We start from the raw sequence: 121896 nt of genomic DNA, 5'->3' as shown, positions 1-121896 counted from the left end.
ATGTAGTAACAGATAGCTTGTTGAAACTCCTCTAGGCCAAAAGATACTCCTTTAGACTAGTACACATCCAATCAACAAAAATGTACTAGTTGCAATGCTTGGCTTTAATAGCCCTCTTCATATAGCCTCCGTTCACAGGTCTAACCATCAAGGACTTTGAGAAATTCTGACTATTTGCATCTACATATGGAGTGAAAAAGAAGTGCACCAGCAATTACAAATGACTTAAGTTTCAAACCTTACAAGACCTTGGTTATGTATACTCAGCGGCACAGTCAGAAAGAATTTGTAACCCTTCCACATTGTATTTGCCACCTGGAATCAACATTCCACTTATACCATTGAAGTGGAATACCACAACCCACTATTTGCATCAAACACAAGCTCTAGATCAGTCCATCTCGTGCAAGGTCGCCCAAACATTTGCACAGGGAAAACGAAACATTAAAAACAGAAATGTTTTGATTTGGCAAGATCAAAACCATTAAACATGAGATCCCATGAATTATTGCGTGCATGACAGTTCTATTTTGAGATTACGAGGACCTTACCCATCAATTGGAGGCGGGACTAATGTCATTCACCAAAGCATGGAGTTTGATTTAATTATATTGGCCCTCAGATGCACCCAACACAAACAGCTCATGACAATTTCAAGCACACAATACCAGCAGCCCACGCTGTTTACAAAGGTAAAAGGGATTCTCAAGCTCAATATCAAAGAATATCACATACACCAAGGTCCAAGAGACCGACCGGAAGTGCCCTGTAACCTCAGAAATAAAACTGCGATTGAAGAATCGAATATCCCCTAAGCCGTACAGGATTGATCAAAGAGCCCTGAATTTTGACATCAAAGGCAACTAAAGAATTTGACTTTTCATTGAAGCACGGGATGATGCAAATATGAAGCATGTAGCCCGGCTACCCACCCTCATCCCCCTCACAAAGGAAAAAATTATGCTAACACTCCCAATCTTCTAACTAAATTTACCAAAAAATGATGTTGGTAACTTACAGGATTGAAGACCCTACATGAGCTATTTGGTGCGAAAATCATGTCGAAAGATGGTTAAATTTTGTGTGAACTTATCCCTATTTTTTGGTTCCAATGTTCGTGTTACATCATTCATCAATTTGTCGAAGCACCCTGCCAGACGCTGCTGCTGATCCGGAGTCTGCAACACAAGTCCCAACGACTGTGTGATCAGAGAGTAGAAGGCCATTTAAGGTTAGGTAACCACCTTGATTGAAACACCTAGTCATAATAATAATTTCCCAAACTCTATTTGAATTCAGTCTACCCACTTATAAATCTGCTAAAATTTTTGCATCATGAAAACCAACCTGAGAAGCCAAGATTTGAGCCTTCAGATCATTGAAGATCTGCACAAGAATGGCAAACACAACAGGAGACAAAGCATCGAATTTTTAACTTTTAATTACTGAAGCAGTGTTACACAGCCATTGGTAAAATCACTATACTGCATCAGCTGATGTTGTTAGCCATTGATGTTTACTCTTATTACAAGACTTATCACTGCAACAGCAGATACATTGTAGATTCTCTAATTAAGTAGAGACACTTAATTGAATAGTTTAGCCATGAAAATAAGAAGGCATACCTGCTCATTAATAAGGATGAGACTAAGCATTGGTCTACTCAAGCTCCACTGGTTAGCACAATCTTCAAAAAGTACAATCTCGAAAAGAGATTTCAAAATCTGCATCAACATACAAGTAAAAAACTGCTTAGGACCAAGGTAGAAGCAGACCACACTAAAAGATACCTATATTTATTAATACCATACTACCTCAGGGAAAAGAGTTGGGCACTCAGAAATGTGCCTTGCCATCTGTATTGCAGATGGTGAAGATGGGTTCTCCCCAGAAGTAATGTTGTTGAAATAAAAGGCTGCCAGATTGTCAACAGCAGAGGCACACTGCACAAATAGAAGGCTAGCAATGCATTATTTATGTGAGACTTGCATGGAAAATTCATTGCATTTAATCATCTGCTTTTAGGTAGCATGTGTTTGAATTTTCTGACAGGACATCACCTGCGTGGAAATGCTGACATCAAGACATTTTAGTCCAGCTTCCAGGGAGCCCAAGATACGTGCAAACGTAGGTGTTTCCAGAATCACTATCACACTCGTGTGATTGTGGCACAATACCTCTAAAAGAGCAAAATAGGACCTTGCAAGCTGAAAGTTTCAAACCCATCCCACCACAATAGACACACACGAACAAAAACATTTAATCTGAAATCTATAAAATACCCTGGCATGAGTTAAGCATTCACATGACATATGTAGTATGATTTCACTAGACAATCCCAACTACTGTAAAAACAGGTGTGCTCTAAAGTAAGAATGCACCACTCTAAAATGTGATGGACAGCAGTAACAGAGCAAAAATCCAAACAGATATCTCAAAATGTGTACTCCAGCCTAAGAATCCAAGAAACTGGGAGATGGTCAGATGGTTGGCCATTAGCATCCTTCCTGGCAAATTCCATGCGTAGACAATTCGATCTCCAAAAAAAGGTTCAACAAAAAGTGTTTCAGTTCTGGGCGATAGCAAGTCCTTAGGAACATGCAAATTAACTCTCAAAATCATGGTCATACCAGCCTTCATTATCTGGTCCTCTTACGGAAGAAGATATTCAGTCTTGTGGACACCCCACAAGAACTTTCAAAGTACCAGTAAATACTGATGCAAAGAAAGCTTGTTTTTGTAAGGTAACATTCTTCAGAAAGTTCATGCCTTTGATGGCCTAGAGAGAAAGGATGCCTCACCATGTAACTAATCATCTAGTAAGAGACAACTGTACACATTGCTATTTGAAGTTCCTATTCACTCAATTTCCTGGAAACGACACTGGTACAAAATATAGGCACTAAAATTTTATTCCCAATGCAAAATGTTCATGGTCAGATCAGCCTTCATTATCTGGCCCTCTTGCAGAAGAAGAATATTCAGCCTCATGGACACCCCACAAGACCTTTCGAATGGGCTATTAATGCAAAGAAATCTTGTTTTTGGAAGGTTACCTTCTTCAGAACATCCATGCCTTTCATGCCCTTAAGAGAAAGAAGGCCTCACCACCCAACTAATCATCTAGTAAGAGTAAGAGACAAAATGTACACATCGCCATTTGAAGTTCCTATTCACTCCCTTTCCTGGAAACAACACTTGTACAAAATAAAGGCAGTCATATTTTATTCCCAATGCAGAATGTTGTCCCCAGGCTCCTTTTATATCTCTAGGACTCTCAACTTGATCTCTAGTATATGGATTAAAAGGCATTTTTTGTTAACCGAAATCCCTTGGCAGGCACAATAGACCACTTAAATGGGGAAACTCTCGTCGTTCTGGATATAGCAAGGGTGCCTGAGCATGACGTCTTACTCTTTCAAGGTGGAATTCTAGTCCATAAGCACAGCAGATAAAAACAGCTTTTCTAGATTCAATGACAGCATCTGTCATGTGTGATTCACTGTATAATGTCCATATAAACGTCACCGAGCTGAGACAACTCATCCAAGATATTGCATGCAGTGGAGAGCACTTAAGAAAACTTTTTAAGGCTAACATATATGATCTAACAAAGTCCTAAAGAATTCTCTCAGAATCCACACACCTTGGCTACACAATCAAACATAACTATTAGGCTCTTCTAATACATATGCCCACGGGAAACCCTTCTGCACAAACCCGTGTAAGTGACCCACATAAACCAGATTATGCCCTCATTGATCCTTTAGATTGGTTAGATTCTTAATAGAAAATACCACGGCAAGAAAAACAGCTATCAAGATGCTCCAGGACCTACATGTACCTGTCCACCAGTAGGAAAAAATCAAGACCAAAAATGTTCTCTAAAATGCACAAGGCATTCCATGATAAAGGTGCTATGAGAGAAAATGTTTGCCTTAGTGTTCTGTGAAACACACCCTATAAACAATTATATTACCTTCCAAACTGAGAAAAATTTTGAGTTGTATTTTTATGAAAAGAACACAGAGAATTGCAACATTTCCTAGAATGGAATACAGAAAGCTCAAAGGAAACTAAAGTTCTTTTCTTTGCAACAGCCATTATCTTTATTTTCTAGAATCATTCTGCAGTCACCAATTTTAGAAAATGACCTGTCCAGCTTATCATTAACAATTTTAATTCATACTCAGCTCTAAAACCAAAAACACAGTTAATACAGGCTGCAAAAATGAGTATGTATCTTGACTGCCTTGCACATCTGGAGGAGCTTAAAAGGTACATTCAAACCTTCCGGAAAGCCATTATGTCTTCAAGCGGAATCCACAAAGAGATTTTTAGCCCAATGTCCAAAGCATCAGCAAGTGCTCGATCACCATACAGCTCGAACACGCTAAAATTTACATAGTTTCCTGCTAAAGCTGTAAAGAGAGAACCAGAACTGCTAAGTGGTTATTTGCAACACACGGGCCGAAGCATAATCACACATACAAGTCTTTTTTTATGATATCTGCAGTTCTGTGAACATAAAACGGATCCCATAAAAAGCCGTTGAAAGGGGGATGAAATTTGAATATAAATAAGATTGTTTGTTCAGTCAAGGGAAGCCAACCAAACTTTTGCTGCACTTTCATACCCATACATATGCATATGGAAAATGTATGGAAAAGACTATGACACCACATTTAGAGCAGATATTGAATAAGTTCTTTCACATACTAATATGCAAAGTACATCTAAGTTTGATTTGTACTTTTGTAATTCAATTCTAACTAGTTCTAGCAATTTCTGACCCCTACAGTCATTATTAAACACCATTTTTCAACTCCAACAAAGTAGCTATGTAATTGGAGCCAGTCGGCCATCACAATGTGAGCTTAGAAACACAAACAAGCTTAAAAAGATAGCATCCAAACTTCAAGAAGGAATGACAATTGAAAGACTTTTCGCTTGACCTCATCCATATGACACCACATTTGATAAAATTAATTTGTTCCACCAACGTATTGACAGAAGAGGCAGAGGCACTATTAAACAAAGCTATTAAGGAATATACAGAATTTTTTCTACTTCAAGAAAAGTAATTTGAGATTGGTCCTCGATTTAGTAATATAGGGGACCCCACATAACTTATTTAGGATAAAACAGATATTGAATGAGTTCTTTCATATACTATTGTAGTTCCAACTTTGTCAGTGGCAAACCAAATGTAATATGCAAAAGAACATCCAAGTTTGATTTGTAATTTTGTAATTCAATTCTTACGAGTTCTAACAATTTCTGCCCCCTACGGTCATTATCAAACACCACTTTTTAACCCAATAAAGTGAAAGTGGAGCAAGTTGGCCATCAGAATGCAAGCTTAGACACACAAACAAGCTTAAAAGGTAGCATCCACACTTCAAGCAGGAATGACAATTGAAAGACTCTTCACTTGACCTCATCCTTGCTCACCTCTGGTGAGGATTGTCAATGTAATCCAAATCCCTTTATATTTGTAAGTATAAGGATCTGTTGGAGTTTGGAGTGCCATTACACCAGTACCATAAGCCACAATCATTTTGCTAACTTCGCGAAATAGAAGTATTCCATTTGGTGAAGAAGAATCAAAAGTCAAGCGTTGACTCTTATTGTACACAAACTCTGCCATGAACTTCAACAGTGGAGTTGTAACCTATTCAAGTGAAAAATATAATATCAAAAAATGCACCAATACACGTTAGAAATAAGGGGGAGAAACCAGATGCGGTAATCTTTTGCTATCTATGCAGATGAGCAGTAAAAGGTATAAGCTACATATACACGTTTGAACAAGCTTGAAAGAAACCATTTTATGTAGGTGGAAAATAGGAAGAAAAGGACAAAGAAGCTTTTAGTGTTCTCTTACTTCAGGTGTGTCAGTCCAATGTCCAACAGCTCTTAAAAGCAAAGTCATGTGAGCTGGATATAGCCAGTCAAATAGCAAACCATGTGTTCGACGGCTGGAAGAAATATAAGAACAAAAGAACCATTATACATGGACAGTAGATGTAAAAACAGCTAATTTTGGAAAGGTGCCACAATAGACACCTGTTTGTGGCCATTGCGATTCCTCTCAGATCACGTGTCAGGCCAATCAAGGCAAATTTCACTGCATCTGTCCTGAAGGAGGCATCTGGCGTTGCTTCCAAGGTCAACAATACCTGAGAAAACAGGAATTTGACATTTGAATGCACAAGCTTTTTTCTCAGACTTAAAGAGTGCTCTTAGCCTGTTTAATGGTAAAATGCATAACAATATTATTTCATTTAGCCTTGCATAGGAAGATGGTGGAAACATAGATTGCATGTCATACAAAATTCTGGGAACATGCCCAATTAACAGAATGCCCACCTATCTTTCAATCAATAACATAGTCAAAAAGCGTCCATTGGTTCAGCAGCTGTTTTTACTAGTTCAAACTTGAATCTCTTGTTCTATTAAAAGAATGCAGTTGGAAGAAAGACTAAGCCACAAGCTTAACAAGAGTTACCTGTTGTATTGGCTCCATAGATGCTTTAAACTTCACAGGGCTATCTTCTGTAAAAAGCAGCCTTCCTAGAGTAGAATAAAATGTTGTTCGATTGCGAGAACAACTAAAATCGTCCAAAAAAGGAAAGTACTCCCTCTGTCAAAATTTAAAAAATAAAACATGAGCAAATATAGAGGACATACCAGTTGTGATTCTTCCTTGAACACAGAAAAGTTAGCAAATAGTAATGTGACAGTAACTAATTCATTAACATGACTTAATACAGATATCATACATACTGAAAAGGTTGCACTTGATCTAGAAACTCAAACACCATCAATTGCCAAGGACTACCTTATCTCCTCTATATACATTCTTATTAACCAGAAGTGAAGCTTGTCTCAAGATGTCAAGCTTTCCCTCCTTGTATTCTTTCATCTTCTTGTAGAAGCTATGACAAGCTAAAGACAATACTATAATCTCAGTCGTGACAGGTGTCATGTCCTGAAGACAAAACTTCAATTTTTCAGTCTTGACATGCGCGGTGTTTCTCTTCACACCAGCATTTTGCTTGCTCTCATTTTTCGTGCATGGGCATGTGTGCACACATTTGCAGCCTCAGCCTCTCTCTTTTTTTTTCGTAAAAGGTAATTGTATTAATTACGAAAAAAAAAATACAAGATTACTGGATTACAAGATACATGACGACAATACAAGTCATCATGTGAAGAGGTGCTAAGTACTACAAGTTACAATTTCATGGCAAGGATGCGGAGGAAATTGCCATATGCCAAGGACGGAAATCCTCTGTAGAGAGCAAATCAGAACGATGGAGAAGATCTAACTGCCAATACAAGAGGCCCTTAAGCCTCACAATATGCCGCTGAACATTATGGGCGGAGTCAAACAGAAAAGCATTCCGAATCGTCCAATTATGCCAACAGCCCCAGTATCGAAGAAAGTGATACATGAGCTTCATATGTGGCTGTGCGGGAGTAGGGTATTTGGGCTGGCCCAAAACCCAATCAAAGGGGCGCAGTGTGATGCCAACCACCCCTCGCCAAATGGCCGACAAAAGTAACCAGACTTTCTTAGCGACGGGGCAGGAAATAAATCGGTGGCGGGCGGATTCCATAGCAGTGGTGCAAAAGAAACAGGTGCCATTGGAGATTCGGCGCTTGGAAAGAGCCGAAGCAAGCGGAAGACCCCCAATTATCACTCGCCAAAGAAAGACTTTCTATTTAAAGGGTGTCTTGTTGACCCAGCCCTCCATCACAGTGACCCTCCACCACGAGCTGGATTTACGCAATCCCCATAAAGCATTCGCTTTAGTAACTAGCCATTGATTATCTTTAATCAGGAGATGATATACTTGATTAGCAGAAGCTTTGCTCAAAGGCAGCCGGCCTTGTAGGTCCCAATCCTGCCAGGGATGATCCAAAGCAAGAGCAGGAAAGGGTTGTCTGCTCTGGAGCACCGTCACGAGCTGTTCCCATAAAGGCCTATATCCACGAGGGATCCGGAAAATCCTCCTAGCAGTACGAAACGAGATAAGCACATTGCACCTGGCAAGGGTGGCATCCGCAATTGAAGACAAGCCCAAGCATGCAATCCGGTTGAATTGCGGTCTAAGCTCGTGTTTACCTTCCCACGAAAGCAGACGTGAGACCGCCAGTAATTCCAATTGAAAAGAGTTAGTAGCCAGACGATCCTCCGTTGGGTGCCACTGAGCCTTTCGAAGGACCTGTTTCCAGGAACACACCAAATGAGTAAGCAGCGATGAAGAAGAACTGGAAAACCGTGAATCCGCGTTAAGGACGTGCCACCAAGAACACCGGAGTCGGGTATTGCCATGCCGAAGCCCATGACCCTCAAGGAAAGAACGGGCAATAGCGACCCACGGATGATGATCATCCGAGCACATGGCGCGGAAGAGGGACCAACGGAGTGCCTGCATGTGAGTTTGAGCATCTAAAATAGCTCCGCCACCCATGCTTTTGGGGCTGCACGCATGTGACCACGAGATCCAGGAAATGCCTGCATGCAATGAGTCCTTCTTCCAGAGCATGAAGCGAATAGACTGAGTGAGAGCATTCAGAGTCGTAGGAGTCCAGGGCAACAATGGCAAGAAATATGTGATCATTGGCAACATAATTATCTGGGCTACTTTGAGGCGAACATGAAAAGGCCAGGCCTGAGACTTCCAATACATAAACTTGGCCACCATCTTCTGAGAAATCCACTGCAGAAGCTGCTTTGGGGGAATATCAACACCCAATGGGTATCCAAGATGCCTGACAATGGAACCTCGAGGAACAACCAGACCCTGCCAGTCCAAGGACGGCAAATCCGACTCCGTGCAGCTTAGAATGGCTGATTTGAGCGGATTGATACGAAGGCCTGACGCCTGGCCAAAGAGACCCCAAACATCCAATGCTTTTCGAAGGTTATCCTTGTCCGCACGCAAAATCATAAAAGTATCATCCGCCAGGGATTGGCTAATGAAATGGTGTCCTGTAGGAAGCGACAGTCCGGCCAACTGGGAAGAGGCGGCCATATGTGATAACATGGAAAGAACTGGATGTGTCGCAAGGGCAAAGAATAAAGGGCTCAACGGACACCCCTGTCTGACAGAACGGGCAAGGACAAATTGCTCAGTAACACCTCCGTTCAGCATGACTCGCGAAGACGCCGCAGCACTAATGGTGTAGATCAAACGAGACATCCGAGCACCAAAGCCCATAGCGGACATAAGGTCAGCAACAAACGACCAGTCCAAATAGTCAAAAGCCTTTTCCAGGTCCAGTTGAATCAACACCACCTCCTGATTAGAATGCCGGGCATAATCAATGGCCAATTGGGCATTCAAAACATTGTGTAGGATATTTCGGCCCTTAATGAAACCGTACTGGAGAGGGTGTACAAGGGCAAGGAGATGCTTATGGAGCCGATTCGCCATTACTTTGGAAAAGATTTTGTACATGGAACCCATCAAAGAAATGGGGCGCCAGTGTGTCAACTTAGATGGCGAAGGAACTTTTGGAAGCAGTTTAATAAGTCCTTGTTTCCATGAGGGAGGCATGATCCCTGTTTCCCACACCTGCTGAAATAGAGCCTGCAAAGGTTTTGCCAGTTGGGTAGCAAAAGCTTCAAAGAACTCATTGGTGAGACCATCCCAACCCGGACTTTTATCTTTGGGCAAGTGTAACAAGACATCCATAACCTCTGCTTCACCAATATCTGACTCCAGAGTAGCTTGCATGTCCTGCGGTAGCTGATTGCGGACCAGGTCATAGAAGACCGAACGGGCCTGAGTAATTTGGGCTGAAGGAGGAGAAGCGGAACCGAGAAGGTCACGAAAATAATTGCTGCACATATGCACAATAGTCTGTGGATCCAGGATAAGGTGGCCTTGTGCATCCTCGAGTCTGGTCAAATTCTCTCGAGTAGGAGAGGCATGGAGAGCTCAAAAGAACTTATGGGTCTGACATGCACTATCTTGCAAAGTCTCTGTTAGATGTTGCAATTTGGCCTGCTAATATGATTTTAATTGGAATTCTTTAACAAGATCGGCCACCCGCAGGGCCAGTGTAAGCAGAAATGCATCATCCTGAGTGTCCATCAGCAAGGAGCGAACCAAAAGCAGCAGGTCCTCTACTGCCTGTCTACGGCGCCGACAAAGAGAGGCATGATAGATCCCATATTGCCGCGCAACCTGCTGCACATTAGAGAGCAATCGGTCAAATGACGCAGTGCCCTGAGAGGAAAAGTCCAAGGAGAATCTGTCAAGCAATTGCTGCATATAGCCCTGAAAAATTGTATGCTTTTAAGTAAGAGGAGTTGAAACACAAAGGGAGTCTCTCCAGAAATTGCTTGAAGGGGGCAATGGGTTGTGCAAGCAACTCGAACTGCAGAGGGAAATGGTCCGACAAGACATATTGCGGCAACACTTTTATTTCGAGCATCTCAGGCAGAAAATCATCATTATGCATGATATATATGCGGTCCAACCGCGACCATGTTGTGGCATACTGGGCCGAATGGAAAGTAAAGCCTGGAGAAGACGGGTGTAGCCAGGACCAAAGATCTTGCTTAAGAACAGCAAGAGCCAAGTCTTGCCACATACGACTTTCTGGTGCATCCATGACCGAGTGCTCCGATGTAGACTGGGAAGAATCAACACACATATTGAAATCCCCCATGAAGAAGCCGCGTCTGCCAAGTGACAAGGAGGTCTGCAAAGTCTGCCAAAGCTCCCGGCAAGATAACGAATCATTCGGAGCATAGAAGCCAAGTAACCATAGGATTTCCCCTTCGAATAAAATTTCAATCACCAAAAAGCGGCCATGAACATCATTTTTAATAAGAACAGGCTGATATTTGGCATGTACAATCATGAGCACACCCGAATAATGCCTGGCCTGTGTTCCTGCATAGAACAAACAAAAGCCATGCCAATCCACCACTTTACCGGCGTCACTGTGACTCTTGTGCTCAACAGCACACAGGACATCCCACTGATTCTCATACAATGCAGTCCACATGGCATGTTGCTTGTGACGAGAACAAATTCCTCGCACGTTCCACGTGGCTATTTTCATGTGTATACAAAACACACTTAGGTACAAGGCACAGCTTGCCTCGATTTGACTTTGTCGGCGAGAATGTCGAGGACTCCCTCGTCCAAGAAATCTGCCAACACCGCAAAAGAGTTCTGAGGGCCAGATTTGGAAGTTGACGGCATATCTGCTTGCCTGGGGTTGGAACGTGGGTAACGACGGTCCCACAGAGTAATGACGTTGCCTCTGGTATCAAAAGCCAGCTGTGCAGGTGGACCCTTGAGACGATCCGAATACATTTTTCTGGCGGGCTAATGACGGGGAACTGAAGAAACCATAGCAAGAGCAGAACGCTCGGACGACATCATTTCCTTCCTGCGCATATATGTTCGCATGGAATCGTGTGAAGTAGTAGGCCCAGTACTGTCCATGCCTGCACCAATCCTGTTGCCTTTTTTGGCACGGACTTCAACCCAATCAGTAGCACGGGAATCCTGTCCCGAAACCTGTTGTTTACCTTTGGCCAGAACTTGGGGCGGGTGGGTAGGATCCAGCGACTAGGCATCGCACACCATATCTTCCATGGGCGGAGCAACATGAGCTGCATCCGAAACGTGTTGTTGCTCGGGGCATTCAGCCATAAAGTGCCCCAACTGTCCACAGGAAAAACAATGGCCAGCAAAATTGCCCCATTTCAAACGAAAGTGTAACGGATGCATTCCAGAGCAATTGAGGCGTAACCATGCAGGCCGTTTCCGTGCGGTATCCCATAACATGCACAAGCGGTTGCGATTCACCGCCCTGAGACTGGGAGGGACCAGAACCATGCCCACAACGGCCATAGCATCCTTTAATAGCGGCCAATAAACAGCCGGACAATTTTCCACTTCTACCCACACAGGGCATTCACGTTGCAGGAGGCGCTGGAAGTCTGCCATCGGGCGCCATGGAACCACATGTACCAACCGACGATCAAAAAACAAAGGCAGTTTAGACAGAAGAGCACGGTGCATCTCTCTTTTCAAAAGGACCTCAAAAAAACCCCGGGATCCAACAAAAATCTCTTCAACACATTCCCCTTGTAGCAGACTCTGCAGCCATTGGCGAATACGGGAAAGCAGCGGGATGCGACCAGTGAAGAAGAGTATCACCGCGCGATCATAAAATACCGAAAAGGAGCGTAGGACAGTTTTTGGCTCGACGGTAGCTTCCAAAACATCGTCTGGAGCAGAGGCAGAGAAGGCTTCCTGGTTATGTTGAACATATTCACCAAGCAGAATGTTGGCAAATTCCAACAAATGCTCCCAGTCCACCTCCTGAGAGTCCACCGGATCCGAAGCGACCTGCGCATAGGAACGATCCGGAGAAACGCCTATCTCTTCCGGGGTGTGCTTGGTACGTTTGCCCGCAGGCTGGATGTCAGGACCCGGAGGCAATTCTTCAGTACACGGAACCATATCCTCGGGTTCCTCAGCATCCGAGTCCGGGCCAAGTGCTGCCACCGTTTGATCTAGGAAATCCAAATCCAAACCAGCCATCGTGTATGACGAACTGATCTCACAGAAGGCCTGACCGACACTCTTTCTCTCGCTGTCTCTTTCTGAGTACAGAGCAGAGGGCACGCGATCCCGGACGCTGCCTAACTGACGAAGGTCAGGTTTAGGGTTTTCGCAGGAGCTGGGCGCCTGGCGTCAGGGGTAGGCTACTGTGGATAGGGCGGCAGACCTGAGGGTGGAACACAGGTCTGGCAGTCGTCGGCAGGGCGGGATGATCGAGGGCGCAGGGCAGAGGCCTCGCCAGCAGAAGCCCTAAACGCAGAGGGCAGACGAGCAAGGCGCTGGTGCAGAGCCCGCCACTCAGGCGGGCGACAGCAGGGCGGGGACCGCTGACGAGGGCTAACCAGCAGCGGGGCGGGGGACTTAGTCACGTCCGACGGGGCGTGAGAGATACGCGACTGGGCGCCAGGGAGCTGCAGCCGACGGATCGTCAGGGGCGGGCGCCAGGCGACAGGCCTGCGGGCGGCGGGCAACGGACGACGACCCTGCGGACGAAGGCGGCGCGGCGGCTGCATGCGACGACGTGGAACAGACAGGCTATGGCGGCGCGACCTTCATTTTCATCTCTCTCTCTCTCTCTCTCTCTCTCTCTCTCTCTCTCTCTCTCTCTCTCTCTCTCTCCACAACCCTCTCTCTCTCTCTCTCTCTCTCTCTCTCTCTGGCCTTTGATATTGTTCTGTGCTAATGTAAGTTTTGAAAAGAACATCAGTGAACACACAAGTTAACTAATCCCTTTACCTCCCAACCCATCCTTGTGAAAAGTCGTCTACCTCAGCCTCTCTCTCTCTCTCTCTCTCTCTCTCTCTCTCTCTCTCTCTCTCTCTCTCTCTCTCTCTCTCTCTCTCTCTCTCTCTCTCTCTCTCTCTCTCTCTCTCTCTCTCTCTCTCTCTCTCTCTCTCTCTCTCTCTCTCTCTCGTTACAGATCAACAATCATCCAATTATACCAACATCTCCAAAAGCGCAGAAAATGGAAGACTGCTAGTGGCCACATGGACTTGTAAATTTGGGGTTTCCAAAAACAGTCCTCTCAATACATATGATGCCAAACTCTAAATAAAAGCAACCAGACAAGCCAGAACCACTGTATTACAAAAAGGTAGGAGTCATCTGAAATTGTGCATCTCGAGAGGGCCTCTGAAAGTGAGAGACCACACCCCAACATTCTACAAATGAATGCTTTGCAGTTAAAAGGGGTTGTATTGATCCAACCCACAATCACTATAGATCTCCACCACACTCTGCCCTTGCAAGATCTCATAAAGAAATACCCTTATCCATTTAGCATGCATGATTCTTGATAAACAAATGAAATATCTGATTTCAGATGCTTGCCGTAGGATCAGCTGATTAATGATTTATCAACATGGGAAGGAGGCAAGCCATAACTCCTTGCATAAAAACATGTCCTTTTTTTGTTACACACTCTTAATCTGTGCCTTGGAAAATGTTGATGTTAATTGTATCTGAACCATGGGTGGATAGTTGTGCATTCCTTCATGAAGACTATTGAGTATGAAGGAGCCAATTATGTCCCCTAAAGAGAGTGTTTGTGTTCTCTATCCCTAATGTCATGTCTACTCCTCTGAAATTCCTTCACGATGTTAAAGGTGTCACATTCTTAGTTGAATAGCTTGTAAGATAGACTTGCCCTTATACATTGAGTCTGCTAGTTTATGGTCAATAATAGATCTCGATGTTCTTACCCTATTGTTGAGCCATGAGGGACTTGCCTACTCTTGTATTGGTTTTATGCTTATACGATCACACCTATTTCATCCCATATATCTTGTTGGGGTGTTTCTACTGTATTGCATAGTTACTCAGGTTCATTTTGTATCGAGCATCACAATGTCAAAAGATACGACCCTAAATCATGATGCTTGAGAAGCGTGGCCTGTCAAACTACCCCGTGGACACTTGTTTGGCGGCTGGACTGAATGCCACATCAATTGCATCTTCTCCCAGCGACTTGTGTCGTCTCCACTATCCAACACCCAGGCATTGCCCTGTCTGCTCATTAAACTGAAAGATCTATCACGTCCTTGCTCTGTCCCCTACCTCTCATGAATGCATGGAAGAAACGAGCACATCAATAGGTGTCGTTTTCAGACCTGTCCGGTCCACACGTGCCTATCATGAAACTGCCACCGCCAAAGCCCTCTGTGTGTGTGTGTGTGTGTGTGTGTGTGTGAGAGAGAGAGAGAGAGAGAGAGAGAGAAACTCAAAATGGCTGGATTTTTTTGAGATAAATTGAGAGATGGCTATAGAATGAGAGAGAATGCTATAGAGAAATTTCGGAGTTTCATCTTTCAAAAAGCCTAAAAAACTACTGCTACCTGCTCAAATAGCCATGGGAGTTGTCACCTACAGCTAAGAACCGCCAAAAAGGCGGCTGCCCCCTCCTATATGCCATCACTTGCACCAAAAGGACCTTGGATTGCTGTCACCTATACCTGGAGGGTCACTTGCTGTAGAACCAATCCTTGGTGGCTGCAAATCACATCAGCAACATCTCCTTGCTCTCCAACAGTCTCCTTCTCTCTCACCATGGCCGGAGTAGACTTCCACCAAACCCCAAAAACGTTCTTTCCACTTACATGGGCAAGTTTTACCAAGTAGTAGCCTTCTAATCCCATTTTCCAGTATCATCCAACTTATTAAATTAATTTTCAAAATATTAAGTTTGAAAACTAATTTAATAATTCTTCTAGTGCCCCAAAAAAAAATTCCACTAGTCAATAATTAAATTAGCTAGGCCAATTTGCTTTCCAAGTATCCTTGAGCAGTTATTAGCCCTTGGACCAACATTAATTAATTAAGTAATTCCTGATCTCTAATGTCACTGCTAACATTAGTGGCCAATAAATTGGCTAGGCCAAAATCTGGCACCAAGTGCCATCCACTACCTATCAAGCATAACTTATTACAACTTTTGCCTTTCGCATCAACTCATATTTCAAGATCCCAAGTCCCACATTGTGAAATAACTAACTTGCATCTCACAGGTGCAAGTCACATTAGCATATTTGAAATGATTCGTTCCTAATGTATTGTTGTGTACGACATGACCTAAGGGCTATGCTATGAATGTTGTCACAATGACACAAGATGAAGTCTTAGAATTGTGAATGATGCAGTGACTCTGACTCTCTAGGTGAGCTGAGAGCATTGGAACAATTGTGACCTACAACAATTGTGTCTGAAACTCTGAAAGTGCAACAGTGACAAATTAATCATGTCTGAAGCTCTACAATGCAATAGTGACCAATTAATCACTATCTGAAATTCTGAATGCAATAGTAAGGAACTAAACACTACCATGACATCTATGGTTTGATGCTGTCAACCAAATTCTGACCTGCAAAGGGTGACCTTGGTATTAACGTAGTTCTGAATACTCTGAAAATTGCAGAAATCACAGACTTTGCTCTGATTTGACCTATACAAAGTACGAACTGAGTGGCTTTGCACATAGTGTGTGACTACAATTAATTTTGAGGGTGAATAATGTACACAAATGTAAGCATCAAACTATGAAAAATGAATATTTCGGAGATGAATCTGATCAAGAACTGACACAACCTTCCATGGAAGCAATGTTCCACACCCCTTCTAAAAACACATAGTACAAGACGTATGGTTGTAGGATCCGTGATTAGACTGTCTCCCTAGGATGTGAGATGCATGGACAGACATCACGAACCATGAATGAAAGAGGAAGTATAGAAATTCATCTCCTGATTCGCTCTGAACTACAAATTATGAGACAGGAATTGGAAAAAGAACTACGAGAGCGGGTCAAGGCCGAACTAACAACAAACCAAAACCCAATAATGCAAGATATGAAGATAAAGATTAAAAATGAATTGCAAGCACAAATATTTTCTGAAATGCACATACTGAAAACCAAAATGCAAAAAGTGGTAGATGCTTGCAAATTTGAAATCTTGGAATTGAGGAAAGAATCAAATACATTTAACAAAAAAGAAATAAATGTGCAAGAAGAACTACAACAAGAGAAAGAGGTGTTGAAGGCATGTGAAAAGGAGGTTCACTTATGGGTAGAAGTGGCAAAGACATCACAAAAGTAGATAGAAGAGACCAGCCCATGGATTGAGGTGGTACAAAAGAACAAGGTAACATCAATGAACAAAATTGAGGTAATGAATGCTACTTTGGAAGAAGAGGCTAGGAGAGGAGCTAGGGTATTGCATGTACAGGTGGTAGGATGGCAAGAGAAGAGCAGCCCATAGGAAGATGCTAAGAAACTTGCTAAGGACCTATAGTTATAGTGTTTGGAGAGTTGGGAAAGAGAACTTGTCCAACAACTTAATAATTTGCCCTTGGGACATATAGAAAAAGAAAGTCTTTCTCTCTAAGAGAAGAGCCCTCAAAGGTGAGAATATTTATTTGGATGAGGATCTTGCTCTAGCACAAATAGCACTTCATAGAGAACACGTGCAAAGTATTGGAGGCTTGCATGGAGGGAAAATGGGTTGTTTACATTGACGGATGTGTCATCATCACTAACACAAGAACTACATGACGATACGAGGCCTATGAGACACTTAGAATGTCATTATAGAATTGTAATGGAGCCCTACACTTGGACACTAGTACAATAGGGAATGCCCATTCTGACACTTAGGAACAAATTAACGCATTCCCAAAATTTTCTCTCCACAACCTACGTTTGTTGTTTTTCTCTCTCTACAGTCTACATTTACTGCACACTCTCTCTCTAGACTGCCGCATGCTTCAAGTCCAACCATACACAGGCTGCGTTTACTATTGTTCGACATCCAAAGGCTGCCTTGCTACGATTCGGGATCCGTTCGAAGTACGACACACACTCCAACTCATTACCCCTGCCCTAATACTTGAGATTCAGGAGTTTGAGGTTCAATATTCATTCATTACATAGTGTGTCTGCTGCATGAGCATTGTATATTCAGCAATCATATCACTTCATTTATTTTTTGTGTTAATTGTCTCTAAGTTACCCTAACCCTAACCGTGTTCTTTTATCAATCTATGCTTTGTCGTATGGTTTCTTTTTGTGTTTCTGTGTTAGGGTATTTCTTTGCATTGAGTACCTATGGGACGCATCTATTGGCTTTGGGAAGTGCACATAGACTAGCCAACTTCAACGGTCTACCACAATGGCCAAGATCTAACATTTTTGACATGTTGGAATCACAAAGGAGAGGCTAGTACTATGGACTACTTGATAGGCTCACCAACATTGATACTAGACATCCAAAACTTTAAGATAACTAAGAGACCAATTAAACAAATCATGCTCTCTTCTTGACATATGAAACATGGAACACCATACCTCTCTAAACATCACAAATACTATGTTTTAGAAGGCACTTCACACATCTACAATAGCTCTCTATAGACTAGTTTACATACATTGGACTTGAGCTGATCATTGGAGGAATGTGCAAGGGACTTGGGAGAAGCCATACATAGATTGGCCATATATGCATTCCCACATACCCTGCCCTGATGTAGACCCACACACTCCACTACCCAAAAATAGTTGGTGTGATGATGAGTGCAAAGTTACTCGAGCTCACTTACACAGAGAAGTGAAGCTAAGCACTCAAACACATTGTCAAGTAAGGACATTCTTCAAATGCCTTTTGCGCAAAAAGAAGTGAGACTACTTGGTGAAAGCAGACGCAGAGATCTATCAGCTATTTTTGGGATAGGATAGCAAGACTCCATGGAAGATGTTTCATGAAAGACAGCCCCCCATACAAATTACATTACCAAATGCTTGCTTGACTATGGGCGACAATTATATGATCTGCTAGGACAGCCATCTATGCAACCCCTACAAGCCTGTAGGCCAACACAATAAGTATTTCATCACCTGGAAAATGATTAGGCAAGTGATTTATAGATTATAAAATGGCAGGGCATTGGATGAGGACGAGCTAGTGGTTGAATATTTCTAACATGTTTGCGACATACTAGCACGCACATTCAACAGAACAATATGTGAGGGCTTTTCTATGAGCTAGTCAGACAATACTATAATTCCACTCTTTAAGAGTGGTGATCATTTGATCCCTAGCAACTACAGAACTATCATGATCAACCATACTTTGGCTAAGATATATGGATCTATACTGGAGCATGAACTATATGAGTAGGCTGAGATGCAAGGCAAGAGAGTACAAGGACAAGTACGTTTCACATGCAAATATACCAAACAAGACCATAGAAGGTATATAATGGTATATCTATGCATTATATGAGACAGTGGTAGGTCATGTACAAGCACCTAGGAGGCTATCAAAGAGGATTGACAATATCATATGAGTGAAACAAGGATGCCCACTCTCAGCCACATTGTTTGGTTTATACAAATGAAGTGTATGATTATATTGACCGAGGAGAAGTAGCATGAGCTAGCCTAGCAGGGGTGCTCGTACATCACTAGCCTAGTAGAGACACAGCCACCCCACCAAACACCTTCCATTCCACACTATAGAGTCACATTGAATAGAGCCATTTCAATTCGTCGAGCACCACAACCCCGTGCCTACCAAGACCATGTTTGAGGAGACTACACCATATTCGAATTAGAGCCATTATCATGAGACACCAAGCACTCACTACTAGGCATATCAATGGAGTAGTTAGGGACCGCATCATAGTTGAGATCATGCGTAGATCTTGAGATCAGCTACAGCCTATAGTCTCCACCACAATTTCTATAAATAATTATGTCGGATAAGGTTTTCTTCTTCTTTCTACTGATGGGACAACACTAGACATTGTTCCACTCTAGGATAGTCCCATTGTACACTCATTCTCAGCATTGTTTCATAGTCCACTTACTTAATTTTAATGTCATCTTCACCTTATTGATGAGATGACATTAGACATGGATGTACTCTGGATTTTGTCTCATAGGCCACATTGCCCTTATGTAGATGTTAATATTTCTTTCATTCTTCCTTTCTTTCTATGGATTCAAGTAACTATCTCTAATATCCTAGTTGCATCCCTTGCACCAAGTCTTATGGTATCATGTGGCTGCCAGCTCCATCACTTGCTGCTGCCCACTTTTCTCCAGCTGCTACTATGGACATCCTTCAGCTGCTCTTCCATCTCCACTGGACTATGTTTGTCACTCTCAGCTCCTACAGTGGCCATCCTCAGCTGTCGCCTGCTACTCTAGAGGTGCATATACTGGCTGTGTTTTGCCCCAGCTTTTGTCCTCATCAGTTTCCAGCATCATCACGACTGCTGTCAGTCTGCATTTCTGCTGTCCCAACTCACACCTAACTCCTGGTCGCTTGCTGCACCCATTGAACTGCCTCCTCAACATCTTCAACACCTGTTCTACCTTCTTCAGCCGCTGCCCTGCTGATCTGCACTCAAAGAATAGCTACGCTTTGCTCAAGTTGCTAATCTGCAATTGGAGGACAGCTCTGCCCTTGAGCATCCTGTACACATTCATTCATGATTCAGTGCTCCTCATTCATTCAATTATCTTAATTCTTCCGTTTTGCATTATTGTTTGAGTTCATTGTGTTTCAATCATCATTGTTCAATGTACAGTCAGTGTTTTCTTTTGCAAGCCCTGGCATATCTCCTGATATCATGAATCACAAAGCATTAAGAAGAGAGAGCCCATGGCACCCTATCCAGATGGAAAACATGTAAATTTTGGGAATAATGGCCATCATGAAACATCATTATAAATGCCAAGGTCTTGCACCAAGAAATGTCTCCCATATGTTGTGATATTTGCTATATCATGTAAGGTCCTTGTAAGGGCCAAGGCCCACCTCCTCTACATTCAGAATCCTCGAATGCTCATGTATGGGCTTGGATGTGTCAAGCATCAATGTGGTTGAAATGTAGACAGCCATGATGCCATCAATAACATAAGACTTCTTGAAGACAGCTCCAGAATCTAGCGACTCTCCATGTGTAGTACAAGATCCTAATTAAGAAAGGTCTCTCTAAAAAATCTTGCTTCTATCCTCATTGATGAACCAATGTAGTTCTATATTGCAAACTCTAGAGTGGTCTAATAAATACACACCCCTCTTTTCACCAAGGGTTTGGTTTTCTGTTGCAGGGGACTTACCCATCTCGGTAACCTACCCATTTGTGCTACTCTCGCACTTGTCTCATCTACTCTTATAAAAGATCTTCTATGTATGACCTCATCTTATGTGATGTCATTATATAGATAGATCTTCTTCATGTAGTAAGAAGGCCATTTGTCAAAGAAGTACTACAGGGGATAGGAGAAAACGAGCCATTATTTATCAACGCTCTAGCAAAGCAGCCCAACATTATCCAACATTTGTGAACCTTTCAAGTCCATACCGACACATATGCCTGCATGAGCAAAACTCAAAAGCTTACCTTCAAGCTTCCAATCAAACTATCTATAAGCTTACAAGGACAAGCTAGAGGGCTTGGTAATTTGCGAATCTTTGTTCTAGGTCCTTATTGGCATGCTGTGTTGATGATTAATTATTAGCAAGCGTGTCCTTTCATAGACCAATTCTATCACTATAGCCAGCTTATTAAAAAAGCAAGGGAATTATGAACATTCGCAACATTGACAAGATGACACATCCAAAGACACACAACTTATTCCCTTGATATGTAAGCAACAACAGGCAACTATGCTACAAGTATATCATACATAAAAGGAAAACCATGCTAATAATTCCAAACTCCACCTTACCGTATGATGCCCAAGTATAAAGTTTACGGCATCAAGCTTTAGAAGCAGTTTCCCACTCATGTACCTACATTAAACACATACAGGAATAATTATACACTCAATTGGTACAATAGTCAAAGTGACTAAAACACGCGAAAAATCACCCTGCTGCCAGCTCTTGGAACAGGTTCAAAGTCTGCTCAATAACATCACTGGCCTGCATAAAGAAGATCAGTTACATCAACACATTGCACCTCTGGTCTGCCTAAAGCAGTACTGTTTTTGAAGATTGATATACAACACCTGACTGTAGCATTTCAGGTTTGTAGCTATTTTCCCCACAATAAAATTTAGCACTAGTAGATGGTCCTGTAGCCCTAACAGCTCTGATAGACGAGTGTAAAGTTGCTGCAAATTCACAGCACACACTGAGTACCTCAAGTTAGAGAAGAATCCATAAGGTGAGGAGGCTTAAAGCTAAATACCTGAAATAGAATTCCCATGTTACCTTTGAAGAGTGCATGGCTTGATCTCCAACATACACCTTGCGGAAATTTTGGAAGAAACATAGAATTGCCAAGTCCAGTTGCTGCTTGCTTCTTTGGGCATAACGCTGTAAACATTATGTACTGTCATTACATTTCCAACTCTGAACTGCTTAACACAAAATCTAAAATGAGGAACATGCCAGTAAGACAGCAGAATCTGGGTGTTACCTGAGAATGTGAGCCTGTGTCTGTAACTTGAATAAGTTGAAACACGCGAGCTGCTAGCTCTCCATCAATGACTTCTTGAGACTCTGTCCTGCACAAAAAAGTTTCAATGGTTAAATCATAAGAACAAAAAAACACAACCTTAGAATTGACCACCTGAGATTGAGCATTATTCATACCCGCTGCTGGAACTTTGTCTCCCCTTTATGATGGCCCCTATTATATGGACCAGCCAAGTCAGCTGCCCTTCCATCACACTAAGCTCCTCACTTCCCCCTGCTGGCGTTAATTTTGAAGCTTCCTACATATAAATGAGAATTCAGTGTAAGCTGTAAATAAGGAAAAAAGGCCCCGTTATAATTTGTTCATTGATTTACCGTGTATGATTGCAAGATTGGCTCCATAAGTTTGATTATATACATACTTGTCTTATCATACTGCAAGACATGTCAAAATAAACATACTTCCATTTAGTCCATACTTCACTTTACACGTGCTCTTTTTCTGCTCATGGACGAAATTGGAAGTTGGATGTTTAAACCTGGAAACGGCATAAGTATGGAAGACTGTCCAGTTGGTCTTGTAGGAGCTCCTCATTTTCCAAGGGATCCTCTGCAAGGTCGTTTTGCAGCACAGCCTGAACAAGTTTAAATAGTAAGCATACAGAAATCAAGCATCTTCTCCAACTAGTAAAGGAAGGATGACTTGATTCATGTTAACGTACCTGTACAGAATCAAACCTTGATGTGATGTAGGCTTCTGTGATCTTTGGAACATAACCATCCAGTAGTGTTGGAAAATTACTTTTCAAAAAGGGTACAGATGAGACTAGCCTTGACCAGAGGCCCAAAAGGTAATAAACACTGCTGCTGGCCCACTGCATTCATACACATACCACAATTAAACCAGAAGAACCAACCAAAATGATTCCACTCCACACAGACATTGTGTGTGCAGGCTTCAGAATCGGAGCCTGGGTTCTCTTACCTCATCTCAGATTGAGGTGCTCTCTTCTGACACATACTATATTTTAAGGTTTTGCCATTGATAAAACTATACGATGAACCATTGATTATTTTCCATTCTTGTTTTTATGGCCAATTTCTGCCTAGAAAGCTTTTGAGGATCAAGCACATAGTCCTCACTCTTCACAGGCTCCTATTCAATATGAATATCTTTCCAAAACTGGGCACATCATGATAGACAATTACAAGCCAATTAAGCAATTTGAACTTCTATGTGCAGTCTACTGGTCAAAGTACCATCAGCTCTCCCAGCTTTTCCTAATCCTTTGAATTCAAATTTCAGAACCTTGGGGTGCCCTAACAACTCTCAAAGTTGGAGGTGATCTTTGCTATGTCACAAAACTGGCAAAAGTTAAAGCTATAGCTCTCTCTGAGCTACTTTCTTTACTTGGATAAGTTAAGCACTCTCTCTTCCTGGACACTCTCTTGATAAATATCTGAAACACATTTAAAGTTAATAATGCTCTTAATGCAGTGGTTTCCAAATTACATTGGAATGCACCTTGTCCAATAACCTAATCTGCACCAGATTTGGCTGCTGTGTTAAGATAAAATTCAGAAGGGACAGACAGTTACGTAAGCTCATGCACTGATGTGCATAGATGTGTGCACAAAAACACACGTGCACATGTGCGCATATGTGGATGAAGATATTCTTTTCTGTTGTGTGTTACAGGAAGAGGGAGAGACAAACAGACAGATGGAAGGACAGACAGATGGAGAGAAACTCAGGATGCTAACCTGCCAAGACAGCAAAGATTTGATCGTGAACTCTGCAACTAGACGAATCCATTCAGCATAACTTTCAACACTGACAAGCTCATTCAGCTGCAAATTTAGAGCATTCACATCAGGCAGGCTATTAATGAGCATTGATTATAGCATTTCAAAAAGAATAGACACAATACCTGAAAATTTATTTTAAGCCGATCCAAGAGGCGACAATACTCATGATAGTTCTCATGATCACCAAGACCTAAAAATATCATAGATGAGACACACAATTCTGAGACATAATTATAGTTCTTCAGTAGAGACTTCCTTACCTTGTGCATTCTGGAGAATATCTTTGGTACCATTCATCAAATGAGTGAGAAACCGGGTGCGCTCAGTCTCGCCAGCAAACAAAGACCTTCGGACTGATGCAAGCCTTACCAGACACTCTAATGCCTGTCCATGTAAGGTGTGGAAACAAAACTGCTATAAACTTAACATTTATCCAAATTTTCTTAATGAGAAAATCTAATCTGCAACAAAACAAAGACACCACCCAAATTCCAAAAACAAGCTTGCACTTTGGTTGAGCTAAAATATCATCAGTACATTTCAGAAGTGTGGACCTCCTTCCTGACAAAATGAACATGTGCATGTATATAAGACCACCTGCTTGGCACAATAAGTGGTCCCTTGCTAACACATTGTATAAGCCAAGCAACCATCATCAGCACTGATAATGTGGCAAGTGGTAAACCTGATGCAGCAGGCAGACAAGAGGTCCAACAGCCGCAGGCAGGTAGCCCCATAGGCACACAAGCCAGACAGACAACTGCCAGCTCAAACTGCCACAGGACCGGCTTGGTGAGCAGCAAGAAAATGAGCTGAAAACCTTAAGGCTTACAGTATAAACAGGCTACCTGACTTCACTCCTTGAAATTGTATTGAGGCTTTGTACTGCCACACCCACATTGTACCAAGCACTTGCACTCTCAGATTTCAAGATTCAGACTACAGATTCCGTTATTTACAGCAGATTCTCCCCTTCTGTATCGTATTTCATCCATCCTTGAATGCAGAGATGTCCTTATGTTTTTGCAGATACTCACTTTGTACTTCAGCATATTAAGCATTCACTTAATGATTCTCTTTTTAGCCAACTTGCCAGTTCTGCTGTTTTCTCTAGGTTTTGGCTCTGTGCTAGACTTGATAACAGAGTAAAGTATCAAAAAATGCAAACAGAAACCAGATATTCCATGGGAGGAGAGAGATATATATTCCATGTTATGGGGAGATTATTGTACCTCATGCCAACATGATATCCAAGAGGAGCTTCAGTTGATGCTAGTAAATCAAAGACACCACCACCTGTTGACGATTCACTTGTACAGTATTCTAAGAGTGACAGTTGCAATGGGGGTAAGGCTGATGGCATTGAGTCTGCAGATGATGAGATGGATGTGGATGAAGATCTCAATACTGATGAGGCTTGACTCGAGTCTTGTATCGATAGTATGATTAGAGTTTTCAGTTTGGGATTCATTGTCATTTGAAGCTTGATATCATTTAGTACTATGTGATACCTTTCATAATTCATGTGACAAGCCACATGTGTCGGGATAAAGGCCCTTTATTCACCTCCGTGTATAGTACACATGTATTATATAGTTGTACATGTGAATGCACCCTTACGAGCCCTAAGTATAAATACATCTTATTCTTTGTGTAACAACACATTGTTGGTACACCCAAAATCAAATCATACTCTCTCTCTCTCTGAGTCACTCTCACTCACCTGCTCACTCCTCGAGCTGCTGCTTACCCCTCCAGCTGCTAACATCTCCGACGACTGGTATCAGAACATTGGTTGTGCGCACTTCCCGAGACCATAGGCATTAGCTGCCAGTTGCAAGACTAACAAGCGACATGCAGCACGCGAACAAGTTGAGCAGAAGACGGGCTCATGACTAGGCAGCGTGGTCCAGCAGGGAGCAGGCAGGTGCACGTGCCGCATGCAGGTCAATGAGTGGGCAAGACTAACAAGCGACATGCAGCACGCGAACAGGTTGAGCAGAAGACGGGCTCGTGACTAGGCAGCGTGGTCCAGCAGGGAGCAGGCAGGTGCACGTGCCGCATGCAGGTCAATGAGTGGACCAGCTGCTGTCGACGCTGGTCAGCACAAGGACTGACCTGCATCACAACTAGGCGATGGCAGCTGACGGGGTCTAGCACGTGGCGAGATGGGCAACGGAACGAGACAGGCAACGAACGAGACAGAGTCCAGCATGTGGTGAGGAGATGCAAGCGGCACGGTCACAACACGACGGGACGGTTGGTCAGCAGAACCCCCCCCCCCCCCTTTCGGGTCATTTTTTTTCAAATAGAAATTTCCTTAATTTCTCTCATTTCCCTCCTTTGATGAGAGTTCGCACATGGAAGCACAGGTCTCACACTTGTGCAAATTTGAGCCCAAAAATTTGGGGCTTTTCCCAGATTTGATCACGTTTGTGCCTGACAGTGACATTCGTGTCAGAAATTGCAGACATTGTGTGTGTTGACCTCAATCAAATTGGGGATTTTGCCAAATTTGTCGGAATTTCGTTCATTCGAGTAAAATTTTCTAACATTGGACCTGGAAAAACTGGGGTTTTTCATGTATTGATGAAATTTTGCTCAGCTCAGTCAGATTGGCTAACATTTATGTAGTGTTGGACCTGGAATTTTGGCATTTTGTGCAGAATTTGGTAAATTTCTGCAGTATTTGCCATGTGCTGGCTGGTTTATGTAAAAACAGCATAGATTTATTACTGTTCGGGCAAGAACAGCAATGTATTTGCTGGTTCAGCTTGTGCTTCTGTAGTTCAGTGCATTTACTCTTGTGTTCGTAATAAAAATGGCTGCAACTTCTTCCAGTTCTAATATTAAGAGTTTGATGGAAATCAAAAGGTTTGATGGCCAGGGGCTTTGACCTTTGAAAAGACCATATGTAGGGCATATTGTTCTTAAAGGACTGTGAGGATGCTTTATAGGAAGATAAACCCACACAAATGTCTGATGCAGATTGGGCCAGAGTTAACAAAAACATTGTGGCCTACATAAAGATGGGTGTCACTGATGACATTTGACAAACATTACGAGTTTAGATACTGGTTATGCAATATGGGAGAAGCTTAAAACTACCTATCACATCACCAAACATGTTAATCACATGCATTTAATGCGCAAGTTCGTGAATATGCAACTAGATGAGTCCAAGCCTACAGCTTAGCACTTGAGCATTTACTGGCATTTTAAATCAGCTCAAGGATACAAATTTGGATTTTGATGATAAGTTGAGGGCAATCTTTCTGATCATGGCATTGCCTAATTCTTGGGAGACCTTGGTATTTTCTCTCAGCAATAGATATGATGGTGTGAGGGGTTCAATCTTGAATGAAGAAATTAGACATAAGATTTGGATTTTGATGATAAGTTGAGGGCAATCTTTCTAATCATGACATTGCCTAATTCTTGGGAGACCTTGGTATTTTCTCTCAGCAATAACCCCAATCTATCATATGATGGTGTGAGGGGTTCAATCTTGAATGAAGAAATTAGATGTAAGTCTAGTGGAGAAGGCAGCAACTCAACTTATAATGTTAGAGGCAAGGCTGAAAAGAAAAATGAAAATGTTGGACAGAGAAACAGAACCAAAAGCAAAGGAAAGAAAGAGAGTGACATAACTTGCTATCAATGTGGTCGAAAGGGCCACATTGTAGGTACTACAAGAAGGGACAAGAGAGAAAGAAGAATGCATGAGACAAAAAGAAGAAAGAGGATAAAACACATGCATCTAAAGCAGCCAAAGACAAGGAAAAGACCAATATGGCCTCCAGCGTAGTCACAGAAGAGCTCTCGGATACAGAGGCTGATATAATATGTGCAGTTGATTGTGATGCCCTTGTATGTCACTTGCCAAATATACAGATTACCAAGGCTGATGTGATTGATGCACTTTTGTCACTTGATGATGGTGTCACTCAAACTTGGATTGTAGACTCTAGTGCCTCTTTCCATGTAACTCCTTGCTTGGAGTGTTTCGCTATGCACAATGCAGGTATTATGGAAAAGTATACCTTGGAAATAACCATACTTGCAGCATTGATGGGATTGGCACTGTACACTTGTCTTTAGATAATGAGCAAGAGCTAGTGTTGAAAGATGTCAGATATGTGTCTGCCATCAACAAGAGTTCACTATCTTCTGGTCAGCTTGACTTGCATGGTTAAACTACACTGTTTGGTGGTGATTTGTGGAAATTGAAAAAGGGCTCCATGCTAATTGCAAAATGAACCAAGAAGGGCACTTTGTATTGTTTCCGCTGTAAATCTTTGACTGGCAAGTTTCTTGCAATTGCTGAAATTGGCTGTCATTTGGAGTTGTGGAATAAGAGATTGCGCCATATGAGCCAGAAAGGAATTGATGTCCTTATCTCTTTGAAGAGAGTTGATGAAAAAGACTCTAAACTTGACTTTTGTAATGAGTGTCAATTTAGAAAGCAAATGAAATTTTCCTTTTACTCTCGTGTCTCTCGTAAGTCCAATGTCTCGGACTTAGTGCATTCTGATGTATGTAGTATGCCCCTCAAGTCATTGGGTGGTGCTACATATTTTGTTTCTTTTATTGATAATTGTTCCAGGAAGATTTGGGTTTATCTATTGAAAAAGAAAAGTGAAGTGTTTGCTGTTTTTAAAACTTTTCATGCTTTGTGACCACTCAAACAAGTAGAAAGCTAAAATGCTTGAGAACCGATAACCCTTCTTCAAATGGGGTGGTTGAAATATACAATAGGATTTTACGTGAAAGAGTGCAGTGCATGCTGTCCACTACTAATCTCCCTTATGAATTTTGGGAAGAGGCACTTAAAACCACAGTTCACATTTGCAACCGCTCTCCAAGCAGGTCCTTAAATAATAGAATCCCTGAGGAGGTTTGGTTTGGCAAATCGGCCTCATATGACCACTTACGAATATTCAATTGTGATGTTTTTGTGCATGTTGAAGATGAGCTAAGAAACAAACTTCACCCAAAATCCACCAAAGGTATTTTCATGGGCTATGGTGATGAGGGTGAATTTGGCTACAAAGTGTGGTTACCTTAGTCCAAGAAAATTATTTGCACCCGTAATGTTGTGTTTAATGAGGCAAAATTGCTCAAAGGTACTTTAGCCTCTAATGAAGATATGAAAAATGTAAAATTTCAAAATTTGCAGCCACCTATTACTTTAAATGATGAGCCTCATAATGTTATACCACAAGCTGAAACTAATGATCAACCAGTTATTTTTTAGCCAAATGATGATGGACAGTAAATAGAAGCACAAGGAGGTCATGGACCGCAAGGTAGGCTTACTGATTATAAAAATGCAGGTGTTGGTAATGAAAATGAAGGTGTTGTACAGCATGAACAGCATGTTGAAAATGTCAAAAGATGACGTACCAACGAGACAGTAGGGTTGGTGAGGAGGAATACGGAGTGAACTCGACAAACATGGAGAAGAGAAGAGAAGAAAGAAGAAACTCTAATGAATGAAATGAGAAGTTCCGAATCATGAAGTGAATGTGATATAAGGGAACAAGGGTGCCGTAGCACAAGGAAGATGATGAAGACAGCCACAAACCACGAACCACAATGTCCTCCTGAAGGGGTGTGAGGGTAGTGGAGAAGCTGGAGAGAAGAGGTGACGGACTGAATGAATCAGCCGTAGTGAATGAATGAGAGAGTGGCCTATAAATAGACACAAACAGTCTAAGATGGCGCCCCTTTTTGGGGCTGCAAACCCTAAATACAAAACGCAAAAATGCAAACTGCGGGTGAAGGGTTTCTCAACACCCCCTCTCAGGCCCAAAAAGAGGAACAAGAGAAGAGTGAGGTGGAGATGGAATGCTACATGCTGAAGAATGCTCATGCAGCAAGTGCCACTTGGACAATGTTCCTCGTGGGGAAATTGTTGACTTGCCCAAGAGCCCGAGTACAAAGATGATGAAAACATGCAATGCATAGCAGGAATGTCGGACTTTGTGTGGTGTTGAGAACCATAAGGATATGTCCGTACTCGATCTCGAGAGGTGGCTCCATGCTAACCAAGTGACCAAGGTAAGAAGAGAAGAGAAGAAAAAAGATGTAGAGGATCCCTAAGATCCAAGATGTCCACCGGAAAGGGAACCTGCGGTAAAGACTAGTAGACAGAGTGAACTAGAGAACCCGAAACACAACCTTGGGAGAGAAGCCACCAGCTCTGTGCATCCATGCTGGAAGGAATACGAAGGCGGTTGAACCTCCGAGGTCCCGATCTAGGTGGTACCTGAAGATCCTGGGTATCAGTAGAAGAGATGACTGGTCGAAAACAGCCACCCCAAGAAAGTAGAGGATGGGTGAAGAACTTCATGTGGAGTAGGTTCCCCCTCTGAGATGGGAGGTGGAGGGGCCCCCGCTGAAGTCGAAGAAGAAGTAAATGCCCCTTCTGAGAGCAAAGAAATAAAATCCCCCTTTGAATCCCCCTCTGAAGTAGATAGCGAATCCAAAAACTCATGGATCACGGACTCCAAAATGTCTAATGACAAAGAAAGTGTCGTCGGTCGTGCTGAAGAAGGTATCTGGGGTGCCGAAGACCTCCCAGAGGTAGCCTCTCGAACCTGAGTAGTCGAGGGTGGGGAAGGGTGGGGCTCAAAATGAGCAAGAGGTGGGCAACAGTCGTTGTCTCTCAGTGGAGCAAACTGGGTAGCCAAAGAAAAGAAAGGAGTCGAGCAACCACTGTCTCTTGAAGGAGCGGACTGACGAGGAGACGGTATCAAACAATCACTCTCTCTCAATAGAGTGGACTGCAAATCCATAGGTCGTGGAAGCCACTGTACCTGAAAATAAGTGGGAGAAGACTGCTGCTAGCATTGCGACAATATCCAGGAGGTCGTAGCGCCAATCCATCCTCCACATGCTCGAAAGGACTTAGTGCGCATCGGATTCGTCCTATTGCCTTGAGCATAGTACTCTGATAGCTGATGTAGAATGATCTCTGTGGCCCAGAAAGGAGAGATGACACAAGGAGTGCCTGGTGGAAGACCCATATACTCCGGGGGGGTGGGGAGCAAGGGTCGAAGTCGACAAGTATTGGTGGTGTGTCCGGTGATGCCACAATAGAAGCACCTAATAGTCTGGTCATCTATTGGTAAAGAAGCCATGGATACCAATGTGCCTTGTTGAAGAAGGAAGAGGTCAGCTACCATGAACTACGAACCGCAATGTCCGCCTCAAGGGATGTAAGGGCAGTATGAAACACAAACCGTAATGTCTACCTCAAGGGGTGGAAGGGCAGTGGAAGGGCTGGAAGTCCGCTGCCTGTGGGAGGAGGATGCGACCAGCACAAAGAGATTGCAACCAGTAGAAAAACGCAGGTGAGGAGAGAGAAAGACTAAAAACGCAAGCAGGACGACCTGCAGGAAAGAGAAAGACTAAAAACGTAGGCAACAGGTGAGAGAAAGACTAAAAACGCAGGAAAAAAACAGCACAACAATCAGTATGCTGAAAACAGCCCTCTATCACGCACAACCATGAGCACCTTGGGGTATCATTTTCCATAGCTATGTTGTGAAGCTCATGATCATGTGTGGAATACTCCAAATCTGTCCATCTGCACCAGATCTGTCCAGTTCAGCCATCAGCTCCAAATCTGTCCATCTCAGTCATCTGCTGTTTCCAGCCTGAGCGCAACCCTGAACGCAATCCAGCGCGCAATCCCACACGCAATCCTGCACGCAGCCCAAGGAGCTGCTGTTTTGGAAGAGCTGCTGCTGTTTTCAGCTCTGCCTGCCATTTTCTCAGTTCTGCCCGCCAATTTCTGCAAACCCGAAAAAGTGCAGAAACCCTAAATTTCAAATTTGGGGTTTTCTTGAAATTTCTGGAATTTCCAATCTATGTTAGCCATCTCTTCTCGAATCTCGGCTCGTGTTGCCCAAAAATTTGGGGCTTTTGCTAATTTTTGCTCCCAGAGTTCGAACTGACAACTAAGTTGAAGAAATTTCTCAATTTCTTGGACACTCCCACCAAAAAGTTGGGGCTTTTGCTGCCCAATTGGAGGCCCTTTGTGCAAATTGTTACCAAACTCGTAGACATTGCGTAATTTCTTCCACATTAGCTCAAGAAAATTTGGGGCTTTTCAGTTTTTTGGATCCGGCATGCATCACGAGGCAAATTTCAGCTGCTGTTCACTACTCACATGCATCCCGATGCAACATTTCTGCAGAAATTCCAACTGCAAGATACAAATTTCTTCAATTTCTTTGAAATTTTAGAAAGAAATTTAGAGCTTTTGCCCAACATGCGCTCCAAGGCAAGCAACAAGCAATACAACAGCATTAAATTGCTGTTATAGTCAGATTGGGCAAAGAATTTTGAGAAAATTCAATAAATTTTGGTAAGAATCAACAGTTAGTTGTTGTATTTGGTACTTTTGTGGGCACACATTTCGAGGCAGATGTGGTACAGCAGTATAGTGTTGTAATTTACTAGCTGAGTGCTGATTTGGGTGGCATTTGTGTGGTAGTTTGGTACTTGTTTCTTAATCCCGTGGGCGATTTTGATACTTTGAGGAGTATACTCTATACTTCAGCATTGAAGTATTTGGCTGCAAATTTTTGTCTATCATTAACGGCATGGCACATCAAGGGAATAATGATCAGAGCAACATCCTTGGTGTCCTCACTCAGGAGGTCAAACTTAATGGCTCAAACTACCCACTGTGGAGTTTTATGGTACGTAATCTTCTTGTGGCGAAGGACTTGTGGGACGTTACAAGTGATTTGCAGCGACCAGAAGGTCTTGCACCTCTGACACCTCAGCGTATCGCTCAAGGACCGGTTGTTGGTGCTGCTACTGGTGGTATTGGTGCTCCTATTGCTGCTGCCCCTCCTCTCCCTCCTACCGAGGATCAAAGGAAATGGGACTCAAAAGATGCACAGGCACTTTCTTTGATTGCCTTGTCAGTAAAAAGGGCAATTATTCCACGCATTCGGTCTTGTAAGACCTCAAAATCAGCATGGGATGTACTTGAGCATATGTTTGTAGCACGCAATAAGGCCAAGATATCCTATCTCCACAGAGAGTTGGCCAATATGACCATGGATGAAGGTGATAGCATGACAGAGCACCTTTCTCATATACAGGATTTGCATGAGCAGCTACTCAATGTTGATGAGATCATTCAGGATACTGAATTGGTAAACATCACACTGAACTCTCTTCCAAAGTCATATCTTGGTTTCTACACCTCTTTGATGTTGTCTTTGAGGAGGGGACAGCAGCCCCTTATATATGTGGAGTTGGAACGCCTCTTGCTACAAGAGGAACAGACTCAAAAGGATGTGGCATTGCGTTCAGGTGATGTAGCTATGCTTTCCAAATTCAAAGGCAAAGGAAAAGCCAAGCAAAATGTAAAAAATCAGCAAAAGGGTGATGTTGGACAACCATCAAATAAGGTTGTCCAAGACACAGAAAAGACTAAAAAGAACGAGAAATGCCATTATTGCAAGAAGCCCAGTCACTATATCGATGAATGCAGAAAGAGATTGGCCAAAGAGAAGAAAAAGAATGGTAGGACAGCAGACTTAATACAGCAAGCTGTTGCTACACCATATGCTCCTGAACAGCAGGGTGTCTATGATGGTTTGCCACATGCAATGGAAGAAGCAGTACAGCATGAAAGGGCTGCTGTAAATGCAGCCAAAACAGTCCCAAGAAGGTTGTTACAGACTCTCCAAGAGAGTAAAATGGATGCTCCTATACCTCAACGCACTAGAAGGGCTGCCAGAAATGCAACAAATGATGCAGGGGGGGCACATTTGATTGATTTTACAAAAGTAGATGATTGTGATGAGCATGTGTTTATGAGCTCACTATTGGATGATGATGAGCCTACTTCCTTGGACGAAGCTCAGCAAGATGTACATTGGATGCAGACCATGCAGGATGAGTTAGACTCTATTACCACTAACTTTACATGGGATATTGTGGATTTACCACCTGGTAAGAAGACCATTGGCACAAAATGGGTTTTTAAACTCAGTCACAAGGCTGATGGTACAATTGACAAGTACAAAGCACGGTTGGTAGCAAAAGGCTATGCACAGAAGAAGGGCATAGATTATGAAGAAACTTTTGCTCCTACATCCCGTATGAGTATGGTCAGATGTGTGATTGCTATGCTTGCAAATTATGTCTAGAAAGTACATCAATTGGACATTAAGACAGCATTCTTGAATGGGGATTTGCATGAGGATGTTTGTGTCACAACCTCCAGGGTTTGTGGTTAAGGGGAAAGAGCACATGATATGCAAGTTGTATAAAGCTCTTTATGGTCTCAAACAGGCTCCTCATGCATGGTACTCCAAAATTGATGCTTATTTGGCTAGCAAAGGGTTCAAAAATAGTCCAGCTGCTTCCACTCTATACATTAATAATGGGGGGGGAAGACTTACTGATTATCATTCTTTATGTAGATGACATGCTGCTCACTAGACCTACAGAAGAAAAAATTGCAAATTTCAACGCTAAATTAAAACATGCATTTGCTATGTCAAATATGGGCTGCCTACACTATTATTTGGGGATTCAATTCACCCAAAATCAGCATGGTATCATCATGTCACAATCACAATATGTGAATAAGCTATAACATAGGTTTAGTACGCAAGATTACAAACCTATGTGCACTCCTATGGAGCCACGCTTAAAGCTATCTATGCATGATGGTGAAGAGATGTCTGATGTTGCAATTTACACCCAAGCTGTTGGCTGTCTTATTATTCTTTGCAACACACGCCCTGACATTCAGTATGCAGTATCTCACGTGAGTAGGTATATACATAGCCCACGGGCCATACATTGGCAAGCTATTAAGCGGATCTTCAAATATTTGCAAGGTACTCAGTCACATGCAATATTATTTCCTAAGGGGGAGACTTGCACAAACAGGCTTATAGTGATTCAAATTGGGCTGGTGATGCAGACGCTAGGTAGTCTACTGGTGGACACTGTTTCTTTCTAGACCGTTCATGCATTTCATGGCTAAGCAAGAAACAGCCTACAATGGCTACCTCGTCTTGTGAGGCTAAATACAAGGCAGCCTTCAATGGCAACAGTGGAATGTGTATGGTTGCACAGATTGTTGGTTGATCTACATTTACCATTGGAGGGTCCTACACCCATTCTTTCTGATAGTCAAAGTGCTAACGAAATCCTGTGTTGCATACTCGCATGAAACACATAGAGGTACATTACCATTGTGTCAGAGAGAGATGCTATGCAGGAGAGATCAGCTTGATGTATGTACCCACACAGAAAAATGTTGCTGACATTTTCACCAAGGCACTACCACGCGAGAAGTTTGAGGCTTTTCGAAAGTCCTTAAACTTGTTACCCTTTGGTGATTGATCATCCTTTTACTCCATCACATTGGCACTGCAGGGGGGGTGTTAGAATTTGCTGATTCTATGGGCAGCGCCCAATGTAATTTGTGTGGTGTGGACACTTATTAAAGTGTCAATGTAAGGTGTATACACCTAGTGACTTAGAAACTTAAAGTAGTGACACTAGGCTCTAGAGTAAAATAAACCTAACTCTAGTTAGTTGGTGGAAGGCTGGTTAGGTCAACCCTTAACCTAAAGATAAGTTGTACTTTCACTCTATCTTTCATTCAAGCAAGTACACTCTTCTCTTTTTGCTTGAGCTCACTCTCTTGCTGACATTGTCTCTCCTCTCTCTCTCCATAGCTCGCTGCCATTTTCCAATAGTACAGGCAAGACCAGTTGCCAAAGGGTATGCACAGAAGGAAGGGATTGACTTCCAAGAGGTCTTCTCACCTGTTGTGAAGATAACCAGCCTACGTGTGCTTTTTACTCTCACTATTGTACTGGACTTAGAGCTGTACCAAATGGATGTGAAAACAACTTTTCTGCATGGTGACTTTGATGAGGGAATCTACATGAAACAGCCCGAGGGCATTGTAGTTCCTGGAAAAGAGCAAATGGTGTGTACACTAAAACACAGTTTGTATGGGCTGAAGCAAGCACCACGGCAGTGGTACAAAAAGTTTGACACTTTTATGCTCTCTCATGGGTTTACACACAGCCATACAGATCATTGTTTGTACATGAAAAAGGATACAGATGGCAGCCCCATCATACTTGTTTTGTATGTGGATGATATGTTACTAGTTGGGAAAAGAAAGACTAGCTTGGATGCTCTCAAAGATCAGTTGAAATCAGCTTTCTCCACGAAAGATTTGGGGAATGCATAGCATATTTTGGGCATGAGGATTTGCAAGGATAAAACACAGAAATTGTTGTTTTTATCTCAAGAAAAGTACATTGAAAAGGTACTAGACAGATTTAACATAGCTGAAGCTAAGCCTTTTGGGGTGCCCTTACCTCCATATCTTAAGATTAGTAAAGCCAACAGCCCAAAACATGACGTAGAAGCAAATGCTATGAAGGGAGTCCCTTATGCATCTACTTGTGGCTCTCTTATGTATGCTATGGTTGCTACTCATCCAAACATTGCTCATGCAATGGGAGTTGTCGGTAGGTTTATGTCAAATCCTAGCAAACCACATTGGAAAGCTGTCGAGTGTATTCTTCGATACCTAAAGGGTACACAAAGAAAGTGTATTTGCTATGGACAAGGTACACTTAGTCTACAAGGTTATTGTGATGCAAACATGGCAAGTGACTTGGACACTTGTAGGTCCACTAGCAGATATGTCTTTACAATCGCTAGTGGGGCTGTTTCTTGGTGCTCCAGGTTGTAGAACATCGTAGCACTGAGTACTACTGAAGCTGAATACATATCAGCTACTGAAGCTTCTAAGGAAGCTATATGGTTTAGCAGACTTGCAAAGGATCTCAGCATGTCTATGGGTATCGCAGTGTTGGGATGTGATAGCCAGAGTGTTGTGTATATCGCTAAGAATGCCATGCATCATTCGCACACAAAGCATATAGATGTGCGATATTACTTTATCAGGCAGATTCTGGAAGATGGTCTAATTATATTGACCAAGATCAAAACACAAGACAACCCTACAAATGTTCTCACCAAAAGTCTAAGCAAGGCTCAACATGAGCATTGCATACAACTAGTAGGAATTGGTTAGCGGTTCACTTCGGACCTTTAAGTGGGAGGTTGTTGGGATAAAGGCCCTTTATCCACCTCCGTGTATAGTACATGTGTATTATATAGTTGTACATGTGAATGCACCCTTACGTGCCCTAAGTATAAATACATTTTATTCTTTGTGTACCAATACGTTGTTGGTACACCCAGAATCGAATCGTACTCTCTCTCTCTCAATCGCTCTCTCTCACCTGCTCACTCCTCGAGCTGCTGCTCACTCCTCAAGCTACTAACATCTCCAACAACATGATCCATGTGACGTGGTAGCTTTCATAATTCATGCAAAATCATTTAGTACTATGTGGTGACTTTCATAATTCATGTGACATGTCACATGATCCACGGACTCATTTAGATGTCCAATAGAGACATGGATTATTGTTGCTATATTGACATCGATTGCACTTCGTATGTTTCAGCAATCTTTCTTTCAAAGAAAATAGCATTCTATTAATAACACCTCGAAGAAAATCCCCCTCAAGTTAAATTCAAAGTAAAAAGAACCATACAAAGAGTAGCAGGTATCTAAGTACATCATAAATGCAATCATTGTGCAAACAACGAATTTGGGGGGCTATAATACCAAACCATCAAAGGGGCTATATGAAAAAAGGTGTTGGGAATCCTATGTCCCCAAGAAGGCATCTCTCCTCCTCCTCCTCTTAGAGCCACCTTGGAGCCTCCCCCATCACTTGTGAAATCTTAGAAAGAGCCTCTGCAGTGGAACATCCTAGAGATCTATAGCATGGTTGCACCTCACAATCCAAATGTACCAAGAAATCCTACTAGCAATCAGCTCCTATCTATGACAATAACCCTATGTCCACTATACTTGTGAGTAATCTAGATTGGGGACCCTACTCAAACATTGATGAATGATTTAAAAATGGAATGGCTACCTTGAAAATCTTTATATTCATATGTTGGGCTTCTGTCTGTGACCCAAGCTATAGCCCTACAAAAGTGACAACCATGGTCTCTCTTGTGCCATGAAAGACCATTTTGAAGGCTCTCCTCCGCACCTCCTCATCCCTAGGACAGTCCCATAGGCAATGTCTCCACATCTCCTCTAGCTTGCCACATCTCACATATGCCATTGGAACCCTACCATATCCAAGCCATGTACCAACAACTAAAGCTCCTATGAGCTAATAGCCATAAGACAAGGGATATCTTCATGGGGCTAAAGTTATAATCTGACCTATTCAAAAATTCTAGCACCAAATGGTAAAGGATGACATGCATGTGTCACTCACTGCCGATTGTGCTTTGGTCTTGCTCATCTAAATCCTCCTCTGTGTTCAATAGTGTAGCCAAAGAGGGCCATATTGCATTGCCTCAAGTAATGGATTCCTCCAAATCCAATCCCATAGGCTTCATCGTAATCTTTGAAGGGACCTCCTTTGATAAGCCGAGTATCTCCTCTATCTAGAGCATCATGTGAAATCTGTCTAATCCAAATCTACTTGTTGAAGGCCATTATCCTCTACCTGAAAGTGAATGTCTTGTCTTTGTTGGTCGCAATGATCCCAAGGATGATGTCCCATCTAAAGAAGGGATCAATCCACATCTAAGAAGTGGTTATATCTATCCTCCACTCAAGTACTCAAGTACTCCCTTTGTTACAGCCTCTATCATAGCTCTAGCACCCTTGAGATTACATAGTCTCTACATTTGGGTCTCATGCAGCAACTCCTGAAATGCAAACCAATCTCCAACTAAGGTGAAACTGCAAGAGTGCGCAACAAAAAGGAAAGTGAGCCCACAGTGAATAGAGGAGGAGGAGACTAAAGAAATGCAATGCAATGAACAAATTGACAAAAAACCCAAATGATGCAAGACTGCAACAATCCACCCCAGCATGCAACTCATAGCAACATTCTGGGTATTAGATGGAAACACAAGATGAGACAAAAAGATAAAGGGGGATGGAATCTGTAAAACTCCCTCTCCTACCAACCTATCACAAGAATGGTTCTTGAAGTTTCATAGGTTTCTGAAATGCCTAACTATGAAACAAGTTTTCTAACCTTATGAAACACGTTTCTTGGCAACTATCTTATGGACAGCCAAGCAATAAAGGCAAGGTACCAACACCACAAATAGACACTAATGTATGTCACTAAGAGAGATAGTACCCTTCTATGAATGGAGATTGTAGAGCCAATCGCCTTATGGAGTCATATGACTTGATGCAGTGCTATCAATGAGATAAGGCCTCTCACAAGACAAGAGCCGAAGAAGACTCCTCCCATTGATGGATGTGAAGGAAATTGACTCGATACTAATCATGGATGTAGAGGTAGAGATAGAGGAAGCCTCACATAGCTTCATCCCTCACTCCAAAATAAAGGTAAGGATAATACTTCCAACACTTCTCCTTACAGTGTGAGGTCTTCCTACAACATAAACACTTGGGATATCCTTTGTCCTTCCCCTTACTATCTATATCAAAGTCAGAAGATGCTCCAATTGCTTGGATCCCTTAATCTACAACCCCTATATATGTGAAAACATTGTGATAGCATGTGAACACATCTCAATGTATGTGTGAGCCTAGGGTTAGGGTCTAGGGGAACCCCAAAGCTATATAATAATAGCCTATGCTAGTACTTTTATATCATCAAACTATCACAACAGTCCATCTACATTCTCTCTCTCTCTCTCTCTCTCTCTCTCTCTCTCTCTCTCTCTCTCTCTCTCTCTCTCTCTCTCTCTACCATGGAATGGGTCCTCACCCACCTTAGGTCCTCTCACATCAACCTATAGTGGTTTCATAGTTGTTCACTGTTACTAACGCCATCAAACGAAAGAGCTGCCCAACTGAGTTTATTTGCATGTTGCCACGTCTTACCTACCACACACATTGCCCACCATTAGAGGTCTTTTGCCCACCAACTACTCTATCACTAGTCACCCTTTCCATTAGGTGCCTTCAACTCGTCAACTACCCACACGGCTCACTCTCTTTGTAGTGGCAAATGCCTTATCTTACCTCACACACGTCATTGACTACACGGACGCCCTACTTGTTGGTTTCACTACTGGTTAATCTTGCTACTGCCCAAAAATTGGTGCTCCACGAGGCAAGCCCATTCTACAAATTGTGTCAAGATCCAACATATTGTTCATAATCTCCTTGCCTATCCATCACCTCTGCCACCAACCCTGAGGTCATCCATCTTTAGGTGATGCCTCACAATACCACCACCTACCACTTCTCACTGTAACCTTGGATTATGAGCTTAATATCCCTACTGTCAAGATACTAGATGTGTAGAAACCACATGGCACTGTAAAAGGCTCCAATGAGTGATCCAATGGAGCCCCACGGTCTAGTAAAGTCAAATCAGATGTTAAGAGATTTGGTTTTAAGGGTTACGCAGCTCACCATTATGCTTACATGATAAAAGTTATTTAGATTGTAGAGTCCACATGTTTTCAAGAGACTATTGATCGTGCACATTGGGATGCAGCAATGGTTAAGTAGATGGCTCGCATGGGAGGCCACCAAAACACAAGAGTTAGTGTTATTGCCTAAGGGCAAGAAAGTCATAGGTTGTAAGTGGACCTATAAGATTAAGCACAGTGCAAATGGTTCTATTAGAAAGTATAAGGCAAGCCTAGTTGTTGTAAGCTATGCTTAAACATGTGGCATAGATTATGAGATGTTTAATCTAGTTGCTAGAATAGCAATTGTTAGATGTGTCAGTACTTTGGCCAACCAAATGTTAGAATTTACATTAGATGGAAAAATATTACCTTTTTGCATGGTGATTTACAAGAAGAGGTGTACATGGGGAGATGGACAACTTATGAGAATATAAAGTATCCCACATATGTGAGCACGTTGAAGAAGGGGCTCTATGCGCTAAAACAAGCACCTAGAGCATGGTTAGACAAGATCACGAACTATCTTGTTAACTTTGCTTTCTATGCTTCGGATGCAAATCACTCACTCTTATGTAAGGAAAGATACCATAAGTTTGATCATCATAGATATCTATGCGGATGATCTAATAATTACAAGTGACAATAAGAGTGGAATTTGCTATGTTAAGAGCCTTTTGAAGTTTGAATTCCAGATGAAAGGCTTGGGTATATTTGCTTATTCCAAAGATTATAGCTTGGATACGTTATCCAAATATAGTATGTTAACATCTAAGCCCATTTCAATATAGTGTTGATACTTAAGGTGAGATAGAAGCTCCTATAATGTTCAAGAGAATAGGAAGGAGTCTAATCTACATAACTATCACAAGGCCGCACTTGAATAACGTTGTTGGGTTTGTGAGTCAATTTATGTAGATACCTTAAAAGCCTCATTTGGATGCAATCAAATGCATATTGAGGTATGTAAAGTCCACTTTACACTATGGACTTCTCTACATGGCAATTAAGAATATACAAGTACTTGGGTACACATGCAAGTTCAACTAGTAGCGCATCAGATAGAAGGTCTACCAATGGCTTAATGTTTTCCCTCCAAAGTGCAACAGTTACTTAGAGCAACAAAAAACAACCTACAATTAGTTTATCTAGTATAGAGCTTCGTACAAAGGTGCTACTATGGCAGCATGCGAGGTGGTATGGTTGCAAAGATATTGGCTGATTTGGATATTCAAATAGATAGTCTAGTTGTCATTCATTGTGACAACATGAGAAGTATACCATTGCCTAGGAAATCTATATTCCATTCCAAGACAACATTTCATGAGAGAAAAGATACTTGCAAATGAGGTTGACTTGGTATATATTAACATACACGACCAAACAACTAACATTTTCGCATCGGATAGAGAAGCTTCAAAGATTTTGAAGCTTACTTGGAGTTGCAAAGATACAATTTAGCTTGAGGGGAAGTGTTGAGATGACAAGCTAAACATGTGCAAACATTGATAATGGACCACCTAACTAAATTGGTTTGCGTCTACACTTAGCATGTCAATATTCATCAAGACTTTCACATGGCCACTAACTCGTTATTCATTATAGACTTAGCGTATATTTACAATATGGGAGAAAGAACAACAACAACAAAGCATTTTTGCCTCCATCTCTCTTCTCGCATGATTTGTGAGCCTTCCTAGATCTACAAGAATAGACCATTATAGATACTAAGAATGGAAGTTTCTTCAATCCCATAAGTAGGTTGCAAAGATACAATTGAGCTTCAAGGGGAGTGTTGAGATGACAAGCTCAACACGTGCGGATATTAATAATGGAGACCACCTAGCTAAATTAATCCGCATGTCTACACTTAGCACGCCAATGTTCATCACGACTTTCACATGGCTACTAACTAGTTATTCATTGTACACTTAGCATATATTTACAGTATGGGAGAAAGAACAACAACAACAACAAAGCATGTTTCCCTCCATCTCTCTTCTCACATGATTTGTGAGTCTTCCTCGATCTACAAGAATAGACCATTATAGATACTAAGAATGGAAGTTTGTTCGATCCCATAAGTAGGTTGAAAAGTTTCACAACATTTGACTCAACCTCATATGGTATCCAAACGTGCTCATTATTCTCAGTGGTTTCGCAACCATTTCAACTTCCATTATAAATCTTATAGCCTAACATTATTTAATTTCTTGCAACTAGAATATTTATTATTATATCAGCCTCTTTTTGTAGAACATTAATATAGAAAGAGCCCTATGCTCTAATACTAGACATAATATTAGCAAAACAAAGAAAGATGAAAAGTATAAGTGATATGCTTAATTCCCCCTCTTCAAATTTCTTGGAAGAGATTATAAGCCCATAGTGAAATGGTGCATGAATAAACACCTTATGTTTATATACATATTCCTTTTACACACCTATTTGTGTGGCCTACCATCTCCCTACACTACAAGCTCAATCCTCCTCAGCCTTGGGACACTAGGCACTTGCCATTAGCCATACACAATATCTGGCTATCAACTTCAATCGATTGTCTATCACACTCAACCTTCTATCCATTCAACTCCCACTATAAAACTAACCTTGATTAATATTTTGATTTGAAAGGTTGCCATTTTCTGCCCAATAAGAATTGAGATTCTTCATACTACTTATACACCTCAACATCTTGCATAAGTTTCACAGATCCATAGCACAGTGCTTATAACAGCAATCAGATATGCTGTTGCAATTAGATATGCTATTGCCTTAACTCATCAGAACAGGGGCATCAGTTTTGTAAGGCATTAAGAGTAAGGAAAATTACGATTACAATATATTATGGAAAATTATGATTGCAATACCTCTTTTGAAAGAGGAGGTTTTGTTGAAGAGTAGTAATCAAAAAACAATTGCAACGTTGCAGTGTCCTCTAAAACAGGTCTCCACGAAGAGGGAATCTGCAGAGTGTGAAAGCATAAGACTGCTGGGAAACCGAATCATTCACCAATTCAGAGCTGTTAAAGTCTTTATCTACCTGTATTGTCCCAAGATCTTCAGAGCTTTCATCTAAAGATGTTCCAACAAAGTCATAAGATAAGCATTTCAGTGCTAGATTGATTGCTTGCTCCTTCAACTTTTCATCAGCTGCTGCAAAGAAAGAAGTTCGAGATCATGAGATAACACATCCTTAAGCAATCTATAATGTCCATTTTAGTATATCTGAACAAACAAATTTGATAAATGTGGAGAAGCAAAGCACGACCTAAAAATAAGGAACAGATCCCTAACTTGACAACCCTTGAGAGTGGAGCTAAACTCACCACCATCTCCTTTAAGTTGTCGTAAGGACGTGAGTGATATTTGAAAGACCTGAAACAGGGCCAAGTCTCGAAACGAACAAGCGATTTTTCGATGGTGCATTAATGGAAGACCAACATTTACCTAGGGAGAAAAATAGAGGTTTTAGATTTTGAATTCTTAGCACACCGGAACTGCAATCACCATGTCATATTTTCAGGACTAATGACAGTGTGCCCATGGAGTGAGAGGAACTAATATCCAAATTAGGTGCATGAGTGCATGTGTACTTATTTATTTTCTTTATTCAGGATAAGGAGATACCCCTGCCTTAAAGCTTTCATTCTAGCCATACCTGGTTCATTTCTGCAACAAGTTGGTTAAGAATCTTTAAACCTATATAGAAGTGTTCAGTTGTACCCTGAAAAACAGTGAAATTTACATAAGTGAAAATATTAGAGCCATCAAATTGAAATGATGGACCTTTATATTAATTCCGAGCATCATATACAGTTGAAACGTGATCATATATTGCTCATATAAAGGAGACCATCCCAGGGTGCAAAAAACAAAAGCAAAAAAATGAAAAGAGAGGTACACAGCATCCTTCTCACAAGCTTAGAGTTCATTCATATTGTAGACACTCACCCCCATAGATATTCCGGATACATGGAGCTAATAATCAAATATCATAATACATCGGCCTTTAAGAACAACAGTAAAAACAGTGAATAGCTCTAACATCACTGCCAACTCAATCAAAACATATATTCATAGATTCCATCAAACCCTTCCAGAGAGCACATCACACACGTCCCTTTTTCAGCTACCCTGGACATTAAACCCATGAAAACTCACATCCTCTACTTGAAGCTATGGAAAACGATCAGCAAAAAACTTTGGGGGAACACAGCTCAGTGCACAACAAACAGAGTACACACTATTTATGGCCTCTAATAGGATGCTATTTGAACAGGAATTAACAGGCACTTCGAAGGTTTGTCCACCAAAACTAAGTTTGGGAGTGATGCATCTACACAAAAATATCCATTCAACCACAACTTTCAATTAACTATTATTCAAAATCAACAATATTTTGCAAACCCCAAATTCTTAAACCTGAAGCACATCTAGAATGAGCAATATAAGCCTTTCAATGTTGCTCCTAAATTAACAAACCCAACTTGGACAAGTTGTTTCTCGATATAAGAGACCTGTGTCAAGAACGTCATTGCTTCTTTCACAATATCTCGGAACCTGTCATCGTCATACCAAGACAATTTTGTAATGCGGCACAAAAGTTGAATCAAAGATGTCGTCACAAATGACTGCAATTCTCTGCCTCTATTTGCAAGGTATCCAATAACATAATTTCCTGTGTGTGGACCAAAACAGGAATCACAACATGGAACAGCTGAACATCGGGGATCAAGGGAAAAATATGTAAGACTGTTCAAGTAACAAGGTGCGAATATGCTTACGAATGTCAAGGCGCAGCTGCAAAGAGAGTGTATGCTCAGTGACCTGCTTTAGTAGGCTAGAGCTAGCAAGCATCTGTGCATATGGGGATGAGGTGCTGTCTAATATGTATTGACACTGTGAAATGTAATCTGTATTTAAAGAAAAACATTGCAGAGTACTTTCAGCATGAGCTCGTTCTGCTGAATCTTGAGAATTATACAGTCTCTCACAAAGAGCTTCCAGCTGTGCAAGGCTCTCCATGTAGGAAGAGTACAAACAAGTTGCCACTATTTTGTGAAAATAATGTTTGGTTTTGCTAGGAGTATCCTCTGCTGATTTTAACCATTTGGCCCTAGAAGGCCAACAAAGTTGAAAACTGACATGCTACCCTCCTGTGCTTCTACAGAGATCAGGAAGCAAAACACTCAAGACCTCAATCAAAAAGTCAATCCAAGAAATTTTGCAGCAGCCGAATCTGACAAATACAGCTCTTTCCCTGCGTTACAACTTCAAGCTCTCCCTGTGTCACAACTTGTGGAAGACACTGGTTGACCTCCAGGCAAGTGGCAATGCTCCAACTATCCAGGAACTGCAGAGACAAATCTGCAAAAAATCAAGAGAGCATTCAGTGTCACTCAAGCCGTGCCTGAGCATTATTAAAAGCATAATTACTTTTTCAGAAATTTAACATGGAGTGTGTGTAAGTTTAAAACACTCACAAAGACTTGTCAAAACCAATGGATAACTGGAATCATCACATAGGATTTCCCACACATTTCCACTAGGCACACATGCATACATGTACAGCAAGTATAAATATGGTTCATCGCTCCAGAAAAACATACAGGACCATTATATGAACCAGATTCTCAAGAGACAAAGCATAGGAAGTAAATTAAATAGTTCTACCATCTGAACATTCAAAAACACATTGTGAACAATATATAAGTTCACAAAACCTGGAAAATTAGTATGATTAATCAAACATCTTCCTCTTTACGATTAACAAGTTGGTAAGGCTATTGTGAAATAATACTTAATTTGGTATGGTTAGCAGAGTATGAACCCCAATGTTGTACAGATCACATGTATTAACTGGCAATGATCAGAGATCTGGAAAGCTTAGCTATTAGTTATAGCTACAGAGCTCCCAAGTATCAACATTCATAGCTTTGGGGGGGTAAGAAGAAATCAGCCTGAAGAGTAAGGAGTTGGAAATGAACTTCTGAAGCCTAAAGCTTCAAATCTACTCCAGAAAACTTTCTCCTAGTCTTTTTCTTCCTTGTCCTCCTCCTGCACAAAGTTTGAGGAAGAATTTTATCATGGCCATTGTAATGCATCATCCTGTGAAACTTCAACGCTTGTGCTTTTGCAATTATTTTGACCCACTACTAGTGGAGGCCCTTCAGCTATCTCCAACATTTACAGGGGTGCTAGCTTTTCATCATCCCTCTCCTTGGTACCTTCATTTTCTCATAACACTCATCCTTTAACTTGGAGATTGTCCTAAATAGGTATGTATGTAGACCAACATCTCCATGTGGGAGGGACTTCAATCATTCCTTCTTTTACTAAACATGAGAGAGAGTGTCAGTGATCCAATCCTCTCACAAGGGGATACACAACTTTGTTAAGAGATCACTGAAAGTGTAAGGTGCTGCAAAATTTGGGAGGGCTTGTCTCCCATCATTTGGCTGGACGAAGTATCTATTGTCATCTTTGCAATGGGATTAGCACTTCCCTCTCCATAGAAGATGCAATCAAAGCATGTCAAATGGAAAAAAACATGCATCCCATACAAGATCTTCATTTCCCTGTTGAATGTGAAAAAACCATTCAACTTTAGCAATGCATTGCATATTTTTCTCTCCAAACAGTTTACTGGCACAATACCATTATCAAATAAGATAATGCTCCACTGGTTGAATGTGCAAAAAACATTCAAACTTTAGAGATGCATTGCATATTTTTCTCTCCAAACAGTTTACTGGCACATTACCATTGTGAAATAAGATAATGCTCCACTGGTTGCTATGTAGTAGACACACACAAAACTAGTATTAGTGTGCTGTGAAAGACAAATAAAAGAATGTAAAGTACAGCTTAGCCTATTGTAGCCTAAAATAGCCTATGGAGCTGATGTAGCCTAAGAATCTAGCTAGACTGCCTAAGAAAAGATGAGCCTAAGGTAGCCTTCAGGATGGTACCTTGACTAGCCTAAGGATTCTACAAGTAACCCAGGAATCATAAGAATCTAGCCTAATGGTAGATAATAACCAAACTAATCAGACAGGCCATAAGGCACTGACTGAGAAGGAGATCCATAATACACCACACTAAGGGCCAGCCAATGATGAACACACATACTAGAGGGTGGAGAATCTAACTTACCTTCCTGGTGAAGATCCCCTCTCAACCTCCATTGAGAGGTACTACCATCGCTGAAGGAGCTAAGGTTAGTGTGAGGCTTGGTAATGGATTTAGCTTAGGAGTGGGTAGAATACCCTTGGTTGTGCATGGTTTCATTGTGGGTGTGGATCTAAGACCCTTGGCATTCATCTAAGATCCTTGGCCTTTGAGTGGCAATTGTCACCTACGTGGCAAGGCTTCTAACAAAATGTACAATACCTATTATTTTTACAAGTAATGCCAAAAGAGTCTTTGTGATGTTTTAACTTTACCACTCCCTTTTTCCTTCAATGGAGGAGGCAAATCATCCACATGCAATTGGGGAGGCTGGGATAGGGTCTTAAGTGTCTTAGGTGATTTCTTTGCACTCCATGTTTCCTTCAATGAAGGAATCAAAGCATCAACACAAGATCATGGTCCATGTTGAGGATCATCCAAGAAGGGTGGGATAGAGTCTTGAGTGATTCCTTTGCACCCCATGTTTCCTTCAGCGAAGGAGGCAACACATCAACACAAGAAGGGGGTCCTTACTTTTAAGCAACCAAGCAAGGTGGTACAATGTGCTGCAAGTAGCATTCACAACAACAAGCACTATAAAGCAAAGTGGTACACATTTGAGTATCTAATGATGGCTTGAAGCATAAATGAGCATCAAAACAATCTGTACTATGACTGGATACCCTATAGTTCATCTAAAGTAGGGTTCTAAGTTTAATGTGAAAGAACTGAAGTGTGTTAGAGATTTAGTCATCCCCTGGATGAGCATATGCCATAGGCAGAGTATAGTCACCCTACGGCAGATTTCTGCATTTCTAGATCTGATCAGATAGATTCATACAATCGCCAGTGTTGAGAAACCCTTCACCCACAGTTTTGTGTTCTACTTTTTCCGTTTAGGGTTTCACGGTGGACAGCCCCAAAAAGGGGCTGGGCACCCACAATGGGGCGCCACCCTAGATAGCCGGCGCCCTTCCTCCAAGCACCACCCTAGACAGTTTCTTGCCTATATATAGGCTGCCTCTATCACTCATTCTTCATGGCTGATTCATTCAGTCCGTCACCTCTTCTCTCCAACCTCTCCACTGCCCTCACACCCCTTCACGAGCACATTGCAGTTTGTGGTTCGTGGTTGTCTTCATCATCTTCCTTGTGCTACGGCACCCTTGTTCCCTTGTATCACATTCACTCCATGATTCAAAACTTCATCATTCCATTCATCAGAGTTTCTTCTCTCTTCTCTTTTCTTCTCCGTGTTTGCCGAGTTCACTCCGTGTTCCTCCCCGCAAACCCTACTATCTCGCTGGTATATCACCTTTTGACATGGTATCAGAGCTGGATCTACTCAAACAGTGGCAAAGATCCTCCACTCCAGTGAAGGCAAAGACTGATGGCCAGTTCGACATCCACTTCTCTTCTTCTTCTACTACATTAGCATCCTAACTGGCTGCTTCTCCCTCCTACGTTTGATGTTTTCCAACCCACGTTCATCACAACTGTTGTTGCCGCCTCCACCTCCCAATCAGTTTGGCGGCTCCTCCTTGTTGTTGGCAGCTCGACCAAACTGCTAGTGGCTCCTTCCCGTTACTAGCAACTCAACCAAACTGTTGGCAGCTCCTCCCCGTTGCTAGCGGTTCAGCCAGACTGGTGGCGGCTAATATATGCTGCTAGCGGCTCAGCCTAAGTGTTGACGGCTCCTCCCTACTGCTGTTCTCTGCAACCTGGCGGCTCAACCAGTCGGCTAGCAACTATTCTCTACAACCCGACAGCTCCACCATACTGCTGTACCCTGCACTTTTCTACTGGTTGCAACCTCTTATTGTTGTTGGTAGCATCCTCCTCCCATTGGCAGTTCACTTCTAGCCCTTGCACTGCCCTCACACCCCTTGAGGCGGACATTGCACTTCATGGTTCGTGGTTGACCTCTTCCTTCTTCAGCAAGGCACACTGGTACCCATGGCTTCTTCCCCAACAAATGACCAGTCTAGTGGGTGTTCCTACTGCGGCAAGAACGGTCATTCCACCAATGAGTATCGACATCGAACTTTGCTCCCACCCCTTCAGAGTGCTCCATCTTCCACCGGGCACTCCTTGTCCCACCTCTCCTTTCTGGGCCACAAAGATTGTTCTGCATCAGCTATCAAAGTATTATGCTCAAGCAATAAGCCGCAACCGACATGCACTAAGTCCTTTCAAACACACCGAGGCTCTAAGACCTTATGAGGCAGCCCTCTTGGAGACCACCCCACTACGCGGAGATTTCCCCCACCTACTTCCGAGTACAGTGGCTTTCACAGCCCATATCTCCTCCACAATCCACTCTCCTAAGAGCCCACAACTGTTCCCCACCCTTGGCTCACCTTGAGCCTCCTTCCCCACCCTCTTCCACTCAAGTTTGAAAGGCCACTTCTGGGTGCTTTTTGGCTTCTTCTTCCGAGCCCCAAATGCCTTCTTTAGCGCGATTGGCGGAACTTCCTTCGTCATCAGATGCTTCACAGCCCATGAGCCATGAGTGGTTGGATTCCCTTTCTCTCTAAGACTCCGATTCAGAGGGGGATTCTCTTACTTCGCTCTCAAAGGGGGCTTCCAATTCTTCTTCGGCTTCAGAGGTGGCTCCTACTTCTACTCCTTCTAATTCAAAGAGGGACCCTATGTGCCATGAAGTCCTTCACACACCCCCACCTTTCACTTTCGAGGAGTGGCTCTCCTTTGAGCAATCATTTCCTCTACTCATACCCAGGATCTAGAGGATCTACCTAGATAGGGACCCTTGGGTCTTCAGCAGTGTCTTGGTGGCTAGGCCTTCGTATTCATTCCAGCATGGAGTCACAGAGCTAGTGGCTTCTCTCCCGAGGTTGAGTTTCAGGTTCTACAACTCATCCAATCTCCTAACCATCTTCAAAGGTCTCCTTTCAACTGGTATTCTCTGATTACAAGGTGGATCTTCTTCGTCCCTTGTTCAGCATGGAATCAACTCCTAAGATCGAGTACAAGCATATCATTATGGTTCTCGGCACCACACGAAGTCCAACATTCCTCCTATGCATTGCATGTTTTCATCATCTTTGTACTAGGGCGCTTGGGCAAGTGAACAATTTTCCCACAAGGGACACTATCCAAGTGGCACCTGCTACATGAGCATTCTTCAACATGTAGCATTCCATCTCCACCTCGCTCTTCTCTTGTTCCCCTTTTTGGGCCTAAGAGGGGGTGTTGAGAAACCCTTCAACCACAGTTTTGGGTTCTGCATTTTGCGTTTAGGGTTTCGCGTTTTGCGTTTAGGATTTCACAGTGGACAGCCCCAAAAAGGGGTTGGGCGCCCACAGTGGGACACCACCCTAGACAGTCGACGCCCTCCCTCCAAGCGCCACCCTAGACAATCTCTTGCCTATTTATAGGCTGCTTCTGTCACTCATTCTTCACGATTGATTCATTCAGTCCATCACCTCTTCTCTCCAACCTCGCCACTGCCCTCACACCCATTCAGGAGGACATTGCAGTTCATGGTTCATGGCTGTCTTCATCATCTTCCTTGTGCTACAACACCCTTGTTGCCTTGTATCACATTCACTCCATGATTCAGAACTTCATCATTCCATTCATCAGAGTTTCTTCTCTCTTCTCCATGTTTGCCAAGTTCACTCTGCATTCCTCCCCACAAACCCTACTGTCTCATGCTACGTCATCTTTTGACAGCCAGCTGTCTGCAGCAGTTCTGGGGCAGTCCGGGCAGTCTGGGCGGTCAGTCAGGCAGGTGCCACGTGGCACACAGGCAGCAGTCGCAGTCATTATTAATTTCTTTAGAGCCGACCAGCCTGCAGCCTGTCGGCCAGTTGCAGGAGGGCTGACCTGATTATTTTATTGTTTATTTGGCTGCCTATTTATTCAGCCCAGCTCATGGTCACAGATCATTCAGATTTGGTGCTTTGCAGGTGAGACACTCCAGCTGGCATATTTTCACAGCCTTTTGTACAGATCTGCCTCTTTATTCAGGATTCATTCCCTGCAGATTTCTGTGTTCCTCTCTCTCTCTCTCTCTCTCTCTCTCTCTCTCTCTCTCTCTCTCTCTGTTCCACTCTTTCTTTTAGTCTGTCTTTTGGAAGCCGGCTCAAACTTCTCTCTCTATTTCTTCATGATGTGAACATAGGCATCACACCCAAACACCTTAAAACAAGACACATTTGGCTTTAACCATAGTAAGCCTCAAAAGATGTCATTACCAACCACGGCCAATATAGAAGATCGATTAAGGATGTGAACAACGGTGGCCACTAGTTCAGCCAAGAGACACTATCATGTTTGTCAATGGTCCATCATAATCAGCACCATCTTGATCACGCTATAATTCTTCTAGGCCATCTCATGGGCTATGCATTGATCCCCTTTGATCCATGATCCGGGCTGCTTACGCATTCAAACTATCGTTAAATGCAATTGTTACCCCTAGTCTCCTAAACACTAAGTGATACTAGAGTTAGGGTTTTATTTAGGATTTCCTATGACGGTTAAGCCATTAGGAATTTATTTTATTATAAAAAGACACTCTGTGTATCATTTGCACATAAGTGTGGCATTTCTCATTGTAATCGCTTTGAGCATTGTATTCTCTCTCACTCATTAATACATCACCTCTCATTTTGTGATTGAGTTATTGTGCATCAATTAATTCATTGATCATGTTTCATTCTCTATCAATTAATTGCACAATTACTTCACACCTTGGCCAACAATTCTTCCACTCAAATACGGCATTCTCCTAAGGTGCGTTCATGTTGGCAAACTCTTAGTGAATGCCGCAATCTGCACAAAACCTAGCTAGGTCATTGGAAACAAACTCCCCTCCTTTGTCGAATCATAGGGTCCTAAGTTTCCTACCAAACTTGTTCTCTTCAAAGATCAAATGTGCAAGGTTGTTTAGCACATGTGATGCACGTGGCACTTATTTCATGGTAATAGGCCAAGGACCCTGAGGATGCAATGGATGTCAAAGGCAAAAGTTGTAACAAGTTATATCTAATAGGTACTAGATGATGCCTAGTGTCAAATTTGGGTATAGAACAATTTATTGGCCACTAATGTCCATGGTGACATTAGTGAATAGACATTAATTCATTAATTAATGCTAGCTAAGGGTCAATAACTACTTAGGGATACTTGGAAAACAAATTGGCCTGACCAATTTAATTTTTGGTTAGTGAAATTAGTTTTTTAAGCGCTAGAATAATTTTTAAATAATGCTCGAAAATGAGATTAGAAGCTTGCTACTTAGCATTGCCCATGCAAGTGAAAAAAACGTTTAGGGACTAGTGGAGTCTATTCCAACCATTGTGAGAGAGAATGATATTGTTAGAGAGCAAGGAGATGTTATTGATGTGATTTGTAACCACCAAGGATTAATCAACATGTGACAAGGACAACAGTTGCTTAGAATTGAGGACCTAGGACTTGAATTCCAGCAACTGAAATGAGGAATTTCATGAAGATTCAAGAGACCCACATGCCAAAATCAGATTTGGGATTAAATTTGTCTTTCACGGAATAGAGTGAAAGCCAATCCCCAAGCAAACCAAAGGGCAAATTGGTTTGGAGACATATTGGTTAGTTTTCACAACAAGAGTCACTTGGATTAGTGGAGGAGATCAAAGGATCTTAGTTGTATTGCTTCCATTTGCAATATAAGATAAAGATATACTGCAAGGGGCCCTAGTTTTGGGGCCAACCCAATGTCCAATGTCCAAGATTAAAGTGATAAAGCATGCATTTTCAATTTATGTGAATTTTATACTCGCTATAATTAATACTTAATCAAGTTATTTACCACCCTATCTGAGAAGAAAGGCTGGTTACAATGGATGGCTCACCTCAATCTCTGACAATCCACAAACAAGATAACTATAAACTACCTTCCTAAGATACTCAAAATTTAGGTGGCCAAACCAAGCATACCATAGCCCAGTCTATGTCTCAAAAGAAAAAAGAAAAGTAAAGGATGTATGAAAATCGACCATTAAACTTCCACACTCTTTGTTACATCCCTTGTTTGACCGTCGTTGTACCATTGTTCTTCTTGACATCAAAGGATCTGAGAAATTTATGGATTGATTGATATGGAATTTCAATGTTGTGCTTAGCCCGGAGTTGGTTGAGAAATCCCTAAGGTTAGTGGACAAGCCAAAAAAAAGGCCAAAAAGAGACGTGTACGACATGCTAGGGATAAATAAGCAACAACTGTACACAAATGATGGAATTAGCCTAGCAAACATCCCCGAGCCCACCATTAGATTGCAAAATAAGATGGTGCATACTCTCTTTTAGAGCCAGAGGTACAATGCACTCACAAACAAAATAAGGGTACCACTGCTCAATAGTACTAGAGTCAAGGCATTGAACGAAGTAAATCTGAGCTCCTATGTCCGAACGACAATCCAGGTATCAGCTAAGGTATTGGCGTCAACTCCAAGAGCCACGGGCGAAGAATCCCTAGCAACCAAGGCGAGTAGAGATGGATAGAGAAGAGCAAGTGGAGAAAACACCAAAATAATCGCCAATCCAAGTATCAGCTAAGGTATTGACGTCAGCTCCAAGAGCCACGGGCAAAGAATCCCTAGCGACCAAGGCGAGTAGAGATGGATAAAGAAGAGCAAGTGGAGAAAACATCAAAATAATCGCCAATCCATGAGCATCATTCACCCATTACAGTGAGCCCTCAAGTCTCTTTCTCTATAGGGAACCTTGGGCAAGAAGAAGAAGCTAAAAAAGTTTAGCAGGAAGAAGTAGAGCAAGCGGCTAAGAAGAGGAAAGCTGACCATCAAACTCAAGAACAAAAAACCTCAAGTGAGAGAACGGTCAATGAGCAGGAAAAGCAAGGCTCCTGCCATCCAGTCAGTGAGAGGGGTAAAGAATTATATCGAGAATTCCCATCAAGAAAACCAGAACCCACTAATGAAGAAAGTAGAGACTTATAAAGGGCTCAAGAAGAGTCAAGAAAACCTGAAGAGGAATATAAAAAGAAACAAAAGGAGGAGAAGCAAGTAGCCATTGCCATCAAAAGATCAATAGAACAAACCTCTCGATCCCAAGAACTAGCCATGATTAGCTCGACACGTGAAAACCTGCCTAGAGCAAGTGTTGTCGCAGAGGAGACTAAACAGAGACCAGTGGTAGAGGGTAAGGAAAAGGCCCCTATGCATGCACTACCATCAGTCATGGCTACCACAACCACCTCAACACAAGGAGCCACAGAAGTAGTAGTCAATGAAAGTAATGTAATGACATGGGTGCAATACCTACTAGGCAAAGTACATGAGCTGACACCAACAGCATCAGAAGGCGTCCCAACAATAGGAGCCAAGAGACCAACAGCAGCTGATGAAGAGTCTGACTAGGGTCCTAAGGTGCCACACCTTGAGATATCAACCACATCGGCACCATCAACAATGCACAACACGAAGGAGTATAATGATCTAGTGAAAGAGCTCCAAAGTCAGTGTGTGAATAAATATGAGAGAAGCTGCACTTGCTAAGCTAGAAGCTGAAAAGGATGCTTTTGCAGCCTTCCAACTAGAAAAGACAAGGCAAATGATGGTATTCACAAGGGAAGTGGCAGCACTAAAAGAGACCTTGAAGGCAAGACACGGTGACAGAAATCTGCGGGGCCTATATGAGAAAGAAATAGAAAGCCACATGACATTAGAGCAACAATGTGCCTTTAAATCCAAAGAAAACAAACGCCTAAAGTTAGAATGCAAAGATGCCACTACATAGTCCTTACTCCCCTCTGGTATATTCTTCCAATGGTCCAAATGTTGTGCCTAAATACTTGTTGACACAACTCTCTTATATGAGACATCACCCTCCTTCCCTCATCATTCAAAATCATAGCACCTCTTTTCTCATCTAAGAGGTTTCTGTACTCTATGGGGCAATGGGGTCTTTGTCATGTGCTTCTACTTGCGACTCTAGTTGTGGGGGTGGACTTGGCACGTTGGGCTGCTCTTCCTCATCATTCTCTTGCTCAAAATCAGACCCTTCTTCAAGAATTGTCTCTACACGAACCTTAGTAGGGGGTTGTATTTGCTGCTCTTATTCCCTAAATCCCAACATGTCAAGCTCATGCCTAGACAACTCTGCCTTGATCAAATGTTGCCTTTGCTCTTCCACACTTAGGCTGGTATAATCCCTAGGTGTCTTTTCATGGAGATCACATCTTAATGCTCTCCTTGTGAGTTCTTATTTCCTTTTGAGCCCATTGATTGTTTCTTCTTCTTCCACTTGAGTGATATTCAGCACAATGTTTAAAAAAGCTTGTTGTTGTGCTAGCATTCTCGTCTCTATTGTGGAAAAACCTCTCGTAAGGAAAGTAAAATGTGCCCCAAGTGTCCTACTGAGGATCACCGACACTCCTCTGTGAGCATAGGCGTGAGTCAAACCCAACAATCAACCACATTGCATTTGGTATTTTCTACTACCATCTTTGTCTACCACGTCATTGCCCAATTGCGTTTTGCTATTCCAAGTCCACTGCCAACTACCACATCATCATCAGTTCCGGCATTTGCAATTCTCTCTCCTTTGCTCGTCTATAATTGATCCAGCATCCACTGTTGCATTTGTTGTTTCCATACACCTCATGGAGGCTGTTGCTACGTTTCGAGATCCGTCAAAGTATAACACTCTCTTCAACTCATACTCTTTGCCTTGATCCTCAAGACACATAAGTTCAAGGGTCTATATTCTTTACTACATAGTGTGTTTGCTACATTGAGCATTGTATTCTATTCAATATTCATTCTTCATTATTCATTGTGTTCACTGTCTCTATATTACCCTAACAGTAATTGTATTTTGTATCAGTCTGTGCATTTGTCGTACGATTGTTTTTGTGTTTTTGTGTTTTTGTGGGAGAGCATCTCTCTACACATATCATGGAGGGGTTAAACTATGTTTAGATAGATCCTTCAACACCTTGAATGAATTGCCTAGGGGGCAAGTAGCACTTGCCACTATGAACCTTTTCCACCACTTTTTCTCTAGATCTTGTTCACACATTTAGACAAACCCAATGCACATTGTTGTTGGCAAGGCTAATAGCTATTTATCTTGTGCTCATAATTGATGCACACTTGGGACTGTTTCTTGAGGTCCAGAGCTAAGACATTTGAGAAGTTTCAAGAGTTGATGCAGTTGGTAAAGAGAAAGACTATGTATCATCTTTAGACTAAGACTTGATCGTGGTGGTAAGATTAGTACATAAGGCATGAAGTAAACAAGTATGATGGGGCTGCCATCTGTATCCTTTTTCATGTACAAACAATGATCTGCATGGCTGCGTGAAAACCCACGAGAGAGCATAAAAGTGTCAAACTGTTTGTACCACTGCCGTGGTACTTGCTTCAGCCCATACAAGCTGCATTTTAGTTTACACACCATCTGCTCTTTTCCAGGAACTACAATGCCCTCAGGCTGTTTCATGTAGATTTCCTCATCAATGTCACCATGCAAAAAAGTTGTTTTCACATCCATTTGGTACAACTCTAAGTCCACTACAACAGTGAGAGCAAAAGGCACGCGTAGAGTGGTCGTCATCACGACAAGTGAGAAGACCTCTTGGAAGTCAATCCCTTCCTTCTGTACATACCCTTTGGCAACCAGTCTTGCCTTGTACTTGGGTTTCCCATCAACCGTCTTTATTTTGTAAACCCATTTGTTTGGAAGAGGCTTTCTTCCTTTGGGCAATGACACAAGATCCCAAGTATCATTGACATACAGAGATTTAATCTCTTCCTGGATAGCGAGCTCCCACTTACTACTGAGTTTGCATGACTTGGCCTCTTTATAGGTAAGAGGCTCACCCTCATCTATAAGCATCACATAGTGCAAAGAGGAGTCGTACCTATGTGGCTTCCTTCTTAAACGTGTAGACCTACGTACCCAATGATCTACATTTTCAGAAATTGGATCTACATCTGGAGGTATGTTATTTTCAGCATTTATTAGTTGTTGTAAGCCATTTTCAGCATGCTCTTCTTGCTGTACAGCACCTTCATTTTCATTACCAACGCCTACATTTTCATAATCAGCAAAATCTATCGTGCTGTCCATGACCTCCTTGTGCTTCTATTTGCTGTCCATCATCATCTGGCTCAAAAATAACCGGCTGATCATCAATTTCAACCTGTGGTACAGCATCATGAGGCTCATTATTTGAAGTAATAGGTGGCTGTAAATTCTGAAATTTGACCTTTTTCATATCTTCATTAGAGGGTAAAGTACCTTTCAACAATTTTGCCTCATTAAACATAACATTACAGCTGCGAATAAATTTCTTGGACTAAGGTAACCACACTCTGTAGCCAAATTCACTCTTATCACCATAGCCCATGAAAATATCTTTGGTGGGTTTTGGGTCAGGTTTGCTCCTTAGCTCATCACTAACATGCACAAAAGCATTACAACCGAATATTCATGAATGGTCATATGAGGCCGATTTGCTAGACCAAACCTCCTCAAGGATGCCATTATTTAAGGACCTGTTTGGAGAGCGGTTGCAAATGTGAACTGCGGTTTTAAGTGCCTCTCCCCAAATTCATAAGGGACATTAGTAGTGGAGAGCATGCATCGCACTTTTTCACATAAAGTCCTATTGTATCTTTCAACCACACTATTTGAAGAAGGGCTATAAGGAGTTGTAAGCTCCCTCTTGATTCCATGCAAGTCACAAAAGGACTTAAACCATAGTTACCAGGAACAGGGAACGGGAACGGGAACGGGAACGGGACCCCCTGGAACGGGGGGAACGCCCAAAGCGAGGGAACGAGAACGGAGTTGAAAGTTGAAACTTGATTATTATGTCTCTAGAGTCTAATTTCATGAATTATAATTCATGGTTGATAATAGATATGATCTCTCTCTCTAGATTCTAAGACTAGCGTTGACTCTCTCTCTCTAGAGGATATATATATATATATATATATATATATATATATATATATATATATATATATATATATATATATCCTCTAGAGAGAGAGAGTCAACGCTTATATATATATATATATATATATATATATATATATATATATATATATATATATATATATCCTCTAGAGAGAGAGAGTCAACGCTAGTCTTAGAATCTAGAGAGAGAGAGTCAACGCTAGTCTTAGAATCTAGAGAGACAGATCATATCTATTATCAACCATGAATTATAATTCATGAAATTAGACTCTAGAGACATAATAATCAAGTTTCAACTTTCAACAATAATAAAGATTCAAAACATTGTAACCAGCAATGGATTGTCGCATTCATAATTCAACACTGTAATCAACAATGTTGCATAAGTCCAACTGGCAACAAGTGTGCATTGCAAAAACACAAAATATGCACTAAACAGTAAACTTTAAAGCCTAAATAGTAAAGATCCAAGTTACAAGAGCTCCAATTTCCAAGTCAATACTCTAAAGTTCCAAAAGGCTAGCTACTAAGTGCTCTGATTCATGGAAGATGGCTCCACTGTGCCTGAATGCTCATCCTGCTGAACAACATCCTGCCCATCATCATCACCATCATCATCATCGTCATCTTTTTCCCAACATATAAAAGAATCAGCCTTTGCAACTGATGTACGAGCTAGCAAGCGAAGATTGGAGCTCACATAAACTAGGTCATTCGTCTTCATTGTACCAAGACGATTTCTCTTCTTTGAGTGAATGTGATTGAAGGAGCTCCAAAGTTGCTCTAAACAAGAAGAGCTAATTGTTTGGCTAAGAATACGAATAGCCAAACTCTGCAACTCTGGAGCTTCTGCCCCGTAGTCCTCCCACCATAAAGCAGCCCCAATATTTGTCCTGTCCCCTAGTGCATCCTCTGTACCAAACATCCCTAATGTTTGTCGATATACAGAGAGCTGATTTTTAATTTTGCGTTGCATTTCACGGCTAGGATAAAGCCTTGCAAGCAATGTGTTCCAAGCCTTGACCACCTCTTTCTTGCATCTTTTCTTGAAACTCAGGATCAAGCACATATGCTGCAGCATGCATAGGAGAGTCATACTCATTCCATCTGCTGATGCATAACTCCTTGATTTGCTCATACCTATCTGCATTTGGTTCCAAACTCTCCAACCTCTCAATCATGCGATCCATACCTTCATAAATCTTCCCAATGCATGGATCCATGCTATCTGCAAGCCTCAATATGTGCATAATAGGATCAACCATTTGGTTGGTGCGATTAACCTCATCCCAAAAATCTCTATCAGAAACATATGCATTACATAACACAGCAGTAGCAGTGGCAGCCCCAGTCCAATTTTCATACTCATCACTAGCAAATAGCTCCCTAATTGCACCTTTGCAATAGTGCAATCGACCAAGCATAAGAAAGTTATATGCAAATCGTGTATCCGAGTATTTAAGAAGTTCTTTGTCACTTCTCTTGCGAAACTCAGCATGCAAGTACTGATGATTACATATAAATGTGATAATCTTGTTGCCTTTCACAACAAGAGATGCAATCCATGGCAAGTCCCCAATATCCTTCAACAAGTTATTCAAGCAATGCGCCATGCATGGACTAAAGGTGATATGTGGATACATTGCCATTAAAATGTTTCCTGCTGCCCTGTTTGTAGGTTCACCATCTGCCACAAACTGCACTACATTTTCTGCCCCAACAGCCTGCACTGCCTCGCACCACTCGGATGCCAATACATCTGCACTCTTTCCAGTTTCTGAAGCATCATGACTACCAATGAAGTATACATCTCCACGAGAATATGCAACAATACCATGTATGGACCTATGGCGTGTGTCACTCCATCCATCTGCTATCAATGTCACTCCATTTCTTACCCATTGATTGCGAATATTTGCTGCTGCAATCTCTATGGCTACTTTCTCCTTTTGAAGCAATGTAGTCCTGATAGTTTCTCATGAAGGGGGCTTATATGTGGGTCCATACTCTGCAATCTTTGTCACCATATTTAAAAAATAAGGTGACCTGGCTGATTTGAATGCAATAGTCATAGTAAAAAAAGCGTGCCACTGCTGCATCTGTTTCCTCTTTTTTCTTTGGTTCCAATGAAGTGTGCAATGAACTCTGTTTAGCACCACGACCTGTTGCCATTGATGGCCCACGAGAAGGCTGCGTAGCCACTAATCCTGGTGGTCTTCTGCATGAAGCACCATGCCCTGCTGGTCTTGGAGTCCATGTTGTTGGATCCACTGCTATATTTGGCGTCCTCCTGGCATGTGAATTCCCCATAGATGTGGCTATGCGGTCAAGTAACTCCTGCCTTTTCTCAATTGATACATTGGTGCAAAAGCGCACCTCTTTCCCCTCCTCATGTAGAAGATGGGCTCTCACTTTATCAGCCCCACTAGTGCGAGCATAAGGGCAAAGTTTGCATTTCCAAGGGCGAGCCCCTCCACCTCTCAATGGCACCCCTACATCTACCTCATCCCACCATGACCAAGTAGTGCTTCGACTTCGTCCAGTTGTTGACGAAGTACCTGCTGAGGATGATGAAGATCCCATAGATGTCAATGCTGCCATCTATATAAAAGTGACAAATAATCAGTAAAGTTCAATAAAATTGCAAAAATTTGCAGCCAAAATTTCAACATGTGTGTGTTAAATTTTTAGCAATGCTAAAAATGCCAGAACTTTGGTGCTATTTCAGCTTGCATTCCTTTTGCTGAAAATGCCACAAATTTGGGGCATTCTAGCCTGCATTGAACATTTCCTTGCTGAAAATGCCCCAAAATTTGGAGTATTTTCAGCTCCCAAACTTGGGGCAATGACAGACTCAAATGGCATTCCAGCCTACAATTCCTTGCTGAAAATGCCCCAAAATTTGGCGCATTTTCAGCTCCCAAATTTGGGACAATGACAAATTTGAGAATCGAGATAATGATCCTCAGACCTTGAGACTTCACCTGATCTCGGGGAGAAGTCACGCCAGGCAAGAGAGGCGGGCCAAGCAGGCGGGAGAGGTAGACGAGTCCCAAGAGCAGGTGGGAGTAGGGCCTAGGCAGTGGGGGCAGGCGGGGCAAGCGAGATAGTCGGCGGGATAGTCGGAAGGGCAGGCGGAGCAGGCGAAGTGGGCGGGGACAGTCGGCAGGGCACGCGGAGCAGGCAGAGTGGGCGGGAACAGTCGGCAGGCGGACTGGGCAGATCAAGTGCTCAGCGGACTAGGCAGACACGCGCAGGCGACGTAGGCGAAACAGGCGCAGGCGAAACGGGCGCAGGCGACGGACAGAAGGGAGTGCAGCAACGTAGGCGAGCCTCGAGGACAGACGGGCGCGAAACGGGAGTGCAGCGACGTAGGCGAGGACAGAGGTAGGCGAGGCGAAACGGGCGACAGAGTCCAGACAGACGGGCGGGAAACGGGCGACACGCGGGCAGTTCGAGGCAGCGTGGGCAACGACCCAAAAAAAAAAAACTTAAAAGTTAAAAATTAAAAAAAGACTCTTGACCTGGAACGACCGTTCCAAACAGGGAACGGACCTGGAACAGGAGGGAACGGACTAGGAAACGGGCTGGAACGTTTCGCCAGCGTTTCCTTGGCCCGAACCCCTCGGAACGCGTTAATCCGTTCCTATGTGCCGGAACGGGCGTTCCCTGTCTCTATGACTTAAACTCAATAGATATAAACTCACCCCCATTATCAGTTCTCAAGCATTTCAACTTTCTACTTGTCTGAGTGGTCACAAATGCATGAAAAGTTTTAAAAACAGCAAACACTTCACTTTTCTTTTTCAACAAGTACACCCAAATCTTCTTGGAACAATCATCAATAAAGGAGACAAAATATGCAGCACCACCCAACGATTTCACGGGCATACTACATACATTAGAATGCACTAAGTCCAAGACATTGGACTTACGAGACACACCTGAGTAAAAGGAACTTTTTATTTGCTTTCCAAACTGACACTCATTACAAAACTCAAGTTTAGAGCCTTTTCCATCAACCCTCTTCAGAGAAGTAAGGACATCAAGTCCTTTTTTATATCTATCTCTAGTAGAACGCCTCAACCCAAGCTCTGCTGCCTAACCGACATCCTGTCTAGCATCAGCATGTCTAACATCTCCTGACCGTTTTGCGCCATCTATGGATTATGTACTGGTTACAAATGTAGGAGAGCCTCTCACTTATGATGAGGCTATGCACAGGGGTGATTGTCACTCTTGGGAGAGGGCTATGCAATCTTAGCTTGACTCATTGCATAAGAATCAGACTTGAGATTTGGTTTCCTTGATGCCAGGCACATATCTGACATCTTTCAACACTAGCTCTTGCCCATTATCTAAAGACAAGTGTACACTGCCAATCCCATCAATGCTGCAAGCATGGTTATTTCCAAGGTATACTTTTCCATAACTACCTACATTAAACATAGCTAAACACTCCAAGCAAGGAGTTACATGTAAAGAGGCACTAGATTCTACAATCCAAGTTTGAGTGACACCATCATCAACTGACAAAAGTGCATCAATCACATCACCCTTGGTAAGTGACATACAAGGGTATCATAATCAACTGCACATAATACATCAACCTCTATGTCCAAGAGCTCCTCCGTGACTACACTGGAGGCCACATTGGCCTTTTCCTTGCCTTTGGCTACCTCAAATACATCTGGCTTATTCTCTTTCTCTTTTTTGTCTCCTACTTTCTTCTTTCTCTTATTCCTTCGTGTAGTACCCGTGTAGTACCTACAATCAGGCTTCTTGTGGCCCTTTCGACCACATTGATAGCAGGTAATATCACTTTTTTCCTTTCCTTTGCTCTTAATTCTGCTTCTCTATCTGGCATTTGCATTTTTCTTTTCAGCCATGCCTCTAGCATTATAAGCTGAGTTGTTGCCTTCTCCACTAGACTTACATCTAATTTCTTCATTCAAGATTGAACCCCTCACACGTGACACCATCATATGAGAGATTGGGGTTATTACTAAGAGAAACCACCAAGGTCTCCCAACAATCAGACAATGTCATGATCAAAAAGATCGCCTTCAACTTATCATCAAAATCCAAATTGGCATCCTTTAGCTCATTTAAAACGCTAGTAAATGCACTCAAGTGCTCAACTACAGGCTTGGACTCATCCATTCGCATATTCACCAACTTGCGCACTAAATGCGCACCTGATTAATAGGTGTGGTGATCTCATCGGTAGTCTTCAACTTTTCCCATATTGCATTACCATTAATCTAAGCCCTTAATGTCTGTCAAAATGTCATTACTAACACCCATCTTAATATAAGCCACAGTTTTATTATTAACTCTTCCCCAATCTGCATCAGACATTTGTGCAGGTTTATCTTCCTGCAAAGCATCCTCACAATCCTTTAAGAACAATATGCCCTACATACGGTCTTTCCAAAGGTCAAAGCCCTGACCATCAAACCGTTTGATTTCCATCAAACTCTTAATGTCAGAACTGGAAGAAGTTACAGCAATTTTTATCACGAACACAAGAGTAAATGCACTGAAATTAAAGAAATTCCTGATTTCTTCCTTTTTTTTTTAAAGTGACCGAGGGTGGGTGGGTGGGTGTTGAGGGGGGAGGGGTTTGTTCCGGTTGACCCTCCGATCACATGACTGACACGACCACCTGGCCGTCGCTGCGTGTGCGGGTTGCTGCCCACTGGCATCCACCCCACACCTAGTCGCTGCCCGCTGGTGTCCATCCAACCGTATGCGCCTATTGACACCTGGTCGCAATCACCTAGTTGACGCCCGTTGGACCTACCACCTTGTTGGTCGCCACGAACTCCCATCTAGTCCACGCTGCATGCATCTACACGTGGCACCTAGCCTCCATGCTGGTCACTCCTGTCGCCACACATAGCGCCCATTGGTCGCTCGCCCTTGCTGGTCTTCAGAACGACCTATGCTCCACAAGCCTTTTGGCTCGAACTACCTGCACAACCTATCAGCTACACCTTGGTCTCGGGAAGCATTCAAAGCGTTGGACTTTGATACTAGTGGTTGAGAGGATGAGCAGCAACTGAAGAAGTGAGCAGGTGAGTGAGAGAGAAAGAGAGAGAGAGAAGAGTATGATACAATTTGCGTGTACCAACAATGTGTTGGTACACAAAGAATAAAATGTATTTATACTTAGGGCATGTAAGGGTGCATTCACATGTACAACTAAATAATACATAACGAAGGTGAATAAAAGGGCCTTTACACCCCAACAACTATTGTACACAGCTATCTCATATTTGGTATACGGATTCCATTTCTTGAGCATATCTCTGAGTTCTTTGTTTACAATGTTCTTTTGTTTTTCTTTTCTTGCATGTTGTGCACTCTACAAAAACAGTCTTCCATACATCCGTTGTTGCACCCACTTCTAAGTGATATTAGGCGTCCTTGTTTGGACTACGGGTGTGCTATGGACAGTTTGTCCTCATATTTTTCTAGTGTTGATCTGCTTTCCTTTGTCTACTGCATCTGGGCAACCAGTTTCGAAGGATTTTCAGCCTGTTTTTATGCTGATACTGTCAAAAGATGAGGTACCAGCAGCGAGAGAGTAGGGTTTGCGGGGAGGAACACGGAGTAAACTCGGCGAACATGAAGAAGAGAAGAGAAGAGAGAAGAAACTCTAATGAATGGAATGATGAAGTTCTGCATCAATGGAGTGAATGTGATACAAGGGAACAAGGGTGTCGTAGCACAAGGAAGATGATGACGACAGCCACGAACCACGAACCGCAATGTCCTCTTTAAGGGGTGTGAGGGTAGTAGAGAGGTTGGAGAGCAGTGGTGACGGACTGAATGAATCAGCCATGAGGAATGAATGAGAGTGGCCTATAAATAGGCATAGTTAGTCTAGGATGGTGCCCCTTTTTGGGGCTGCAAACCCTAAATGCAAAACGTAGAAACACAAAAAACACAAACTATGGGTGAAGGGTGAAGGGTTTCTCAACACCCCCTCTCACGCCAAAAAAGGGAAAAAAGAGGAGAGTGAGGTAGAGATGGAATGCTCATGCAATAGGTGCCACATGGAAAGTGTTCCTCGTGGGGAAATTGTTCATTTGCCCAAGCGCCCTAGTACAAAGATGATGAAATCATGCAATGCATAGGAGGAATGTGGACTTTGTGTGGTGTCGAGAACCATAAGGATATGCCCATGCTCGATCTCGCGAGCTGGCTCCATGCTGACCAAGTGACTGAGGCAAGAAGAAGAGAAGGAAGAAGATGTAGAGGATCCCTAAGATCCAAGATTTCCAGCTGAAAGGTAACCTGCAGTAAAGAGCAGTAGACAAAGTGAACTGGAGAACCTGAAACTCAACCTCGAGAGAGAAGCCACTAGCTCTGTGCATCCATGTATGAAGGAATATGAAGGCCTCGTCACCAACTCGCGGCTGAACCTCCAAGACCCTGATCTAGGTAGATCCTCCAGATCCTTGGAATCAATAGGTGAGATGACCGCTAGAAGAGACTCACTCCATCCAAGGGTAGAAGGAGGAGTAGTAGCTCTCTCAAAGAGTGAAAAGAGATCATCCCTCTAGAATCCCCCTCTGAGATAGATAGGGAATCCAAAAACTCATGGATCACACACTCTGTATCATCTAATGCCGAAGAAAGTGTCGTTGAGCATACCGAAGAAGGTATCTAGGGGGTCAAAGAACTCTCAAAGGTGGCCTTTCGATCCTGAGGAGACAAGGGTGGAGGAGAAGGCTCATGGTCGAGGGAGCAAATCGCAGTCCCCGAAGCCAAGGATAAGGGATAGCCACTGGCTCTCAGTGCAGCGGAGTGTGAAGCCGAAAGAGAGGAAGGAGTCGAACAACCATTGTCTCGAGGAGCGGATTATCGAGGAGACGGTATCCAACAATCATTGTCTCTCTATGAAGCGGACTGCAAGACCACAGACCGGGAGAGCCATTGGACTCAAAAAGAGGTAAGGGAAGACTACCGCTAGCATTGCGGCAATCTCCAAGAGGTCCTAGCGCCAATTGATCCTCCCTGTGCTTCAAAGGACTTAGTGCGCATTGGATGCGCCTTATTGCCTTGAGCATAGTACTCTTATAGCCGATGCAAAACGATCTCTATGGCCCAGAAAGGAGATGTGGCACAAGGAGTGCCTGGGGAAAGACACATATACTTCGATGGGATAGGGAGTAAAGATTGAAGTCGGCAATCTTCGGTGGGATGACCATTCATGCCACAGTAGGAGCACCCAATAGTCTAGTCATCTATTGGTAAAGAAGCCATGGATACCAATGTGCCTTGTTGAAGAAGGAAGAGGTAGAAGAGATCAACCACAAACCACGAACTGCAATGTCCGCTTCAAGGGGTGTAAGGGCAATGTGAAGCACAAACCGCAATGTTCGCCACAAGGGGTGGAAGGGCAGAGGGCTGAAAGTGAGCTGCCAGTGGAAGGAGGATGCTACCAACAGTAAGAGGTTGCAACCAATAGAAAAACGCAGGTGAGGAGAGAGAAATACTAAAAACGCAGGAAAAAACCAGCAATAGCAGTCAGCATGCTAAAATCAGCTCCGAACAATGTGTGATAGGCTGGAAACAAGAACCAAACTGTTGTAGACAGCAACGGCCAGCTTGGACCACGATGTCCTCCGCATCCGAGGTGTGGGCAGCAAGCTGAAATACCTCAAATCTACAAAAACGAGATTGTTTTCTGAATGGAAAGTGATCAGCAGCAGTCTCTCTACTATAAACAGCTGCAAACTGGGGGTTGAAGGTTGGAAATAGACGCCAAACTGTACATGACAACAAGAAAAAGCTGAGACTGCAATGTCCTCCGCGAAAGGGGTGTGGCCAGCAAGCTGAAAACACCTGAAACCTACAAAAACGAGATTTTGATGCAACGGAAGAAGAAGAGAAGTGGATGCCTTGGTCTTTGCCTTCACTAGAGTGGAGGATCGTTGCCGCTGTTTGAGCAGACCCAGCTTTGATACCATGTCAAAAGATGGCGTACCAACGAGACAGTAGGGTTTGCGGGGAGGAACACGAAGTAAACATGGCAAAACCATGGAGAAGAGAAGAGAAGAGAGAAGAAACTCTGATGAATGGAATGATGAAGTTCTGAATCATGGAGTGAATGTGATACAAGGGAACAAGGGTGCCGTAGCACAAGGAAGATGATAATGATAGCCACGAACCACGAACCGCAATGTCCTCTTAAAGGGGTGTGAGGGTAGTGGAGAGGTTGGAGAGAAGAGGTGACGGACTGAATGAATTAGCCGTGAGGAATGAATGATAGAGTGGCCTGTAAATAGGCATAGTCTGTCTAGGATGGCGCCCCTTTTTGGGGCTGCAAACCCTAAACGCAAAACGCAAAAACACAAAAAATGCAAACTGCAAGTGAAGGGTGAAGGGTGAAGGGTTTCTAAATGGCTACATGCATTTTTCATTTTTTGCATTTTTTTATTAACTGCATTTAATGTTGGCTTAATTTCATTTTGATCTGCAACATTTGTGTTTGTAACATCTTGTGCTTTTCTAAGCTAGGCAACATGGTTTTCAGCCTCTATCCATCCTTGATTGGTTGATTCTCCTGTTTTTTTTTGCCAATTTTGTGATTAATTACTTTCGACACTGCATGTGAACTCGTACTGTGTGCGATCTATGTTGTGTTTGGCTATCCTCTCTATTCCTTATCTCATTATTGTACACAATTGTCTAGTACTTGGTATATGGATTCGATTTCCCAAGCATATCTCTTAGTTCTCACTTCAAAATGTTCTTTTGTTTTTTTCTATTTTCTCTTCTCAGTCATATTGTGCAATCTATTACACCAACCTTCTACACTTCCATCCCCGCACCTACTTTTGACATTGGTTTGAACAAAACTATCTAAAAAAGAGTCCTTCAATTCTACTATTGAGAATGATGGAGTAATAGATCTAGAAATTCACATTGATATCATCTTTCAAAATGACTTGGTTTGATATCACCATGAGTGTAGAAAAATTAGGTTCTAGGCAACAAATCGCATAGATTTTATGAGTCTTTCTAGTCAAGATAAGCAAGTACTGAGACTCAACAAGTCACATTCACCTTTGTCTTACTCTTTATCAAGGAAATGCCTCAAACCCTTTGTTTTTATATATACCATCCTAAGATGCATGCCTCCTTCCCTTTTTGTGGAAAAGGGTCCCTCCAATGGAAAAACACTTGAGAGCATTTTAGATGAAGAGATGGAGCTAAATGTGCACTTTCCAAAGTAGAGTTCTTACAAGGATGGCACAAGCATAGATATTATGATGTTCTAGTTTGCTTTATGCATGGATAAAAAAGTATGATAATGCTAGCACGGTTTTGGTCACCTCAAATTAAGAAATGCACAGCCATGCAGTACAAAATTTGAACCATGTAGATGCGATAAATATTTCCTTCACATTCATTTGCTCATGGACAAGACTTCTTAAAATTGGGTGATGCTCCAGCATAGAAAAGTTGGGGATTTAGCTGCTGTTTGGTCCATTCAGCTATGTGGAGATATTTGAGCCCTCTGCTTGAGGCAGTTAATGTTAGTTTAAGTTTTTTGTTTTTGTATGTTCTTCAACCTCACCTCCCATTCGTTATTATTATTTCATGTTTCATTTGCTCATTGGCTGCTGTTTTGCAAGTTCCACGATGGCAAATTTGGGAATTCAGCAGTTTTCTGTCCACTTAGATATGGGATGTTTATGCCTACAGCCTTCGAAGTTTTTTATTTTGTGATGCTCCCTCCATATATGCAGCACATCAGTACCACCTCCCATGCATCATTCATTGCTTTATAATTCTCATTTGCAGAGGAGTTAGCATCTAGCCTTGGTTGATCATCTACTTCCAACATAAGCCTGCACCCTGCATTTTGCATCTTAATCTGCATTTCCCTCTAATGAGAATCATTATGCAGGTCATTCAGGTCTCTAAGGTACAGCCAGATCAGAGCTCTATCTGAGCAGTCATTGGCAGTTTAGAACTTTCATTCCCAAGTAATAACTGTGGTGCTCAGGATCCCATACAATGTAACCTGCCTTTCATGCAAAGCCTCCAAGTCAAGTCCCCACCAAACAACCATACAAATGCATTGCCTGTCTTAGGAACAGAGCTTTTGCAGAGCATCAACAGTATATAGCTTCATTCTCCAAGCAACAAAGCTGTGCCTGAGAGGCCCAAACAATACTCTAGAAAAAGCTTGAAATTTGTATCCAATCTCCTACACTTGTCTAGTTGGTTAAAGTAATCACAATATAGCTAGACCCAAGCATCAATCCTCTGTCTCTTTATCCCAACCGCTAGAAGGGACAACCTTTTCTAACTATTGTTTGGGGAGGAAGAAGACATTTTCTTACTCTGTGCCATATTGTTCAGATGTGTCAAACATGATACACAATGACTTCATTGTTGTACGACCATTCAAACTGCACTTAATGAGCAAAATATGAGTTTGAGGCCTGGATCCTACAAGCACTGAGCTTGTGAGAACACCTGTCATACATGCAAAGCTGGCTCCCATTACACCTAACACTATCACACTTCTACTTGCAATCCGTGTATTAAGGAGCTAATGCAAATCACTAACACAATGTGGCCACATGTACCACGATCATCTGACTGATCAAGCATTTCAAGTACCTGGCTTAAAATGCATTGTATAGCATTTCCAGAACATGCAGACTTTTGCCCGTCTATTGGAAGGCAAGACGTGTTGACATAAAGATGAAATGCAATGCATCAAGCTTATTTATATGCCTTGCCAGCTGCAGGGAAATGGAAAACTGCGCGAGGAGTTCCTCAACTTACTTGAATATTGATTCACGCTCGGTCCTTCAACACGAAATACCTTAAAGGTAGCCGCTGAAGCTAGAGAATCTTTTAACTATGGATTCAACAGTACAGATCGCATCTACTTGCAAACTCTTCGTTGATCCTTTTTCGTCTAGACAGCAGGTCCATTACAGGAGAGCTGAAGCGCTTGATAGGAGGTGTTTCTGCAGTATTGACAGTCCAGACAAATGGAAAGTGAGTTAAACACTGATGATCCCAACCCTAAACGGACAAAAGTTGCCATGGAAGCTGGGATACTCACCGAAGAGAGACGGGAAATCAGATAAACGGCCTGTTTTCGCACACAGGCAGGAGGAGGACAATAGTCGGAAGACAAGTTACTACTGAAATGGTAGAAAAGCCGACCTAAAAGGAGGCCATCGCCATAGCCAGCTCCAACAGCGCACCTGAAGGTCCTCAAAGGTACTCACATTGACATTATATTTTCCATTCTGGGTTTTTTCCCTTTTTTTTAGGGGGGTTTTGATGCTTTCATCATAATAGCTAATTATATTTTTCCATTTTGGGGTGTTATTTAGCTTCGATCCTTTCATCAAATTGCTAATGTTTTGTATTTTTTATTTTGCATGTAAGGGATGCCATAGTGATGGTTAAGGGGCTGCCCTTGGATGCAATGCTTAAGTAATGGTTAAGGGGAAAAAAGTTTCCCCTACGTTTTTTCCTTCTCCCTCTCTCGTTTTAAAGGGCTTCATTATTTCCCTAATTACACCTCGAGATTAATAACACAGGGCAATGGACGCATCATGTATGTTATTGTTAATCTGTGCATTTCATGTGGATGTTAGGAAGCAAATTCCCATTCGGCCCAAGTGGAATGCGTGAAAGCCTCTATTCATTCTTTGCTACCCATGTGCAAATGATATAATGATCATACTTCTTGCGAATTAATATAGAAAAGTCAAAAAGATTTAGCACTAATGAAATCTAGATCCAAAACTTTGGAAACACTTTAAGTAAGACTAAGTACCTTTTGTGTGTTTGGTGAAGCAAGAACCATGTCTAAGCAACACCACGTCCTTAAAATCTACATGTGAGCATGTGTGTCATACAAATATTATGCACATTATACTTTTTTTAGCAATATACGAGAATTGTTTTGAAGATAGTGAATAAATATAATTTACGACATGAAGCCATAGACTATGGAAAACTATAATTTCTTGGCTATAAGAAACGAGTTTAGATGCAGCAAAATCTCCAAATACACATAGTTTGAAAAGTTAAACGGACATAGCCCATAATTCAATCTCATAGGAGACATAACCAACTACGAGTGCTCAAGTGGAAACCTACACAAGGAAGCACATTGGATACATGATGATGAGATGAATATATTACCTACAAACCAATAACAAACATAAATTAGTAGGAATTAAGATGCATTTTTGGAATTTTTAGGCATCAAAAACTTGACTTAATTGTCATTTCCTTTGTCATCATGTAAAGGATGACAACCTAATTGTTGTTTGTTTTGTCGATCAATTGTGGATATGAATCATTGCATTGAGAGGTTGCCACATTGTTTATGTCGACAACTAGTTAAGCCATTCCAAAATGAGACCAATTGATTATTAAAGCAAGTTAAAATATACAATATGAGCACTTTCAAAATATAGACCTTAAATATAATTTATGAATATTAGTTAAATATTAAATTAATTATAGCTTTTATTATAAGACATTGAGTATTTCCAATCTTTAAATTTTATTATAAGACATTGAGTATCTCCAATCTTAAAGTCATCAAGAATGTTGAAGGAACACATATAGTCACACCTATGAGAAAAAGTACAATTACAACTTAAGAAATCCATATACATAATAAACTTTTGTAAAACAAGTGCCACCAAACCTTAACTTTTGTGCGAAAGTAACATTCCAAAAAAAAGGGTTACAAGAGCTATGGAGCTAAATCTTTATTAAGCAATTATTAAAATCTTAATTTTTGATCCCTATGTCTATTGATCCAAAATTTCAAAGCATTACATCCCTCAAAATACCATAAACAATAAGGTTAAGACCTATAGTAATAGAATAATAGGTTAAGACCTATAGTAATAAGAATAATAGGTCAAAAATAGTTAGTCTTAGTTATAAGGCATTAAGCTTATGCTTTTTTTGTAAAGCCTTAGTTGCAAGGATTTAAGGTCAAAAACTTGATAGTAGGCCTCCATAATAGGTAAAAAATAGTTAGTCTTGGTTATAAGGCATTAAGCTTATGCTTTTTTTGTAAAGCCTTAGTTACAAGGCTTTAAGCTCAAAAACTTGATAGTACGCTTTCATAATAAGGCCAATGCCATTTGTAAGGTCACCTTTGAGCCTTTGTGATAACATCTATTTCCTTATAAAGGCCACCTAGTTTGATGGTAGCCCAACTAAATGTCACCAAACTATTAGCAACACCACTTTGGCATGAGATTCAACCCTCAAACCATCACAAGAGGATGACAATTTTATCCCATCATGAAGGCAAGTCATTGATATGGTTGTAAAGGTGATGTAGAGAATCCATCCTCATCTCAATGCTCTACACCAATATGTGGGGCGGGGTGAGTCAACAAGATCATAGACAACCTCCCTCTCATCCTAACACATCATCATAAAGTAAGTCACCCAAATTACGATAATAAGGGAGTCTTTTTAAAAACCTCATAAAGGCTCGATTGTTAAGCTCTCTAATTGGCTTGGCTTCTCCTTTGGAGGGACCTCTATCTCTAGAAACTCTCACCTTCCCTCATTTAACCTCCTATTACAAAAAATTAATTGGCTTGACTTCTCCTTCGAAGGGACCTCTACCTCTAAAGGCTCTCACCTTCACTATTTGGCTTGGCTTCTCCTTCAAAGGGACCTCTACCTCTATAAACTCTCACCTTCACTCATTTAACCCCTTAGTACAAAAATTCAGGAGATAAGGATAATTCAAGACTGTCGTAATCTTTCCTAAAACCTTCTAAAGCATGCCTCTTCCTTCCTTGAAAATCTCAAAAGGTGGAAGGCTTCTCTTTCCTCTTTTGCATCACTCCCTCGACTTCTAAGGACACTCACAAAAAAAAGGATACCATGTTTTGCATTGTTTGTGGTAAAAAGGGAGCGATCGTGAATCTCCTAAACATAAGCTCATGAGGAGTGTTAATAAATAAAGGATGCCTTATATGCATTGGTTGTAGCAAAAAGGGAGGGATCATGAATCTCCTAATCATAACCTTATTGGGACTACTCTTGCATCATGGTTAGAAACACCCTCTCTTGCTTCTATGAGCTCTAATGAAAGGATAAATGCTAGGCATCATTTCTATCTCAATATCCTTAGAGTTCTCTCTCTACCTACAATTTAGCACAAGATCGAATACAACCTCCCTCCATGGGATCCAAGACAACCATACCTCAAAAAATACACTTAAAAGGGATGGTTCCTATTGATGCCCCTTCCCTATACATCGAGAGCCTCTCTAAGCACTATCACCCTACCCCAAATTGAAGCTCAACTACTCAACCACCAAGAGAAAAGAGAGGAAGGGGGTAAGAGACATAGGGTTTTCCTAACCTCAAGATAGAAGTAGTCTTGCTAAACTTATAATTAGGAGAATCATCATTCCTCCCTTTTTTATATAACCAATGCAAAATTTAGGATGTCCCTATTTTCTTGTGAGGTGATTTTCTTATGGAGGGAGTGAGGTGAAGGAGGAGAGAGAAGCGTTCTAGCTTTTGAGATTTTGTTATTAAAATTAGAAGGAAATTTGCTGCGATTTAAATTATTTTTGTGGATTTTCAATATTATTAAATTGTTGCATGATTATAGCTTGTCATGCATAGGATTACATATAACACTACTTCTCATGCTTGGTAGTTAAATGGCAAGGACTAATGTGATTTATACTTGGTACAACATATTATTAAAGGAATATATTATTTTATCAAAGAGAACTTATAGTGTGCAGAGAATTTATTGGCCATTGACTAGCATGGATTTATTTTATTTTGGATGCACACTTCTTAGCACAATGGTTGTATGCACACAAGTGCTAGTGATTATTTGCAAGCTAATTTATAAAGGCTTGGAAGTATTATTTTATTGATGTACATCTTGATTAGATTAGGATTGATATTTTAGATATTATCTTTAGGAAAAATAATTCACTTTGGAGAAAAGAATTGGGAAAGATGAGCAATGTAAGGAAGAGAAATGTGTGGCCTATTTTTCATATGTCTTTTGTGATTTGAGTACCAAGAGAATAAAATTAAAGAAATGCATGCATGGGGAATGTGCTCACCCATGGATGGGGGGGAAGATTGTACCGAATTACTCAATCCAAATGGCATGATGATATAATCAAATACTTCCCATTTGGTGGTAAAGCCAGTTTTTGGACTATTGTCCAAATGGACTTATATCTGATTGTAATTAAGAAGTTGTAGGCTTCCTTCCCTGCTACCTATTCCATCATGTGACCAGTCTATGGCAAAGCATAATGATCTCTATTGATTGCAAAATTTAGCTTCTTGTGATTGATCCATACTCAAAATTTTCCATTCTTCTTGAGTACCAAGATAATTGATGATACCCAATCAGTCCCTCAATGGGTTCTCTTCTTTGACTTCTATTGGTCCCTCACTGGGTTCATTAGATATACCTTCATACTTTCCAACAAGCAACACAACCACCCAATCATTATTTTTTAGCTTTGTAAATCACGAGGGAAGGTCATGTGGCTTTTCCTAACTTTGAATTTCTAACTCATTTTTATGGATATCGCATTTTAAGTGCTTTCTCATTAGATTGATTAGGAGTTTGGTCTTAAACTTAGTAGATTAGGTTGATTGGGAGATTGGGAAAATTCAGGATCTGAATCACTATCTCCTTCTGTATTAGATTTAGAACTTGTTGTAGTGCTCTCCTGGACATTATCTATCTCATTCTCAACTATTAATACGTAACGATCTGAGCATAGATCATTGAGTTGATACCCTATTTATTAGTAGTTAAGTACATTTGAATATTCGATCTAATTTTGAAATTAGTTTCACAATGCCTATGTCAATGAGAAGACTCTTGATTTGAGAGGGTTTGTGGTCCATATATGTTTGCTCAATTGTGTGGCCACATCAATGTCATAATCCGTTGTGTCCAAATCAAAGTCATCATCACCATCCTGAATTGAGTGGTTGTCCTTGGAGTCATTCATTTCCTTAATGTCTATGCCTTGTTCTTGCATAAGCAAGATGAAGAGTTTACTACAAAAATTGAATAGGACTTGGTGTAGCAAGTCCATTGCCACATGGGGTCTCTTAGTAATTCCTCAAAGATGGTTACCTTAGATCTGATTGATTACTGAAGCATGGACGCCATTGGCTAAGGATTTTGTGTAATGCAAGCCTGTCCATTAAGGTAGGATAGCCATGGAAAGTTGTGGTTGTTGAGTCAAGAACTAAAATTGGTTTCATGCAAGGGTCCACAATAAGGACTAAAGTGTATTGTGTACCTTTTTGACTCATGCATCCTCCAAACATCAAAGTTAGCATCCTGCTAGAAGGTGTCAATGGTGGCTTGTAAGTCACTTGAGGCTCTTATCAAGTTTTTGGTTCTTTACATCATGCTAGGTATGGTATTTGTGGTCTCAAGGTTGACTAGTTGAATAAAATTGATTTGAATAACTAACCAAAGGTGAATTAGGCTCCTTGAGATTATCTTGCCCTCGATGGGCCTTGAGAAAATATGGGGAAAGGGGAAGAAGAATTAGGGTGTAGGGATAGAGCTGGTTGATTGAGACCACCTGATAGCTCTAACTTGAGGTCCCTTAAGTGGAGTATAGTGATTGTGCATGCATATTTGTTTCTTTTTCTTATCTTTTTACTTTTTCATTTGCATATCTACATAGGTGTAATTGAACTAATCATCAAGGGTTAAGAGGTCAATCATGATGGAGATCTTAGCTTTCACATTAGAGAAGCTTGATGGGGTGAGTAACAAATACATAAGCATATCATGTAGGTTCAAAATAAGGGATTTTAAAAATACTATTTTTACATATAGAAGGATGTCATATAAAGGGGTCATTTACAAATTCAACAGAAAAGGGGTATGTTTTATTTATTAGAGATTCATAGAGAAGGGTATTTTTAAATAGGCCTTGAATGCATGTGATACAGAAGGTTTACATATAGTGAAACCCCCTAAGTTGAGAAGTGTGGTGTTGAGATGCTTAAAGCATAAACCTTGATGTTGGGGTACTTGTTGTCGATGAAGAATCATTCTAATGGTTTCTTGTATTCCCTTGAGGTTAGTTGAACCTTTCACATACCCATGCCTCTTCAATGTTTCATGTTCTAGGGCTCTTCTAAGGGATTGTTGCTTTGTTCCTTGTTGACATCTTTTGTGAGCTAGAGCTTGCTTGTCTCCTGTTTTGTATTGCATTCACTTGATAAAACCTAAGAGTACATGTAGTTTGATCCTAACATAAAAATCAAAGATTTAAATTTAGATTTATACCATGTTGCATCACTCACAAAAACCATAATAGCTCGTTAGTCACTTATCTTGTTGGTTGCTTTGTGCCCCCTCACATGTGAAATGTGTTGTTATGCTTTTGAGCATTGTAAGGTCAGGTCCTTGTGGTGTGCATGGATTTTCTATTTATCAATTAAACATGTATTTATATATAGAAAATACAACAAATTAATGATATATACAAGCATGTGGCACACATATGCTAGTTGTAGTAAATCAATAATTGGCTCAAGATTGGATACTTGAATTTCCTGTATCTTTTTGTGTGACTTCTCATAAGAAGTGGTTCTATTCATATTATATCAGCATGTCAAGATTGTGGGAGAGAAGGAATGAGTCTCACTTGTAGCTTTCTTGCTTGCACAATGGGGGAATACACACATAGGTGGAGGCTGAAAACAGTTTTCCTCTTCTTAGTTGTGTAAGCCAAAAGAACTCTAGTACATAGAAATAGAAGAGCCCTATATATGGGTCTCAAACCAAACTCAACTAACTAAGGTGGCATACTAACTAAGCCACGAACTAGAGTACATAAGGATAGCCGTCATCTAGCTATTATTCATGGGCGGTGTATCAACCGCATCTGCACAACTGACAAGTTGGTGACATAAATGCACAACGGTCACCATGGCATATCGCGAGTGGAGCTCGATATCTCAACACTCCCCCTCGAGCTCAATCCCAATTCCTGCACACCAAGCAGGTCTCTAAACTTGCACAGCTTCTCTTCGCCCAATGTTTTTGTGAATATGTTAGCTACCTGATCCTCTGTGCTGACATAAACTAGATTAATAAGACCTAGTAAAGCCCTCTCCCACACATCGTGATAATGCACCTCAATGTGCTTTGTTCTAGCATGATAGACTAGGTTATTTGCCAAGTGTATACTACTCATGTTGTCACAATAAATGACAACTGGCCCATCTGTAGGCTGATGCATATCATAAAGTAGCTTATGCAACCACTCTACCTCACATGTAGCCATTGCTACGCCTCTGTACTCAGCCTCTGTGCTCGACAAAGCAACTGTAAGCTGTTTCTTGCTGCTCCAAGTGACTGCAGCACTCCCAAAAGAGAACACATATCCACTGGTAGATTGTCTATCAGAAATACTACCAGCCCAATCAGCATCAATGTATCCATACAATTGTATCTGAACCCCAGTCTCATAAAGTAGTCCATACTCCAATGTGGACTTCACATACCGGAGTATGTGTCTAGCTGCATCCAAATGCGGTTTCCTTGGAGCCTGCATAAACTGACTTACCAATCCAACAGCATAGCTCAAATCTAGCCTGGTAATAGTCATATAAATCAAACTTCCTACCATGCGTTTGTACATAGTAGGGTCTTTCATAAGCTCACATGCATCTGCGCTCAGCTTCACATTCTGCTCCAAAGGAACTGAAATAGGCTTACAGTCTGTCATCCCATATTTGGACAGCATGTCCAATCCATACTGCCTCTGCAAGAGCCATATCCCATTTAGTGATCTAATCACCTCAATGCCCAAGAAATAACGCAGCTCTCCCAAATCCTTCATCTCAAACTTCTGCTTCAATAGCATTTTCACATGAAGGATATCTTCATCACTATCACCTGTGATAATCAAATCATCAACATAAATGACAAGCAACATAATACATTTCTGTGTTTTTCTCACATAAAGTGAGAAATCTGCCTTGGAAATCTGAAAGCCAATAGTAACAAGATACTGTCCTATCTTGTTGGACCATGCTCTAGGTGCTTGCTTCAAGCCATACAAGGCTTTCTTCAACCTGCTCTAGGTGCTTGCTTCAAGGCATACAAGGCTTTCTTCAACCTGCAAACAAACTCACGATGAATAGCATGCACATAACCTGGTGGCTACTCCATATAAACCTCTTCTTGCAAATCACCATGCAAGAAGGCATTCTTTACATCCATCTGATGTAAAGACCATCCCTTTGATGCAGCCCTAGCAATGACTGCTCTTACGGTTGCCATCCTTGCAACCGGGCTGAATGTTTCTTCATAATCAATGCCATATGTTTGTGCATACCCCTTGACTACTAATCTTGCCTTGTATCTGTTCATAGTACCATCTGCATTGTGCTTCACCTTATAAACCCACTTACAACCAATTGCATTCTTATCTTTAGGCAAAGGTACCAATTCCCATGTAGCATTTGCTTCCAAGGCATCCATTTCTTCATCTATGGCTTTCTCCCATTTTTCTTTTCCCATGGCTTGCTCAAAAGAAGTGGGTTCTGGTTCCTGTATCGCTTTGACCATATAGGCATAGTGAATGGCTGTAAATCCATCATATTTCAACCTATCCATAGGATACCTAGCTCTGGTAGACCTGCGCAAAGTAGGTTCACTCCCAGGTGCTCTCAAAACATCCCTGGTCTTCCTTACTCCAGGTATAACAATAGAAGGAATATCCAACTCATCATCAATGCTCTGTTTTGAGCCACTGGATTCACCATCCACATAAGAGTGACCTACATTCACATCAAACATGGGCTAATCTACCTTCTCTTTTCCTTTTCGTGATACCTGCATACCACTATCTGCATTGCTTTGAGAAGATTCTCCTGATCTCAATCTGCCTGTCCATGGCGAAGAATGTGAACCATTGCTAGAGGACGCTCCAAGTCCACTAATATATTGTGACTGCTACTGTGAATTCTGTGCAGCATTACCATTTTGTGCATCTACATTATCAATCACATTTATTGGTTTATACCAACTACTCATCTCATAAAAAACAACACCTCTGCTCACTGTAAACTTACGAATAGAAGGGTTATAGCATCTATACCCTTTTTGCTGCAGAGAGTAACCAATAAAGATGCACTTCTCAGCTTTTGGATCCAACTTGGATCTCAAAACATCTGGCACATGAACATAGGCAATGCAACCAAAAATTTTCAAATGAGAAATATCTGGTTTCATACCGGTATACCTCTCCTCTGGAGTCATGCCATGTATTACTTCAGTGGGAGTCCTGCTCATTATGTAGATTGCTGTAGCAACTGCCTCAGCCCAATAAAAATCTGGCGGGTCTTTTGCATTGAGCATGGCACGAGATACCTCTCCAATATGCTTGTTTTTTCTTTCTGCAATTCCATTTTGTTGTGGGGTATGACTACATGAATATTGCTCCTTTATGCCATGCTCCTGCAAAAACCTTGCAAACTCATTTGAGAGGTACTCTCCCCCTCCATCTGACCTTAGGTATTTTATTTGCAGGCTTGTTTCTTTTTCAACCATAGCTTTAAGAGTTTTGAAATGGCCAAAAACTTCACTTTTCTTTTTTATAAAATACACCCAAACTTTTATGCTATAGTCATCAATAAAAGTGACAAAATAATGACAGCCTCCAAGAGATGCAGCTTTAGTAGTCCACACATTAGAGTGGATTAATTCCAATGGCTTTTTACTCTCTTGATCATGTCTAGGAAATGGTTTCCTTGCCTGTTTTCCAAATTGACAGGCTTCACATACCTTATGTATTTCTGCAACCTTGAATTTAGGCAATCCTGCAACAATATTTTGGGCTTGCATTGATTTAAGTTGCTGTACATTAACATGACCAATGCGTTTATGCCAGATATCAATATCTGCAACTACACCGGTCCCATGTGCAAACATACTCAATTCAGGCGTGTTTGCATCCAACGTAAACATTCTGCCCTTCTTCTTTCCTTTTGCTATCAAGGGACCTTTATTTTTCATATCCTCAACAAAGCATCCATGAGAATTAAATCTGACCTGCAAGCTCTGCTCAACCATTTGACCAACAGAAACTAGGTTCTTGGTGATATTCGGGACATGAAATACATCCGATAGGTATTTCTTTTTCCCATCCTGCATAGACAAATGAATTTTTCCAATCTGCACAATAGGATGTGCAGTATCATCACTAGTCTCCACAAATCCTGGTTTTTCCATTTTCCTTGCATCCTGCATTCATTCTGCATGACCTATCATGTGGTTTGATGCACCTGAGTCAACATACCACACATCGTTGCTTTCTTCTGCACTTGTCACAGAATTGGTCATGTGTTGCACCATAAACAAATGCTCATTTCTATCATCACCATGTCTACTAGAAGATGCCTAATTTCCTTGTTACAATTTTCCATTCATGATGTCATTCTGCTTTTTATAGCAGTCTTTAGCCATATGACCCATTTTACCACAGTAGTAGCATTCAACATTGCTGTTTGCATTTTGGCCTCTTTGCCATCCACCACGACCTCTTTGGCTCCCCCTGTCTCTAGAGTTACCACGTCCTCCTCCATAGGACTGGTTTTCTTGAGTTTGCTGTATATTCTGATTTCTACCACGGCCTCCAGATCGGCCTCCTCTACCTCTGCCTCTACCTCTTCCAACATTTGAGTAGAAGATAGCTTCTTTTGAAGTTCCTCCTGAAGAAGATGCACCACCATTTCTCTCCTCCTCAAAAATTAAAATAGCAATCAACTCCTCAAAATCAGGAAATCTTTCACGGACGGAAATGGATGTTCGAAAATGTGCATAATCCTTTCCTAGACCATTCAAGGTCACATAAACTAAATCATCATCTTCCACTGGCGACCCAATGGAAGCAAGTGCATCTGCAATCTTCTTCACCTTCATGTGGTAGTCATTGATGCTCATACTTTCTCTTTGCACATTGTGCAACTCTTGCTTGAGCTGCATTTTCCTGGCTTGCGTATTTGTGATATACATTTTTGACAAAGTATCCCATGCCTCATTTGGCGTACTTGCATCTTGAATATGCACAATCATAGAGTCTGAAATGCTGATAGACAGCCAGTACATAACTTTCTTGGCTCTCTCATGCCATGCTTTAAATGCATGCATTTGCTGTTGATTGGGAACATCAAGAAGAACTGGTTCTTCTTCATTTCCTGCAATGAATTTCCAATATCCTTTTTCCATAAGGAAATTCGTCATTCTGAACTTCCATGCTTGGAAGTTGTTCTTGTCAAGCTTTTCAGTGACAATCTATGAAAGAGAATCGGACACCATTACAGAACACTGCAAAAAATTCTGTCACTGTAAAGAACACAGCTTCAGCCTCACAAGGGCAAATCTGCAAAAGTGACGAAAGTGGTATTTGTTCACGTAGTCACTTCCTAGTGACGATTTTCCATCAACAGGCAACAATGAAGATTCTGTAACTCCCAATGTCTCTACGCACAAGCATACGATGCAATTTCTACAGTAACTTTTCACCGACCTGTGGAACAGTGGTCACACAGCATAAAACTAGGCCTTTTCCTGAGTGCGTGCAGAAAACTTCCGCCTCCAAAACAGGCCCTGAAATGGCCTCGAAAATGAAAGCAACACTGGTCCTCTTACCAGAACACTGCGAACTTGGTTTGCTTTCTTGAGCTCCTTACCACGAACAAGGCTCTGATACCATGTCAAGATTGTGGGAGAGAAGGAAGGAGTCTCACTTGTAGCTTTCTTGTTTGCACAATGGGGGAATACACACATAGGTGGAGGCTGAAAACAGTTTTCCTCTTCTTAGTTGTGTAAGCCAAAATAACTCTAGTACATAGAAATAGAAGAACCCTATATATGGGTCTCAAACCAAACTCAACTAACTAAGGTGGCATACTAACTGAGCCACGAACTAGAGTAGATAAGGATAGCTGTCATCTAGCTATTATTCATGGACGGTGTACCAACCGCATCTGCAACTGACAAGTCGGTGACATAAATGCACAACGGTCACCCTGGCATATCACGAGTGGAGCTCGATATCTCAACACAGCACTACATACATTAATCCATATTGGTAATGACTATATACGTGACATAGTTGGTGCATGTGATGTGTAGTTTACTTTACAAAATGGGTCGACCTTTACCCTTCAAAATGTACATGATGCGCCCAAGCTTACTAAGAGCTTCATATCTACTAGTTAGCTAAATGACTTGGGATACTTGAGTGCTTTTGGGAGCATGGAAAGCTTGCAAGGGATTATTTGTTGTAACTAAAGGAGCCAAATGTGATGCTTTGTATTCTCTTCATGGATCTTCTGTTAAAAATCATGTGATTGAAGTAATAAGTAGCCAAATGTATCTTTTTAGTATTATTGGCTAGAAAATATATATCGAAAAGTAATGAAAATGCTATCTTATATAGGTTACTCGCCTTCTCTTGAATTTTCTAATCTTTCTTTTTGTGAACATTGTGTATATGGAAAGTGTGAATTTTCAATCAGTAGGAAAAACATGAATAGAAAAACAAGTGAACCCACTTGGCCTACTACATTATGTTATATGTGGATATATGTCCATGAAGTCTAACATAGTGATATATGTGGGTATATGTCCATGAAGTCTACTTTAGGGCATCCTATTTCATTACATTCATCAATGATACAACTAGGAAAGTGCAGGCTTTCACTATGGGTAGGAAAGATGAGACTTTGTCTTGTTTGTAGAAAGTCAAATTGGCAAGAAATTTAATTGCCTTAGAATTGATAATGATGGAGAATATGTCCATCACAAGTTTAGAAATTTTTGTGAAGCATGTGGGATAAAAAGAGAACTCACATGTTGGAGATTATATGAATAGGATGATAAATGAAAGTTAAAGTAGGAATATCTATTGACTAACAAGTTCTACTTTAGAGTATGGTTCAAATATGCAAGTGGCTAGTATTCTGATGGAGCAAGAAGTAAATATATTAACAAATAACTGAAGAATGATAGGAAGAAGGAGCTAAAGATAATGAGGATTTAATGATGACCAAGACACAAAAACTATTCCTTTTATGGAGAACATGTTGAGTATTGATCTTATAGTGGAGGAGAACGTAACTCGTAAGGATATGTTTGTTTATTAATATAGTAGTGGTTTACAAAGCTATTGATTCAAGAGTCAATGTACAAGCCATTCAAGCTATCACCTCATGAATCTTTTTCACATAGAAATCTTCAAGATCCATGTCCTCATAAGTTGGGGGCTTCTCTCATATATGGCTAATAACAAAATTTCTCAAGGTACTTCCACATGTCCACAACATCGACTTTTGAAGAGAGGGTTCTTTAAAATAATAGCCAATTTTTTGTTTGGTACTATCTATATCATGGGTTGATAGACCCATAATCTCTTAAGTAGTCAATGCAAAGCAATCGATCCTCGTGTGAATCATATAGATAATACATGCTAATTATATTTGAACTTTTTGACTAGCAAACTCTCCATAGGTCATGCTAGAAATGGCAAGTCTAGTTTGCATAAATCCCCAAGCGTGTTTGTGTGAGGCCATAAATCAAGCATATACCATCTAGCTCAAGCATGTAAAACAATTGGAGGAATATACATCTTCTCCATAATCTCAAACATAGCTTCTCGGTACAAATAGTTATTTGTGATCTACACGACTAGTACATCCTAGAAAAAAATAATTGTCAACTAGATTACCTCCTTCCAAAATTTTAGTTTGAATAAATCTCAATTGTTCAAGATTCAGACAGCTATTTTTATGTTAGTTAAGTTCCTTTTAATCATTGATTTTCGTGTGACAAATACCTATCACCTTGCAAGGTATGGGACCCTCATTCCAAAATATGAAAATTTTTGGCACCTTGAAAGATACTTAAGACTCACTGGTGTGGGGATCCCACTAGTCCTTTCCATATTTTTCTCTTTTCCATGTGGGTATCACAAGCACGAATCTAAGGTAAGCTAACCACAATCACCACAAAAAAAATTCATATCATAAACAAGCAACATCATATTTCATTAACAACCCATGCATGAATATATATGCTTGTTCCCCTTTATATCCTTTGTAAAGAAGCATTGTAATTCAAAAGCTAATTTTAAGATTTCTTATTTTTTGTTCTAATCAATGCTCAACTCTTACTAGCTTTAAAGATTAAACTCTATTTTTAGTGTATTTTTTCTAACACTATTAGTTTCATTATTTATTACCTAGAAAAATTCATTTGTCTATGCAGGATGGGAAAAAGAAATACCTGTCTGATGTATTTCATGTCCCGAATATCACCAAGAATCTGGTTTCTATTGGTCAAATGGTTGAGCAGGGCTTGTAGGTCAGATTTAATCCTCATGGATGCTTTGTTGAGGATATGAAAAATAAAGGTCGCTTGATAGCAAAAGGAAAGAAGAAGGGCAGAATGTTTACGTTGGATGCAGACATGCCTGAATTGAGTATAGCAATGCTTGCACATGGGACCAGTGTAGTTGCAGATATTGATATCTGGCATAAATGCATTGGTCATGTTAATGTACAGTGACTTAAATCAATGCAGGCCCAAAATATTGTTGCAGGATTGCCTAAATTCAAGGTTGCAGAAATGCATAAGGTATGTGAAGCCTGTCAATTTGGAAAACAGGCAAGGAAACCATTTCCTAGACATGTTCAAGAGAGTAAGAAGCCATTGGAATTAATCCACTCTGATGTGTGGACTACTAAAGCTGCATCCTCATCGACATTAGGTTCTCTCCGAGGCACCTTGAGGTGGCTTGATCACCCACTGCTTGGGTATCCATGGTTCATTATGATGGTCACTGTTATGTGTACTATGACGAGTCATTATCATTGTATCTTGTATTGTATTAGATCATTGATGATCGGAGAGAGAATGTTAGCAGCTCATGTGTGCGTCTTTGCATGTTTGTGGGATGGGCACATTTTCCAGTCATGATGTGGTCAATTTTTATTTGGGCACCTGATTATTTTGTTTATTATTTGATGGCCGACCTGTGCCTTCTCCATTGTTGAAGGGCTCAACTCCACCTCTACTTGGCGAGCTTCTTCTCCTCTTCTCACCGTCACCATGCCACAATTTCTTTTGGCATCAAATCTCCTCAAAATTCTGCACACTTGCTGTAATCGACAACTTGTTTAACCTTCTCTACATACTTCTGTAGATTGCATTTGTCCAGGAGTTGTTTTATGGCTGGCTCCTCCATGATGGTTTTTTCTAGGTTTAGGGTAAGCTTGAATGTGAATTAGTTGAGACCCCTTGTTTCTACCATCAAGTTGTACTTTTCTTGCTCTTTCGTTGTGAATGGGAGCTTGCCACGTTAATCTTGCCCTGGACGTAGAGTTTGGCCAAAAAAGTGAGAGTAGCCAATGACCATGCTTTTGGCCAAAAAAGTGAGAGTAGCCAATGACCATGCCCAAATGCAATGTGTTCTTTGTACAGGGGTGATTTTCTTGTCCAACAAGCGGGGCTTCTATCATAGCTCTTTGCCCTTGGTATTTCTCTTGCTTTCTCCATAATGGTTCTTTGTGGGGTTGGTGGTCTTGTGGTGACTTGGACATTGAACGCTTTCATACCAAGACCTGTGTCATCCTACATCTACTTGACAACTCGTGAGAGTACATGGAAGTCATATGCTTCAATCATAATGAGCAGGTGTAGCTCAAAAAGACATCACTTATCTGAATCCCATAGTGTTGATTTCGATGCATATCACATGCGCTTGATTATCATTGCTTGTGTGTGTGTGTGTTGGCCTTGCTTTATTTGGGTATTATCTTGTATGAGTCTACTGGCAACATGTAGCTTGTCCTTAGTCATAATTTGATCAATTAGACAGTTCTCTTGGCTAGCTTCACGTAAGTCCATACCCTGAATGGTAGTTGGTACTCAAAAGGAAGTTGGAGCCACATAGATTGGGTCTCTTTGAGACCGCCATTTGGCCAATCGCTCCTCTAAGACTGTCATAATCTGGGCTCCAAGTTTGGCCATTGTAGCACGGTTTTCAAACCAACGTTTTTCAAATTGACTTGACCCTCTAATTGTCTCTTTAGTTTCTCTATCTCTAGAGATTTGGTTGGCAAAGCACTTCATTGAATGTCAAAGTTAAGCATAGTTCATCGGCTTCCTCGTCAGAGATGAGTTACATGCCTTCATATAGTAGTTTGTCGTAGTGCTCATTAAGGTATTCTTCCTCTTCTTAGGATAGCGTGTATGAAAAATATTTCTCAAGCTGCTTTCTAGGGAATGTGACCATGTCCGCAAGGACGTAAGCATGTGCGAATAATTTGAATTTAGCCTCCAACTCGGTCAAGTACTCTGTGACACTTCTATGTTCCATGAAGGCTTGCTCAGTTGCTATCTCATCATGCAAGGTTCGAGGAGTTTCCCTAGGCTTTAGCATAACTGGGGGCTTAAGCCTAAATGAGCAAGATTGGTCAATGCTAGGATTGCTTATGTCCTTGAGGTTTTCATGTTTCTCCTAAGGCTTTGCTGCTACTGTGTCATGGTTCTCCTCGAATGTGATTGGTATAGTTTTGTCAACCTGTTGTGACAGTGTTGTATCCACTCTTGATTGGTCAATGCAAGTTCTGTTGTTGTCGGTGGATTGAGTGTTGCAAACAACCGTTGATGATAATGGTTGCTTTGACTTATCAGAACACACAGATGTGTCTAAGGTTTCACCGCTGTTAGGAGAGATAGCAATGGGTTTATTCGTGGGTGGACTCGATGCTTCATTTCTCAGTTCTTTAGCACCCTTAGTCTCAATCTTATTAGTGTCTACCACCACTTGCAACTGTCGTTGTTTTTGTTGTTTTCTTCTCTTTTTCCTGGGCAATTGAGGCGTATCCTTTAAAGACTTAGGACCCTAAACTAGATCAGTCGGCCTTAACATTCTCTTTCTCGAGTGTGTCCTCATGGGACATAGTTGCGGCTTGCTGAACAACCTTGCTAGGTTGTGAGGGTACAATTGCCTCTCTTTGTGGAGAGTCTAGCTCTTTAGTCAATTCTCTTTCATTTAGCCCCTTATCGGATTACATTGACAGTTGCTCCTAGTCGGGGGGTGTTTGCTCTTGGCTCTTGTCCTTACCCATTGTTGGAACATGCCTCCATTGCTTCTTATTAGTGTAGGTGTTGTGTTTAGAGCTGTATTTCTCTTGCTCGGGAGGTTTGGGTGACACTAGTGTAAAACCAAGAGATAGTTTAGGATTCCTGTCATGTAAGCTTGGACAAAACCAGCTAAAGAAGTTAGGGTTGTATTGATGGGAAGAATAGAGATCTAGGATTTCAAGGACTTGAGTGAGGCAGAAGATATATGCAATAACATCAAGTACCATGCTCCCAACTCCTAGCATGCTAGCCACGTGTAGATCTTCTTTTAGAAGCAATTTATAGTACAAGGGATGTTTTTGGATAGTGGCAGAAAGCTAGACCTCATGGACCATTGCCAACACTCTTAACGAGGTCAGGGCAACATACGTGGGATCATGTATTGATGTCCAAAGGGCTTTCCTTTACTCAACGAGTGTCTTTAGTCCGTGGCCAATTTTGGCTGCCAAAGAGTACAATTTCTGCACAAAGTTGCCTTGTCTTTTCCCTTTTCGTTTGATTGCTTCAAGCTTTTCCTTGTTTTCTCACATTGAGCAGTATAGAGTGAGGGTATCAAGCACAAATCTCTAGCTGTGGCCCTTAGGATGTCCTTTATGACTTCTTGAGTGTGACAACTACATAGCAGTGTTGCATGGGATTCATGCAGGGGGTTTGTGAATGTCACTCGTCACATGGACGCTTTCCAAGATGGAAGCAAAAAGTTATAAGTTCAATTCCAAGTAATTCAAGAATCAAGATCAAGGCGAATAAGAACAAAATAATTTTTAAATGGAATGATTGAAGTACGTGTTAAGACTCGTGGTCAAGGAAAAAAATTGTAGAGATGATCCTCATAGTATATAAGTTCAAGAAGTGTTCAAACATAATTGGAATTTCCCTGAAAGTGTGGTGTTGGGCCAGTGTAGTTTAATATGGCAAGAAACTCCTTCATGATAGAGGTGACAAGCAGGACAACTTTGTAATTGAGGATTTGACACTCTTATCTTCTGAAAGCTTCTATTTCGTTTGGGTCTTTAGGTCACTAGAATCTCAGCTTTCACAAAGAAGCTTTAGTGAACTTGTTTGGAACAGGATTGAAGATTAATGCTGCCACACTTTGTCACCTTCCTTGCACTTTACAGGTTGACCAGCTCACTTATCTTTGATGCCTTCGTATTACGTGTCGATCTTTATGCAGAGAAACAAGAATGCTTCCTTCCTTGAGAGCAAAGACCTTTACTCTACACTGGCAACATCCGAATTACAAGCCCCATGTGGAAAATCCAAAGCGAAGGATCATTACAATGTTTTCCTCAAGACCTTAAATCTTCAAAATAGAATCCATTATGTGGATCGATTTTCCCATGCATTGTGCCCTCTTCAAGAACATGCTTTGGGAAAGAACTTTGTGCCCAATCACTCGTGCAGTTTGCAAATCGGGTTCCATGCAATGTAATTAATCGAGTGATGATCCACACAAAAGTATGAATGCATTGAGGAATTTGTGCCTAGCCTAACTACATGTGCTCATGTGTTATGCAAACACACAAAAAATAAACTCATAATGACACTGACTTAAGAGTCCAATATCTTGGCAAAAAATTCCACCCTCAGATTTGCAGTGGTAGACACATAGCGTCATGACAACGGGAGTAAACATGTTGTTGCTTTTCCCAAGTCAGGGGTTTGGCTATGAGCTTTGTGTACTCTGGTATTGGGCTTCCAATGTCCACATGGACATATGCACGTGTGATGGCTATTAGCTTTTGATCAAGCTTCATCATGCACTTCATCTTTGGTTCATTGGTCAGATGTGCCATCTCCTTGGCCAAATCTTTGAGAGATTTCTCCTCAAGCCTATGCTTTAGGTACTTTGGAAGTGCTGGAGGTGTCAAGGATGTTGGTTGTGACACCTCTTCCACATGTGAATCGCTAAGGACACATTCAGCAAGGGACACCGTCATGGCCAAAAACTATGACTATTGTGATTCCTGATTGGAAGTAGTAGCAGCTAGTTCACTGGACTAGCAACTGTTGGTGGATTGCAGTGTCGAGTCCTTAGGCAGATCAGAAGTGGTCATGTCTTTTGTTGCCCTTTGAGCATTCACTTATGCAGATTGAGCATCAGTTGAACTAGCCACAGTGAATTGCACAAACATATCTCTAGGTCGAGGATTAGGGGTGCTGTCATGTCCCACCCCTTGGAAATTTGGAAGCTTACATGGGGATAGAGATTGGGATTGAGTAGCCACACTTGACAATCATTGTTGTGCTTCCTGTGTCCATTTAGGGAAAGAGGGTGTAGGAGACTTGGGACTCCTAAGTGGACTTGACATTGGTTGGAAGATTTGCTTGTTGCTGTTTGATGATTCTGCCATTTGCTTTGTTGAGCAATCAGCCTTATCATGAGCAACATTTCCCCTGTGGTGCTCATCATCCTCTTGGGAAGTCAAAGGCTCCTTGGGCACTAGTGGTCTTTGTGCACACCCTATAGTTATATCTAATATATGCTTGTTAAGCACGCTAGGTTGAGGATCTACCTTTCGAGTAGTCATGCTTGGTTTCTTGATTTCAATCATGAGGGGCTCAGTCACTCTGATGTTGCTGACTCAAGGCTTGGATTTTTGTTTAGATTTCCTCCTTTGCTTCTTTGCTTTTGATATGATTTGGCCTTTAGCTAATAGAGGTGGTTTAGTAGGGGGCTTTGGTACCCAAATCCATCAATTACCTGCATAATACCCTTAAGCATGTAGCAACACTTTAAATATCCATTGCGGCATTGTGCTGGCTCTCCATCAATACCTTCGCTTGTAAGGCTTGGGCTTCTTTTGTGGTCTTCTATGATATTTGTAAGTCCAAAGCCTATCCTTGGCATTGTCTCCTGACCTTCTTATTTGAAGCATGGTCTCACTCACTCGTTCTCTCTGTTCAACATGCGCTTGTATCAACTCTTTCAACAAGTCCTTGCTCTCGTTACTAGGCTTGCCTGGTATGTTAGAACATTCATTATCTTTCCCTTAAGGTTTAATGAGGTCACCCTTACTAAAGGTTATGATTATCCTCACACTTGATAGTGTCAAGTGTATCCTCTGTGCTACATAATTGACCTTACACTTCGTCACCCTTTTGAAGGGTCTTCCTAGGAGGGTTTCCTTTCCACAATCAGTACTATTTGAAGGAACATGGAATAGGATAGGCAAGCTTCCAGTTTCAATAGCTACAAGGATTTTGCACTTCCCTGTAAGTGCTTGTGGATGTCCCCCGTAAGGACTAAGAGTTGCATTAGTCGGTGTGGTTGGCCTAGTAGGGTCCATGCTTCATAGGTCAAGATATTAAAATATGCTCCTTATCAATGAGAGCATCTACATTGTGCTCTTTTTGTGGTGAGTATGACCCTAAGATAAGTAGGTGGTACTATGTCTTCATCTTTCGGGTCTTGGCTTATAAATTCAAGCCTTTTGATATGTGCCTTTGAGTCTCCATCTGCACAACCATATGTGGATTCTCCACTGATGCCTTGGGTCATCTGTGAAGTGCCATTCAAGGTGCATCTATCATTAGGGCTATCATATCTAGTCATCCTCGTAGTTGTAGCTTGATGTTGTTGCATTCCGCTTTGACTAGATGCAATCTGAATGCAACCTATACATGTTTTTGTGGTGTGGCCTTTTTGTCCTTGTTGGCTAGATTGGCCCACTGAGGTTCTAGGGTCTCTATTTGTCTTTGTTCATGCATGTGCTTTTGGTTGCTATTTTGCAAGTGATAATCTATACTTGTATAGAGCCATTACTACACTAGGATCTAATTTGGAGGACTTGTCATAGCATGCATTTTCTCTTCAACCTACTTAGGGGAGGTGCGGAGGGGCCCCCCTTTGCAGCAGTCCCCCTCAGTCTGCAGGGTCGTTACGCTAAATACCATGCGCGATTTGAAGGACTGTTCGTAGCTAAGTTGTGAACTACTTACTCTAGATTTCAGCCCAGTGATAAGTCTATTATGTGCTTTTGGCTCTATATGGTATTTGGATCGATTTCATGGGTAAGATGTGTCAAATTTGTATTCTGTTCACCTGTCCAATTTTTTTAGTTTTCTGTCCGATTCTCAGGAGCCCAATTATCAGAATTGGACATTTGATTTTGGGTTGGTCTGATTGATTGATCAAACAGTCCGAGTCCAAGTGGTCCGATTTTTTGGGAGTTTGATTCTAGGAATTGAACGTCCGATTTGATACGTGTCTAATTTGGAGTGTCCAATTCTGGTTGGTCTGATTTTCATGTCCGGTTATGGGATGTCCGATTTTGGTTGGTCCAATTTTCATGCATCTGATTCTAGAATGTTTGATTTTAAAAATCGTACAAGTTACGTCCGAACGGACAGGATGGGTTTGTCTAAGTCTAAAAATTGGACTCTCTGATTCTGGAAATCGAACTATGGTAACAGTGTGTCCAATTCCTACAAACGAGTTTTCAGGGATGTTGAAAATCAACTCAGTTCTAACGATTTTGGTTGAGGGGTCACACAAACTTCTAGAATGTAAGAATAGACTCTAATGAAGGATTGTATATACCTATAATAGCAAATAAACTCCAAAATACAAATCAACAAACAAATCAAACCCTCTTGCCCTGTTATGATAGTAGAAACCCTAATTCTTGTTTTCCCTTTTTCCTTATGTTTTTTCCTACCCTAATGCATCCCAATCACAAAGCAGACACCTACACTACTCCAACCTACTTTTCCAAATCCAACAAACCAAAAACTTACTTGCTAAGGAAATCGAATACCTCTTTAAACTCCCTTGCTTCTTATCTATCTAGCTCAAGCACCAGTTTGGGAAAACCCCTACTTCAATGCTCTATTCGGAGTGTACAAGCACTCAAGGCTTGAATCATTTGGTCTCGGCAATAAAACCAAATAGAAGGGAACTCACGCTCAACTGCCAAGACCCATGGACCACTTATTATTCAAGTGTTTCAAGCCAAGCACTAATGGCTACCCCTCACATAGCCAACGTGCTATCTCTCTTTACAAGTGCAGTGAGCTTACCTCCATGTCTGATTGAGTTGCCTCCTCTCCGGAGCACTCCGCTGTCGGAGGGGGTTTTGTCAAAAGGTCAAATCCACCGGGGATCAGAAGTAGAGATAGGAGATGGAAGAGAAGATAGAGAATACCCAAGTGATAAACACTACAAAGACAAAGCACAATGAATTGAATCAATATGTATTGAAAGAACCTGGAATCTTCGCACTACTCAGAAGCAATCTCCAGGCATTAGATCTCTTAGAGCTTCTTCGTAGATCAAAACGTGCATCAAAATTATAGCTCCTTCTCTGTTACTCGAAACCCATATCTGATGGCTCCGTTGGCTCCAAAAGGGGGGTAAAACCCCAAGATACCTAGTCACGGATCTCCCAGATCGCTCCTTTTTCTTCTTTCAGTTCAATTTGCAGTTTTCAGCCTGTTTACAGAGATCGCGAGACGCGCAATTTCATCAATCTATCCCTCTTGTGAAAATCCCATAATTGGTTGAAAAAGCAACTAGATTTTTGCTTGCCATCCTAATTTAGAAGCTTTTTCTAACTTTTTCGGATTTTTATAATAAAAAATATAAAAAATATGCTAAAATTATTAAAAAATCTAGTATTTTTGGATAATCCATGCAACTCACACTAGTACTAATGCCTCAGATCTCATTGACTCTCTAGATCAGTAAAGAAGTCGGATGATGATGCATTCCATACTTTTTCACACTGCATCCTCATAATATCACGACATCCACCCCCTCTGAACTTGCACATCCTTCAGTATGTGCCAAAATCCTAGTTGTCACCGGATTATGAGTCCTCCTCATCCTGTGCAACCATATTCTTTGCTTCTTCATATTCCATATCTTCCTGGCTAGCCCTTGTATCATGACCACTATCTTCTTCCAATTCTGGCAACTCATAGGCAGTAGATTCTCGCATTCTAAATAATTTGATTCTTTTTCCTACTATCGGAAGTTTGATGGCTATCCCATCTAGCTCATTTTATGCATAAGTAGCATTATCAAACACCTGTCTTACCACATAGGGTTCAAACCATCTTTTGGAAACTTTATGCTTGGCACTATGGTGGTTGTCTAAACTGCTATCATAAACCAATACCCAATCCCCATCTTGTATGGTTCTTGGTCTCAGTCTCTATGTCTTTTGTCAAACCGTTTCTTGTTTAGTATCCTTGCTGCCCTTAACTTTGCAATTGTTGCCTCTCTGTCTTCTGACTTTCTTTCCAACTGTCTAATGCGTAAGGCCAATAACTCCTCCTCCCAAGGTATCACACTCCATGTGACTGTCATCTCATCTATCTTCGGCATGATAGGTTTTTAGCCAGCCATCAATTCTGTAGGCATATATCCTGTAACAGCACTATGAGTTGTTCTGTCAGCCCACAAAGCATAAGGGAGCAATCGTGGCCACTCTTTTACCTTCTCTCCACATGATTTTGCCGATGCCTTCACAATAGGTGGATGATCTCTTTCATTTTTTCCATTTCCTTCAAGGTTATAGTCTGAAGTTAAAGCAAGCTTTATCCCCAACCGTGCAAAGAAATCATGAGCTTCATCTGTATCAAACTCACCCCTATCTACTATAAAATTTTCCACACAGCCATACTGACAAAAGATCTCTTCTAAGAGAAAAGTACACCCATCATTTGTTATCTTAGTATGTAAAGATTTCCCTTCCACTCGATTAGTCAAGTCTTCACGAGCAAGCACAAGATATCTCATTTGCCAAAGACCTGTAGGTATTGTGACCAAATCCACCACCCACTTAAAATGAAGAGACAATGGATATGTGGGTTGCAATCCATCCCGATGTCTCACCGATGAATACATTTGACATGTCGTACATGTTTCCACAAAGTGAGCAACATCCTTATACATACCTTGCTACAAATATCTTTCTTTGATCTTTGTAAAAGTACCCCAAACACCTCTCTAACTAGCCCACAAGCTTTCATGAAGTTATTGCATTACTTTTACTTGTGAAGCTCAGTCACCCAAAACTCGCAATGGCATACCCTATTTCTTTGTAGCATGTTTCCATAAGTATCCATCTTTTAAGAAAAACCCATACGCTTTCCTCTTGATTTTCTTAAACTCCTCATTTGACCATTCATCTCTCTTTGTTAATATATAGAAGTATTGACTAATTCTCAGCCACTCTCATGCATATTTGTCTTCCAAAAACACTTCTACACAAGATGCAAAACATCTAAAGTGTCTCCTCTTTGTTGTCCAAGCTTCTATTAATGCTGTAGCAACACCTTGCATTGCTGAATTCACTCTTGCAACATCATTTTCAGCCATAAGAAAGTGATCTTCTTCCTCCTCATCCATCATCCCATCTTCATTCTCATAACGTGCTCAAGATAACATGTCTGCCACCACTGGGTTATCTCTTCGTGCAATATGTTGAAATTCATGGTTCAAAGATTTGATGTATGCAATCCACCGGAGCATAGCAATGTCCAGAGTAGCACGACCAGTAATCATACCCAATACCGGCAAACAATCGGTCTCAATGACTACATGAGCACCCATAAAACACTCCTTGTCACATTTAAGGGCTATCACAATTCCCCATAATTCTCATTTAACCTATGGATACATTCTCTATCGTTCAGTCAATACTTTAGAACCAAAGTCAATTGCATATCTTTGCCCTTCCTCATCATCTTGCCCAATTGCCCATCCAATCTCGATTGGGATTGTATCAACAGTAATAATGATAGGCTTTCCATGTGAATAGTCAGCCTTTCTCAATGTAGGAGCAGATTTTAAGAGTTATTTCAATTTCTTCATTGCTGTCTGATGCTTCCTTTCCCAATGAAAAATTTGAACTTTCCTTAGAAGCTGATAAAGAGCATCAACTACATGTGCAAAGTGAGGAATCCATATCAAATAGAACACACATGCACCCAAGAATCTACGCACCTCTGATACATTCGTGCATACATCTTGCATTCTATCAATCCCATCTATTTTTGCTGGTGATGGTCTTCGCCCATAGGCCCACACATATGCCCAACAATCAAAACCTCTTCAACTCCAAAGATAGACTTTTGTCCAAAAAGAGTTAAATGCGCCTCTTCTAGATGTGTCAAAATCCTCTCACAATCCACAATATGGTCTGCAACGAACTGTATGCATGCATGAGCATCCATCTATTCATTCTTTTCATCCATTGCACACCCTTTGATTGGAACATCATCCAAGAAGGGCATAGTCAATTGTGGTATAAAATCCTTGAGTACCCTATTCATAGCATTTGTCATGTGTGCCACTAAGTTTGTTGCACCCTGTGGGAGAGTACACATCCGTACTAACCCCAAAGGAGTCTTCATGGTTGTGATATCCCTGCTTTCAATTGCAAGCTGAAACTGATCATAACCCGAGTAAAGATCACCCAAAGAATAGATCGCTCTACCTGCAAAAGCCTATGCAAATTCATCAACCACAGCACCTGCACCCACATTTCTTATGGTCACTTTATTGCCGGTTGCATGTGTTGAATAAATCTCAAAGCCCCATTCTTTTTGGGCATAGTAAACCAACGATTTGAGTACGGGGCTGAAGAAGGCTCCAAGATCTTCATGGGAATATTTTCATTTAGCAAATCCATCAACTTTGGCAAGTAAGCTTTAGGCACGGGAATAGGCCTTAAGTTCCATGGTACATGTGGAACAGTAAATATGACAATAGGAGAGACAACATTTGGATCCACACAACCTATTTCACTTGGCTGAAATGCAAATGCCTTCCCATGTCTAGCCAACATCTGCATAAAACAGTCTCTCTCAGTAGGCAAAAGAAACCCTTCTGCACCAACTTTCAATTCCTGTAATGTTTCAGATGTAAATTGATGACCTATATCTTTAGGATCCCGTAAGCTTGGCTGCCTTGACACTTTTTCATACATACCCTCACCCTCTGGTGGAAGTGGCAAAGCAATTGGTTTCACCTTTTTTTCATCTCTATTATACTTTGTCTCTACAAGAGCTTCAGTCCATTGTAATCCTTTCTACTGAGCAAACAATGCTATAACATCATACATATCCAAAGTACCTACTGACATATGTTTTCAGCCTCATTTTCTGCATGTATAGTTGCTGAAATTTCAGCCATAGTGTCAGTAATATTCAGCCCATAAAAGATGCCCGAAATGCCATGATTTTTAGCTACATGGAGAGGATCATGAAAGCATAGGCTCTTCGTGACACCTCCATGTCCAGCTACATGTCTAGTAAAAAGACTATGGAGATCAACCTTGAGAACCCCATCATGAAGGAATGTCCGCAGAGTGTTCATTATGGACAACTCTGAGGAGCATATCACTGAGTACCTGAGCTTTGTAAAGGGTGTGGTCGATTTTGAAGACCTTCCTCTAAACATTTATTGTGAGATCAGTAGAATAAGATCCTGAAGGTCATTAAGAAGAACCTGGTGAAGAAGTGCATCGAGCTGTTCTTTGACATCGCTGAAAACAAAGAAGACTACAATAAGTTCCACGAAGCTTTCTCCAATAACATCAAACTTGGAGTACATGAAGAACAGCCTGGAGCGACCTTGTCCAGAGAGCCATCGGCATGGTTCAAAAAAAGCTCGAGTATTCGAGAAGTCTATGATTTATTGCATGGGACAGGATCAGAATTCGAAGCAATTGAGCAAGCAAATAGTTGACACTCTGGTTTATGTTCTTTTGTGTATCAGAGCGTAGCAATGCCACAGCAAAGTGCTTGATTTAAGTTGATAGGTACATTCTAGTTCTGTTGGTCCTGCTCGATGCTGGAGGTACAACTAAGTAAACACAGCAACAAGCAATTGTGAAGAAAAGCATCGGGGAGAGGCTTTGATCAGATCGAGAAGCTTTTTAAATTAATGTGGAAGAAGCATGTTTTGTATTACTGCGGAAGAAGCATGTTTTGGGGAGGCTAGGAGGATTATGGAGGTTGTTCAGTCTGAATAGCAGTGTCAGTCAAGGTACTACGTTGATCTAGACGCATCATCATGCAAGATTCGGAAAGCTGTTAAGAAGCAAATGCAGTGTCAGAGGTGATCAAACAAGATTCAGAGGTTTTTGATGTGGGAGAGGGGATCACCATAGACCTGGAGTTGATCCAGTACAATGGTGCGGAAGAGATTCTTGTAAATTGGATTTGCCAGTCATTCCCTTTTCTTGCCAGCCTATTTTACAAGGAATGTCACCACAGAGTAGCCAACAGTGGAGAGTATAATATCCTTGATGCAATTGCTCGTTTGACCATGTAGTATCATGCTAATTAGAGTTCTGTATTGGGTAGCATCTAGCACCTACAGATGTTTCTCAGATTAACATTTAGTACTAAACCTCTTCAAGAAGGTTGGAAGGCCAACTATTTCCCGCATTCTCATGTATGTTGGAGTTTATGACGTTCAATATTAATTAGCTTTGCAAAACTTACAAGAGCCATGTGTGGATGCCATAATCCATTCGTATTGTAATGCTGTCATGAAATCTGAAGGATTAACCGACTTTTCCATGGAAGATGCTCCCCATAATCACATGTCCAAGATGTCTCTTTGCGATTTACAGTGGAATGTACTGGTTTAACAGGGTGAAAATATGCCATGTGCTTGAAATGTTGCTAATATTGATGGGGAGGAAGGCGCTACGTTTGTAGAGGCAGTAGCTCTTTACGTATTACTAGAGGAAGAACCCAAAAGGATCAGTGAAGACCTTGTAGTTGGGAGCTTGGCAGATCTATTACTGCTCACAAATCCTCTCATCTTGCTTATTCGTATGATTAATCTTCTATCCTGAAATTAGTCAAGGTCCTCTGTGGTCGTGACTTTGCTTTTGAAAACCCTTCGATAGCGTTCAGCCCTGCACATAGCTTCCATAGGCTTAAACCAACATGAAATGTTTGTTGTAAACTGAGAATTACCAAGAGTAAATACATGCTTCATTTCATCAAGAGGTGAGTACACCCTCTGAACAACACTACTGTAGCCCCGCATTACAGCAGTGCTTAATGAAAATCTAGGTCTTTGAATTCCCTTACATTTGGAGCCAAAGGAGACTCTCAAAGCGTATCCCGATTTCTTGGATGATTAATACAAACAGTAAGAAATTGAATTGCTTTTCTCCCATTCTTGCTTCTAACTCTTGCATAAGCAGAACCATCATCAAGCACCTTTGTTTCCATACACACTCTTGTAATATAGGGCTGTCCCAAAATCATTGCATTTGAGAAATTATCTTGCACAAATAAGTGTTGCTCTTCTTGTATATCACTAATTGTCACATGCAGCATAAAGCTCTCCCGAAGAATTATTTGCAGCTCTCATACACCATCCATTGATTAGTATCTATAGGCCATGCACCATTTTCATACAATCCACGCTCAATGACATTTATCTCAGACCCATGGTCAAGTAAAGCAACACAAGGAGTTTCACGTTCCCCTATTTTCACTACTATTTCAGTGGTAGCTCTAGCCCAATGATTCCTTGTGTAGTGACTTCGAGGAATAAATCCTCGAGTCTCTTCTCCATATTGTTGCATTTGCCTTACTCCACCATGCATATTGCTACAAGACAATGAATTTTCAGCCACTTTCTTCTCTTTTCCACATGCTGTCCATTGATTAGTAGCATCCTGCATAGACAATCATGTACTTACTTCATGCTCATATTCAGCCTGAATACCCAACAAACAAGTTTCCTCTTCAAATTGTAGCAATGCAGTAGTGGTGTCACCAAGAAATTGACACTTCCTTTTAATTATGTCAATGATCTCATCATGAAATTCTCGCTTGCCAAGCACCTCTCCCAAGGTAAATTCCACCCGATTGTTTAAGATCCGTTCTTCAAGAAACTTCTTAAGATCTGTGGTTGTCTCAATGTCAGATTGCAACTTATATCCTAGCTGCTTGCCCTTCTTTTTGCCCTCTTGTTTGTTATCTTGTTTTTGCTCCTGACTGACCTCTTCCATAACATGCTCGGGAGGTGGCTGATTTGCAGCTTTAGGCTGATCCACACTTCTTCTTGTCATTCTTTTAGATGTCCCTACAATATCTTCATCTCTTTTTCGTTTTTCTACCACAAGTACATCTGTATTTTGAACCTTTGCTAAATATGCATACACTGAATATGCATCTACCGGTGATTGCCAACCAGTTATGCCACGAATGTCTTGCCTTGCATGAGACATTTCACTATCAGTGACCTTTCTCTTTTCAGCTGCATGTAAAGCATGTGTCCATATTTCAGCCTTTGGACCAACCATCACTTGGCCATGCATTCTATCCAATTGTAGACCAAAAGTAGAAGCATATATCATCGCATAAGCATTTCGGACAGCCAAGTCTTCCAACAACTTTTGCATACCTCCCTTTCCAAAATTCAAAGCAAGAGGCAATCCCGTTTCTTGTGCATGGATCTTGCCATCTTTCCAAAAGATCAGCTATCGTGCCAAGGCCTAATGATAGGCAGCACAATCCTTTCTCTCGTGTTGCAAACTGTCACACCACATACATCCTTTTCCAGGCTTAGGGGCTATTGCCCATCCCCTTTCCTCTTGTCCTTTTTCATCCAATTTTACAACCTTCAAGTGAAGATCCCACATACCTTTGACCAATTCATCTAAGACATCTTCCCTAACAGAGGGAACAAGAGCAAGTATAGCCATAGGGTTAGCTATAAAAGTAGGTGGCTTACTGGATACATCAACTGTCTTGCCCGTAATAGTGGGCAAGCTAGAGGCATGCAATCTTTCTCTTCTTCTATGCTTCTTCACAAGTGTAGTAATAGCTTCCTTGACATGTCTCCACTCTGTTTTCAAACCTGTCTCTATAGTCTGATCCTCCAGCAAATCATCAAGCTTCTCTTGAAGCTTAGGATCAGCTACCTGTAGAAACAATTCGATTTTTTGACTTGTAAGAGATTGTTGTTCTACAAGATCCAACTATTCAAATCGACTTTCAAATTTTCTTAACAATTCCATATCCACAAGACCCTTATCAGGTTGTAAAACCCACTCTTGAAAAGTCTTGTGCGTAATCAAACTGGTGTCCTCAACATAAAAATCTTCCCTAAGTGTCCTCTTGAAGGCTACCCAATCAACATCCTGCAAGTATAATTCAGTAATCCGTGCTTTCAGTTCATGAATAGTAACACGTACAAAATACCGACTCCATGCAGATTGAGCCACCCCAAAGAATTCTATCATTTGAGCATAGGTATGTACATGTGCAAATACATTCCTGCCATTGAATAACTTCACCTCACGCTCAACTGCTTGCAAAGCATTCATCACAACACTTTCTATTTGAGTTGAAGCTTACATCACCTGTTGTTGTTGTTGTACATGTATACGCATATTCATATTTTGCACAAACTATTGCAAAACATCACTGGAGATTGTATTCGAAGATTCTCCCATCTTGTCTTTCCTTCTTCTAACGACCTTTTATGTCGGGTTCACCAATGTCGGAGGGGGTTTCGTCAAAAGATCGAATCCACTAGGGATCAGAAGTAGAAGGAAGTAGAGATAGGAGATGGAAGAGAAGATAGAGAATACCCAAGTGGTAAACACTACAAAGACAAAGCACAATGAATTGAATCAATATATATTGAAAGAACCTAAAATCTTTGCATTACTCAGAAGCAATCTCCAGGCATTAGATCTCTTGGAGCTTCTTCGTAGAACAAAACGTGCATAAAAATTACAGCTCCTTCTCTGCTACTCGAAACCCAAATTTGATGGCTCCCTTGGCTCCAAAAAGGGGGTAAAACTTGAGGACACCTTCTCGCGGATCTTCTAGATCACTCCTTCTTCTTCTTTCAGTTCAATCTGCAATTTTCAGTTTGTTTACAGCAATCGCGATACGCGCGATTTCGTCAATCTGTCCCTCTTGTGAAAATCCCATAATTGGCTGAAAAAGCAACTAGCTTTTTGTATGCCATCCTAATCTAGAAGCTTTTTCTAACTTTTTCAGAGTTTTATCATAAGTAATATCAAAAATATGCTAAAATTATCAAAAAATCTAGTATTTTTTAATAATCTATACAACTCACACTAGTACTAATGGCTCAGATCACATTGACTCTCTAGATCAATAAAGAAGTCGAATGATGATGCATTCCATGATTTTTCACACAGTGTCCTCATAACATGACGACACCGCTAGCTCCACGATCCAAGTGCAAGCTTTAAGCGAGCTCGATCCTCAAGCTTCACGCTCTAAGCTGCATTGCCGCAAGCAAGAGAAGAGAAGATAAGAAGAGAGGAGAAGATGGAGAGCTTCTCCACCATTGTTCCTCACCCTCACACACTATCTCCGTCACACTCTCACACTTCCTCTCTCAAGCATAAGCTCAAGCAAGCAAGAACAAGAAGAAGATGAGGAAGATGAGAGCTACTTTTGGATTTACTTGACCATGGGTCTAAGATAAATGTCATTGAGCATGGATTGTATGAAAATGGTGCATGGCATGTGGACATTGATCATGGTTGGCGTATGAGGGCTACAAATAATTCTTTAGGGGAGCTCTATGTTGCATGTTTTAATGTAAAAATGACAATTGGTGATGTACAAGAAGAGCAACACTTCTTTGTGCAAGATAATTCCTCATATGCAGTGATTTTGGGACAACACAGTGCCATGCATAAAGTTTCCAAAAGATGGTTTGGATCCTATTGGTAAGACATGCATTTGATAATGCTACTTATGCATTAAATGAACTGGATGGGATAGCCATAAAACTTCTGGTAGTAGGAAAAATAATCAAATTATTCAGAGGTGGGAATCTAATGCCTATGAGTTGCTGGAATTGGAAGAAAATAGTGGCCATGATACAGGAGGTAGTCACCAGGAAGATATGGATGATAAAGAAGCAAAGGATATGGTTACAGAGGATGAGGAGGACTCAGAATCTGATGATAACTAGGATTTTGGCACATACCAAAGGATGTGCAGATTTAGAGGGGGTGGATATTGCATCACTACGCGGACACAGTGTGAAAAACTCTAGAGTGCATCATCATCCGACTTTCTTATTGATCAAGGGAGTCAATGTGATTTGAGTCATTAGTATAGTGTGAGTGGCATGAATGGTCCAAAAATACTAGATTTTTGGACAATTTTAGCCTAATTTTTATATTATTTACTGTAAAAATCCAAAAAAGTTAGAAAAGCTTCTAGATTAGGATGGCATGCAAAAAGCAAGTTGTTTTTTCAGTGGATTTTTCATAAAAAAGAAAGAGGGACGAAATCGCGCAAGTCGCGATCGCTATTGACAAGCTGAAAACTGTACTTCGAACTGGAAGAAGAAGAAGAAGTGGACTAGGAGATCTTGGACCAGGTGTCCTTAGGTGTCCTCAGGTGTCTTGAAGTTTTACCCCCCTTCTGGAGCCAACAGAGCCATCAGATTTAGATTCCAAGCAGCATACAGGAGGCTGTTATTTTGGATGCATGTTTTTGGTCTACAAAGGAGCTCCAGGAGATCTAATACTTGAAGACTGCTTCTGAGTAGTGCCAGACAAGGGATTCCAGGTTCTATCAATACATATTGATTCGATTCATTATGCTTTGTCTTTGTCATGTTTACCTCTTGTCTATTCTTTTTCTTCTCTTCCATCTCCTATCTCTACTTTCTTTTACCTCTGATCCCCGGTGGATATGACCTTTCGACAAAAACCTCTCCAACACCATGGCCTAGGACGGTTTTCCCATTGTCCTCCTATCTTCCTAGCTTCCTTTCTACCATCCACCTATCTTTACAATTTGCATAGATGAGAGCCCAGCACTCTTAAAATAAATCATGGTGTGCCTTACGTTCTTTTACAAAAGTATTGACTTGCGCTTTTTCTTGTGTGCCTCTCTCCTTGATTTAGGACTTTTTTACACTTATTGTGTTTCCAGATTCTTCTTTGGTGCACCTTCGTCTTCTGTTTCACTTTTGCCTTGGTCTTGTCTTCTGCTTTAGATTTTCCAGATTTTCCACCTTGTTTCATTTGAGGGTTAACAACCATTTGGTAGTAGACCTTGGTACGATTGATGCGATCCTACATTGCATTTGGATTCTATGAGTGTTAGCCAAGAATCTGGTTTTCCATGCAAAGACGAATCACATTGAGATGTGGTACTACTTTATCAGAGAAGTCATTGAGGCCAAGTATCTTGACCTTGTCAAGATCTCAACTCGCTAAAATCCTGCAGATCTGCTCATGAAATGTCTCTTAGTAGAGAGTTTTTCTTTCCTCAGGAAGTTGATAGGCATTAGCTGAGATGACCTCTATTCCTTATCCTATTATACTCTATGTACACATTGTACTTTGTCATTTTTTTCTTTCTCTCTCTTCACTCAAGGCACATTACCTTTTAAGTGGGAGGTTGTTGGGGGTAAAGGCGCTCGTGCCTAGCTACCCACGTATTACTACACTGACAGTACCTACTCTTACATACTATAGAAGGCAGGCGCCCATCACTGTCACTTTATTGTTTATTCTTTCTATAACATTTGAATAAAGGTAAGGCCGATGTTGTGACACTGTGTGTCTACCATTGCAAATCTGAGGGTAGAGTTTTTCACCAATAATTTGAACACATTAGTTAGCGTCATTAAGAATTTATTTTTCATTGTGAGTGTCTTTTTGTTTGCATTTTGCATGACGCACAAGCACATGTAGATATGCTAGGCACATTTTCTGTAGTGCACTCATAAATTTTTGTGTGGAAGCATTGTTTGAATGATTGCATTACATGGTTTTAAATTGTAAACTGCATGAATGATTGGGCACGGAATTCTCTTTCAAAAGCATATTTTTAATAGGGCACAATGCATGGGAAGACAGGTTCATAAGAAAATATCCATTTTCAAAGCTCAAAGACATGGGCTTTACCTGTTGAGAAGACCACATTTGAAGTGATTTTCTACTCTAGGAAATCACCATCCATGGAAATGGAAACAAAGCCACACCACTTCTAACCATTGAGAACATGGATCATGAATTACCTTCATCCTTTTATTGTGAGACATGCTGTATTGAAATTGAAGATTGTTTTGTGTTACTCTCTGCCATCCATTCCTACCCACCAAATTGACAACTTCTTCCATAATTCCAAGGTAAGGACGTGAATATATTCTTGCAAAGCTGCGGAAGTTTGTTTCAAAAGTAACGAATGCTTGAGAAGCTCACAAAGCAATCAGACTGAGTAATGCCAACCGACTATGCCAAATGATTACCTTTGGAGATCAGTGCTATGATGGATGAAGAAGCATTGCAACTTTATTCTCTTATTTAGAGGCTTTGAAAAGAGCCGGTGTATGAGTGCATGAAGGTCATAAAGTAACTCATCCTTGGGATCAAGATGGAGTACAATTACTAGATTGTGTCATCATTTCAAGTGCTATTCCAAGAATCAATGAGGAACTTGTTATGGCATAGATAATGGGTTGTGAAAAGAATAAAAGGCTATGATGTTTCACAAGTGACATGATGATGTCATCTTTGATGTCAATTAGAGATGCTTTTTATAAAGCTTTTCATTTTTACTAATGGTGCCTCATACAATAGTGTAGGACAATAATATTGATGATGCCTACAAGCATTCCAAAAAATGTCATCATTGATGTTATGAACGATACTTTTTTTAAAGCTTTTTCAAGGTGGCAGATGGTTCTAAAAACGACGGGGAGGCGACAACGCTTGCGACTTGTGATGGAGTGTAGCATCAAACGAGTCTTGAACTTGATGACCTCTCCAACGACCGGACGTCCTGCATTCAATTGGACGGTGGAGTGACGACAAGGAAGAAACCATCTTCCCAGCTACCTGCCTATGGATGAGGCGTTATGACCGTCTTCTTCAACATCTATAACGTCTGATTCTTGATTCGGTCACCTACTCCTCTTTGACAATGAGAAGATACATGCTGGAGCATAAGCACATCATTCAAGCCATGTCGAGGCCTCTTATGTAGTAGCACAAAGTCAAAGTCAATTAATTACCTGTGGAAGATGCTAGTGAGTTAAAAGAAAAAGCAACCCTTTGACTTCTCCATCGACTATTGATCAATGGCCGAATGCCAACTTGGATTTGACGTGTTTCAAGTTGGCAAGTCGACGAATCTCATGACAAAAACAGAAGTTATATTGAAGGAGCATAGGAGGCTACCATCCTCTCGAAGTGGTAAAACTACATATCATCGATTACAATGTGAAGAGATTGATAAATAGGAAGTGATAATGGTTATGTGTCACTGTATTATAGATAGAGTAGAAGATAGGGACCGACCGATTTCTTTTTCTCAAGGAAATATGAAAATTTCTCGAGCTTGGATTTTGATTGTATAAATTTAATCTTTTCTACATAAAGCACGCCTACCCACATGTGCATCTCTAGTTCTCCCCTCTTCAAATTTTTTGTAGCTCTACAAAGCACCATTGTCAAAGTTTTTCTAACCACATGAGGTGTTGACATCTAATTGGACTGGAATCTTCAAGGAGTTGTATGCATTAACAGTTGGATTGCCTTCCATGACCTACTCAAGCCATGCTTATCTTGCCCTACTCCTTGTAAAGTTTCTTGTATCTAGATAAGTGTCACTTGCCTTATTGAAGATATTGCCTTCTTCGAAGTTTTCTATCGAATCCAAAAGTAAAGGCTTGAGGTCAAGCTTAAAGTCCCTCGCCTAGGCTTGAGATCAAGCTTTATGTCCTCGCCTACATCGAAGTTTCTGAACCTGTAACTTGCCTATATTGATAATCAATAAATTGTTTGCACATTTAAAAATTCTTCTAGATAAGTTTTATTTTGTTGAATTCTCCCATCTCAAAGCGTTGTCAGAGGGGTTTTTGTCAAAAGGTCGAATCCATCGGGGATCAAAGGTAGAAGGAAGTAGAGATAGGAGATGGAAGAAAACATAAAGAATACACCAGAGGTAAACACTATAATGATAAAGCACAATGAATTAAATCAATATGTATTGACAGAACCTAAAATCCTTTGTCTGGCACTGCTCAAAAGCACTCTCCATACTTTAGATTTTCTGGAGCTCCCTCATAGAACAAAAACATGGATAAGAAATAACAACTCCTTCTCTGGTGCTCGGAACCCAAATCTGATGGCTCCGTTGGCTCCAGAAGGGGGGTAAAACTCCAAGACACCTGGTCAGGGATCTCCCAAATCACACCTTCTTATTCTGCCAGTTCAAACTGCAGTTTTCATCCTGTCAATGGCGATCGTGACGCGCACGATTTCGCCAATTTGTTTTTTTTATGAAAAATTCCATAACTGGTTGAAAAAGCAAATTGCTTTTTGCATGCCATCCTAATCTAGAAGTTTTCCTACCTTTTTTAGATTTCTTACAATAAATAATATCCAACATATCTAAAATAGGCTAAAATTGTCCAAAAATCTAGTATATTTGGACTATTCATGCCACTCACACTAGCACTATTGACTCAGATCACATTGACTCTCTTCATCAATAAGAAAGTTGGATGATGATGCATTCCATGCGTTTTTCACACTATGTCCGCATAGCATCACGATAGCGTCCCTACGGTGAGTGACGTTCATGAACTCCCACGCGAATTCCGTGCGACATTGGTCCCATATTGTGACAATTGGAGTTCCCACATATGGAGTCTCTCTCTCTTGCTCTCTTGCTTCATCCGCCATAGTTCACACCTCTCTTGCTTCCACTTGGGCTTCTCCCTTCACACTCTACTAGTAGGTGGTTCTAGATGTAGTGTATGCAATATCTCTACAGTCAATATGTCATCATCTACTTTATGACTTCCATGCTTTTGATGAGTTCTAGTTGTTGTTGTTTAAAGGCAAGAAGGAGCTATCGTGTTGCATTAAGCTCTCCACTGCTTTGGCTCAATTAGGGTTCATGAGTTTCTATTTCCTTTTTGTCTTACTCCTCTCTTTGAAGAGGTCATCTACTTTGGTTAACTCATTCAATGCATCACTAATATTGGATCAATCTTGGGTTGAGTTGTTTGCCATAGCCTCATAGATTCTCTTATCCTCTTGCATGCCCTTGATGAAGCCTTCAGTCACAACTATTGCACTCAACCTTTCTATAAGAGGGCTTCTCTTGTATAAACTCCACACCTTAGCCATGCAATCCTTCATACTCCCTTATTCTTTTGCTCAGTGTCCATTAGTCATACGGTGGGGTTATCCCCATATTTAGCTTCAAGAAAGCACATTATGAAGAGGTCTTTAAGAGATGAGAATTGTGATTTTTCTGCACCATCCAAGCATATTAACCAAGTTTGCCTTCTCTTGTCTAAGCACAGTCCAATTGCTTGTGCTTTAAAAAAAAAAGACTTGGCATAAGGTTGATAGCCTCACATGCTCAATTTGCTTTATAAAGCTATAGAGATCATCTCTTGCTCTATACTTCTAGAGTTTTTAAGCAAAATGAGGAAATTTTGGGTTAGCTCTTCGATCTACTTGGAGCATGTTAGAATTATCATGAAGTCCTCATTACGGTAGGTTCAATAGGGAATCATTGGATGACCTTTCGGACCCTAGATTCAAGGTTGACCTCTTGATATTTTCAAAATTTCTTTACATTCTTGCTCATTCTTTTTAAGCCACCATGTTTAATTCTAACAACTAGTTGAGGGTATCTTTGAATTGGGTATAGAGAGTTTGTAACTTCTTGGGTGCGACTTCTTCTATTAATTGGCTAATGTCAAAATTCATGGCATTTTCAAAGCTTTGGATTAAATTTCATAGGTCTTGTAGGTTGTTCTCCCTAAATCTTGTTGCCAGCATCTTGCTTGCTAGCCTTTGGCTTGCTTCTAGGTTTACTAGATGTACTATCTTATCAAATGAGTTGCAAGATGGGGACATTCTTGATTCTTAATGGATCTTCTATGTGCTTAGGTCTAAGAGATCTCAAAGTTCAAATCTCTTGCTTGGTGGGCTCACAATATGTATATCCTCTACATCACATGCATTCAAGGCCTATTTATAAATATCCTTATCTTTGAATTTTTCCTGAATAAAACACAACCCTTTTTTATTCAACTTATAAATAATCCCTTTATATTACACCATTCTAAATGTAAAAAATGATATCTTAAAAGCACCTTATTTTAAACCCACATGATGCACACATATATTCATGAGTGACCTCCTCGAGACCTCCTGTCCATTTTGTAAGCATGTCAATTAAAAGCTAAGACCTAGTTAGCCTAATAGACTTCTTTAGTTCTTCCCACAAGGATTCTTTGTGTGCTCTAGGGTCTTCATTTTGCTCTTATTGGTTGTTATATGGTTCTCGAGAGTTCCTTTTTCTTGGTCTTATGGTGTTTGTTCCTTTAAAGTTATCCATGGTGCTATCACTAAGTTTTGCAATCTCTTGGTTGACAAGTATATCGACTTTGTCCATTAGTTCAAAAACTAGAATATTCTCAATGTTTGGGTTCTCTATTGGTCCGAACAGGATCTCTTGACCACTATGCAAGCACATGCGCTTGCACTTTTTCCTAGGCTCTTATCTAGTTGGATAGATTTTGATAGGGCTTAAACTATTGAGGTCTTGTCTTTGCTTTGTGGCTTGCATCTTGTTTCTTAATTCAAACTTTAATGTGACACATTTTTTCGTTTTAGAGTTAGGTTCTCAATCTTTCTGTGTGATTTTATTTTCAATCAAGGTGACCTCATCAATAGTTAAGAGTCAATCAATTCTTCTTTTCCTCAATGTGCAAAGTGAATCTTGTGCACAAACAAGCTTTCCTCTTTTTGACCCTATCTTATGAACAAAGGCTAAATGTGTTCCTAGGGTTAAATGCAAAGAATATCTAAGATGCCAGAGCTTTGAAATGAGTGCAATGCAATGAGATTCCTAAGATACGCATACTTGAGAGTGCCTAGATTAGGCCTAGGATGATGCACGGTTCCTAAGGAATTATGGCTTTAAGAAGAGTGTGGTTTGTGATGACTAATTGAGTGCTCGAAAGATCCACATATGATGATTACTTGGAGGGGTCTAAAGTGGTGATGTGAAAACCCACAGGTTTTGTGAGTGTGTGGAAACCTCTGAGAAGTCGATCACAAATTTATAAGCATATCACATGGGCTCAAAAGAAGGGATTTTTAAAATAGAATTTTTTAGGTGCGTTTTATTTCACAAAAATTCATAGATAATGGTTTTTTTTAATAGACCTTGAACACGTATGATATAGAGGGTTTGCCCCTAAAAGTGGAATCTAAAAGTTTGTGTATGCTTAAGTAGAGGTCTTGGCGACTACCCTAATACTAGGGCCTAATTGCTTGTGTATGCCTAATGAAAGGACCTTGAAAGCTACCTTAAGACTACGGCCTCCTACAATGCAAGGATTGTGGTCCTAAGGAAATATGCATAGAAGGACAAGTGGGTGGCTCCACACTTAGTGATTGGAACCAAGTGTCTATGCATGAATGCAAGAGATTATTTCTAATGAGGACTATGATTATAGGTTGGAAACCCACATGTGAGAAATAGAATGATTGCAAGTGAATAATCAATGATGGTTGGAAGTAAGACTTATGATTGTAATTAGCCTAACATGATCAATGCATGAAACTGCAACCACTTTGATTACAAGTGAGCTAACCTAATGCAATGACTTTAAGTGCGTAAGGTTGTAGAATGCAAGTGGCATGGTCAATGCATGCAATTGAACTTGATGATGATTGTGAGTGGGTGAGTGAGCCGATGATTGTGAGTGCAAGTGGATAATGATTGTCAATGCCACTAGATAAAAATTGTGAGTGTAAGTAATATGATAGATGCAAACAACTTGGGAGTGAGTGATGTCGCTAGAGGGGAGTATGAGGCAAGGACTTGGTGATGTGTGCAAGTGCTAGTAATGATTAAGAGTGGCCTTCGTGAGTCAAATATGCAAGTTCAACCATGCCCTAGGTAGTGCAATTTAATGTGTGTATAGAGAAAGGTGCAACCTTAATCGAAGTGGCTTGATGCTTTCAATGTGATCTCGTGCAAGTTTGAGGGTGCACACCAATTTGTGTTATTCTTAATTGATGCAATAACATGAAGCAAATGCATAACAAAACGTGCGAGGAAGTGCATCACCATAAGTTACTATTGTGCAATAAAAACCAAATGGACCCATGCAATCTAACCTTGCAAAGTAATGCCAACCTCAAAAAATTGATGCTACGTGGTTACCTGGCAATGTTGTTGAGCCATTGGTGATCACTTTCCTACATAAGCTCAAATCCACAGTGATGCAAACCTCTTCTATTTGTGCATAACAATAGACTCAATGCTAATGCAGCCTCTTCAAGGTGGCTTTTCTCTTCCTTCAAAGAAGTCGATTATGCACTACCGAGTTGGCCAAATAATCCCTAAAAGTAACAAATGCTATGTTTGTGGCTCCATAATCACTAATGCCATGTAAGGATCAAAAAGCTACTATCCTCCACCTATAAAGCCACTTGCAAAGTAAACAATACTCGCATTTTATTTTCCTTCAAATCTTTATCTAGACCCAAAAAGCAACGTGTCTTGCATTTGTCCTTCTTCCCAATATTATAGTCAATGTAATGACAAAGATACAGGTGCAATTGCATGCCAAGCCCCTCCTTTGTATCCAAAACCTAGCTTTTTTCCCTAGGTTGAGTAAATGTATGATCAATGAGTACACTCAACTTATCTAGTGAGTGCACAAACATGTTTGATGAGTGAACCTCTCACTTGGTGGTTTCTAGAATTTGGTGGTTCAAAGCTTAAGAACTCACCCTGGTCCTTCTTAGCCTAACATATACCAATGCCAATGCAACCCATGCAAAAGTATGTATGATCTAGCAAAAATAAGAGATGTGGGGTTGCATTTTTTGCTTTTTTGTGTTTGTATCTTTGGGTTTGCATTTCTTACTTTTTTGTGTTTGTATCTTTTGTTTTCCTTTAGCTTAACATGTTCTAGTCTCGTCAATCTCTTCGAACAAACTTGTTTCTTCTGACTTGCCCTTTGTAAACTAGTTGTGGGTCTTTTGGAGTAAGCAAGTTGTAAGTGAAAACTATTGGCTCCTCACAAATCCACACCACACTCAAGTGAATGAGCCTTCTATTCTGTCGCACAATAAGAGTATGAGAATCTTAGTGGTCAATTTTACCCTAAGTATTAGAAATGAAACAAATATCTTGGGCTAAATGCATAACAATCAAGACATTTGATGAAATTTCTATTCTTTTAGAATATTCAATCTCCTTAGCCAACTATATCTCACGTAGTCTTTCCATAGTCCACTCTGAACCAACCATGCATTCTTTCTTTCTACCCAAGAAAGCAAAGAACGTGACTAGCTTTAAGGTATATTGAACTTGGCAACTTACCATCTTGCATTGTAGTTCAGAGTTTGAAGGCCCAAATATGGTTCCACAATCCAAGTGATACACTTTCCACAAGCAAACACCTCAACTCCTTCATAGTTGCATCATTGAGCATGCCTACCATTGAGAGAACAACATAGAGAAGAAGTAGTAGTAGAGAGCTTCACCTCATTAGGTTCCTCACTCTCTAACAAAATCTCCCTCACACAACCTTAAACTCAACTTCTTGCTAAGATGAGATGAAGAGAAGAAAAGTAAGAGATGGAGAAGAGCTTCAGTATCCCAATTTGTGCACATTCTTAGTCTTTATCTCCTTCATTCTCTAGCAATGGTTGCATAAGATGAAAGAATGAAAGCAAGAAGAGTAGAAGCTCTAATTTTTCACATGTGAATGGTTTATTCCATTCAATTTCAAGCCTTTTATACATGAAAATTAGGGTTTGGATTTTGGCCTAGGTGAATCAGGATTAGGGCTAGGGCTCGTGATCTTAGGGTTTTCACTACTTTTTGGGTGCCCTATTTACTTTGTGGGGTCATGATTGGTCCTCCTCTTAATGCACTTTCTATCTTAGGTTATTTAGACCTAGTATAGGCTAAAAATGAATAGAGCACTTCAATGCAACCCTCAAATCCATTGTGGTTTGACCAATACATCCATAAATATTACAATTTGCACATGTGTAAGCATGGCTCTCACAAAATAGTACAAACATAACAGTGATGTGACATGGAATAAATTACAAGTGCCCAAAATAATACGTTGAAGCTTTAAAAAATCATTTTTCCAAGGCACTCATGCTTTGATTGTCTTAGACTTTGTCTTCCACAATTGCAATCAACATGCATAAGTAACTTTTTGAAGCTACAGTATGTAGATGTAGGCTCCATGGCAAACTTAAAATGAATCCTAGAGTTTTTGAGACAACATTCCCATTTACTACATTGTAATGTTTTAGTGTATCTAATATCGAAACGATGTAACGGAATAACCTCTTTAGGAGGAATAGCTTGATTGCATTTTTCGCATGGTTGTAGTATATACAACCAATTTTATGGACAAATGGACCAACAAATATATGGGTTCCCAAGCATCATGTTCTTTACCCACAACAGATGAAATAATTTATTTGTGGAAATTCGTTTGCCTATTTTCCCACGTGATAATGACTCATTGTAGCTATTCATGTTTATGATAAGTCCCTATCATGTGATGAACAAATAAATGAAAATCCACACACGTGCATAAGTTTAATGAGTTGCTAGCATGTGGAGAATAGACAAATGAACATCCAAAAAACAAACTAATAAATAACATCACATTTTCATAACAGTAAAATAAATAAATTATCGTAATACACTTGACCTAATTACATGGTAATTGAAGGTCGATTGCATCCTTGAGTGCAAATCTTGTTTGAGATGTTGGTGGAGATGTTGGACAATGTAATAACCATGTTGATTTGAGGTTTTGTAACATTCCATTCAAGTATTGAAGTTGGCAATCCTAAATATGGTTAGTGGCAAGAAGTACATGCAAATAATTTAGGAGGCTTAATATATTGTGCACAACATTTCCATGGGTTATTATGGAGAGAAAAGGCTAGGAGTATATGTTTTCCCACAATTGGTAAGCATGGTCGTAGGAACGACAAAGTGTCTTTGGTGCCCTATAATAGCCACATAAGATTTTGCAAGCACTCTAAAGGGTTCCCATAAACATAGCCTTGATCATTCTGCCCTTAAGCAGGATTGGGCACCCAGCTCAAAAAATAAAAACAAAAACTTAGAAAATGGTATAAGGATGTGGAATCATGCATTTTTCTTTATCTTGATAGGTGCACATGTAGATAGGATTTTGGGTTGTGCTAGACATAGACACACTTTTTGTATGCATGGTCAATGTATCACCATATTGGTCCAAATTGTTGGGGTAAGGGCCAATGACCAATGGCAAGGGTATTCATGCACATTATACATCAATAGTGAAGATAACAATGAATCAGAGGAGTGATTATTTTTAAACCCACATAACTCCCTTATGTTCTCACTCAACCCTCTTAGACTCCATAGCTTCTACCACGCGTTCTTCTCTCTCTCTCGATCCTCTTAGACTTTGTGGCTTCTACCTTGCATCCCAACATTGCTTCCCTCTCAATTGGTATTAGAGAGACATTTGGTGTTTGTGGGAGCTCATGCTTGGAGTGAGAAGTATAAGAAGTGAAACTTGTGTCACAAAGTTTGAGGAGTTAGTTTTCTTATTTGACATTGATACTTATTGCTCGCATCTTGTAGAGGTACTATTCTCATCATGGGGATCTAGATTTGAGTCAAGCAACCAATTGAGGCTTGATTTGGGGCTATAATAGCCCATTTTAACATTGATTTGGTTAGCCATTAGTGGCTATGATTGAAGCAAAATAGCATAGCTTTGAATGCTGAAAGAGATCTTGGTATATGGTTTTGATGTATGCAAGCACAATGCTTGCAAAATCAAAGGGAGCAACTTGTCTCTTGGAAATAGAGGGATGTGGATTATCATTTCATGTCCCTCCATATAGAAAGTGGTTTACCACCTATGATACTGAAAAGAGAGGATGTGTCTACCTTGGAAATAATTGTGCATGCAACACATGTTCCAAACTTGACGAAAAGTTTACTTAGTAAATGACAGCTTAATGATTGTGTTTATAGAGTGATCTTTGGTGATCTTGTGTGAAAGACTTGCAAGGGATCTCTTTTTGTGGCCAAAGGGCTAAAATTTGGTACTTCGTATTCTTTACATGTTTTGGGTGTTAAAGACCATGTTGTAGTTGTCACTTAACATCCATTGGTTTCTTTATGGCATCGTTGTTTGGGACATATGTCGATCACTAGAATGAAATGTTTGTGTACTGATTGAACTATCTTCATTGTCTTAATTTTCTTAATCTTAGTTTTTGTAGGCATCATCTCTTTGAAAAGCAAGTGAAAATGTTGTTTTAAAGAGGTAGTGGGAGTAGAATATCAAAGTATCTTAATTTGGTTTAGATTGATTTGTGTGGGCCAATGCCCATGATTTCATTAGATGGAGCATTGTACTTTGTCACCTTTATGAGGGTAATGCCACAAGGAAGGTTTGGGCTTGAGGACCAATAATTGGGAAGGGTACTACTCGCATGTCTTTAAAAACTTTTTTGCAAGATGTGATATTAAGAGAGAGTTGATAGCTCTTAAGAATCTTGCTCAAAATGGTGTGGTTGAGAGGATAAATAGGATCATTCAAGAAATGGTTCATAGTACACTCTCTAATGCTAGTCTCACTAATGGATTTTGGGTTCCATGTTTTTCTCTATCTTCAACTCTATGTCTTCATGATTGAGTGAAATCCATTAGTGATAGAGTTGAAGATAGAATGTCACACAAGTGAATTAGGTTCCAAGATTGAGACTTGGACTCATAAACATAGTCTTGTGTGGTTAGAAAATGACTCGGACACTTGATTGAAAGGACAAAGGTACCATCATATTGCTTTCAAAATGAAAGGAAAGTACAATGCTTTACAGCTTCAAGATAGGTCCACTTTTATGCTTTGTGCTTATGGCATTCTAGATAGCCTATATATCCTTTACCCAAACTTCTCCATACAAAGAGGCTACACTAGGTGTAATTTCCTAAATCTCAACACCCCTCCTCAATCACAACATGAAAGGCACAAAGTGTGTGGAGGCTTTAGAGAGTCACCACCTGTAAAGTGTGGGCACACCACAAACATGGAAAACACCAGAGGTTGTCACAGAAAAGGCTAAGTGTGGGTACCAAAAACATGGTAGACATTTAGAGGCTATACTAGGGGCCTCACAAAGTGTGCAGAGGTTGTAATGCCAGGTTACATGAGTAGTTTACAAAACTTATGACAGAAGCATTAGGGCAAGGTTATAGAAGGCTTCAAAAAATTCTATCAAAAAATTGGGAATAGAAGGAGTGGTGAGGCTTGTCCTTCTGCTCATGATGGTCTTCTTCTTCTTTGTCTTCTTCCTTTGCTCCATGATCTTCTTCTTCTTTTTGTTGAGAATAGCAAATGATGCTTGCCCATAGAGGCTAGATGTATGCCCCTGAAGAGGCTAGAAGATAGACAAATGATGTATGCTCTAGGAAGAGATGTTCATAATCCCATATGCACAGTGAGGAGAGTGGTACCATCCAAAAAGCTATAAAGGCATGTACTTGGTTGACACTCATGACAAGGTAATGGTACTACCGGTTTGAGTCATTGTCAGTGTCATTGTATGAGTCCAAGCTAATCTATCTTGGAACCTAATTCGCTTGTATAATAGTTAGTTTATCTAAGTCTATGTTACCATGAGTTGTGTATTCATCTTCCATCCTCGATAGCTCCTGCCATGCTCTAGATTTGTGTTTTTGACATGGTATCAAAGCTTAGCTGAGCATGGCATAGCTCCATGCATTGCTTCTCTAGTCTCTCTTCACCTCTGGTCATCTCTGTCCAGCTCACATCCAGGTCATGACTCCATCTTCAACTTCATCTTCATCTTCTACCTTGTGTCTGCCATAGCCATAGCCTACACCCTACACCCTGCCTCCTTTGAGCTCCTAGATCTCTCTATACAAGGCATATCTTCATGCGATTCCTTCTAGGGATTTGATCCCTGACTCTAGGCGCAACTATTGGCATGTTAGAGCTCGACATTGGCAGCTTCCTACTCCATTATTTTGAAAAAACACAGCTTGTTATAACTTTGCACATGTCACTGTTTTTACGGTTTGATCTACCTTTGTGCATCGTGATACATCCTACGAATATAGGGAATTTGAAGCCCATTATATGAGCTCTCTCACCACCAGAGGGTTCTTCAAAAGATGTACTACAGCTCCTACTACAAGCAAAAAACCAGTCGGCCTATTTGCAAGGCCTATTTGCAAACCATAATAGAGACTCCATAGCCACCAAGCTCAAGCTCTCTCCCACTTCAATTTCTCATCCTTCTCAGTTGATTGAAGCCTCTTACACTCAGATTTGATTGGTTCTAGCAAAAATAGACCTTCAAGAAGAAGATTTGGAGCAATCGTGAAGATCAAGCTACTTGCCCGAAGATCAAGGAGCCCACCTTACATCAAGCATCATCAAGCTTGACATCAAGTACTTCAAGCTCATTTTTTTCCCTTAATCCCTTCAACTCAAGCTTGTCAATGCCACTCAGTATCTAACAAGGAAACCATAACAAATCAGCAAGCAAGTGCTCCAATATCAAGATTCAACTTGGAAGATTCAAGAATAAGCTAGTATCTCTTGATACTAAATAGTGTTGTTTAATACTAAAGTTTATTATGTCCTTTAACACAATCTTTTCCAACTCATGTACCAATTTATCTCAAGCGATTCTCAACCATGGAAATGCCAAAACATAAAGAACTATAAATGGGTACTTCTCTTAAAGAGTAACATGGCTCATGTTGCTTACTTACACTACATGTAAGACTTGGTTGACCCATTTGTAGGAAGACATGGAGTTGTCTACATAAAAGAGCAATCAATGATCTTATTTGAAGACCTTGACAAATCTGCTACCTCAAAAATGATGATACCTTTGCTTGAGGGGGACAAGAAGAGCAAAGTCAAAGTCAAAGAAGCTGCAATAAAAATAAAGAGTGACAAAGCAAGCAAAATGAAGGACAAGATGCTGTATGATCCTAGAAGAAAACCCAATGTAATGTCAAAGCCATATGAAATCCCAAAAGATATGTATCCCAAGATTTATGAAATAGTTCAACAAGTCATGTCAAGTCATAACAATGTACCCATCTCAAAACTCACTAAGAAAGAAGACCAAAAGGACCTCACAAAGAAGACTAGAGCACAAGATATTAAAGAATAGTCAAAGAAGAAGAGCATGAAGACCAAGAAGGAGTCCAAGAAGATCAAAGACACCTAGAAGATCGACAAAAGCAAAGGATGCCAAAGAAGCATGAAGAAGATAAATAAATTTCTGTTGCTAACAACAAAAGAAATTTCCACTGTTACAACAAAGAATTTTTTCCATAGTGGATCTTTATTTCTTATAGTGGATCTTTATTTTCCATAGTGGATCTTGTTTCCCATAGTGGATGTAAAAGCCCTTACCCAAATACGTAAAGTTTCAAGCCTTAACTTGACTAGGTTGCTAGTCTCTCGGGCCATGTCATCGTGTAGGGGGAGCAAAAGCCAGCAAGGGTAGAGACTTATCATTTGAGGGGGGGTGTTGAGAATAGCAAATGATGCTTGCCCATAGAGGCTAGATGTGAAAGGGAAATGGAACCCAGGAGGAAGAAGCTTGGTGGTGAGAGCTCTAGCAGATGGAGAGTAAGAGCAAGAGAGAGAGAGAGAGTGAAACTCAAATGGGAACTCCAACAACCACAATGTGTGGCCGGGCCTTCCTTTATTCAAACTATCACTAAAAGAATTAAGAATAAGTGATTGTGATGGGCGTCCGCCACCTGTAGTGTGTAGTGGCAATACTGCCAGTGTAGTAATATACGGGCGGCTAGGCGGAGGTGCCTTTACCCCAACAACCTCCCACTTAAAGGCAAATCTGCCCTAGTGAGAGAGAAAAAAGAAAAGATAGTACAACGTGTACACATGTACAACATGACGAGGAAAAAGACGTCATCTCATCCAATGCCCATCAATCTCCTGAGGAAGGAAAAGCACTCTATAGTGAGTCTCTTCATGAGCAAGTCTGCAAGATTTTGCTCAGTCAGAATCTTGACAAGGTCAACAGACCTATCCTCAATGACCTCGCAAATGAAGTGATACCTCACCTCAATATATTTTGTCTTCGCATGGAAGACCAGATTCTTGGCCAACTGAATGGCACTCATAGAATTTGAATGCAGTGTAGGCATAGCATCTGTCATACCAAGGTCTGCAATCAAATGGCCTAACCAAATAGCCTGCTTACAAGCCTCTGTGGCTGTAATGTACTCGACATTTGTAGTAGAAATAGCCATACACTTCTACGCCCTGGAAATCCAAGAGATAGCCCCTCCAGCATAAGTGAACACATAGCCAGAAGTGGACTTCCTACTATCTGCATGTCCTGCATAATTAGAATTAGTGTACCCCACGACTCTTGTATCCTGGTTGCCATAGCAAATACACGTATCTATTGTGCCCTTTAGGTACCACATGATACCCTTCACGGCATCCCAATGTTTCTTGCCAGGTGTAGCCATATAACGTGCCACAACCCCAACTGCAAAAGCAATATCTAGACGGGTGGCTATCATGGCATACATAAGATTACCCACGATGGGTGCATAGGGAATCTTGGCCATCTTGGCCCTCTACTCATCTATCTGCGGACAATCGGCCTGTGAAACCTTCATATGAGAAGGTAATGGACAGCCAATAGGCTTAACATCCTGCATACGGAAGCGCTCAAGGACTTTATGAATGTACTCCCTCTGTGACAGATAGAGTAGTCCTTGAGATCTGTCCCGCGTAATGCGCATACCAAGTATATGAGAGGCATGTCCCAGATCTTTCATCTCAAAGCTCTTCTTGAGCTGAGCCTTAAGAGCATCTAGCTCCTCATGAGTTGTCTTTGTTAAAAGCATGTCATCCACATAAAGTACCAAAATCAATAAAGAACTGTCACAGGCTTTCTTCGTGTACAAGTACGGATTCATAGCACTGCGGCTATAGCCCTGTGACTGCACGAATGCATCAAACTTATGGTACCATTCACTAGGTGCCTGCTTCAAGCCATATAGACTCTTCTTTAGCTTGCACACTAGGTATTCCCTACCAGGGTCTGCAAAGCCCTTAGGTACTCCATGTAAATCTCATCATGCAAGTCCCCATGTAAAAAAGCTGTCTTGACATCCATCTGGTACAAGTCCAGGTCAAGCTGCGCAACCAAGGCCAAGACTAAGCGTAGGGTGGTCGTCTTGACCACAGGAGAAAAGACTTCATCAAAGTCAACACCATGCTCCTACTTAAAGTCCTTAGCAACCAATCGAGCCTTGTATACCAGCTTGGGGTGTCCAAGGGTACTTTTCAGCTTGTATACCCACTTGCATTGCAAAGCCTTCTTACCCTGAGGCAAGGAAACCAAATCCCAAGTCTGATTCTTATGCAATGAGTCAAGCTTAGATTGCATAGCCCTCTCCCAAGAGTGACAATCATCCCTGTGCATAGCCTCATCATAAGTGAGAGGGTCTTCTACATCTGTAACCAATGCATAATCCATAGAGGGCATAAATCGGTCAACAGGTCGTCTATCTCTAGTAGAGCGCCTCAATCTAGGCTCTGCTGCCTGACCGACATCCTGTCCAACATCAACATGTCTAACATCTGGGCCATGAGCATCAAGTGATGCTACACGCTATTTAGCTGACATGGAGCGGGCTGAATGGGAGCAGGTGGCTCCTCCTAAAAGATAACTTTGCGTACCTCAACCACTTTCTCAGGTTGCATATGCATTTTGTCCTCATGAAAGATGACATCATGGCTGCAGATCACTTTCCGCACCTGCGGATCCCATAGACGGTAACCCATCTCTCCTGCATCTGCATAGCCAATGAAAATGCATTTGACACTTTTAGGATCCGGCTTATTGCATTTGTCCTTGGGCACATGGCAGAATGCCTCATATCCAAAGACACGCAAATGATCATAAGGAGGGGGCTTGCCTGCCCATACCTTCTCTGCAACCTGAAAGTCAATGCCACTGCTAGGTGACCTGTTAATGAGATGCACTGCAGGAGTAACTACCTCAACCCAAAAGTGCTACGGTAAGCTAGCCTGGCTAAGCATGCTACGGATCCTTTCTTGAATGGTCCTATTCATGCACTCAGCCATACCATTTTGGGGAGGGGTGTAAGAGGCAGTCAATTGACGCTTAATACCCTGCTTATCACAAAACTACTCAAAAGCACGTGATACATACTCACCCCCATTATTTGACCTTAGGCATTTTAGCCTTTTCCTAGACTTGTTCTTTGCCAATGCAAGCCATCGTTGAAATGTATCTAAGACATCGGATTTTCTCTTTATGGGATAAGCCCAAACCTTATGTGAATAATCATCTATGAAAGTAACAAAGTACTTGGCCCCACTGAGTGACTGATAGGGCATGGGCCCACATACATCTGAGTGTACAAGAGCCAAGGGCTCACCCATGTGTTTTTTGCCAGACTTTTTATGCGTATTTCTAGTCTGCCTGCTATACAAACAATGATCACAAGAATCAAAATGCGAAGAGTCAAAAGGCAAAAGATACTGCAAAGCACAGAGCATTTTCATTCCTTTAAGGGACATATGCCCCAAACGAGCATGCCAAAGAGATACATGGGGAATAGAACCCACAGACAAAACATGATCCAAGGTAGCTCCAGATATAAGTAAGGGATAGAGGCTGCCAGACTTGGCACCTCTTGCAAGCACACGCCTGCCACGAGTAATCTTCCATGCAGAGTCTCCAAAAGACGCAAAATACCCTGCATCATCAAGCTGTCCAGTTGAGATAAGGCAGCGAGTCAATGCAGGTACATGGCGTACATCATGCAAAAGAAAAGAACAGCCAAAAGGAAACTGTAGCTTAACATCTCTAATGCCTACAATGTCAAGAGACCTGTCATCACCAAGACGCACAAAACCAAAGATGGTACGATAGGTATGAAACCAATATCTATAGGGTGTCACATGAAATGACGCACCCGAATCCAGGAGCCAGCATTGTGCATACATAGAATGTATCTCAAAAGCGTGTAAGGCATCGCATGAAGAAGCTGCAAGTATGTAACCATCATCTGAATCAGTGGCCTGCAC

At 41.1% G+C, this 121896-nt stretch overlaps 1 protein-coding gene across 2 annotated transcripts; it reads right to left on the bottom strand.

Annotated features, from left to right (window-relative positions):
- Positions 1–326: 326 nt before the first annotated feature.
- Positions 327–70784, bottom strand: LOC148024576 (ARM repeat superfamily protein). 2 transcript variants are annotated; one of them, XM_087694197.1, is made up of 30 exons: positions 70596–70784; positions 70310–70497; positions 45148–45730; positions 44881–45041; positions 44022–44087; positions 43690–43810; positions 43404–43516; positions 43231–43326; positions 24100–24223; positions 23962–24029; positions 23795–23881; positions 22753–22905; positions 22570–22665; positions 22406–22465; positions 22208–22329; positions 22032–22119; positions 21824–21928; positions 21619–21723; positions 21480–21532; positions 21337–21400; positions 6512–6646; positions 6070–6182; positions 5888–5981; positions 5455–5674; positions 4291–4421; positions 2061–2207; positions 1815–1943; positions 1626–1724; positions 1348–1386; positions 327–1178 (listed from the first exon to the last, which is right to left on the bottom strand). In XM_087694197.1, the coding sequence occupies exons 3-30, from the start codon at positions 45386–45388 to the stop codon at positions 1041–1043; spliced, it is 3168 nt and encodes a 1055-aa protein (XP_087550323.1). In that variant the 5' UTR covers positions 45389–45730; positions 70310–70497; positions 70596–70784; the 3' UTR covers positions 327–1040. The 2 variants fall into 2 exon arrangements, with proteins under 2 accessions (XP_087550323.1, XP_087550324.1); XM_087694198.1 differs by having other exon boundaries at positions 43404–43513.
- Positions 70785–121896: the final 51112 nt, after the last annotated feature.

This window comes from Lygodium microphyllum, chromosome 15 (genome assembly GCF_053477565.2).
Source record: "Lygodium microphyllum isolate KBCC chromosome 15, Lygodium_microphyllum_v1.1.10, whole genome shotgun sequence".
NCBI classification, from domain to species: Eukaryota; Viridiplantae; Streptophyta; class Polypodiopsida; order Schizaeales; family Lygodiaceae; genus Lygodium; species Lygodium microphyllum.
The sequence above is the reverse complement of the archived record's forward strand: the minus strand, read 5'-3'. Positions and strand labels throughout refer to the sequence as shown.

What these genes read in the sequence shown, in the direction of transcription:
- LOC148024576 (XM_087694197.1), bottom strand. Translation starts at nt 45,388, where the DNA reads ATGGAGAGCCTTGCACAGCTGGAAGCTCTTTGTGAGAGACTGTATAAT. An exon ending in TTATACTTGGGCATCATACG is followed by an intron (nt 6,647 to 21,336) that starts GTAAGGTGGAGT and finishes AAATTTTGACAG; the next exon opens with AGGGAGTACTTTCCTTTTTT. An exon ending in GCCCAACTCTTTTCCCTGAG is followed by an intron (nt 1,725 to 1,814) that starts GTAGTATGGTAT and finishes ATGTTGATGCAG; the next exon opens with ATTTTGAAATCTCTTTTCGA.